The following is a 121,896-nucleotide window of genomic DNA, read 5'->3' as shown; positions in this document are numbered from 1 at the left end:
AAAAAGACAGTTCCTGTTACATCTGCCAGGTCTAATGGCTAGAGTTGAAAAGGGGATTCAGTTAAGGAACAGAGAGAGAGAGAGAGAGAGACAGTGCTGTCATAAAGCTATTCTTGGGTCACAGCTATTTTTAGTTTAAAAATAATGACCATCAGAACTAAAAGAGAAGAGCAGAAGAGAGAGAGAATACAATATTTATGGCAAGACTTCAGCATACTTTAAAGTAGTTTACACCACACTCTCAAATCTTAGTTCAGTCTGTGAATCCATATAAATTGCATAAAAATGCAATGCAATGGGGCGTCGCAAACAAATTCTGCGCAAAGGGCCCAGACTCCTTAGTGACTCCACTGATGACATCTCTTCTTAATCATCCACATGATTTAAGGTATCATTCATTCGTGTATTACAAACAGTCACTTTCATTTTTAGGCGAACGACCCCTTTAGGGGTTAAAATCTTTATTTTGTAAACTCACCTCTTGGGAATATTCAAATCGTTTGCCATTTCACCAGTATAGTAGTGCCTGGAATTTAAAAAGGTCAATTGTGTCAAACACAATCAACTTTTACAGCTATATAAACTGTTAAAGAACATAACGCAGGGCCATCGGATTCTTAAGTTGTTCATTTGTGTGTGAGACGGCAGGAATGCAATTAAATGATACAACAGTCACATATGCAGCCCACAGAGGGAGGACAGGAACTTCACACTGTATCAGTGGCATCACCACAACCCTGCGGGAGGAAGGAGAGCTGTGCTGGGGAATTAACAGTTTATGTAGCTAAAAATGTGCTTTGCGATTGTTGTCACAGCCAGCGGGGCAGCCCCGGTGGGAGGGACGCAGATATCTTGTGTCAGCAACTCTCTACTGTAATACACGCTTTTCAAACACAACATTTTGGATTTAGATGCTACCTGAACTACAGCATTTGCCATATAGACAACAGCTGAGGAGAGCTTGATATTTATTTTAGGCACATCTTGATGGCTTCCAAAAGCAGTGCTGCGGAGATAATGCATTTTTGTAGACCACAACTCGGAAACGAGTTAGCATTTCCGCTTCTATCGTCCCAAAGTCAGTGAGGCTTTGGATAAATGTCTGAAATAAAGTCTGTGGTTACAACAAGATCAAGATATTTTCATATTTTATTCTAAAACATCAAATATATTAGTAACACCTTCACTGTAAAAAGTGATAAGTTGACTTAACTTAAAAAAATTGAGGAAACCTGTTGCCTTAAAATTATTAGTAAATAATAATCAAAAAAGTTAAGTGAACTTGACAATTCACTTATTTTAATTATCATTTACATACAAATTTTAAGGCAACAGGTTTCCTAAAAATTTTTTATTGTATATAACTATAACTCTACTATAGTGCGTAATCTCTGGAAGCTGTGCATTTGGTGGTTCCCACAATAGACACAGGATGTTTGCTTTGTGTCAGATTCATGTTTCTTAGTCCTCAGCTATCCTGTAGGTTCTCTGGGGCAACTTACTAGGCAATGTTCTTGCATCATTTGTACATAAATATCCGAATATGATGAATAACCAAACACTGCCAATTTCCTTGTTTCTTGTAACGGTCAAGCAAACAAAGAAATGTTCTCAGAATGAAAGTTAATTACTGGCACGATGTCATTTCTCTGAGGACAGACGCAGAGAGATGTGCGAGCAAGATGACGTCAGGACAGGAAGAGAGTCCAGATTTGTGAGAAATCAGATGGGTAAATTATTTACCATTATTCAAAAGTTTGTGGTCAGTAAGATTTATTTATTTATTTTTTTAAATACTTTTATTCAGCAAGGACACATTCATTGACTAAAGGAGAGTAAATAATTTCAAATGACTGTCTGTCTCTGTTTTCAACATTTGTTTTGAGTACCAAATCAACATATTAGAATGATTTCTGAAGGATCATGTGACACTGAAGCCTGGAGTAATGGCTGCTGAAAATTCATATTTGCCATCACATGAATAAACTACATGACCAAAAACAGTTATTTTATAATATTTCACAATATTACAGTTTTATTGTATTTTTTAATAAAATAAAATGCAGCCATGGTGAACATAAGGGACTTGTTTCAAAAACATTTTTAAAAAATCATACAGAACCAAAACATTTTAATGGAAATTTGTACTAATGTGATATTCTTATAATCAAATATGGGGTTTTAAAACTTTTTTTAAATTCTCTTTTTTCCAGTTTAATTTCAAAAGGAAAATTGCTGGTTAACCCCAAATTGAAAGTTGCCCTAAATACATTAACCTAGGGCCAAGTTTAGTGTGGATAAAAAAAGACTGCTCAAGTAATTTATAGCAAACATTGTCAGTGTTTACATTTTGTGTAAACAGTCTTTTAAATGAACTAAAACAAAAGGCCCAACAGAGGCGCATATCCAGAGGTAAACAGCAAGGAATCAAGATAGCAATCTCCCAACACTCTCTTTGGCAGAGCACAGAATAGACAGTAGAGACAGGGTGAGGAAGGTCAATGAGGAGTTATGCTTAATATGACAGCTGTAGGAAAGTCTTCCAGTTAAAATGATAATACACAATGCAGTGAGTCTGTCCTGAGTCCAAGACTTTTTCATCTTGGTCTCGTCACAGTCTCAGGAGCCTTCAAACTCCATCTTGACTCGACCCTTTTCTGGTCTTGACTCAGACTTACTCAAGTCTAGGCCTAGATTCAAACTCACATGAGCTCGTTTCGACTACAGAACTGACGCAATGCATTTGATTCTGTGTGAACCTAGCAGTCAGTTGTCTCACATTTTTATCTACTCTCTGTGAATCCTTTAATATTAACTAAATCATCATGCACACAAGTAAAAAAAAAAAAAAAAACAAGCACAAAGATTAAATATGTAAGAAAGAGGCTGTGTATTATTTATTGGAATGAGGCACTGATGAACATAGCAAGCCTCAGGGACTTTAAAAATCACATTGTGTGATCACAGGAGCCCCGATTAGGGCAAAGACAGCTGACCCTGGATCAGGTCAGGACAACAAACATCTTTAACTCAGTCACTGAGTCTTTCTTTTAGGTTTTTTCCTGTTGATTGAACAAGCGACAGAGGTCCTGAGGATTTCAAGATGAAAGTTTTTTCGTTTAAAACATAACTTTAAAAATGCACTGTTTAAACCAATCAAAGGGAGGAAGATGATAGTGCTATGGCTTCTCATTGGCTGCGTAGCTGGGCACTCAGGTCCTGCAGCTCTGTGACGAGCTGCTCGAGCTCTGTGACATCACCTCTGATGTCATCATGGAGTTCACCTGTGGCAACATCAGTGTACAGTTGCTGCGAAGAGACAAAACAAAAAAGTGAGACCTATAAATGGCAGCTGACAGATAATTTACAAAAAAATTGAATTCCTAAAAAAAAAAAAAAAAAAAAAAAAATTACAATATATTTACAGATAACATGAAATCAAAATTGACACCATTCACTTAAAACATTAGAATGTTGATCTTATTGATTGCACAGTAATTCAATATAAAAAATTATTTAGTTTCAGCTGACATCAAGCTGACCTGTCATATATAAAATAACCTTTTATCCAATCAATTCCTGATAAACACTTCCGTTCAGATGTTTGGGATCAATAAGATGTTTTGGTAACACTTTACAATAAGGTTCATTAGTTAACAACATTAGTAGACATGAACTAAGAATGAACAATACTTCTACAGCATTTATTAAAGGGGTGGTTTACTGGGTTTTTTCTAGGCTTGATTGTGTTTATGGGGTGCAGTCTAACATGTGTTCATGCTTCGTTTTTTTAAAAACGCATTATTTTTCATATAATTTACCTTTATTCCACACCGCTCTGTCCTTTCTCTGACAAACGCCTCGATTACTTCTGGTTTTTATGAAGCCCCTCCCTCAGAAATACGTGCTGGGCTCTGATTGGTTAGCTGGCTCAGTGTGTTGTGAGTCGCTAAACCGCCGAGCGTGCGTCTAAATGTCCCGCCCTTCAGCTCAGCTGCATGTGTTCCAGTTGTATTGTAAACAATGATTTATGACAATATAGAAACGTCTATATTGCTTATCAATTTGAGCCCGATTGAGACGCAGAGGATATTAGTGAAGAGGATCGCGCAGAACCTGTGCAAGCACGGCTCTTAATGGTATGTTTGTTTGTTTGTTGTCTCATACTTTTAGATACGCTGTTATTATGCTACTGTTTATGTTAGCTTTTAATATACGGTTTTATTCTGATTAAAGCTTTAATACAGTACGGCAACCGCACACGCGTCCATGTATAACGCTTCTCATAACAGTTTGTTGGAGCTGATCTGACGATATGTATGAGAGAGAGAGAGAGAGAGAGAGAGAGAGATGCAGAGCAGGGCGACGCGAGGAACAGTATTAAGAACCGCTGCTTTAGAACATTAATTTTGAAACTTGTGAATCCATTAGAATCATTAGAAGACAGAATCGCAATTCATATATGAATAGATTTTTAGGTGCACCCCTAGTTTCTCTTCCTCTTCTCTAAAGCAGCACAGCATGGCCTCGCCCCCTTCTTACATGTTCCTGAGGGCGGGGTTTATCTGGGTCAGTGACGTATCAGACCCGGAAAGTAGTTCATTGTAGTCCCTTACCAGCCGTTTTTGTAGGCATTAAACTTCCAGAATTTTAAAAGACGATATCTCTGTTTGCATTGAACTTTCAGCGCTGCAACTTTGCAGATATTGTTTATGCTCAAACAGCAACATTACACACTAACTAATGTTAAAAAAGTGAAGTGAAATTGCAATAAACCACCCCTTTAATCTTAATTTCAGCATTTACTAATGCACTATTAAAATCAAATTATAGAAATTATTCTATAATCTGTTTCTAATATCTTATTGTTACTGTATAAATGCTAAAAAAAAACATTGTGCTGCTTATTATTTTTGTAAAAACCCTAATATTTTTTTCAGGACTCCACGTGTCCAAATTATTCAGGACTTAATGCGTCCAAAAATGCCCCCAAACTTCTGAACAGTAGTATAAAAAAAGTCCTATTTTCCACTAAATTTTCTCATGTGCTGTTTTGTTGGATTTGCAGGTTGAGAATACTATTTCATATTGACTTAAATATTTGGTCAGTTAATATTAAGGACCAATTCTCGCAATTAACAAACCACTGACTACGACTTTTGCCTCAATAAACTCCTAATTTGCTGCTTATTAATAGTTAGTAAGGTATTCGTTAAGTTTAAGTATTGGGTAAGATTAGGGATGTAGAATATGGTCATGCAGAACGTGCGCTTTATAAGAACAAAAAAAAAGCCAATATTTTTTTTTTATGATGCTAATAAGCAACTAGTTAATAGTGAGAATTGGTCCCTATACTAAAGTGTTACCATGTGTGTAATAGCATTAAATAGACAGAAATTGCCAGAAAATGCTAACTTTTACAAAACAAATAAAAAGGTCTGTTTTTATTGATAGCTTTAAAAGACTTTAAGAGCTGAGTGTGTGAGAAACTCACTTTGGCTTTGGTGACCAGGCTCTTCAAACTGAGTCGAGCTGAAGACAGTAACTGTAGAGCCTCTTGAGGATTGCGCTTAGACCTGCTACAGCTGATAGAGACTGAGAGACAGAGAGACATAGACAGGAATTACTGAGGAGTTTCATCTCCAGTAGAGTCACAGCAGCGCTGGAACATTAAGCATCTGTATGCTGTACAGCCAGCGAGGGGAGACAGTGAGTGTATCGGCCTGTCAAGGGTCACTAGAGGTCAGGTGACACAATATCAAGGTCTGTGGCCTAATACAAAGAGTTGGTCATTATTTTTTGGATCACAGTTTTGTGTGCGTGTAGTTCTGTTCACATTATATGATGGATCACGACCTCTGAGCGACTCATGTTTAATCACTACAGCTATTAGTGCAACATCAAATACCATTAGTACTGTCATTCCACACACAAACGCACGCACATCTATTCTACACATTTTTTTCACAATGAAACTCATGAGGAGAATCTCTAGCAGAATATGATTATCAAACAGGGCTAACGGAACTCTAAAAATAACACACATTGTGTGTGCGCAGGTACTTTCATTTTCCTGAGAAGGTGCACTCCCAGCATGCATTTGTGTGCTTTTTACCTGCTATGTTCATCTTGCTCACAAATATGGAGGAAAGCAACAGATTCATGAGTATGCGTATCTACATCAGTGTCAAAGGCCTCTCTTTCACTCTCTTGGATTCTCGGTTTTCCCTCGCTTTCTCATCTCTGCACACTTGTTTTTTTGTGCCTTTTATTCCATCATTGCCACTTTTGTGATTTACTTCTCAATTCCTTCTTCCCTTTCTTGATTCTCTCCTTCTCCTCTACTCTTTTTATTCTTCCTAAAATTCCTTCTTTCATAAATTCTAAAAATCATTTGAAATTTTCATTTGAAATTTTAATTCTAAATTATCATTTTCATTCTAAAGCTTCTTAAATTTTAATGTTCTAAATTCTTTCTACGTTCTTGCTGCAATTCTTTCTAAATTCTTAATTCTTGCTTTCTTCCTAAATTCTTGCCTTTTTCCTTTATAAATTCTTCTTATGAAACATTTCCAAAATCTTTTTCTACATTTCTGCTTGTTCCCTTTCTAAATGCTTTTTAAATTATTTTTATTTTTTTTTCTTGCTTTCTTTGTAAATTCTCTCTTCTCAATTTGTTTATTTTGCTTTCCCCCAAAAGTTTTCCTTCTAAATTCTTGCATTTTCTTTCCTAGTCAATCAATCCATCAATTCTTCATTCTTGCTATCTCCATCTTTCTCTTTACCCATCTCATCCTCATGTTTCCGCCTTGAGCGGCAACAGCAGGAAAAGTGGTGTGATTAATAAGGGTGATGCTCATTCACAACACACACACACACAAAGCAGGCCAGAGTATGTGGGAATGGATGGAGGCGTGTGAAGGGTTCTGCTACATTTGCCGAGCCGCCCCCTTTATAAATCATTAAGATCAACAACAAACAGCCTGCATACTCAAGGACAAGCTGATGGAGAGAGTGTGTGAAATGAAATGAGGACAGATGCTAAAAAGATGGAAAACGAACATTCGAGCGAGATCATGATTTGGTTGGACAAGTTTGTCCATGTTCAATGCCAGCTGAGAATAAAATGATATGACAGTTTGATTTTTAAGACACAGAAATTCAGATTGTTAGAAATGGAGAAAATTGCTATTCAACCCAAAACCTGTGCTCTGTCCCAACTGATGTTTAATTCAACACACACTTACTGACCAAGCCATCAACATCCCTCCTAATGAGACACACACGCACACACAGATGGACAGACAAAAGCAAACCCATCTGGTAAACACACACAGGCGCACATGCCCACACACACAAACATAAGTCTGTCTCTGGTGGAGGTCAGAGGGGTAAAAGGCTTGTTTGTCGTTCTTGCTCCTTCTCCTTGTTCACAATCCATCAGCCCTTTCAGACGCTCTCTATGTTCACGCGCTGCCACATTAGCCATGATAGAGTGACTCTCTGAATGAGTGCAAGACCACGATTCTGTATGTTCCTCTCAAATGGCCTCATGAAAGAGAAAGGGAAATCATGGCCGTATGTGTGTGTGTGTGAGAGAGAGAGAGAGAGAGAAGTCTCACCATTAGCCATATCTCTGGCACCTTTCACCACAGATCTGAAGTTGCCCATGTCTTTCTCCCAGCCAGCTGCCTGCGTCTCACACCGATGTGCTTTACTCAGAAACTGCAGTGCCTACAAACACACATCAAAACGCAGTTAGACTACAAGACCAAACCAGCTACTGTAATAAAATAAAAGCTACTGTATGTCTTCCATGTAAAATTGAGTCAAGATTATTTTGAGTTTGTAAACTGATATATTTTCTATAGGTGCAGCACCATTCTAGGAAGCCCACTGCAAAATTTTAATGGTGAAAGTTTGTACTGTTTAAGTTAAATCGACATTCATGCATTCTATCCAAAAAGACTTACAAAGCATTCAAGATTTACATTTTACCAGATGCATGTTCCCTGGGGATTGAAAAACTTACTCTATTAATCTTTATTTTATTTGCAAAAAAACTAACAAAAAACATTGTTTACAATCTACAATAACTGTTCAAATCAAATATATTAAATGACAAAATAGATTAGGGAACATTCATTTCTTGAAAACCTTGGTGTACTGTAGAAAATAACAGATGCTTTTTTTGCTTGGGTTAAGTTACTGAATATAGAAATAACAGTTCAAGGCAATTCTTGTAAAAATAAATAAAAGTTGGCACTCATAGTCTTATGGGCAGCACGCGGACATATAGCGCCATTGTGCTACGGGCGTCCAGAGTTCGAATCCTGGCTCGAGGACCTTTCCCGATCCCAGCCCCCTCTCTCTCTCCCACTTTGCTTCCTGTCACTTCAACACTATCCTATACTAATAAAGTAAAAAAACGACCAAAATAAATCTTTAAAATATAATAAAAATAAAATTCACCTTTTCGTTGTCTTCTACATTGTTGCTATTGCCATCGCCATAGAGACGAGCATACTGCTTCCATATTTGGGCGTCTGTGCTGCAGCGGGCAGAGACTCGACCAAAGAGTTCCTGCAGTTTGGCTTTAAGATTGGAGGCCTGTTCACCACGGTGATCTGTCAGATTGTCCACTACCGAACGCACCAGGATTTCCAACACCTGATGGGGTGAAATGCATAATTACATTTATGCATAATTACATACAAGTAATCCTAACCAATGTAACAAACACATGTAGTTAATTAATATTACTCAGTACTTAAATGTATAATTACACTGTAACAGGGACACCTTAAAATAAAGTGTGACCAAAGAGAAATATACTAAATGCCAAAGAACTTACTTTTCAGTAGTGTAAAACTGGCTGTTTAAACTCAAAAACCAAGCATGAATATCTAATCTGAAAACTAATCTAGGGTTGACATTTACCCTCTGCTGTGCCTGATCCAACCTTAGCTACGAGGTCAAAACACAAATCTCTAAACTTGACCTCTGCATTCTTTGATGTTCCTGGCTTGTGCATCACTTTATTTTTTTTACTTTCTTACATTTACACACTAACAACCGTGTGATGTTGCTTTTCTCTCTTTCCACCCTCTGTTCCCTAACATTTATTCTGTCCTGACCATGTGACAGCCCAACACTACTTAGATTTCGGCTCACACAGTTTCTGAAGCATGTCTCTCTGTTTGCCTGCCTCTACCCTGACTGACAATTTTAATAAAAATGAGGCACACACACACACTTACCTGTGATTGTGCTACAGTTTAGTTTGAACAGGCAAATTGCAATTATATGATTAGTAAAGTAAACAATGAAACTTTAAGCTGAATCATACCCTTACAATAATAAAAATAAATTACTATTATAACAACATTTAGTATGTTTTTACAGCCTTTTGAATTATGGGGACACCGAAAGTATCCTCATAAATCACCTTCAGATTGTAATACCTATGTCATACACACACACACACACACACACACACTACATACCACCAACAGAGCTGGTAGATTAGAGATGCTGTTCTCACTCAACCACACAAACAAATGCAGACACACTCCAGAGTCTGTACATGTGCCAGAGTAACCAGGAAGAGCCAAAAAGTTCAGACTTGACCTTCCTGAGGAAAGATCCCCTCATATGATCGTAAAGTGTTTTGGGTGTACAGCAATACACAATGAAAGCGCTGTATAAATGCCTCATTCAGCCATCGTGTTTTTGTGTCTCTCTCTCATACACTTACTCAAAAATTGCAGTTTATACCTGGATGGCATATAATTGCATTTTGATGAACTTTGAGCTTTTTAATTAAAATAAATAAAATGTGGTTGCAAGTGCTGTTCTAATATGTTCTAACTGTTTACACTTGCATGTAGCACAGTCTAATTCAGATCACTAGAAACGGATGTTAATAGCAGGGTCTATGAAGCCTTCAGTGAGGTATGACTAGTCTGAAGTGTCTGATTCCCAGGAGGGGAAAGCTGTTAAGAGTGAGTGAATGAGTGAGTGAGTGAGTGAGTGTGAGTGTGTGTATGTCACACACACAGAGAAGGCTTTCTCCTCAAACTCCAAAATCTAAACTAAGCACACCACACCCTTAAACTTCACTAAACTACCAGAATACTTGACCTGAATGCTGGGCTCCACATTCCTCTGTCTGTGTGTGTGTGTGTGTGTGTGTGTGTGTGCGTGCTATTAATCACTGCCCTCACACAGTGTTCCACATGTGTTTGTGTGTCTGTATGCTCTGTAACTAACAAGCTCCAAACTGCACTGTAATTACTAAAGCAGAACCAGAATTTGTGGTCATTAACTTTTTGTGTGTGAAAAGGAGAGGGGTGTTTTTGCTTATGCACAAGTTTGCTAGTTCCATTAAGTAGTAACATGATCATAAAAGTAATATGATTTGTTTTTATACTTTTCGAAATTTGGTGTCAATAAGATTTTTTTTGCTCACCAAGGCTTTATTTATTTATTTGATTAAAAATACAGTAAAACAGTAATTTTCCAAATTATTACTACAATTTAAAACATCCTTTTCCTATTTTAATATACTTGATATGCAATTTATTCCTTTGATGGGAAAGTTATCGTACATATTTTATCAGTAGGTTTAGAGAAAGCAACTCTGGGTGATTACAGCAGCTTTCAGCAGTTACTCCAGTTACTCCATTACTCCAGTCTTCAGTGCCACATGACCCTTCAGAAATTATTCTAATATGCTGATTTGCTGCTCAGGAAACTTTCAGTATTATCAGTGTTGAAAACAGATGTGATGTGCTTAATATTTTTGTGATGACTGTGATGCATTTTTTAGGATTCTTTGATGAACAAAGTTCAAAAGAAAAACATTTCTTTGAAATGCAAATATTTTGTAACAAATGTCTTTACGTTCACTTTTGATCAATTTAATACATCCCTGATAAATAAAAATATGAATTTCTTATTAATTTTTTTAAATTTTTTTTATAGTTTTGTTATGTACTCATTCCATTATCAGGAATAACGAGGTGGGTAAAGTTATTGGTGCCATTATTTACAAAACTGGTTACTTCTATTAATATGATTTGTATGCTTTACTGTGAAGTGTTTACTAAGACCATAAAAGTAATACAAATACTGTATGATGGTGTGTAATGATTGACAGCTTCAGAAAAGATGACTAATAATGTCACATTCTAAGCATTCTAGAGCACTTCAGTTCACTTCAGCAGCATAGTTTTTTCACAAGATGAAAGAGGGAAAACTGACCCCAATTTACTTTATATGCTCCATATATTTCCTCACACGCGTGTATGCTTGTGTGCAGCAATGACAATGACGGCACTTGAACAGACAGAGAGAGAAAGCGAGAGACATGCAGCAGTGTGTGTGTGTGCGCGTGTATAAATACACTCAGCCAAGACTAATGTTCACACTTTAACTGCAAAGGCTGATAGAAAGCGACTTCATCCGAGCAAACAGCCTCCACACAGACCAGTTTGTGTTTTATGCGGACCACATGTTCTCATGACAGTGTGTCTGTGTGGTCACATCGTTCACAAAAGCATGAAAATATACAGCACACATTCCTGAAGTAAAAGTTCATCCGTCTTCACCTTTCTCTTTCCTTACAGCTATCACTTTTTCATCTTCATAACACCATCTCTCCTGATTCTTTCATTCACCTCTGGACCCCTTCAGGCTGTTCAGCAGATGTGCCGAGGTCTTTGTCACCCAAGTCAGTGGTGTAATATCTGTAAACTCTCCTCAGACTTTTCCTCCAGAGGCTTTGTCTCTGAAATCTCATTTTTCACCCTAGAGATCCTGATAACCACATTTCTACCTCAAACTATTTGGCCATCGGCCATCATCTCAACACCACATGATAAAAAAAAAGCTCATATACTGATGAATTCACTTTTGTTTACAATTTAAAAAAAAAAGAAAAGCATTTGGATTAAAAAAAGTAAAATATCTTTGTTTTTTTCTAAATAGGAGTATATGATTACACTATATACACACTACATTTCAAAAAGATTGGGTCAGTAAGTTTTTAAAGAAATTAATATTTTTATTTAGCCAGTATTAACGTAGCATTAAACTGATGAAAAGTGACAGTAAAGACATTTATGTTAAAAAAAGATTTCTATTGAAAATACTGTTCTTTTGAACTTCTATTCATCAAAAGAACCATTCTAGAGAATTAGAATGATTTCTGAAGGATCATGCTGAAAATTCAGCTTTGCCATCAGAGGAATACATCAATTTTTAAAATGTATAAAAACAGAAAACAGTTCTTTTGAACTGTAATAATATTTCACAGTATATACGTTTTAACTGTATTTTTGATCAAATAAATGTAGTAGTAAGCAAGAGAGACCCGGTAGCATTTCATTTATTAATTTATGCTTTTCAGGGCAGGCAAAGTTTTAGACATTTTGCAAGTTTGTTTTTATTGCTTATGCTTAGATAAAAAAAAAATGTGTTATACATTTTTTTTTTTAATTAAAAAGTCAATTTTTGCACCCATTAATCCATCCAATTTAAAGTTCATCTATAAAAACAAAGAAATCTAAAATACTCTAAAATAATAAAGTCAGTATGGTATCTGTGACTGCCTGCTGGTGATGATGTGGAACATGTGACATGACTAAATGGGCTAACTGGATAAGACTCCGCCCCTCATGATGGGGGAAGTGATACGTTACAGGGGAAATTGAACGGTGTCTGGGTGTAATTCCGGCACGATCCCCTTACAGCGTGAAATTAAGGAGAGAGGTAATACTCTCCTGGGAGAAACGAGGGAATGAAGAATGGTACTGTGAGAGAGAGAGAGAGATAAGAGGATACTTGATCCATCTTTTTTTAGCTCGGGATGAGGGAGGATGGTCTCTCTTTTCTCCGTCTCTGTGGAATGTGAATTAATGGGTGGGATCAACGACAGAGACTGGTCTTGTGACTGTATACCAAGATGTTCGCACACATGCACAGCATTTTCCCTTATTAACAGATGTTCTCATCTAATTTCCCACTCTGAAGGGTTTCTGTAAGGAGAGAGAGATGATGAAGGGAGTAAAATGAACAGTAGAGAGTGAGTGATGATTTTGAGTCCAGCCAAGCGCCCAGATCCCAATTACCGTCTGAAACTCTCACAGGGGCTTGAGGCGAACGCTAGCGATGACCTTTTCAACTTTTGTGCTTTCACATCACAACTTTTAATTGATGAGCTACTAGCCGCTCACTAGACGTAAACGAATAATCCGAAAAACTGAACACTGAGGGGGGAAAACGGGAAATGAAGTGAGAATGTAAGTAGGGATAAATGTTTAAGTGTACAGCCTACTAATTTAAAACATACTTAGAAGGCAATCAAATCGTTTCAAAACATGGTGTTGTGTGTGAAAACAGCTGTTGGATGCCATTCTGAAAGGGGATTGTATGTGTTCCCCTGTAACACTTACAACATCTGAACATTTGTTTTCTATTTAGAGCAACAGTTTTTATGGATGTCTGTTTCCACATCCAAGTTAAAAAAAAAAAAAAAAAAAAATAGTAATTGTGAAATGAAGTTTAAAATTAGCATGAAATTGCTAGAATTGGTCGCAATGACGTGTCATTGACAAGTCAAACTGCAAAAAATAAAATGTAACATGACAAGTCAGAATAAAATAAAAATAAAAAAATGTAATGTTTGCAACAAATAATTAGAGAAAGGATAATTTGTTCTTTTGAAATTATTCATTAAGGATAAAAAAAAAAAATGTATCACTATTTCTACAAAAACAAATCAGCAATGCTTTTAACATAGATAAGAAATGTTTCTTTAGCACCAAATCAGCATATTAGAATGATTTCTAAAAGATCAGTATGCATTTCGTGCAAAATTGCATACTGTATAATATAATCGTTTGTAATTTTGCAAGAAATAATTAGAAAAAGAGTTTTTTTTTGTATATACACTACCGTTCAAAAATCTGCTTCCACAGGATGTCTCCTTTTCAACATAACTGCTCTGAATTAGAGACTTCCTTGAAAAAGATTAATATGCAGTTTCCTAGTGGATGCTTATACTCATTTTTCTTTTTTTTTTTGCTAAAAATAAATAGAGCACAAACTAATTTGCCACTTTCTCATACACAGCTAGAGTTTTCAGATATTTTGCACCGTTCACAAAGTAGGAGGTGGGTGTTTAAAAATTAGAGATGCACGAAACAGCTTCTTTTTTTTAGAGGTGCAGCCATAATTTCTGTGAAAATAAAACATAATTTACTGCCACCTTGGTGACCCCGGAGCTGCTGTAAAGTGGAGGTGGTAAACAACTACCAGGAAATTTGACAACCAAATGATAAAACAAACGACGCATTTAATAGGATATAGCAGCTGGTGCATCAACCAGCCACAGCACAAACGTGTCTAATGGCGTAAAGCTGTAAGACGTGTGTTATGACAGCACCGCTATTAGATTCACAGCTGACGGAGGAGAGGTGTGATGGGGCCATGGATGCAGAGAGACATGCGGGGTGCGCGATGAAAACAGAGCTGTTTGGATGAAAGCAAGCAGACAGAAGCCCATCTGGGGTAAGAATTACTTTGCGCATATGTATATATTCATACATATTTGGGCAGATCAGGGTGAACTCATCACTCTCTTCTCTCACACAAACGTTCACTCAGTCACCCATTAAATCTCACTTACACACACACACAACATGACTGTTTCATCTGTGCATGCAGTCGGGCAGCTGTTAGTGTGGTCAGAGCAGTGATGACAGCAGTACATGAGACACAAATGAGACTCCAGCTGCTTTACACTGGTTACACAAGCCAGAAAAAAACGTTCAAGCTTATGTTGTTAGACATTTTAGCTTATGAAAACTTCTTGGAAATGTAGGCAAAAAGAAAGAGTTTGGGGCTAACTCAGAAAAACTGTGAGGCTGACTCACCTCCACGTCCTTGAATTTGTCCTTGAGGTCCATGAGCCGATGGTAGGCTCTGATAGCCTCACTGAACTCACCCAGGTCTATACACACAGCGATGAAATTCTCCCAGATCTGCCATCGCTCATAATTACACTTGAGCGCTTCCTGAAGGGTGCGGAACGCCTTCTCCCTACCACACGCACACACAAAACAAAGATCAGTGTGTTTAGCAGAACTACTGTTAATATAAGTCGTACTGTAGTATTAAACAGTGTATGGCTAAACAAAAAGTAGTTTTATGTTCTACCTTCCAAAAACTGGTTTGGCAAACTTGCAGTTAGAATGTGGCAATGCATAATAGTTGTCTTCCAAAAACCTAGTGAGCTGTCTACAAAGGGAGCGCTTTAGGTACAAGGGCTGTTCTAAAAGGTACAGGTAGTCAACACAATTACTGCACACTACCTCACGGTGGATTCCAGAGTCTGATGACTCCGAGCATAAAAAGAGAGCTCACAGCACACATGTACTTCGGTCGAATTGTCAAGTTTTAATTGGACTGAACTATTTCAAATAAGAAATATCAACATGAATAAAATATTTTTTATAATCAACACATATCCTACACTGATCCTACATAAAAAAAAAAAAAAAAAAAGAAGTCACCCAGGATGGGGACGACTTGAGAAGATAAAAGAAATGTCAATCATTAACAAAATTTTAATGAATATGTGAAAGAAAGTGTGAAATAACAAAAGGAAAGAAAGTTAAAGAATGAAAGAGCAGAAGATAGAAAAATCTATATAAATTGAAAGAGCTAAAGGGTGAAATAATGAAAAGAAAAAATATGTTTAGCCAAAGAATGAAACGGCAAAACAGAGAGGGAAAAGTGTAAGAGAGCAAAATAACTGAAGAGAGCAAAAGAAAAAAAGAAAAAAAAATGGGGAAAAGCAAATGAGCAAAAAAAAAAAAAAAAAAAAAAAAAAAAAAGGCAAAAGGAATGAGAGAATGACAAAAAAGGGCCAAAGAGAATGAAAAACTGAAAGAGTGAAAGAAAGAGAAAGCAAAATATCGAAAGAGTGCAGGAAAAGAATGAGAAAGAGAGAGCGAAAGAAAGAAACATGGGTGAAAGAAAGCAAAAGAAAAAACTCAGTCGAATAATAAAGTGAAAGAACAAGCAAATGAAAGCAAAAGTGTATTGAAGTACATTTTACAAGAAAATACAACTTCAGTCCTTCTACTTCAAAATTTCATGTTAATTTAGCAAGATGTTAAAATCAAACTACATGGAATCCACGGTGACTTGAGTCTTGTGAGAAACGCTGTGTGTGGCACATAGACTGCTATCAGAGCATTCCAAATCATTCACTTACTTACAGTATGAGGTTTCAGTTAGCACACTGCCGGTATAGACTGCAGACAGCAACACAGATCACTAGGTTTTGGAACTGAGCTGATATTTTTGTAAGCGCTGTCAACAAAAGGCTGTGACACAGGGGTCGACATGGGTTTCATTGTAACATCTAAAGCCTAGATTCCTTTGAACACATGCAGGTGTGTCCACAATCTCTCCACACACACACACACACTTCCTCTGTTCTGGATGGTCCCTGGGAGCGTTAATCAGGTTTTAATAGAAGATTCCAAAGACTCATCTCAGGGATGAGTGCACAGGGCTAATTGGACGAGGGGCAGAGGAGAAGAGAGAAATCATTCCCAGAAACCCTCAGGTACATGCCGTTACAGTGGTGTTCCAGGAAACATTTCCGGTACTCGCAGGAAATCAGCAAAAACTTCCAATCATGTCAAGCAACAAATGTCCTAACTGGCATTTAGCTTCCAAATCTGGTTAATATTGGCCAGTTGGTAGTGGTGGTGAAGTGCTGGCTCCTGGGGTAGACACAGCAAGAGCCCGGAGGAGATTTATCTTTGCAATTACAGCTGCCAAAGTCATTCCTGCAGTAATTGAAAAGCAAGGAGGCCTCTGAGGGTCCCCAGCGGATGCAGGATGAAGGAAACACAGAAAAGCAGCATAAATCAGGTCAACTGGAACCTGAATAGGGGCTTATCTACAGTTTGTACATGGTGGCGATTTCAGTTAAAGATAAGTGTGTGTGAGCAATGCTAGCTTTTATTTAGAAATTCACATACGTCTAGTAGTCCATCACACTTTGTCATGGGATGGGGAAAAAAACAATCAATAGAAGCAGTACTAATCCATCAATATACACTACTGTTAAAAAGTTTGGGGATATTTTACAATGTTTTAAAAATAAGTTTCTTAAGCTTACCAAGCCTGCAATAACAGAAAAATTGTGAAATATTAGAATTGTAATATTGTAATTTGTTCCTGTAATGGCAAATATCATTCTGATATGTTGATTTGGTGTTCAAGAGAAAGTAGAAAGCACTTATTTCAGAAAGAAATCTTTTATAAAACATGTCACTTTTATGTCCTTACGGAGTTCATTTTCTTAAAAAATAAAAATAAATAAATAAAAAACATTGACCCAACACTTTTGAACAGCATTGTATGAACAAAAAGAAAATCTGACGTGGCCAGCAAAAGACTATTCAAAAATAGCCATGTATTCTGACAAAATACCATTTGTTTCATCAGCGCCTGGCTTTCTGTAGGACATCCAAAATATTGAAGGAAAGCTTAACTGCCAGCTTGCTGAACAAAACCACTGCTGAACAAAAAAGTAAAATGCTCTTATTGGATTAAAACACCAGCAAAACAAAGCTTCTTTGATGCAGCCTTTATTCTCAGCGCTTACACTCATACTCACTTCATTCTCAGTTTGATGTAAGCCGTGGAGAGGTTGTTCCATGCTTCTGAATTCTGAATGGAGGAGAGTAATGATCAGAGTCAGGTCTATGGGTGAAAGCCATTTGTCAAAATAAACCATTATAAATAAGAAACCAGACATGTACAGAATATTTCCTAACAGCTTGTTTACTCGTTTCCTGGACGGAGTATTAAGCCTGCCGCCTGACTACATTAGAATTTTAAGTACACCATTAGGAGCAAAAGAGGCTCCTGTACTACATATAAAGGGGTTCTCGGCCTATGCAGTTTTATAGATGTATAAAAGCAAGCAGAAGCCTGAAAGAACAAAAACAGGGAGGCGTTCGCAGTCATAATCAATTGATTACAATAGACATAAACCAGATATTACAGCACAAGTGCGGAATAACTAAGCACAAGCCCTTTCTTTTTGGTCATATGACACTGATCTCCTTACAAGGACCGTGTGACTTACATCTGGTTCCAGTCCGACGCATCTCTGAAAAGCTTTGGCAGCCCCTTCGTAGCCTTCCAGTGCAAAATACGCACAGCCCAGGGAGAACCACACACCCAACTGAGGAGATAAAAGACGGAGAAGAATGCGTGAGAACGATGGAATATTACGGACAAGGGCAAAAAGAAAATTGATGAGAGACTTCAAGTGCTTCACTCGTCTTTTAAAGGTGTTATTCGGCCCCTAAAAAATAATGATGTCTTTTCAACCCATGAACCTCAAGGAGTCTGTCTCTTTCATATGTTTTAAATCATCGGTTTCTTCTCCCGAGTGCTCATCTTTGCATCTCTCTGGCCCTTGATCTGTCCTTACTTTGAGTTCTAGGCCTGAAGGCAGTATTAGCTCCGCCAGGCCCTGAGGCAGCACTGCGAGGCGGTGTTAAAGATCACGCTAGGGTCATCAATGAGTCCCTCAGGAAAATTACTCTGTCTTATTGCTGCCTGTGCTTCTGCATTATAGATGAAGGGAGGAATGAAGAATGAGTAACGGAAGGAAAAAAAAAAGAGAGCGCTGTGCACTTTTTTGGTTCTGTGGTGGATGAACCTGATGCCACTCATCCACACACTGCTGTCTTGCTTTTTTTCTACTTCAGTGTTTCTCATGTTCTCTGTCAGCACTCTGCCAATCTTCTCTATACGGTACATTCATCCTTTTGATCTTCTAGAGCTTGTGTATGTGTGGTCAACATGAAGTTCACAAACACTGTGTTTGTAAAGACTAAGGGGTCGTTCACAATGAACGTGTTATTCCATTCCACTGTCTTGCTTTTCCATTATTTTTCTACATAAAAATGATTGATATGTTTGACTGTTGTGGACGTGTCCTGTTCCAATTACACTGTTTACAACGGCACTCTTGTTTCTATATAAAAGTATATTGTGTTGCACAGCAGCTCCAGCAACTTTTATTGCCGTTCATATAAAACAAAATTTTATTTATAGATATCATGTGAATTTCATGGCTATTTATTGTTTTAAATAACAGTTGACCATTACTGTAGAAGCGCAATAAAAACACTGAATCAAATTATTATGAATGTTAAAATGTTTTCATAATTCGTTAATATTTTATTACCCTCCATCTAAAATAAAAAGCTAGGCTATTATTTACAAATACCACATGTGAACTGATTGAAGAATTTTATTTATTGTAAGTTTTTGCATCAAAAGTAGGCTGTGAGTGTAATTAGACATTTAAACGATACTGGATGTAAAATGTTTTTAAAACTTGAACGATTAGTAAAAGCTATTTTTATTCGTGTTGTAACAGCTGTGCCGTCATTCGGCTCTCACTGGCCAGTACTAACAAAAAATTTGTACCCAGCATACACCTGAATCATTTCAGTAAAAAAGGGGTATGGGTGGTTAATGTCTGCCAGCATTTACAGGACACTTGTGTAAGGACTATAAAGCTATACACAAGGGCACGTCATACCTGCATGGTATTGATTTGCAGTGAGCGTTCGAAACATTCCACGCACTGTTGGAATTCTTTGTGGCGCAGGTGATGCAGAGCTTTGGACCTTTGGGCACGTGCACTGCGGTGTTTGGAAAGCTCCCATGCTCGGTCATAATACTGAGGATCTTTCAGCACGTCACCTAACAGACAGTAAAGCGATGGCGTCTCCTTTTTCTCCAGCTCACGCCTCAAGATCTCCTCCGCCTGAGAGAAAAAAAAAAAAAAAAAAGTACCACCGCCAGATTAAAACAAACTTTGACAGATTTAATCCTCATATTGGAAAATATGCACATGGCCTGAAGTATGTGGATTCCTCTTTCTAATTATTGGGTTTGTCTAGGCCCCTTAATTCCAGTTAATAAGGCCACTTCATATAAAAACATTCTAAGGAATTATGTGCTGAAACTTTTGTTGTTTCGGGAGGGTCTTTTTTAATCCAGAATGACACGCAAAGAAGTTTTTACTCAATCTTTGCTTGATAGAACTGGACTGTCCTGCACAAAGCTAGACCTGAACCCCACTGAACACCTTTGGGATTAATTGGATCATTAAGATAATTTTGTATCCGAATAAGAGCAACTTTATCTACTGTAAAATCTTTACAGAAGAATGAAAGCTGTTACAGAGGACCAACTCTTGATTAATGCCAATGGTTTTGAAATTGGGTGCGGTGTTTGGATGTCCACATATTTTTGGTCATATAGTGCGTAGTAGGGATTAAACTAATGACATACAGTAAAGTATGTTGTTGCATTATTTTTATAGGATTAAAAACCACATTACTAAAACAAATTCCTAAAGAAAAAAAGGGTTAAGGGCCCAAAAATCAATGAAACCAAAATAAAAAATAACCACATAAAAAAATTATTAAAAATGAATGTAAAAAAATTAAAAAGAAAATTAACAAAAGAAAAAACAAACAAACAAAAAAATAAGATTAGTAGATTTTCTCCTCATTTCATATAATTTTTTGCTAAATCTGAAATATTTAAGTTGTCTAAATATAGATTTGACAAGTGAGTAGTGTTTTCTAGCAATACAAATTTAACAGGCATCAAAAAAAAAAAAAAAAAAAAAAAGAAAAAAAAATTTCTAACAAGAAACATCGGTTTTTGGTACAGAACAGGAGAGGGGTTGAAAACAGGACTGTGTCAGACTTAAACATGAATCTCCAAAATGTGAAACAAGGATCAACATATCTTCAGTATGTATGGTCACAAACCATTTCAAACATGAAAACTTGACATGGTAGGACTCACCAGTACTATGCTACAGCCATCAACAGCTTCTCCAAATGTACAAGCCATGAACTCTTTTTCTAAATCTAGCTGGGGAAAATTCAGCTACCATTAACACATACCCTTACAGTCACAGTGAATATGGCTTCACTCTGAAATACACTAGACGCTGGGCTATATTACAGTGCATCTCTCATCGCCTCCTGCCCTTCCACCCCTGCTGGTACTCATGGGGACAGATGGATAAAGGGCTTTTTGCAAACGCTCAGAACTGCAACCGTAGTGGGAGAGAGGGGGTGGGCAGCAATAAAATTCACAGTGCTTGGCCAGCACTTCTCTTTGGGTGCTTATTTATTTATTTTCGTGGGTACACAATTTGAGAAGTGGGAACAATATCTCTTCGTGTTCGACACAATAGTTAGATGAAACAAGACAGCTCAAAACCTGACGGCGCAGACAAAGGATGAATAAGCTATTTATTTGCGTAAAAAAGCCTCATATTTCTGTTCTATAAGAACAACACCGATAAGACGAGGTAACACTGGAGAGAAAGAGTACCACATGGTCTGACAGCACCTGAATGCTCCTTTGTTCTGCACGGCCTTTAAAAAAAAAATGCACATTTCACATTGCCCACAAACAACAAGGTACCATTGGAGCCAGCAAATGTTTGTGTAGCCCAGTCAGGCACAGTGAGGCTGCAGTTTCCTCTGATGGATCTCATGACTGCCAATAACACCCTGATCAGGCTTGCGTTTCCACCGCCAACAGTACCTTTACTTGATAGGCGTGGTGCATGCCGGAAAGTGATTGACGATAAAGCACGACAATAAGCACAACTCTGCCTCTTTTATGTCAGTTTTAATGAACAATGATAGCCATTATAAAAGTATAAGTACAAAGTATAAGAGGTTTATATAAGAAGAAATAAAAGACAAAAGCAAACAATTCAGTCAAACGTATGCTACAAAGTCAGCGCTGTACTATGGTAAAATTCTAAATAAATAAAGTTAAACATAACTTTGTGCTCAGCCAAAACGATATGACCAGGAACGAATAATAGATTCATAAAATCACGAATGCCTGTTAAATATACCCAAAACAAATTGTATCTCATGTTTAAATCGCTACAGAGACATCAGAGCCAGCGGCAAATGTCTTAAGGACTAGCCGAGCTAAGGCTGCTCTACACGGATAACATGAGCACTGAGCACCTGATGATCGCTTGGAGCTCCGAAATTGGCATAGCAAATTTTACAAATAGGCGTTCTCTTTATAAATAAACCGCAGATTTGAGTTTTAAACTACATTCTCGCCTGAAAAACTCTTAAAACACTTTCATGACAGAATAACAGTAATATTAATAAATTACACGGGTTTTTGGGCAATGGCGTTATACAAGTCCACAAGAACAGACAAGAACGCATATTGAAAATCGACTATTGTCTGTGTGAAAATATAAAATTATAAAATACTTTTTTTGTGTGTTTGCGCACTCTGATGTAAATAAGCCCAACACTCACGGACAGCAGAGTGGAATGAGTGAAGGAGCTATCCGCTTGTATCACGCAAAAGTGATGATTCTAGTCAACCAATCAATGTTCTGCAGTGAGTTTAGCTCCACCCTTTTGGTACCCCAACAGAAGGGTACTAAAAAAGTGGTACGGTATGGTTCGCTATTTTGGTACCATTCACAACTTCTGACAATGGTAACGGGCATAATTGCGTACCGTTCTGTACTGTACTGAACTGTACCGTAGGGCTGTCGCGATAACCGCAATATCGCAATACCGCGCTATTGATGAGCATAACCGCAGAGAAATGCAACAACCGCAGCAACCGCGATATTTCAGTATTTTCTTTTTCGTAAGGTTACGCCCTTCTTGTTTTACACTTCGTGCATGTGTACTGAATATTAGTAATGATAACAATGTGTATCATGCTGATTTGCACAGAGGCTCAGTAAATTTGCACTTAACAAGCCTAAACAGACCGCAAATGAGAGAGAGATCGACTGATCGCGTGCGATTACCTGCGTCTGTCCTTCAGGCCAAATCATATGTAAAAATAGGTTGTCATGTCCAAGGAAAGCTAAATCTGTCTTAGCATCGATGCTCTGCTGGTCAGCTGAGCCTTTAAAAGTGGCGCTCAAAGTTAAAATGATTTAAACAGCGTGTTTCATTACAAATCAATGAATGAATCAGCGCTTTTGAACGTGTAGTTGAATGAAGACACACTCAAAGACAGTCTCTTGCCGCCACCTTGAGGCGAAACAATGAAACTGCACTGACTGACAGCCCGAACACCCAGGTGAAATATCAACAGAAAAAGTATCTTGTCAGTCAGATTTGAGGATCAGAACTAACTGTTATAGGCTAACAATATACTAATGATCTTATTGTCAGGTTTAAGTTTTATTATGTGGACCGTTATTTTGTCATTCTCTTCTGTTTACTTCACTTCCTGTTTCAACGCGATTTAGTTTCGGTTTTATTGGTTTCTGAATATGACCTCCTTACATCGTAACACATACACACACAGATTATATATATATGCGGTAATACCGCATACCGCGCTATTAAGCCACTCAAAATTACCGCAAGGGAAATTCCTTAACCGCGACAGCCCTACTGTACCGCTCAGTGGAAACGAGCCAATAGATGCTAATCAGGGGCAAGGTCATCAGTTTCACTGCTTATAACAGGTTGGGAATTTCAGAAAGGAAACTGAAAAATTCTAGTGCCAAAAAGTAAGTTTACCATGGTAAATTCTCTGGGCTTAACTGTAAGAAACACCTAATCCTGTAGTTAAAGTAAAAAACCTTTAGTTCTAATATAAAGTGTTTTGTCACCAACTGTTTTCTTAACTTAGAATGGCAAATGTTTTTAGGCACTTTCTATGAACAGGGAAAAAAAGTTGGTGGTGTTGGGGGGGGTTTCAACAAAAGGTCATGAAAAACATGCCTTTAGAAAATATTCATATTCAACCTCAAAAGATAAAGCAGCACATATAATATTTAGCTTGATCTCCTATTCATTTCAAACAAGAAGTGGAATTTTTGCATCCCGTTATCAAAATGTGGGATGTATCCAAAAACAGTTTTAACTCTGATTTGAGTGACTGTTGTTTTCTAGCATCAAAACTGAACAGACAACTTATAAAATAACTAAAAACTACAAACTTGTTGGCACCAGTAGCCTAGTGTGCAGTGTGCCAATATATAACACCGTTGCATCCCAAGTTCGAAAACCCCAGCTTGAGGACCTTTTCCGATCCCCCTCTCTCCCACTTTGCTTCCTGTTAATTCAACACTATCCTATCTTAATAAAAAGGCAAAATGCCCCCCCCCCCAAAAAAAAAGTTAATGTTTTTTGCGACTACAAATTCACATTAGATAACAGTCAACTAACAGTGGTCAATGCAAAAGAATTGGATTTACTGTAGATACATTAATGGTATTGAAAAATAAAGTGTAAAGCAATAATTATAATACAAAGTAAAAATAGTGTAAAATTATTCATGGAAAGAGCCTCCAAACAGTAAATTCCAACAGCAATCAACTACTCATGCAAGCTCATGTGGTACAATAAATTTAACCCAAATCAAATAAACATCAGTACACGTCCCTCGTGCTCTGAAGATGTTCCCTCATTTAACGAACACAGAATCTCACGGATTAAACCAACAGCAAAACTCAAAGCAAAGCACTTCTCCCCACTCCAGTCTAGCTGATTTGTGTATGCGCCTCACTTTCTCAACTGCTTCACACATTTCACTGATTTTCTCATTTCTTTCCTTTCATATGAAGCATCACTCCCTTTCACCCGTCTCGGTATTCTGTCTTTTACTTTCTTTTCTACACATACCTGCAGTTTATGGCATTAAACTTTAATATGAGTGCAGGGAAAGGTAGATACTACAGTGGAGTGGATGTCAGTACATTTTTATAATATTACAGCTCAGATTGGGGGCGATTGGCTGGTTTTATTGACCTCAGATGTACCCTATAATCTGATTGATACACAAAGTGGATGGTAACTTAATAAAGCTGTGAAATGGCTCCCAGAAATCTGCACTAACACACACAGTGAGAGAGAGAGACGTGTTGTTAGAGCATGCTGACAGGAGCTCATATAGAAAGGAAAGAAGAAGAGAGCAGGAGACATAGAGAGGACAAAGGGAAGAGATGGATGTGGCAAGAGGAAAAAGCAGCAATAAATCCCTCTTGAAAATCTTTTACAGAAGTCACTTTCTCTTATACCAGCTTAATATTTAGAGACAAGTACAAGCATGTCATTTGTAGGTTGATTTCCCCGAAGAGTAAATACTGTGAGACTATCAAAACGATATTTGAACATACTGACCAGCCCAACACAGCAACACTGGCTCACCCATTGTTTTAATAGTTTGAAGTATTCTTTAACAAAACACATGAGTAGCAAACCTTGCCGTGCTGTCCCATCCTCTCCAGGCAGACAACTGCATCCTCCCAGAGTTCCAGTCGTTCGTAGATTAGCAGCGCAGAACTCGTCAGGCCCAAATCAGTCAAGAGACTCGCCAACTGCCTCTAAACACACACAGACACACAAACAGCGAGCCAAGATCAGTCAACATATGGCCCACCTGCCTCTAAATACACACAGCATGTGGGAGACACTTGAAAATATATATTTAGCATGTGGACACAGCCAAAAATATACAAATAAAAAGGAACACGTTTAGTGATTTTCATTTCACTTTGGTTTATTTTGGCACTTCAGTTAAATTACAGATATCACCAGGGGCATCATAAGCCAGTTTATTAGGGGGCAACAGTGGCAATTACCCCCTTCTGGCTTTTATTGAATTTTTTTACATTATATGTATAATATACACTATATTTATTTACCTTGAATGCAAATCACGACACTGGATACATTAGAAATACATTTTACATTTATGGAATTTTGTTTCACCAAAAAAAAGTGAAAGAGTAACATTATGGGTGGGTACATATCTTCATTTATAGTTATGACATAATTGGACAGTGTTTTAGACAAAAATAAAAAAAATGTAATTAAAAATAATTCTTCTATAATACTTCTGGAGGTCACTTACACTTCTCTACACCTTCCTAAGGACACACATTGCTTCTCTCCATCTCACACACCATCCTCTCTCTCATTTTCTGTCTTTTTTCTCTCTCACCCTCTTTCTGAAAGGATGCATTTCACGGATGGCCAGCGATCACCCCTGTCATGCATCACAGGCAGCAGCTATATATACATCTGTGCTATTAATGACCCTCTGATGAATGCTACTGGTTAAACGTATTTACACTCTTTCTGTCATTCACAGACCATTTGAGAACGGATGGATGAAGTGCCAAAAAAGGATGAAGAGTCGTAGGCTGTGTCCATTGCAAGTCCATGTATTTCTTACAATAAACATACAGAGATGTGCACCGCCCCCAGTGGAGATCATCTACTGAAGTTTATGATGGCGATGTATAAAACTGCTGTATTTGTGGAGAGTAAACACACATTGAACCGACGTCACCCTCGACCTCGGATATCAGCGAGACATCACAGACACGTAGCTGCGAGCGGTTCAGCACCAGGAAATGCTCAATTCCGGCTCAATTTCTCCTTCACCTTTCGGTCCCATGACAATCCCCCCCACCTCCTAACCCGCTTTTAGTGGCATATCACGTCCCACAGGCATTATGGGTACCTATAAATCTAGATATACACACCAGTGGGGCTGCCAAAGATCATGTGACCTATCAGCCAGGAGACAAAACGTGATGCTACTAACTAATACAGAGAAAAAGAGAAACAGAAACACACAGAACACACAGAGAGAGAGCGAGAGAGCTCCGATTAATATAAATACACATATTGACAGAAAAACACAGAATTGCTGACATTTTTGCAGATTTATTAAAAAAGAAAAACTGAAATATCACATGGTCCTAAGTATTCAGACCCTTTGCTGTGACACTCATATATTTAACTCAGGTGCTGTCCATTTCTTCTGATCATCCTTGAGATGGTTCTACACCTTCATTTGAGTCCAGCTGTGTTTGATTATACTGATTGGACTTGATTAGGAAAGCAACACACCTGTCTATATAAGACCTTACAGCTCACAGTGCATGTCAGAGCAAATGAGAATCATGAGGTCAAAGGAACTGCCTGAAGAGCTCAGAGACAGAATTGTGGCAAGGCACAGATCTGGCCATGGTTACAAAAAAATTTCTGCTGCACTTAAAGTTCCTAAGAGCACAGTGGCCTCCATAATCCTTAAATGGAAGACGTTTGGGACGACCAGAACCCTTCCTAGAACCCTTCCAAGAGCCTTGGTGAGAGAGGTAAAGAACAACCCAAAGATCACTGTGGCTGAGCTCCAGAGATGCAGTCGGGAGATGGAAGAAAGTTGTAGAAAGTCAACCATCACTGCAGCCCTCCACTAGTCGGGGCTTTATGGCAGAGTGGCCCGACGGAAGCCTCTCCTCAGTGCAAGACACATGAAAGCCCGCATGGAGGACTCCAAGATGGTGAGAAATAAGATTCTCTGGTCTGATGAGACCAAGATAGAACTTTTTGGCCTTAATTCTAAGCGGTATGTGTGGAGAAAACCAAGCACTGCTCATCACCTGTCCAATACAGTCCCAACAGTGAAGCATGGTGGTGGCAGCATCATGCTGTGGGGGTGTTTTTCAGCTGCAAGGACAGGATGACTGGTTGCAATTGAGGGAAAGATGAATGCGGCCAATTACAGGGATATCCTGGACGAAAACCTTCTCCAGAGTGCTCAGGACCTCAGACTGGGCCGAAGGTTTACCTTCCAACAAGACAATGACCCTAAGCACACAGCTAAAATAACGAAGGAGTGGCTTCACAACAACTCTGTGACTGTTCTTGAATGTCCCAGCCAGAGCCCTGACTTAAACCCAATTGAGCATCTCTGAAGAGACCTAAAAATGGCTGTCCACCAACGTTTACCATCCAACCTGACAGAACTGGAGAGGATCTGCAAGCAGGAATGGCTTCCAAAAGGTTCCAAAAAATATTAAGCAGCAAAACTGTTCCCTGTTGAAAAAAACAGCGTATGCTGGAATGGTATGTTTTGAAGCATGGGATGCTGTTTTGCAGCATGGGATGCTGGTTTGAGCTGATTTAAGCTGGCCCTTAGCTGGTTTAAGCTGGTCCTAAGCTGGTCCGACCAGCTCAAGACCAGCACATGACCAGCATAAGACCAGCACATGACCAGCATAAGACCAGCACATGACCAGCATAAACCAGCATCCCAGCTTCAATACATACCTAACCAGCATATGCTGTTTTTTTTTTTGTTTTTTTTCAACAACACTGGTAATAAAATCAATATATTTGAATGATTTCTGAAGGATCATATGACTCTGAAAACTGGAGTAACAGCTGATACAAATTCTATACATTGTATTTAATGTGTAAGGTACATGTACAACAAACTGGTAATGTCATGGTATCGTGTACTGTAATCAAATCTATACCTGTGGAACCGACAGCACACGCGGTGTTCATCTAATAAAGATCTTCATAGCTAGCAAACCATAGCCTTTGCAGATTTGCTTTCGACTGACTGTAGATCCAAAGCCACGTCTTCAAAGCTCTTGATGTTACAACTCTGAGTGAGAACCACTTCAGACGACTCGGCGCGTGCGGCAGGGAACTGAACGAATCATTCAAACTGATTCGCGAACCAATTCACTGGTCTGCCAACTGGTTTGATCTACCTTCGAACAGAATTGACTCAAAAGAATGAATCATTCGCAAACGGGCATCGCTCATTGCCCAGAAAAAAAGTAGACTTTTGGAATAAATTGAAGGATTTTTAACTTGTATTGCATTAAGATAAAGTAAGGAGAGGAGCGTCGCCCACAGTAACGAAGTAAAAGTACCGTTTTTTTCACTAAAAATGTACTTGAGTAAAAGTACTCATTTTTAAATATACTCTAAAAGTATTAGGTTACCCAAAACATTTACTCAAGTAAATGTAACTCGTTACTAACCACCTCTGCATACATGCATAATACTATTATTTTATATTTTCTTAATTAAATTATTAAAATGATTCAATTGACCGTTCGCAAAACCCGCCCACCCTTAGTTAATGTTGCCATGACCGACAAACAATGGCACTCTCACGCAGTGAAAAATACATCGCAGAGCAAGAGGAAACTGACAACATACTGACAGAGAAGACAGAGCAGATTACTTCTGATATGAAACAAGGTCTCAGGACCCTCAGCTTTTAAAGTCAGAAATTTTTAAAGAAATTCAAACAATAAACACCGTTTTGTGGCTCTTCAATGTGTTGTGACAGCTCACTGTATTGCCTCAGTTCAAAGATGTGAACCGATCGTCTTTTCATATTTACTTAAAAGCACGAAATGAACATGAATAAACATCCGAAAGTGTTTTATTTCAACCGCAGAACACACCGTTTTTAAAGTTTAAGTCCACCGAAATTAATGTACTCTGTCTGATTTGTGGTTAGACGGGAAACAGCTGCGGCTACTGGGCATGCGCATATACATATTTTCCGTGCCCACAATATAACGTGAAACCTATAAAAATTGTTTTTAAAAAAGTACATTGCGTCATATTTTAATGAGTGGGAAGATGACATGAAGCGACGCAAGGAGAGCTGCATTGAAAACAGATGAGCGCACATGCGCATATAAAGCTCCCATTCGGGGCGAAGTTCACGGGATTTTGTCCACAAAATGATCAGAGCGCACGTTTTAAACACAATATTTTATTATTTCAGACTCTACAACTGCGGTCAGGCCAGCCTCCACTTTGAAAAACACGGTCATTCTAGCCACCACGTTATTTTGTGGTGCGCGCATATACTAGGCGTTGTGGTAATGGCGTGTAAAAACTCAGATCAAAGGAAAAGCGATCTCTGGCATTCATTTATTAAGCCAGTTTCTCTGTCAATAATGAATAAATGAATGCCAGAGATCACTTTTCCTTTGATCTGAGTTTTCCTTTATTAAGTCAGTTTCTCATTCATTCATTCATGCATTCATGCATTCATGCATGAATGCATTTTAAATAAAATTTTTTAAAAACGGTCTGATAAAATGAAAATGACTTCAAATGTTGAGTAATATTAAAAGTAGAATTTCCAAATAATATGAAAATAACCATCCGATGAGAAATATCAAAATAAAAGCCTTTCATTAACAAACATATTTATCTGTAAATTCACAAAGAAAACTCCGTTTCAACAAAAAAAAAGTTTCACTTTTCATTAACAGTACACCACTCCAGAAAGACATTTGCCCAATGTCAGGACTGTCTGATTTCCTATATGACCAATTTTGTCTTTGATTTTGGATAGCTCTAAAAAAGAAACTCCGTTTCCACAAACCAGTTTCAATTCAGATTAATAGTCCACTACCCCAGGGTGTCAGTCAACCAGTTAAGACTATCTGATGTTGCATTACAAAATAAAAGTCGTCCAAAAACTCATATGACCAGTTTTGTCTTTGATTTTGGATAGCTCTAAAAAGGAAACTCCCTGTTTCCACAGATCTATTTCAATTCAGATTGACAGTCCACCACCCCAGAGTGTCACTGGGCCAATACCAGTACTGTTTGATGTTGCATTACAAAATATAAGCCCTCCAAAAACTTGCATATAATCTGTATTTCCCATATTTTCGGATAGCTCTTTAAAAAAAAAAAAAAAGTCCTGGTTTCCATACAGCAGTTTCACTTCAGATTGATGGTTCACCATCACAGAGTTTCAATCCCCCAATTTCAGGACTGTCTGATGTTGCATTATATAATAAAAGCTCTCTGTGTGTCATATATAACCAGTTTTTATTTTTTTTATTTGGATAGCTTCAAAACGAAAACTCCCTGTTTCCATAGACCAGTTTCCATTCAGATTCAGTCCACCACCCCAGAGTGTCACTCAGCCAATATCATGACTGTCTGATGTTGCATTACAAAATAAAAGCCATCTAAATCTCATATATAACCTGTTTTGTCTTTGATTTTGGATAGCTCTAAAAAGGAAACTCCCTGTTTCCACAGACCAATTTCAATTTAGATTGACAGTTCATCACTAGGCCAATGCCAGGACTGTCTGATGTTGCATTACAAAAAAACGTGCAAATAACCTATATATCCCATATTCTCAGATAGCTTTAAAAAGAAAAGTCCCTGTTTCCATAGACTATTTTCACTTCAGATTGACAGCACACCAACCCAGAGTGTCACTTATGCAATGGTAGGACTATATGGTGTGTAATTCCAAAATGAAAGCCTTCCAAAAACTCAAAATTAAATTTAGTTTTGTCTGTGATTTCAGATTGGTATAAAAAAAGAAACTTCTGATTTCCACATACTAGTTTCCCCTCAGATTAAAAGTACACTTTCTCACATTGTCACTTACATCATTTCAGGACTGTCTGATGTGGAATTCCAAAATAAGAGCCCGCCAAAACTTGTATATACGCCGTTTTGTCTACACAGTCCTAAAGTAGTGTAAATGATACTATGAGAAGGCGTACCATCAATCTGAAGTGAATGTAGTCTGTGTAAACAAGGAGATACTCTTTTCTACTTATCTGAATCATTAGAAAGTCCTGATATTGTGTGAGTGATATTCTGAGGTGATGTGCTATCAGTCTGAAGTGAAAATGGTTTGTGGAAGGACTTCAATTTGTAATATTGCACCAGATAATCCTGACATTGTGGGAGCGACACTGAGGTGGTGTACTGGTTATCTGAAGTGAAAGTGGTCTGTGGAAACAGGGAGTTTCCTTTTTAAACCAATCCAAATAGACACACTCTAAAAAATGCTGGGTTAAATACAACCCAGCGCTGGGTAAAATATGGGAGAACCCAGAGATTGGGTTGTTTAGACCCAGAGGTTGGGTTACTGCCCAGAAGGTTGGGTTAAACATTTAACCCAATTGTTGGTTGAAAACAATCCAGCATGTGTTCTGTCCAATAATTACCCAGCACTTGGTTGTATTTAACCCAGCCTTTTTTAGAGTGTAGACAAGGCAGTTTAAATATGAGATTTTAGGGGGCTTTTATTTTGGAATGACACATAAAATAGTCCTGACACTGTGCGAGTGACTCTCTGAGCAGGTGTACCAACACTCCGAAGTGAAACTGGTCTGTGGAAACGGCGTTTTCTTTTTAGAGCCATCCAAAATCACAGGCAGAACAAGTAGAATGAGTTTTCGGAGGGCTTTTATTATGTAATGCAACATAGGATCGTCTTGAAACTGGCTGAGTGACACCCTAGTGTAGTGGACTATTAATCTGAATTGAAACTGGTCTGTGGAAACAGGGAATTTCCTTTTTAGAGCTATCCAAAATCAAAGAAAAAACGGGTCATATATGGGTTTTTGGAGGGCTTTTATTTTGTAAGGCAACATCAGACAGTCCTGAAACTGGTTGAGTGATACACTGGGGTAGTGAACTGTCAATCTGACTTGAAAGTGGTGTGTGGAAACAGGGAGTTTTCTTTTTATAACTATGTGAATTTACAGATAAATGTGGTTATATGCAAGTTTATGACTTATTTTGTCATTTCTCATTTGAAGTTATTTTCATTTTATCAGACTGTTTTTTAAACATTTGTATTATTTTAAATTCATTGATTTTATTTACTTATTTATTTATTTATTAGTGTATTCATTATTGACAGAGAAACTGGCTCAAATGAATGCCCCAGTTCGCTTTTCCTTTGATTTGAGTTTTTACATGCTATTACCGTAATGTCTAGTATATGCACGCACCAAAAAACAACGTGGCGGCTAGAATGACCGTGTTTTTCAAAGTGGAGGCAGGCCTGACCACAGTTGCATACAGCGCCGGACATGACAGATTTTCTGGTACGCAAAACAAGTACTTTAAAGGAATACCTTAGCTTATTGCCGTTACCGTGGCAGCCAACAACAGCCCAACTTAACCTTCCGCACATTTTTATATTTAGTTATATTGAAAAAGTTTAAATTCAGTCGATCTTTTTTACCCCGTTTTAACATGGATTTCTATGGAGACTGGCCGTAGCTGTCAGGCAAGATGGCGGATAGCAGCGGCGGCACATAACATCCGTGTTCTGATTGGTCAGATCGCCTGTTAATCAAGCTCTTTGCGAACGGACAATTATTAAATTATTTACATTTTATTTAATCTACTGTTATTTTAATTTACATTGTACAGTTTCATTTTACGACAGCAAATGTTTTAGCAATAAAAAAAATTCACAGTTTTTGTCTTGCCAATAAAACACACTAAATAAAAAAAAAAACTGACATACAGAGACAGAATAAAAGTAAAAGTGAGAGAGAAAGAAAAGGCATTGGGAGCCCATTTGTGCAACTTTTCTGTCTTTTCATTTCATCTCCAACAAAACTGCCACAGTGAACACTTTCCTGATTCATACACATGCCAAAATGATTCAGGCTGAAAGCAAATCCAACAATTTCTGAAATCTGTTCCCAAAAAAAACAAACAAAAAAACCTTTATGCCCTCCAACGCTCTGCTGTCTCTTTACCCCGACACACACACACACTTTTCTCTGGCTGCATGCTGCTCTCGTCTCTCTCTTTCTCGCTTGCAGTTTTGCAGCATTCTATTCCCCTGCCAGCAATAGAAGCGACTTCAATTCCAGCTTTATTGCTGTTCACTGTTATTACACAGAGCGCGAGCAATGTCATCCACAGGACTGATCACATCAGCCCTCCCTTCTTTTCATCTATCCATCTCTCCCTCCACCCACTCACTCTCTTTTTCTATTCAGTCATTTCATTCCTTTTCTTTTGAAACCCTTCATCCATGCTGGCCTGTTACAATTTGTTGTTCTCCTCCATACATCGTTTTGTTTCTCTCTGATTTATTCACTTGTTTAACAACCTCTCTCTTCAGACAACATTTGTTTGCTTTTCATTAGTTGCATTATTGCCCAATCAGGCAGGAAAGGAGAGTTACAGGTTGCTCTATTACCTGACAGACACTGTCAAAATGAACTCGTCGTCTCATATCCCTGGATGCCCTCGCCGTGTAGGGGAAATGAATTTCATATTCTATCTGCCAAAGCTCTTATTGACGCAACACTGGCTGTATAACCCAGCTGTTGTGTTTACTGAAATGGGTTTGTGAGAAGTAGATAGATAAATAACGGCTGCCCACGCTCATTTGAGGTGATTAGCTCAATGCAGTTGTGCGTCTGGGTAATGAGAGAAAATATGCAAGCAAATCAATTTAGGCACCAACAAATGAGTCAATCATTTCCGTTTCAAATTAACTCAGGTAATCTCGCTTTATAATATGAATTATATGAATAAACTCAGACATAATAAAAGAGGAGAAAATGAGGGGGGGGGGGCTCAATCAAGGGTAAAATGGGTTCTCAGACCAAAATTTTCTTGTGCACTTTTAAGCACACACACACCATCAACTACACAGTTTTGTTTAATCATTCACATTCATTCATTCGTGTTTTCATTTGTACAGTCTTTTTATTAAGCTCTCCAGACCTCAGGAAGGATATCTTCCTATTTTAGCACTGGAAATTTAGTATATTTATTATTTTGAGAGACTGATTATACATATTTTGTATGTTCATCACAGGAACTTCTATCTTGGTCGACATTCAACACATGATTGTATTTTGACTGACTTTTGTGTCATCCTCAAAAAGAACAGTCTCATAAATAAATGTAAATCTAAAAACAAACATTATATATATTAAAATCTATAAATAAATAGAATACAATTACTTTAACAAATTTGTGCATTTAAAGGAGGTTTATGGAAAGCCCCCATTCATATAAACGGTACAGTGTGTAAGTGTGTGTAATATGCTATAAAACGTGCTATAAAAGGGTATCAAAAACATAATGAGCGTTTCTAAAGCATGATCATTTAAAAAAAAAAAAACAGAAGTTTTATATAAACAAACAGGAATTTAGTTCACCTGTAGATCCCAAAGAGGTGGTGCCCGGCAGGTGTAGAACATCTTGAGTCTCTCAGTGACGGGACAGTTCTTCTCAATAAAGAAATCCACCAAGGTCTGAAAGAGAACAAAATGACGTTAAGAACACTTCCAGTCATTTTTCAACCATTGCTGCTTTTACTAATGACATTTTTTCTCTTCTATGTTGAAATAACACAGATTTTCCTCAGAGTTTGCTACAAGAAAACAAGGTAGTTCATAGAACTGAGAAGCCACGAGCAAAGATTTCAAATCATGAACTTCCAGAGGGTCCCGCAACAGCCGAGCAGCTGCCTTTAAGACAAATGTTAACAGAGATCTCTCTCCAGGTATTACAGACATTAATATAAAGAGCATTTTTAATGTGCTTAAAGTTTGGTGTGATGTGTGAAAACGTTAAGCAATTAAGACGCATTGTGGGGAAAACAATTTAAAAACTATTCCAGTGACTCATTAAGCTTTGATTTACTGCTCACCACAGACCTAAATCAGTAACAAGATTGCAAAAAAGTGATCAAGAAGAAAGAAAAATCAAAATCACAAATTCCAAGAATGATGGCAATAACAAATAGATCTGCCAGCACATGCCAAAATGACAGGATCTTTATTCAAATTTTTTTGAAAGATGCCTCTCTGCTCTCCACAGAGAAACGCTACAGGGTTTGACTGCTGCGTAAACTCAGTTAAAGCATGTGCAGGCCTGCTGTTTGAGACTCTAGTGAGAAGATCAACACTCATTCTGTTCACAAACCATATTTCAATATTTCAAAAAGCAATAAGACAAAACAAAATAACACAACGCAGCTGTGCAACATGCAAAAAAGACTGCAAACGCAAATTAGAAGCATCCTTGTCTGCAGAATAACAGACTGAAAATGATCGTAGACACAATGCCGTCTTTGGTCATTAAATCTTTGATTGACACCCCCAGCTGTCAATCATTATGAACATACGGACTGCAACCAGCACCAGTATGAAGCGAAGACAGGAAAACTGTGCCATACTGCGCCATACTCCCCTCACAATGCTGTAAATAACTTCATGTGGAACTGATGTCTGAAACATTTGAGTTCCAGAACATTTCAGAATCAAGCAAAAGTAAAGTCTTACATATTCCAGAAAAAGCATTTCGTAAACTGATGACAAAATGCAATAAAGATGCAATTTTCCAGCTCCAGTTGGGGGTTCCACTTAGGAAGAAACTCATCTGGAAATAAAACTTCCGACTGAGTAGATACGATCAGTTTCTATGGAGGATGGCAAAGCCTGTCTGCGGGTAGCAGATAACTAATTACTTATTTAGCATTTCCAGGGCTGGAAAATGCCTCAAATTTATAAATGCTAATCTACCGATCAGGAAGGGTTGAGGGAGCAGTTGAAAAATGAATTCTGACGTGGAAGGACACCACGGCTGGCCAGTAAATATGCACATTACTGAGATGTCTATTAGAAAGTGCATCACAATCTACTTTTTACAATTTCTCTTTGAAAATTCGAATATTTTAAACAGTATTTCTCTCACAAATTAAATAATGATTATTTCTTTTATTCTACTGTTGTAAGCCAATGAGTTTTGATATAAGATGATATAAAAACAATAAAATATATATAAGTTACATATATATTAAATTATATAATTATAACATTTCAATCTAAAATCCCAGATTGTATTTTAAGGTGTACCCAGTATACATATTCCTTTTATTAAAAGAAAGAACAAACAACTAAAAACATCTTAGAGGAGCTTTAAGACCTTTAATCAGTTTTCAGTGGGTGCTGGCGGTAAAGGAAAAAAACAATAAGTAATGCACTGCACGCAAACAGTGCCCAAAAACTGAAACGCACAGTAATAACTAACAGAATTACAGAGACTGGAACAAGCCACTGAAACTGTGGATGTAAGTATAGATATATCTAGTAGGTTTATAATTGATTTTAAATGTCAGAAAACTCAAAAGTGACTAAGCGATGACTTAAAAAAAAAAAAAAAGCTCTTTAGCTCTTTCTACTCAAGCCTTTGACAAAATGGGGCAAAGCAAACTCCCCCACAGTTAACAGTTTGGCCATTTAGTTTGAATTACACGTAAACCTTTCCATGGAGGAACTCCAAGAGCCAAATACAGTGGCGGGAGGAAATGACATCACTGAGCATACTTCATGACTCAGCATACTTGAAGAGAGGAGGAAAAGAAAAACCCCTATGGAAAGTCAAAATCCATTCACAGCAATTCAAATGCAATCTAGCATTTAAGTAGAACAACAATAACTGCTTTAGCACTTCATATTAGTAAAACTAATCTAGTTGCACTTTTTAAAGACCCAATTAAAATCCAAATTAGAGTTATGAGGCTTTTTTGTCCATGACTGGGTAGCTCTGAGACCATAAATATGCTAGTGAATATAATATAATATATGCTGGTACAAACAACATAATACAATATAATATTATAATTGTAAATTATATTTTTGGTGTATAGACACAACATATCCCAGTACACTGGACAATTTCTGATCACAACCAAACTAAAAACAGACTTAACTAAAATTAAGCTTTGTGTTTAGTCAGAGCCACGTCATACATTCACTGCAGTGTGCATCTGATGTAAATTATAATAATAATAATAATAATAATAATAATAATAATAATAATAATAATAATAATAATAATTATTATTATTATTATTATTATTATTATAATTCTCTCTGGTGAATTACTTTAAAACAAAACTGTGTTTCTGCTCCAAAAATACCTTAAGTCACATGTGCTGAAGTCTCTGTTTTTTTCCCCCCCCAAAGTTGCCATGAGAAGACTAAATCCATACCAAAAACCCAAGCTGCCAACTTCTATTTCAGGGATATTATTGATTAAGCACTGAAATTGAATTTTACGTTCGGAGAAATCTACTTCATCCAGGGCCTGATCGGAGTCCTAAATGAAAATTAAGTCGATGGCGCGTGGTGTAAGGCCAACATAGGCAAATTGTGCAGTCACAAAGAGCACCTCTAATCCAACAATGCACCAGACTCTGCCATTCTGAATATACAAAGGGAATAAGAAGTTTTCTAAAGTCCTGGCCCACTCCGTGGCCTAGATACCAGCTGCTCTAAACTGTGAGAAAAATGCCAAGCACATAGGCAAAGTGCCTCTCTGCCATTTCTGAATACATACTCTGCGCTCTTGATCTCAGAAGAAAGGCCAGAGGAGGCAGAGGAAATGAAGTTTGTCAAGTACCGCTGTGAAACTCGAACCACAGTGAGACGGAGGAGATAACAGTCTGTGCGTGCGATATTCACAAAATGTCACGACTGTTCAGGATGGAAAGAGAATAATATTCAAGACAAAACAAAAATCTGTCTAAATTGATTACATCAAATGTGAAGTTGATGAGTATTTATGAATGTTCAGTATGTTCCTGGAATTCACCCAATCAAGAACTAGAACTTCTGCCATTAAAGGAGGCTTGTGTCTGCAGACAATAAAAGATTCATGTCATCAAAGGGATAGTTCATCCAAAAATGAAAATTCTGTCATTAATTACTCACCCTCATGTCATTTCAAACCTGTAAGAACACAAATTAAAATATTTTTGAAATCTGAGATCTTTCTGACCCTACATAGACAGCAACATAGCTAACACGTTCAAGGCCCAGAAAGGAAGTAGGAACATTGTTAAAATAGTCAGTGGTTCAACTAATGTTATAAGCTACAAAAAGAGCACAAAGAAAGCAAAATAATGACTTTATTCAACAATTTTACAAAATCTGGTGAACCACTGATGCCACATTGATTATTTTAACGATGTCCTTAGTCTGGGCCTTAAATGTGTTTGGCTGCATTGCTATATATGGAGGGTCAGAAAGCTCTTGGATTTCACCAAAAATATTTTATTTAGTTTTCTTGAAGATGAACAAAGGTCTTGCAGGTTTGGAACAACACGAGAGTGAGTAATTAATGACAGAATCAGGGTTTGAAATTAACACCCGCCAACTCAGCTGTGGCAAGTAACGTTAACGTCCTCAAAATCACTAGCCAATTTGGCGGGTTACTTTTCGTAAGTTATGTTCTCTCATTAATTTCTTGGGGAAGTTCATGCAAGCCAAATCTGCACAGGTTTAGCGCAAAAACTGAACTCGTGAGACATTATGACATTAATCGAGTATATTGCAAAAACCAAACAAAACACACCTACAGAATGCACGCATACGCAACTATGTGATAAACTAGTACGCGTGCGCATTTAGAGTGTGTTCTTTCACTGCATGATTCAGTCTATTAGTATGCAGTAAGAATGATCACATAATTCAAGATAAAGGGGCAGAATATGTATATATTCATATCAATATCAAATCAATATCACACGAAGAGTGCTGTTTTTTCTTAAAGAATCAGCATGGTTACAAATGTGATATTGATTTTATACAACAGTTCAATAAACAAGTGCAATATCAAGAGACTTGCGTTTTAGACACCATATTGCCGGTTTTTGCTCTATTTCGCCAACAAAAAACAAACATTCTAAACACAGCCACAGCGCTGTTTTGCGTCTCTGAGCAACATGACAGTGTTTTGTTTCTGAATGAATCAACCGTTTAAATGATTCGGTTCAATCGCAATGACTCACTTATTAACAGTGACTTGCTGCCACCTACTGGCGGTTTTAATTTTACATTTAAAGTATCTTTTCATTTTAAAAATAATTTCAAATATCAGTATTCAACATTTCATGTTTAAAATGTCAAAACTTTATGTATTTGTAACTGCAGGTTAAAGCATTCCATGTCCCTCTGAGCTGCATTAACATGTGAAAATACATCTAAATGCCATAAACTTCTGCAAAGATGAATTTTCTTGATACTGATTTCATTTGTTTAGTAACAGCCTAAATGTATTATTACTATAATTGATTGATTAAAATGTAAGAATTTGACTCAAAAGATGATGCACGCTTTTAGAAAAAATGGCTTCATAAAAGGTAAAAATGCCCATAAAAGGTTCAAATCAATTTAAACTTATTGGAAAAGATTCATGTCTATCACTGCTGTGAAATGACCACCACACAGAATGAAGAATATCAAAAACTATAGGAGTCAGCTGTCCACGGCAGTCCTTAAGATACCAGCACAATAACACACTCAGCAAAATATCGTCTAATTATCTTTATCGATAAAATCCCAGAAAATATTGAGATTTTTTTGGGGGTGTCAATATCGCACACACTTAGTACTGGCACAAAATTATGTCCAACGGTCGCATTGTCACAGCCTCAAGCTGTTGGTTTATTTCTGTATTTTTTTTTTATTATTTTTTTTTTGGCTAGTAGAAGTTATGAATGGCAGGTAACTTAATTTAGCAACCAAATTGGCTGGTGAGTGAAAAAGTTCATTTCAATCCCTGGACAGAATTTTCATTTTTGGGTGAACCATCCCTTTAAAGGAATCCAAAGTGCTAAACTTGCCATAAAATTAGGGTTTGCCGGAAGAACGTCTTTATCTATTAAGGAATTTCTTAGTCAAACTCTCATCAATTTTTTTCCCTCCCTGCTACTTATGAGCTCTTTGGTCCAAAAAACACCTCAAAATTTTTTCCCCCCTCAAAATTGTAATAAAATCAGCTCACAAGATCTTGACCGTTATCAAGAGCAAGCCACAAAATCATTTATTTCCAACTACTAACTAATTACATAGCAACATATTTTATATTAATCATGAAATTAGACAAACTATAAACATCAAAATCTTGTGAAAGTTTGATGACCTGGTAAGAAAGTTAACAAATAATAGTAAAAAATAATAACATAAAATAAAAAAAATAGAATCATCTGATTATTTTTTTCCCAGTTTGTTGGCCTAAAGTCATGGGCTTTATCTCTATTCTTTGACTCCAAAACACCACTTTTCTAAGGGCAGCCATATTGCCCGTCCACCACTTTCAGTTCGGAATCGAAACAAAATTACTGCAAAGTCACTGTTGCTTAAGGCAACACGCAATATTAAGAACAAAAGATATGTAAAGATAACTTTTGTAGAAGCCAATTTGTACAAATCAAGTTATTATTTTGTCTTGTAGAATATGTGCATCTGTTACATAGATTCTTCAGAGCAGTACTGAAACAATTTTATGATCTTATTTTTTAAATTTAAATCACTCTTAAGAAAGTGCTAAACACATTCCATATTTGGCTAAAGGGCATACAAACTTTTGAGAAAAGAGAGGTATATAAACTATATGTGTGGGTTTGTACTTCAACAAAGCGCTACCTGACTTTCATTCTACATCATTTTCCTCTCTCTCTCACATATCTTTTTAACTTTGTTAAAGTGTTCCGTGCTTCTTCACTCATCTGAGAGTGTGCTGTCACTCTGCTCAGCCGGAATCACTCTCAGGGTGACTGAACTCACCGGTGTCAGCAGTGGGATTTGCTGGGCGCTTCATGTTGCTCTAACTCTGTGATGGACAGGTGTTTGTGTGACTTGCTGTGATCTCCTGTCGGACTCAAACCTGCCCCTCAGGGTGGCCTCCTAGAGTCAGGCTCCCCCAACGATCTGTCACATTGAGTTTTGGGATGTCAGAGAGCAGCTCCACTGGGCAAACTCTTAAAACTTAAAGGAAGGAAGAAAGCAATCAAAAAAAAAAAAATAAGAGTAGCGAGCAATGTTTCACAGCAAACTCTGCTCGATAATGACCTTCCATCAGTCGTATGTTCACACAGAGAGTGTCTGATCTCACCCTTCAGCTCTATAGGCTCTTAACTGATGATCACCCTCAGCACTCACGGCCATGTCTATGGGCGTCACTTGAGCTCGAAAAGAGGGATGTCATCATCAGCCACAGCAAATGGACAAAGTTTAACTACAGCAACACTCCTTTATCTATTATTTGTTAGCAGCAGACAGTGATAACAATAAAAGGAACCAAGTAAAAAAAATATATATAATTTAGTGTTTCACACTAGACTACATTCATATTTTTACTCACTTTTTACTCCCACTACTAGTACTACAAAACAACAATAATGGATTGAAAAACGTATAATAATTCATATAATCTGGTGTTTCCTACTAGAGTTGTTAATAATAATAATAAAAAAATAGTAAATAAAATAATGGATAAATGCATAATAATTATATTATATTTGGGTGTTTAATGAGAAATCGAAAAATAAATGGCAAAATAATGTATTCTAATAATGGCATTTTAGTAATAATAATAATAATAATAATAATAATAATAATAATAATAATAATAAATAGTAATGGATAAATGTATAATAATTCTATTATATTTTGGTGTTTAATGATAATAAATGGATAAATAAATTAATAATGTATTATAATTTAATATAGGTAATAATAATAATAATAATAATAATAATAATAATAATGTCTCTCATTACACTAGATTTAGACAAACATGTAGATTTGTCACTTGACTAGATTTTAATTTAAGACCATTTAAGAAGCCTTGCCATTCAAATATGACTGATGACTATAACTTAAACCATAACCTTAGCAGTAAACCACTTTCAAAGCAGAACAGCCATATAATGTCTGCGTGGTGAGAACGGATTTATATTCACAGTCCTACAATGAACAAATTACAGTAAATTTAATAAAACTGTAATAATGGACAAATGAACCAGTTTCTGTCAAAAAAGTCTTTCTGCTACTCAGAAAGACATTGGAAGCCTAAATTAAATTTGATCAGAAGGACAGGAAGAGCCAGGCTGTCCTGTTTCCGCACAGGGCGACAAATCCCATTCTCCAACCCCCCCCACACACACACAAACACACAAGAATACACACCGAACATATCAGCACTTCTCTGGTTTTACTGTTCTGGCTTTTCCTCAGTAAAACATGGCCACAAACTGTCATGACAAATGACAGAGGAAACGGGAAGCAGCCAAAGGGAAGGCAAAGCATCCTCCTCCCTCGGGCTTATCTGTCCATTTCTCTTGCGCACACATACAAATGCAACAAAAACAACAGAAGGAAATCTAGGATCTCATTTCTCTGGGTGCTGTAAAATTTTGGAATCATTACACTGAAGCCAGTAAATGTATGAATCAACATACTGAATGAAGCGATCACTACCTTTGCAGCTCATATTCAAGAGAAGAATGTATACTCCTTACTGCCTCAGACTAAAACAATGACTACGGAGTCTCTGGATCCTAGAATGAAACGGTTTACACTACCATTCAGAAGTGGTTGGTAAGATTTGTTCATGTTTTAAGGCTGTATTTATTTGCATATTGTGTGAATATTGTAAACTATTTTAAAATGGAAATTTATTCCTGTGAATTTTCAGAAGCATTACTACTTAAGTGTCACATAATCATTCAAAAATCATTCTAACATGCTGATTTGGTGCTAAGGAAACATTTCTTATTATAAATAGTTGAAAACAAATATTTTTGTGAACATTTCTTTCAGCATTTTTGATTAATAGAACATTCAAAAGAAAAGCATTCATTTGAAATAGAAATTTTTCTGTAGGAATATTATAAATGTTTGTATTGTCACTTTTGACCAACGTGTGTGTTCTGAATTGTACTTTACCTGTGTCTGCATCATGGCACGTTCAACTCTCCGTGAGCTTCCTCTCTCCAGCTTAGTCCTCAGGCACAGTGATGTCACTTCCACTGCCCAGAACTTTGGCTGAGACAGCAAACACTGAGGAAGAGAGAGAGGGAGGTGAAGATATCACTCATGGTGGCATACAGATTTTTCACATCCCACTTTCATGAATATGAAGTCATATGTGCAACTATATCATAAACCAATAAGAGAAATTCCTGTCACATTCTCAGCCACATTGACAGCAATCATACAAATACCACCAACCATTTAAAAAGGTAGCTACAACACACATCCCCGACAAACACACACCACTCCTTGCATGCAGAGACACGCGAGCGTTCACTGGCCTGTATCACATCAGCAGAGCGGCAGGTAAGTGAGGGTGAGAGGACCCGGATGGAAATACTTTCCGACACATGTTACTGGAAAAAGCATCCTGTCTTAACTGGAGCAAGACCGACACGTCAATACTGAATTAAAATATGAGGTGTCTGTTTAAAACAGCACAATGCATTCAAGAAATATACATCTGCGCCTGGGAAAAGTGGTAAATATTGTTGAACAAACCTTTACATATTTACATTTATGCATTTGGCAGAAAGTGACTTATGTTGCATTCAAAGTATCATATTTTTTTAAAGGGTTACTCAACCCCAAAATGAAAATTGTCATTAATAAATGACCTCCGTGTCGTTCCAAACCCGTAATATCAATGGGAGTCACAAGCCTCCCGGTTTTTATCCAAAATATCTTAAAAATTGTGTTCCAGAGACAAACGAAGCTTTTACAGTGGTGGAGTAACCCTTTAATCAGTTCTTTGCTAGCACCATACTACTGCTTGACCAACAGGAATTAAACAGTAGCTCAACTGTTAACCCAATTGTAGCTACTTTTTGTTAATCAGTTCTTGATTTTCCTAGGAATCGAACCTATGACTTTGTCATTGCTTGCGCCATTCTATACGGTTTGAGCTATAGGAATACAATTAAAACTACATTATAAACCAAAATCTCAATGTTTAAAAAAGGACCATGTTGTTTGTTGATTAACTAGTACTAGGGATGCATGAAAAATAAACTAATTACATAATTATCATATTACCGTATTGACCCGAATATAAGACGATGTTTTTTCCTTGGAAATACATCTGAAAAAACGCGGTCGTCTTATATTCAGGGTCTAGAGTAGCCTTTGACATGTCAATAATACACCCACAAGAATAGGTGGCGCCAAAAACGCATTAAAACGAGTGTGCCATGAAATATGTAATGTGTGTTGTAAAGATCGCGAATGAAAACAAATGAAAAAGAAAAGCTTACAGCAGCATGATCGTGACTGTATGTTAGCCTGATGGGACCAAACTTCCTCTGTAAGTGATTTTAAAACAGAAGACAGTACCCAGATTTGAAGACTACAATAAGATTTCAAGTCTACTGATAATAACATTTTGGTAGGCTACTATAAGTTGGATAGCCTAATTGTTATATAATTCAGATGGGCTACCTGTTATTTCAATGGTATATCAAAATTTTCCAATGTCATTGTTGGTACATTTTACCAGTATTTACCATACTTTCAAAACAAAAATTAGAATTGGAAAAATATGCAATATGAAAATAATTTAAGAATAAATGTGTTTTACAGAGAGAGAAAAAAAAAACAAAAAAAAAAAACAGGTACATCTGGAAAAAGGGGGGTCTTCTTATAATCAGGGTCGTCTTATATTCGGGACAATACGGTATATAGTTATATCATGGCCAATACCCAATAAATTGGCAATAATAAAATAAAAAAAATAAAAGAGACAAATATAAAAAATATTAAAATAAATACAGTAAAATAAATGCTACAGGTGAATTCAGAGCACTGCAACACAATATTACACAGTATATATTTTTAAAATCATTTAGAGATTTGCTTAGGAATATATTTAACAGTGTACACAGCAAATTTGTGTTTTTAAAGATCAACTCTAAAATGTAAAAATAGATCTTTATATAGACCCAAGCCATATCTAATTCAAATATATGTGCTCATGGATCATTATAAAATAAAATAAATTAAAAGTTCATTTAGTTCAAAAGTTCATCATTAATGCTTTAAGTGACTCGCAGTACGCTTAATACAGGCACCTGAAATGGCAAAAATATTCCTTACATGGATGAAACAAAAATGCTTAAAAACAAGAGAATTTGCTTTTGGATATTGATTTTGCTATTTGGTTTGTAAATGGAGGCTCTGAGATGTGCAGAGAAATTAGTGGCAGCAGCAGAGATCAGATCATGGTATCACAGCGCCAATGATAAGAGTCTACCAGGAGTACAGTAAGTCAATAAGAGATATTGAACCATCATTGTCAGACCTGTGAGCAGTGAGAGGATCAGCTCTGTTTTTATAGCCAACTGGGGAGAGAGATAAGAAGAGAAGGGAAGAGGAAGGGTTGATCCTGGTCTTCTTGGAAATCAAGAAAGAGTATGAGTAATGGAGTATTTGTAGTCAATGAACAAAAGGTCAGTTCCTGAGTATGGCTGCTGTGTGTGTACATACACACACACACACACACACACACGCATGCATACACACATACACACATATATATATATATATAGTGCTTGAAATCATGAGACATGTCTGGCCTCCTCCCCTCAAAGCATTTATTACAGGAAAGAGTAACAGCACTTCGGTACCCTGACCTACAAAGGGGAAGAAAGGAAAAGGAAAAAAGCACTGGAGTGTTTACATGTGATTTATGAGGACTTCAAGCCTGACTCAAACTCCTGCTCTTAAACCCTGACATACACTTCAAAGCCTTGCCATCTCCCGTTTTAACTTCAAAGATCAGATATGCTGTGAAACACTGCTCATTCTCCCTGCTTTTACAGCCATTTAATATGTGTAAGACACAATTTACCACATTTCACTACAACATCAAAACATATGAAATATGCTTTTTTATTTTCTATTTAGGAAAAAGTCTGTTGAAAACACACACAAATGTGCTCTACCAATTAGAGTTTTTAACTGACTATTTGAAATCAAAACCATTTCACATCAATAATAAAAAAAATTGTGTTATTTTAGACGAATTTAGTTATTTTGCTCAATTTTGCCAGCGAAAATATAAAAACAAAGTAGAATTGTTAGTCTCTGAGCAACACACAGCAGCATTTCAGTTCTTAATCCATGTTTTAAACGAATTGGGTGAACCATTAAATTTTATGAGTCAAACAAAATATTTCTTGCTGAAGCTATTTTTTGTAATGCATATTTGATGCTTTACCGTACACAACAATAACTTTAAATTATCTTTTGGGAGTAATTTCTCAGCCAAATTTGATGTGCGATTAATTTGTGATTAATTAGATTAATAAATCACCACATCATGTAAATAATTACATTAAAAAGGTTAAATCACTTTACAGCACAAAAGTAAAAAAACATTTTTAAAAAATTTTTTATTGTGGCATTTGTGCCTTTATTGAGATATAATAGTTTAGAGCTGACAGGAAGTGAAGTGGGACAGAGAGCGGTGGGTGGAATAGGGAAAGGTCTTCGAGCCGGTATATTTATGGTATATTTTAAATCATATTTATAGACAATGAAGCACAAACTCAATGAACTAAGAAGCCTGACATTTAAATATGCTGCTAACGTTGATAAATTTGTCTTACAAGACCAGCAAAATGGCAGCTGATTTATTTTTAGGAGGAAAATGGGCTCTGCTGAGGAGTAATGTTTCTGTAAGAAACACACCAGTCCCCTGTGGTCCATTTTCTCACTGTGTGTTAGCCTACTGTACGATGGGGGTCTATATTTATCTGCGTGGAAACGTCCGTTTAAATTCACCCATACTGTAACAGGCCTCACCCCAACTCTGTCTACAGACACAAGGGCTCCAGAAAGACTACAGAGCGAGAGTGCGTCACCAGTTGAACTGCCTACTCAGACAGCATTTTTAGGCATCTTTGGCAAGCTCACAATGCAAAGGTTGTTCCGAAAAGTAGGCAGAAAAGTTATGCTGCCTCATAAGACACTCGATCTATGGCATGTATCATCACAGATAAGACAGCCTCAATGCACTGTGTCTAGGTCAGCATTTAAAAAAAAAAAAAAAAAAAAAAAATAAATGGCAGAAATGTAATTGTATTGATAGAAAACCGATTTTTCTAATTACAAAGAAACAATGGTTCTCAGACAAAAGTACAAATATGAAGTATTTATGTTAGCCCAAGTCACTCTTCAGTTAGGATGCCATATTAGAAAATATCTTCTAGACACTAGAGAGCAAAACATTCATGGTTGAGTACAGAGCCAGAAAGATCTAATTTTTCAGTTTTGCAATAAAATAAGATAAAATAAAATAAAATAGTCCTTCAATAAAATAAACCTGGCTATGTCTCTGAAGTGCTGATGAACATAATGAATAACAGAGACAATTCGGCTGTCTCCAAACAGGGCAAAAGTATCAGATGGAAGGGCAGAAATTGTTAGTGACAAGCATTTTGGCAGTCCATCTTTTGGAAACTCGAGCTAATAATGTGTGGATCATTTTGTCTTTTTCCTTAGCAAAACTTCCTGAGTTCCCTCATAGTGTGTGCTATCCATCTTTTAAAGGAGTATAACCCAGGGTGCATATCTGAGGTCTGAACCTGATAACACATGATCCCCGAGGGGGGCAAAGAACGAGCAGCGCCGCCCGAGGTCAGACAAAACCCAAACTCACTCAGACCAGAACTAAATTGGGATTCACAAAATTGAATACAATTACAGAAACCCCTTCAAAACAAGCAGATTTACAAAATCAGAAACAGTCAGGAAGAGAAGAAAATCCCCCAAATGTTGGTGTGTTGAAAAGGCAGTGGGCTTCCAAAGATAAGTCCGTATTCTTATTTGGTTTGAAGATTGATATCAATCTAAACCTGATTTTGTGAGATACCAGGTTCTCAGCACAGCACAGTGGGTGACACTTAGTCCTATGCTGTGAATATACACACACAAAGAGGGAGAAATGCAACATTATATATACATATACACACACTTATATTGTTTGTGTGTACTTTGGGGTTGCACAAAACAAATTCCCACCCCAAGAGGTCTCGCTGCTCACTGGAATGCCAAGTTGACAAGATGATTATCACAAAGCTGCTTCATACCCTGGGGAAGAACAACCACCAAGAAACAACTTCTCAAGCTGCTGACCCCTCCCACTCCTTCCAGAATGGCACCTCTGTTCCTCTCCGCACACTTCTGCCGCTCTGAAAAACCCATGTTGCTATGGTAACAGTATCAGGGCTCGGAAATGGGAGGGAAAGCATTTTAAATCACCAGATCAGCCCAAGACTAAGATAGTGTATGGTTAGTTTCTTTGCAGAAAAAATTAAAATAAAATCTATATTGGGTGACTTAGCTTTAAAGGATACCTATCATGTGACTTTTTACAGTATGTAATATAAGTCTCAGATGTCCCCAGAATCACAGATCAATTAGTATATCCTTTTGAAAACACCTATTTTGAGTGGAAGCAGAAACACGCTTTTGTGTGCATGTCTCTTTAAATGCAAATGAGCTGCTGTTTCCTGCCCCCTTTTCCAGAATAGGGCTGTGCCTTTACAGCTGGTACCTCTGATACTCTGTTAAAACACAGCTGTTTGGTTTTGATGATCATGCCTAAAGCTCTGAAAACATGCATTTTAAACCATATTTGTTTAAACTTCTGGTATATGATTTTCTGAGCGTACACATCCGAAGCACATGCACAGAAAGCAGCTGTCACAGGGCATGTGAATAACTAAACTAAGCATTCTTTCATGTCTTATTGTGCTTAAACTGTCAAATTCACACAAGTTTGTTAAAAACATACAAGTTACAAACATAGTCAGTTATGTCTGTGAAGGTAAACAGTTGGGAAAGAAATTGCATGTTTATATTAGATGTGTGGCAGCAGCGTACAGTAAATAAATGAATAAATCCACTGCTCTTGTCTCCGTTGAGGCTGGGACTCTAAATAGTGTTGTGTGCTTGTCAGTGCAGCCAAAGACAGAACAGTTAGCATGCTTTGCTCAAACTTTCGCCACGGCATTAGAACTGGCACACCATTGTTGCTTGCAAAAATACAATGACGGTGCCATGGGTGGAAACTTGCATAATATGGTGCCAAAAATAATAATAATAATAATAATAATAATAATAATAATAATAATAATAAGATCCCCTTTCTATGTTGCGGATAGTGTTATGGCCTGAGCCTTGTGGAATCAGTATTTATTGTTTGTTTTCTTTTCACTTTTGTACTGATTTGGTTTGTTCTGTTTTTCCGAGGTGGAGCTCCGCCCCTACACACCTGCGCCTGTTTAGTAGGGACGCTCTAGGCTGTATATAAGGTGGAAGTTGCAGTTGTGTTGTTGGCTCTCCCTGTTCCAGCGCATGTCCGCCACAGTCACTTCTACGCTCTTTGATGAGCATGACTCGCACTTGTTGAGAAGCTCCTGCCGTCCAGCTACCGCTGATGAAGAGCGCCTTCAGCGAGCTTCGTGCGCGTCTTATCGTCAAGTCAGCCGCTGATAAGCGGTGCCTACTCTGTTTATTTTTGTGTTTTCTTTGATCTTCTGTTGATTTTATTTGTTTATTCTATATTGATTTACGTTAGTTTAGTTGATTCTATTCTTTATTATATCTGTTGCCGATTGATTAATGTGACTCGTGAGCTGTTTGGCCATTAATAAATGGTTAAATTGAACTTCTGTCTTGCGCGTCCTTCTGATGTTACATAACCCCCTCCCTGAACGAGCATTTTAGAAGTGGGGTTCGTAACAATAGTAGCCACGGATATTTTCTTCTGCAGTGTGACATTCGAGTGAAACTGATTTTCAAAAAAGGAAAAATGTAGGGCAGGAATTTTGTTTTATTCATTGGTCATTGATTGGATGTAGGCAGATGGTGGGTTTAAGCGGAGAAAAAGATGGAAGTCTAGCAAGAGAAATTGTTTCAAGTTGTGACATTGATTACAATTCAAGTAAAAATTTTAAAAATTTAATTATTCATATATGAATCATTCACAATAAAATCAATAACATGCATTTAGAAAATGGCACTTTTTTTCCATGTTGACCTCTCATTCATCATGACTGGCTCAAAATACAGGTACCCTTGATCATTCACCAATTTCATGTTTCACTAAATCACAATAACCTTTCTTGGCAAGTGATTTTGTTTTCATAATTGTTATCTGTTGTACTATAAGATGTATGCAAGAGTTTGGTGATTTTAAACCTTCAAGAAGCTTCCAGACAAGATGAAGGACACTGATTCTTGAGGAACTCTGTGTGTACCTTCACTCCAGACCCGACTTCAAAGCAGACCTCATTGAGTCGGTCTCTCTCAGCATCGTGAGAACATACACAAGTAATATTTTGACTACCGTCAGCATCCCAGGGGAAGTCGACATTGCTTTCCATTTATGACTTTATGCACCTGGAATCTGATATATGAAAATACAAATTAGTGGATGAAATCGGTCTACTTTTTCAACTTCAGTTGAAGGAATTATTTATGGGGGTCTTAACCAATAATTACAAAAGCAAAAAATAAGTGTCATCTGATGAACTCCAAACTCTAAAGGGTACTCAAAAGGCGGCCCGTCTGCATTAATTTTGTGGCCCGTGTCATGCTGAAGATTAATGTATGCTTATTACAATTTGCGCTCAAAATAAAAAAAAAATCGAGCGGTGTAACTAACGTGCAATAGTGATGGGAAGTTCGGATCATTTTACAGACTCTGACCTGTGTGTCTCGTTCAGCAAAATGAACGAATCTTTTCGAGTCATTTCATTCTATTTTAGCAAAATATAATTAAAATGTTACGTGTTACTTTCCTAACACGTCTACTACTTACGCAAACGTTGATCACACTACAAACAATTCAAAACTATAATGCTATAAGAAACAGAAAAGATTAATTAATTGTTTACCTGGGTCTTCAGTCTATGATTAGCTCACCTCACCTCTTATCTGACAAGTCTTTGGGTTTGAGTCATTCGTTCATCACGTGACAGCCCCGTAAACTCAAGGTGCATTCACGCCATATCGGAATTCCCGTAATTACGGGATACCAACTTGTAAAAAGCGTTCATGTCCTCGTAGAACTCGTAATTTCAATTTGTGAACTGGGAGCTTTCTGAAAGCTACAGCTTGTACCCTGCTTGTACCACGGGACCGCAGCACCTAACGCTGAACCAGAGAAAAATGCCGGCGCAAAATTACGAGTTCTACGAGGACGTAAACGCTTTTTACAAGTTGATATCTCGTAATTACGGGAATTCCGAAATGGCGTGAACGCACCTTTAACCAATGCAGTCTGAGTCAGAAAAATAATTGCTTAGTTCATCTGCATAGGTTAAGTTTATTGGGCTGTTACGTGATGAACGAACGACTCGAAAAACCCGAAATCTCGAAACAGGTGAACAACTTGACTAATTCCAGTACAGAACCTATAGGACAGTGGTCGGCAACAGGCGGCCCACAGCAAGATTATTTTGATAGCGGCTGGTTCTGAATCACAATTTATTACACAATTTATCTACAATCAGAGTATGTGAGCGGAGCGGAGTGGGAGCAGTGTGGGAGCGGTGTGATTTTGACTGGAGTGAGGAGTGGATTTTTTAAAAGTCAGAGCGTCTTGGTTTTCACTCGCTCCGAGAGCACTCCACCACCGCTCCATCACGAGTACAATTCATGCCAACAGCCCGTAATATAACTGCATATTTAGCAAGAATTCATGAGCAGGACATGGACATGAGCGGGAAGTTATAGTTCAAGGAATATGTTTGTTCCTTCTAGATACTGAATATTTTCAGCTGAAAGCATGATTTAAACAAGTAGGCTACTACAACACTTATTCAAATTCTGAATGGAGAATAGGCTATATACAGCAAAGAAAGCGTGCAAAGTGCGCTTCCTTAAAAAGCTGTCACTCATTTCAGTTTATCGTGATCTCTAATTCCTCTATAGTCAATCTGTCAACACAGCACAATTAATCTCTTATTTACATCACCTACATTATAATCAGAGGATTTGCGTCGCGAGCTTCCAGAACTGTGGGCTGAACAAGAACACTCGCGTTCTGAGCGGTGAGTGGATTCTGACTCACTAAAACTCCTCTGATTGGCCATTGCATTATAGAAATCAACATATGTCTCTGATTTGCTACAAATGTACAACGCTGCAAGAACAGAGTGCAAACACAAATACACATTTGATTCGGACCCGAGGCGGCTGCCGGTTACTTTCGTTTTGTTGTTTATGTTATTTAGTTGCTTCTTTCTCAAGTCTTGAACTTGGTTACATACGTTTTCCTTAAATCATCCTGGCGACCCATTTTTTAAATCTCGCGACCCACCCGAGAGTCACAACCCAGGGTTTGAAAACCACTGCTCTAGAGCATAATTTCAAGTTTATAACTTTCAAACCAACCTAATGAACCAATTTTTGGACTTGGGTCAACAAAACCGTCACACCCTTAATTATAACAAAGTACAAATGAAAAAAAAAATGAATAGCCAGTCTTCTGGATACTAATGTATAACACTATAAAAAGAAGGATGACTCTGTGAGCGACTCAGAGCAGCTTGACATCACTAATAAAAGCACAGCTGGAATAATAAATGAGCTAAAGCCGCAGCAGGCTGCCTGTAGAGACACCCATCCAAAGACGAGGCACAGAACGGTAGATGTGAGCAGTAGCAGCACAGCTCTTCGGTGGTCTTTGAGAGAGAGAGAGAGAGAGAGAGAGAGAGAGAGAGAGAGAGAGAGAGAGAGAGAGAGAGAGAGAGAGAGAGAGAGAGAGAGAGAAATTTAAGAGCTGCCTAAATGAGGTGTTCAGTGGTCCGAGTCTTTACCTTTATTACTTTAATTACACAAAAGAAAGAGTAAAATGTCCTCATTTCTGGGAATAACAAAAAGACTTTAGGCTCTTTCTATAGAAGATAAAGGCATGACCGACTCTGAAACACTATAGTGAAATTCCTTAAACATCAGTCTTTGCTTTTTACTGGTTAATTACAACAAAACCACCAGCAATATAATACAAAGTTCCTTATTATCCACTGAGGGCTGCATACTTCATATTACTACTGCTGAAGTGGTGCAAGGCAAGAGCGGACAGCAGGAGACTTTAAGATGTCATTGAATTGAGCAATAGAGGGAATATTAGATCATTTTATGTCACAATTAACGTCAACAATGAATTTCTCTTGGGGCACAAAAGCACAATGATTACACAACCTGGTAAATGTTGTGTTAAAGTCCTTTTGCAATAAGTATGTTGTGTTTACGTATGATTACAATCTTGACAGTTTCTCAAATGCCAAGAAAAAAGCAGTTATAAGTACCATGTGACGCATAGTTGACCACATGGTTTACTTAGAAGCAGAGCCAGTTATTTAGTTTTACAGATGTATTTCTGAAAAAAAAAAAAGAAAAAGTTCATACTAGTACCAGAGTATAAATAGTGAAAACATTATAAAAAGTACAAGTAACTGGTTCCCAATGATCCAAGTATTTCTTAGCCCACCAGAATGAAACAATCACTACAAAATCCTGCGTCAGCATCACTGATCAGCCAGCACTTTGACGTAAGGTGGTCTACCAAACAGATGATGTAAGTGAGGACTATCATCTGTTGAAAAGGATATCCTACCATTTCATCTTTAACCAACTGGCACGCTACGCTGCAAAGGCTTGTCTGTGAGCCTGTGTAAATAGTCCTTCACTGTCAGATCACTAATGTGTATCTGCACAATATCTATTACGAAAGACATTGAAAAAGAGACAGTCACCATTAGCAGAGCTGCTACTGTAACACAATCTGGCTGCCACAAAGTATTTATATGTAGATTACTTTAATCTGTGAGGTGTGTGGGTAAAAACCTCAAAAAGAGGGCTACAAATGCAATACAGAAGTGTTAAGGTACTCTGAATAACAAAGTGTCAGACATGATCTCATAGCGTCAACATCTTTATCTTCAGTTCAAATGTAATTTAATTCTAAAGCAGGTGGCCCAAGTATGATGCCATGCACAGGCTGAAAAATGATTATTTTTTGCATTATATCATTTAAACCTGTCGATGACCGCTAAATAAAATACAGATGTAAAGCATCACCATGACTTCATGGGGAACCGGTGCGTCACTAAACTGTTGAAACCGTTTATTATCCGTGGCTACATTATTGGTTCTGATGCAATAGCTCTTCAACAGCAGGCTTACAAATGGGAGATTGCTGGTATTTAAAAGTCTATAATTTCTGAATTTAAACTGACTTTGAATTGAGGATTAAAAGAGAAAAAAATAAAATAAAAATTGAATTCAGAAATCTCAACTCAAATTTGAATTTAGAAAATTAGAATTACGTTGATTTCTAAAATTAAAATGAAGTAAAATTTTAACTCATACAGTAAGTAAAATAAGCGTCATTTCTAACTAGAAAATGAAGGTATGTCAAGTGAAACTTTGAATGAATCCTCTGTCTGAAAGTTTCAAGTTCAAAAATGTCTTAAAGCTCTAGGCCTTACAGACAAATAAAAATATGTTTTGAAATGTCAACAACAGAATTTGTTATACCATTATATATAAAAAAATAAATATAATATAATATATATATATATATATATGCGTTTTGTAATTCAATTCTAATCCAACCAGAAAAGGAGCCAAATCTTCAGTTTGACCCTGTCACTGAAACCACTTGAGTGCTGACCTCCAAACACATCTGAATACATCTGCTCAAGGCATCATTCACTGAAAATGCTGAAGACTTCTGACTGCTGAAACAGTCCCAAGATTCTGCATTGTTTAAAGAAGCTTCCCTAAAGTCCTCTTGCGTCTGAATGAATCTATCATGTCACAATCGCTTTAGCTCATTTGTAAAACACATGCTATCCTTTTTGACCTAAATACAGTTTACTAAATAGTCAAAGCATCCCTGTGTCAATGGTTGTATAATCTACCATGAAATCCTCAATTTTTCAAAATTCGTTCTGGTGAAAAATGTTGACAATAAAGCCCCATGACTAAAACTAAAGGTGGACGGCAGACGTCCTGTGAGGTTACGGTCCAATATCCAATGACGGTGTCTCTGAACTGATGATGAAAACATGAATAACCAGCTTTGAAGGTGCACCAGCTTTGCTATGACTCAAGCACCTCAAGGTGTTTGGATATGGCAAGGGTCCCTAACAAGGAACAACAGCTCTAATGCAGCAAGACAGAAATCCCAGACACGCCAGGTTCTACATGAGCACAAGCCTAATGTTGGCAATAGGGTGGTGTGATGTGTCTTTAGTCCAAGATGTACCCCTGAGCGAAAGAACAGAGTCAGGAAAGAGAAGGTCTTGGCTTAGGAAGGATAATTTGTTGTGAGGTCTTGAAGTTGCTGATCAAAGTTGAGTAGACATATAAGAGGAAAGAAGTCATACCCCCTATGGAACATGCTGACTTGTGGGCAATGAACCATGTAAAAGCCTTCAACAGTGACAGGACAACTCGGGTAAACGGGAAGGATGATGTCCTTCTCTATTTTCTTAGTAGCTGGATGAAAGGTGCGCCCCATTTCTTGTTATTTTGGTCAATCTTTCAAGAGAAGCCCTGAAGGTCTTAAAGGAAAATTCTACAATGAGGGTACAAACCGAACAAAAATAATTAACAGACGATGACTTAAATCTCATAATAAAGTTTGTAAAGACCTAATGTATATCTCTAAATAACATGCATTTATTTAGAGATATACATGAAAAGCAAGGACTCTGGAAAAGTCATTAGGCTCTTGTGGAACTAGAAGATTTATGGCGAGACAGTCACATAAACGCCACGACTATAAATTAACCCCAGCGGCCGACCCGCTTTCAATCAGAACGGTTCCACTTTCCAAACAGATTTGAGAGCTCAAGTTCAGCCTGAAATGGCCAGTCCTTCCTGGAAACCATTCAGTAAGACGACTTGAGCCAGCGCACGTCTGGGCCGCCATGATATCATTCTGATTACAGCAGGTGCTTCAGACACATAAACCTTTCAGTGAATGAAGAGCCACTTGAAGATCCCAGATGATCGACAAAACGAGAGACAGACCTTTGGTTCAAATATTATTTTATCACCTTATAAACAGAAACTCAAAATGGCAGGTAACATTGTTGTGTTATACAGATCCAGTACAGATCCAAATCCAGTCCATCCACGCACAATAACTGCAGAAGCTCCAAGAAATTCTCCAATTCTGCTACAAAAACTATACTTTGATTATATGTGACCCTGGACCACAAAACCAGTCTTAACCTCTTAACTGTCACCGTCCACCCTGTGGGACGCCTACGTTTACTTCACTATTTTACAATTAAATCCTAATCTAATCATGACAAACTATATATCGTTGGAAAGGTCTAAGACTCCTAAATAGGTATTTTACCACTTTTTTTGTAAAAAAAAATTATGTAGGAAAAGTAATAGATTAATTTATGACAAGAGTGCACCTGAAAAATCTACATCATAACAGGAGTTCTGACCTTTGTCACAGAAAGTCTTCTTATTCACGCTTTAGAAATCATAAGAAATTATATATCAGTTGAAAACTTAAAATCTCAAAATTCATCCTTTGAAACCCATTTTAAAATCAGACATTGCATTACCATGGAAATGGTACATCAAAATCACGTTGGAAAATGTTTTCATTCATGAATTATAAAAAAATAAGTTTGGATAGTGCACTATCATGTCTGTGTTCAAAACCGTGAGTGACAGTTAAGGGGTTAAGTCGCTGGGGTATATTTGTAGCAATAGCCAAAAATACATTGTATGGGTCAAAATTATCCATTTTTCTTTTATGCCAAAAATCATTAGGATATTAAGTAAAGATCATGGTCCATGAAGATATTTAGTGAATTCCCTACCGTAAATATCAAAACTTAATTTTTGATCAGTAATGTGCATAGCTTCATTTAGACAACTGAACTTCATTTAGACAACTTTAAAATGTGATTTTCTTAGTATTTTGATTTTTTTGCACCCTCAGATTCCAGATTTTCAAATAGTTGTCCATTTCCTAACAAACCATACAATCAATGGAAAGCTTATTTATTCAATTTGAAAAAATTGACACTTATGACTGGTTTTGTGGTCCAGGGTCACATATTTATTTTAGTTCTAATATAATTTAAATATAATAAAGATTAAGAAATAAACCGAAATCAATTAAATATAAATCAAATTGTATGAGTTATATTCAATTAGTTACGCAAAGAACAAACTGTAAATTAGACTCAAATAATTACTAAAATATTACAATTTAGCACTTCAATTCTTTGCTGGCAAGTGTATTATAAATCTCTTGACTCCAAACTAGAGGGATGCTCTGCATTTTGTTAAAAAAACAAAATATTTATGATCTTCTGGATGGTTTCAGATTTACAAATATTTGAAATTGCTTGTCAGGTGACATATAACAGATGACACACCCAACAAGCAAAGATCTGGGAAGTAAGAGTCATTTCTCTGGGATTCATCAAACAAATCAATGTCAGATTACTGTTGAGAGTGTGCGCGTATAAAATTAAATTTTAGCTTATGACTTATAACAAAAGTGTCTTTGGTAGTTCTTCAATGTCACAAAGTGGACTGTATTTGAATCTGTTCCCTTTCTTTTACATTCACAGCAGATTATCCAAAAAAACAAAAAACAAAACTTTTTGGGGTTGAGTTTGCAACAAAAATAATTACTGCGACATGCACTGATAGATTGCAGACATTCCACGCCCCAAAAATAAAAAAAAATACTGCATAAAATAAAACGATTTAAAATAGCTGTATTTTTGTAGCTCAAACAGCAGATCACGGCACTATCAAGTTCATGGGTTCGATTCCCAGGAAATGCATGAAGTGATAAAATGTTTACCTTTAACGCAACGCATGTCGCTTTTGATAAAACCATCTGGCAAATGTAAATGTACTTCAATTCATGCAATATCACTAAATTATTCAATTCTTAAAGATAAAAAGCAGACAACACAACTCTGTGATGTTTGCTGGGTACGTGACAACCATCTAACCAGCCTGCAGACTCCTGGATCCACATGTAGACTGGAAAGATGCCTGCACACACAACCAGCCAGTGGAGACCAGCAACAGCAGACTGCAGGTCAACAGAAGATGGAAAGACTGGTGGCAAATCACCTCAACGAACTGATGGTAACATCTATTTTGTTGTCTAAGAGAAAAACAAGGGCTATAGGAACACAGGTGTGAAATTAAACTGAGCTTCGGGTACAATCAATCAGTCACGGAGAATTAAGTATATCTCTAAAGTGGAAGGAAAGGGCTTGTTTGTTCTCTCACTATATCGTCATAACTGGTCTTTTGACCTTCAGGAAGACACAAGGACAAGCCCAGATCACATGGATTGTACTTTTTTGAAAAAAAAAAAAAAAAAAAAAAAAAAAGGGCTGTCGGTGGGGCAAAATAAACATCACTTCCCTAACAACGCAGCCCCATCTTCTCATAAACTCACTGCACAGAGACATGACGAGGGAGAGAAAACAAATTAGATCCGAGTCAGGTGCATATTTCAACACTGAATGAGGAAACGTCTCATTAACGTCTAATCCTCAAACCCTTAAATCTGAAAGGTCAGTAGAGGAAAGTCACCCATAGATCTAGGTAATGTTTTTCATAATACTTCAGCTGATCCTGCCCGGACTGTAAGGCATCTTCTCATTCAAACCACATTAACTACTTTTGGAGCGTTATACAAATATACAGCCCGCTGGAACTGAAAGTTGCACATGAATGTTTTAAATCTGCCTCCGTTCCACATAAAATATCAACTGTGGTTTGCATGTTTTACAAAGCACTAAGCTGACATCAACATGCTCTCTGAACACAGCGGGTGAAAACCAGATGCTCTCTCGTTTTGACAGAAACAGTAAAGATGAACCCTCAGCAAGAATTAGGCAACTAGGAAAAATTTGATTCCAACTCAAACCTGTCAAAGGGTGTTTTTTTTATTTTTTTAAATCAACTACTGACACTTTTAACCCTGTAAACATGCAGGGAAAAAAACCCAGCAGAAATTACTCCAGTTTTCAGTATCAAATAATCCTTCAGAAATCATTATTGTATGCTGCTTTGATGCTCAAGAAACATCTCTTATTATAAATGTTGAAAAGCAGTTTTGTGAAAACCTGATATAATTAAGGATTCTTTGATTAAAAGGAAGTTAAAAAAAAAAGTTTTTGGTAAAAAGTAAAAGTTTAATTTAACTTTTGATCAGTTTAATGCATCTTTGCTCAATAAAAAATAAAATCGCACCAGTGTCATTTCTTTGACATCTTTAAATTTTTTATTACGATTTAACGAAACGGTCTATACCACTATTTTAATGCCAATTCCACACCTAACATTTTATGCATCCTAAATACACACAATTAAACATTTTCAATATTTTGTTGTATACTTTCACAAAATGGCAGCTAGACTGCTTTGAAATTATGAACAGCAAATATATGCTCAAAAATAAGTAATATCTACAGATTTCGGTTTTCTTTATAAGTACACCAACTTTAAATAAGAAATTTTTAAAGGTAAATAAAAGAAACTGAAAAATAAAATTGTGTTTATAAATATTAAAATAAACCATATTCACACAAACATTGAAATCATTTAATATTATTCACATTTTAAGAAATATGGGACTGGGACAAGACTTAAAATCTATATCCATTTATATAGTACCAAAACTGAATGAAGGCATGGTTTAAAAAAAAAAAAAAAAAAAAAAAAAAAAAGAGGTCATCCTATTACAAAAAAGCTGAACCTTGTTGCTATTACTAAAAATCAACCCCTGAGACATAAGTGCCCAAAGTTTAAGAAACTTTATAAAAAAAAAAAATAAAAAAAAAAGACATGAACATCAGGCGACACGACCATTCCATACCCAAGCTCAAATTAGCCACCGTTGACAGAAATACTCTCAAGATGCGCAGACCTGCCATTTCCCAATGAAGACGCCCATCTCAGTGAACAAAAGATTTATGAGTTAAACTGCAGGTGTTCACCTTAGATCTGACAGGACACACTGCCATGGAGGAGTCAATGCGTTCACACTCGGCTGCACTGGATTTAGGCACACAATGCAGCCAATAGTGCACTGCCCTTGGCCAGAGATCATCGGTGAGATCAACACGAGCATCGGCCTCATGGGTAACAGCGAGGAAACGACCCAATCCAACCAAACAAACACAAGCTCACATTACATCCATAACGCCATCTCTACATTGACCTGGTGTAGGAGGGATCGAGATCCCTAATGGGGGTTCAACGATCATTGGAAACTAAACCGCTGACACAAGCTCAAACGCCACACCCTGGAGGTGACCGCATATGGCCCGGTGGCCAAAACATCGGGAAAGCGCTGACAGATAGAGGAAGAACAAACCGCCCAGGTGGTTTTGCCAACTGCTGGGTTCCATTTTAACGGATGCTACCACCCATGACATCACAAACCAAAGAGATCAGACCAGAACAGCCTCAAAACCCATATGATTCATCTCAGATGAGGAGCTCTTTGAAACCGAAGCAGGTTTGGCACTTACAAGGGGGATTTTAATGCGAATGATGTTACTCTTCCCATGGCCAAGACCTGCGGTTTACAGGAAGGATCAAGAAGAGAAATAATTCAGCAGAAGCAAACTCCTTTATAAAAATGGCTAAAAATGGGACTGAACACATACACAAATGCTTTATTGACCTGCAATGTGTAATAGTATCTCAACAACCTCATCATCTAAAGAGCTAGCTTCCCTGGACATACTGTCAACTAAACAAGGTTTTTCAAACCTGATTTGCCAATTAACAGTGTAATCCTACACTGGGCTTAATATGCATCTGGGAAAGCAGCCAAACGTGGTATTGGATTGATTTCTAGGAGCACTAGAGTCAGTGTATGTTGTAGCTAATGCCTACTGATGTCCAACAGATCCTGGTAATGCAAATGTGCAATGACATAATTTATAACAAAATTATAAACGCAACACTTTTGTTTTTACCCCCATTTTTCATGAGCAGAACTCAAAGATATAAGATTTTTTCAATGTACACAAAAAGCCCATTTCTCTCAAATATTGTTCACAAATCTGTTTAAATCTGTGTTAATGAGCACTTCTTTGCCGAGATAATCCATCCACCTCACAGGTGTGGCATCAATATGCTGATTAGACATGATTAGATGTGTTGCACTGCGTGAAGCAAATGGTGGTCACACCAGATACTGACTGGTTTTCGGACCCCCCGGACCCCCCAATACAGTAAAACTGCACATTTTAGAGTGGCCTTTTATTGTGGCCTGCCTAAGGCACACCTGTGCAATAATCATGCTGTCTAATCAGCATCTTGATATGCCACACCTGTGAGGTGGATGGAGTATCTCAGCAAAGGAGAAGTGCTCACTAACACAGATTTAGACAGATTTGTTCAGCTCATGAAAAATGGGGGCAAAAACAAGTGTTGCGTTTATAATTTTGTTCAGTGTAAGTCCTAAATGATTTACTTCACGTGACAATGATAGGAACGTTTCATTCAATACAATCATTTATTCACTTATTTGAGGTCAATCGATAACTCTTGATCATAAAAACCAGAGGAATTCACCACCAGAAGTCATCCATTGGGCGACAGGACATTTGTGCAATGAGTTAAGTCAATGAGCTCTCTGAAATACACACACATAACCGCAAACACAAAAAGAACATCCCCATCCTTTGAGGGTGTGTACGTCGATGTATTTTTTTCTGACAGCACACATTTTTATCATCCTCCCACCCTTCACAAGAAATGATTAAATGAGAGGAAAGAGAATTTGCAGCGTTAAACGCCTGGGCTATGAAAGTATTCCCTGCTGTTCGTACAGAAGTGCTAACTCAGCCACGAATACGTCCCTTTCCCTGCCTTCCCTGAAAAGACTTCATTTTGAGGATGAAGAAAATAAATAATCCTGACATATAAATGATAGTCTCCACCCCTCGTTACGCTCCATCTCACTGGTTATTCTTGGATGGCTTGAGTGCTATAAGGCAGGTTAAATAGGAAACACTGTATAGCTCATGCATTTTAAAGCTCAGTAAAATGAAACATCCAGAAACGACATTCAGGAGAGAGTTTAACAGCACAGAATATGGAAAAGAAAGAGCCTGGCACACACCAGACTACTAATGAACAAAGTTATTATAGCTCTGAAAATCGCAGTACTTTTAACCTTTTAACTTAACCATAGTCTAATTGATATTCATGAGCTAAACCCAATCACAATCAGGTCTGTCAACCCATCTATCATTCCTATGAAAGTGACACTTACAGTTTAAATATCAGTTTTAGTCTTCATATCCTGTAACCGCACCACAGATTGTCCCATCTTCCTATGATGTCAAACAATTGGGTGAAAATGCAACAAATAAACTGTGATTTGTTTGTTTTACACGTAAATTAGATGATTGCTTCTTGTCTAAACGAACAATTTGTTTTGATAGAATACAACTATGTGGGGGGGGGGGGAGATAAATAAATCAGGCTTTGGAAAATAAATTCAAACCATCTGAAACAGACCAAAATTGGGAAAGAAATGACAAAGACCTTCCTTTTGTATTTTAAAAATGACAAATATAATAATACAAATGTTACAGTTTATCATCAATATTTATATAAATTCTATATATACACACACACACACACACACAGATATACAGTCATGGCCAAAAATATCGGCACCCTTGGTAAATATGATCAAAGGCGGCTGTGAAAATTAATCTGCATTGTTAATCCTTTTGATCTTTTATTTAAATTCACAAAAATCTAACCTTTCATTGGATAATAAGAATTTAAAAGAAATATTATGAAATAAATGTTTTTCTCTAATGCACATTGGCCACAATTAAAGGCACCCTTTTATTCAATACTTTTTGAAACCTCCATTTGCCAGTTTAACAGCTCTAAATTTTCTCCTATAATGCCTGATGAAGTTAGAGAACACCTGACAAGAGATCAGAGACCATTCCTTCATCCAGAATCACTCCAGACCCTTTAGATTCCCAGCTCCATGTTGGTGCTTCTCCTCTTCAGTTCACCCATTGATTTTCTACAGGGTTCAGGTCAGAGGACTGGAATGGCCAGCAGAAGCTTGGTTTTGTGCTCAGTGACCCATTTTTGTGTTGTTTTTGAGGTTTGTGTTTGGATTATTGTATGGTTGGAAGATCCAAACATGGCCCATTATAAGATTTCTAACAGAATCAGTCACTTATTGATTTTTTTATCTGTTGGTATTTGATCGAATCCATGATGCCATGTGTCTAAACAAGATGTCCAGGACCTCCAGCAGAAAAATAGCAGTATCAAACCACATCATCAAAAATACAGCAGTATATTTCATTGTACACATGGGGTACTTTTTATCCCCGTGTTCACCAAACCCATCTTGAGTGTTTGCTGCTAAAAAGCTCATTTTTTAGTTTAATCTGACCATAGAAGCCAGTCCCATTTGAAGTTCCAGTCGTGTCTGATAACTGAATATGCTGGAGTTTGTTTTTGGATGTGCGAGGAGAATTTTTCTTGAAGTCCTCCCAAACAACATGTGGTGATGTAGGTACTGTTTGACAATTTTTTTTTTTTTTTTTTAAAGGTTTTCTGACCCTGAGACTCAACTATATTCCCCAGCTGTGGTCCTTGGAGAGTCTTTAGCCACTCAAACCCTCCTATTTATATTTCTGTGAAACAGGAAGTCATGGCTGGATAATTTCATGTTTGTAATCACCCTGGAGTGCTCAAAATTGTGAATATGAATGGGAATATACTTCAGAGATATGTTACTCATAAGAATTTCTAGGGGTGCCAATAATTGTGTCCAACGTGTATTTGAGAAAAACATTTCATAATGATATTTCCCCCATTTTAATTTTCACAGCCTTCTTTGATCAGATTTACCAAGGGTGCCAATATTTTTGGCCATGACTGTATATATATATATATATATATATATAAGTGGGTGAAATATATTGTCTTCATAATAGTTTTTCATTAACAATGCTAGCCTTTCTGATGAGGCAAGTATTACGTACAGCATTGAAATGATTCAATTTTCCCAACCATAACCACCCAAATAATCATTTCATCTCTTTCTAGTGTTTATGAGCACAAATTCATCAACTACAGTGAGTACAGTGATTTCTATTGAATTATGTCCAGAGGCAGAGGATGTCCTCATCCCAAACTGACTCATAGGCCTATTCTACCCCATTAATTTTGTTTCCAACCTGCTTAAAATATGGACTCTAGAGTTCATGCAGAAAGCAGAGCTCCATCAGGCACAGGAAACTGCTGTTTGAACTCTTTGCTCGAAGTGTAGATTATTTTTCCAGAGGGACCTGACTCTAACAGCTTTTGCCGAATATGATGCAAACCTCTGGGTCAGACTCTGGAGACACATTTTTCCTTTTCTTTCCCTTTTTACTGCTCATTTCCAATCCATCACACTGCTTTGCCCTGTCCGTCAGAGCCTCGTACCTTAAGCAAACCTGAGATTGGCATATCTGATGACTTGTGGTGACGTCTCTGGTGTGGGTGTTGACACATTCGAGTTGGCTTTGAATTGTTTGCCAAAAGCTGTCAGACAGTCAAACCTTCCACAGTCAAACCCACATTTCACAGTACCACACCTAATTGGGCTCCTCAACAATCTGTGATCTTAAAAGGTGTTGATTAGGAGGGATTAATTTCAAGGAGAGACCACCAACATCTCAGCGCTACAGCCATGAGAACAGGTGTGGGTATTTGTCAAAGCGTCGGAACATGTCCTCTCAAGGTTAAAGTTGTCTGGGAAAGTCACTTAATACTTCAGGGAAAATTGCAATTGGCCATAACACAGAAACACTTGAAAAGAACTGACCTCATTCCAAGACGTGGGAGAGTTTTAGAGAGAAGTGCACACAGCCGAACGTACAAGAGCAGAGGACTCACTTCATTGCTCGTACAAATAAAGATATCAAGCTTTGAACAGCGAGGCAAGGCGGAGCAGCCGAGGTCCTCCGAGAGCCGGAGAAAGGCAACTTCTAATGAATGCAAATAGATTCGGAGTCTGTGAAGATGGGTAGGGCAGTAACCCAAGTATAAATTAGAAAAGAAGAAAACAACATAGGAGGACGACAAGCTGAAACATCACCCCTGAAAATGAGCTAAAGAACTATTAAACAGCATCAGCCACAGTTACAAGCAGCTGAAGGAACAGGAGAATTCAGATTCAACCAGAGTGTGTGTATGTATGCTTGTTTGTGAGTAAATACAGCATGTAAGGTACCAAGAAAAAAAGAAAAGAAAAGTGGAATACAATGGTTTACAGATAACCTACCATGGTAATGAAATTACTACACACATTAAATATAATAATAATAGTGATTAAATACATTTAATGATAATAATTATGAATAATTATCTTTTTTTTGGTATTTATATAAACATGTTCCGTTGTTTTAATATTAACATTTATATAAATGCTAAAATGCACAAAACATAATTTATATTAAAATTATATACAGTATATGCTATTACAAATGGAATTTAAATAATAAAAATAAATTTCACTGCAAGTCCGAATATTAAACATTTTCCAGGTCAGTTAAAGAAAATGCAAAAATGTTCAGTTAAATAAGACTTGGGAATGGAAAAATGCATTAGTGAATAGTTGTTTCTCATTCATGTTCATATTTAACTTGTCACATATTAAGCATTGACTTAGCTCACCCTTTGACAAGGCACAACCTTTTTTCTCGCTACATAAATAAGACAGAATGTGAGTTTAGAATACAAGCGCTTTAACATGGCATCTCCACAATCGAGCGAGAGGCACAACTGTGATTGTGAAGTGGTTGATTTTGCTGTCAGAGACATTTGTAAATGCATATAAAATCACACACAACTGTCCTCAGCAATACCAGACTATAAATAATTGAGGCTGTTGGTGGGCACAGGTTGCTGATTTAGAAACTCTTTGTATGCTAATTTGCTGCTGGTTAAAAATGATGTTCACAGCAGATGTAGACAGTGTCGCGTTGAGCACGTGACTGTTCTTACAGGCGCGTCTCCTCCGCAGGGTTTCATTTGCGGTACACATCGATTAAGCAGAACATATGCAGTGCTTGAGTTGAGTGTGTTTGCAATAAGAATAACCACATCGTTGTTTCCACATCTTAATGGTGGGATGCTTACTACAGATTAAAAGAAGTGACCCTCAGGGTAACTTTCCAAATTGTATGTCTGTGGCTGAAACATTGAACTAATTAAATTAACAGGAAGTGGCTTAAAGATTATCGAGGAAGACACTATGGCCTGCTGGCAGAGAAGCGTCTTCATTAGCTCAATTTCTGTGAGTGAGTTCTGCTCTCCTCGTAACTGACCAAACGTTTAGGTTTCCGATGGTTTTTCACTCTTCTGTAATGCGAGTTTTGAGTGAATGAGCTGAAAGGAAATGGGCAGTTTTCAATCTGTCTATCATTCTCACCCAAGCTGTCAAAAACTGCTACATGTAAAAATATAAAGACGTGTCAAAATAACAAATCTCATACTTTCTGACATTACAAAGTCTGGAAGTCAAATCTTCAACAGCATACAGATGTCAAAAAGACTTATACAACTGAGCTCATACATTTACATATGCCTGCAGAATGTGTTTGGCATTTTTGTTTTCTTTTTTGCCTAGAAAAAAAATTAAAAATAATAATAATAATAATAATAAATATGGTTTTTACATATATTCTACAATATAACTACTTAAATTTGGGTCTTTGGTTAAATTATGGCTCTTAGTTCTTAATATTTTGTATTGTCTCTTCACAAATCAATGACTCTCACAGCTTTGTTATGTACGGGCACCTCAATTGTCCAGATTGTTCAAACGTTTCAAAAGTCTGGGGGCTATTACAAATGTGCAGAGAACTAAAGAATTTACAGGACTTGGAGCAAACCATAGACTCATGCAAATTATTGCAAAGGACCACAAACAGTCAATTAGTTGCTTCGACCCAAGCCACAAATTTGAATGAACGAACACTGGAATTGTAAATAAAAACAGCATTGACAAACTTACGAAACTAAATTCACCAGGCCTATGTAAACTTATGTGCTAGATTTGACCAGTGCAGCTTAAATGACAAGGTCATGACACCTCATTAATGTTATACGTTCCTAGCAGAGCAACAGAAGCGACAGACCATTTCATTGGTTTGTTTGTGTTAGTGTAAACACACATTCTAGGCACAAAACTGTCACCAAACGAGAGACCTGTTTACATGCACCCCATCTGTCAGACTGAAAATACAACTGCGTATACTGATAAGAGATGTGTCAACTGCACGGTGGCAGTGAGAGAAAGACAGAAAAACGTGCATCTTACCGTCGTGAAGGCCAGGAGCTCCTCATCATTTAGCTTGTGAACTGGATTATTCTTCTGAAAGTCTATGCTGTAAAACAACAAACCATGGTCAATCTAAAAAAAAAAAAAATCAGCACATAAATGAAGCACAGGTTTCTTTTAGTTCACAAGAAAACAAAAAGTGATCATTAAAAAAATCCCAGTGCATGCAAGAGCTTGTGCCTCGTCCATTATTCTTTCAACTTTTTAAACACTTAAGAATTGAGACATATTTCATAAATAAAAACTACGAAATAATCCTTCCATTATGATTTATTTGCATAATTACACATTAGTGTAATGCATAAAAGTCTCATTACTTTGAAGATTCTCCCAGTAATTTGTGGTTCATTAATTAAACGAAGTTCAACTAAGTACCAAGATAGAAAGACAGATCTTAAACATAGGCTTCCTATTTTTTTTGCATTTGGGTTGAAATACGACCCCTGTATTTCATGAAATTCACCCGTTCTATTCCAGTAGAGGCATTAAAACAAAGTTGTCACAGAAAGTCAAAAGGATAAAATATGAGCTTGCACATCAACCCTCACTCAGCAGTTCAATTATTTAATCCTATTATAACCATAACTCAATATTCTAGGTAACTTCAGCTACTTTCCTCAAGTTGTAACTGTCTGAATTTTTCATTTGAGTCAGAGTTCTTTACGTTAGCCTGGTATAATAAATGTACGGCAGGCTGTTCGCATTCCAATAGAATGCAGTTAAACCGTATGTGCGGTTTTACTCGACTGCACCAATGACGGCCCATAATTCACCTTCAACCATCACGCAGCCCAATTAAGGTCCCTGGTCTGCATAATTACACCCTGCTAATTATTCCACGCCTGCAATTTGTCTCCTAGCAGCCAGTCGGGCAGGATGACGACCTTTCTACAACAAACAGGGCACACAGGCTGGTACAAAGCTAATTAGAGAGCAGTGTAGGAGAACCCCGCACCTCCTCCCGGGGATGAGATGGGGGTGGATGACCATCCGCTTTTTTATTCAGGATGGAGAAGACCGCTATCAAAGTGCACTTGGGCACAAAAAACATATTCTGCAAGACGAAGGCCTGACACAGCACTTCAAAGTTACTAAGATAAAACAAGTCTCTCAGCAATAACAATGATTTACACATCCCCAACATGATTAATGTCGAGCTGCGGCTTTAAAAGTCAGGAGCTAAAATACTACAGCTACTAAAACTAATCTCAAGGATGAGGAGACAAAGAGGAGACAATTTTTCCTTGGATTTTTGGGTCTATGAATTTTTAAGCACAATTCAGCCAGAAGACCTGTTGAAGTCATACTCGTAAAATGGTTTGGCTTGGGCTTTGACAACCTGATTTTCATAAGGATGTTCAATCTCACATGCACAAGCACTCTTAAAACAGTCTATAATAAAGTGTCACAAACCAAGAGACATATACAAATACACACTCGTGGCAAAAAAGGGATGTGTGTTTAATTTAACTGTTGACAGTGGCAGTATATGCGATTCCTCTGCAAGATTTAAAACTTCTATTAAAGTGAAACTTTTACCTTCACAGCAACATCCTTGCTCCTCACAAATTCATATGTGGATTCAATTAAAATAAACTTAAAATACTGTTTTAATAAAACAGGAATGGTGATTTAAATATTTAAAATGTTCAGCACACAGTTTTACAGTTATTAGTTTAATTTAGTGATGTCTACTTGAGTAATTGGGGGTTGGGAATTTTTGCACCATTTTGATCTGGTTTTTTTAACCGTTGGTCTATGTAAACATCTATACAATGAACATATTTGGCCATTGCATCAGGTCTCACAGCTTTTGCATTGTTGCACAACATTAGAATTGTATTTTAAGATGAGACTTAAAATAGTTAAAAAATAAATAAAAATAAAAACTTTACTCAAATACCAAAACCTAAATATTAAACACGTATATATGTGTATATGTATATATATGTATATATATATATATGTGTATATGTATATATGTGTATATGTATATATGTATATATGTATATATATATATATATATATATATATATATATTTTTTTTTTTTTTTTTAAATAGATTTAATTGGAAAAATTCTTTCTTTTATCATTGTGTTACACACAGTCTACCATCATTTGAAAAGAAAAATGTCTTAGTATTGAGTGCTGATGATGACGCATCCGAGTAAAAGTCACCATGAACAATATTAATACAAACTGCTGTCTGGTAAATTGGGCTGTAACATACTACCAAAAACCCAGTGGCAAGCAATCACGAATAAAAAAAAATGAAGAGGCCACTTTTGTGTATTTGTGTATAATCATTACTGCTTTTCGATCTGTATGGAATGTTCTGAAGTAAAAAAAAAAAAAAAAAAAAAAGTCAAGGCACAATTACTGCTCTTCACTGTTGTTATTTCAGAGTACCTAGGTACTAGTTCCCATCCTGTTACTACAGCCACCACAGAAACAGGACATATCCATATCGACTGAGACACTCACCATGTGGCCAGTATAAGGTTCTGTTCCTCAGCACTGAGGTCCGGAAGTTCATGTTCAGATGGCTCTGCCAGGTTAATCTGGTTCAGGACTGTATCATCACTCAACTGATGATCCTATAAACACACACAGAGGCATGAGAACCACAGCAGATCCCAAAAAGACCTTAAAAAGTGTATGACAAACACAGAACAGTTTAGATAAGAGAAAAAGGAGACAGTAAACAATTCAAACATAATTTTTTCAGTTATGGCAACATGACACGAACTTTACTTTATTATAGTGTCATAAAACATGCATTTAGCTCTTTAATCCCTTTTGAAGGGTTATTTCCTGAAATATTACCTCAAATGAGAAAATAATGCTAGCTCATGCATCAAGAAATCAATCATAGTCAGCATTGATACTTATTAGCTAGGGCGGGGCATATGCAAATGAACATGTTCCACTGCTTTAGCCCATTTAAAATCTAATTTGTTGACATTCAAATTCAATTCCCATGAAATGAAGTCTGACAGCTCTCACACACACACAGACACTCTACCTAAAAAGCCTTCACATGCAGACAAATGACAACCAAGACCCACTGGAGTGCTATCAGCTCAGAGTTTGTAAGCAATACTGATCTTATCACATTTAATCCAAAAACTCAAGTCATCCTGGAAAAAATGATTTAATGCACTTTTTAGGGCCACAACACATAAAATGGGGCCAGCTAAGGGGAAACAGAGATAAGGTCCGGGAATTTTCCGTAAAATCTTTGTCTGTCCCCAATTTGTCATATTTGCAGCCAAAGCAGATAACACCAGACAGAGCAATGCCACTGCACAGATCAGCCAAACACCAGATAAAACTCAACCGCCGTCCAAAAATGTGCAATAAAAGTAAAGCACTGCCTCAGGGTGAGAGGAGAGAGACCGCGTGAGGAAGACGGGAAAGAATGGGACAGATGGAAATCTGCATAAAATTTATTTTTCACGACCTTCACTGCAGCTCAATGTCACGTCTGCTGTCAGCACAAGAACAAATGTCGCCCCCTGATGGATGGGATAAGTACTGCACCGTTCTTGCCCCTACAGGGACTGTGATGGGTATTCATGTACCCAGGGGCCAAAATGATTACTCAAGAGCCAAATGAGAGTAAAAACTGTAGAAATGTAAAAATAACCCTCTCTCATGTAAGTGATGCAAGTGATTCAAATGACGCATGAAAAGTAAAATAAAGAAAATTATACTTATTACACATACTCATCTAGTGACAACAGCTAAATAATTTTATTGCAACAGAACAAATACAGTTAAACAAAATACAAAGAAACTATTAAATTATAATACAATACAATAAACTGAAAAAAACTAACATTACAAATAAAATAAATAGTCTATAATTTCTCTCAATGCACCTGCCATTGAAATGACATTAAGCTAATTTTAGACCCTTTATGTACCTTTGGTAAGAGTTCTTTAGGCGTTGGTGTGAGGGAGGGACTCTCAGAATTGGGAACAGGTGAACTGTCCTTCCGTTTCACATCTAAGATGAGCTGAGCCAGAAAGTTCTCCTGAAAATGAGTTCTCTTTCCTAAAGCACCTGAGAGAGACGATTATTTAATCATTCATGCATTCCATCAATACTGCTGGGTCATCCATATTTTCTTAAATTCACTCGTTTCATCTTCCATTTACTTCAGTCACACATTGCCGTTTATCCCTCCTTCAATCACCTGCACAGAACAAATCATTTTTCTTGACATTACATTATATTTCTTACCTGTCATGTTAACATCGATTCCTGACAGATCGCGGGCTGTTTGCAGGTGTTCTTTGGCCCTGCGATACTCATAGTAGGACAGGCAGGTATAACTGCACTCCAGGTGGAACTGAATGGCCAGGTTCCTATGTGTGTTGTTGGTGAAGAGCTCCTCACATTTATACACTACAGAAAGAGAGGAAGGACCAGTTCGTGAGAGACACCATCTATTACACATTCTTCTATATATTCAGCATTTATTATATTGCCATATATCTCCAGAGGACAATGCTAAATGGTTGTATAATGCATTGCACATTTATAGATGTAAAATCATTATGATTATCATAGATACAGTATGAGGTTGCACTGCAAGGGAACAAACCTATTGCCTATATAGTTAGGATATGGCTAGATACCCACAGGGACCCCAACCAGTGCTTCAGGGGAAGAAATGAAAATGAATGATGAAAACAAGAGGGGAAAAAAAGGAAAGCAGCAAGGAAGTATGAAGATAAACGGAAGAATAAGGAAGGAATGGAGAAAAGAAGGAATAAAGTAGTAGAAAGGAAGAACAAGGAGGAAGGATGAAAGAAAAAAAAAAGGAAGAAAGAAAGAATGAAGGTAGAAAAAATTAAGGAGGGGGAAGGAAGAACAAATGAAGAGTGAATAAATGAAGGAAGAAAGGATGGATGAAAGGTAGGATAGAATAAAGAAACAGGAAAGATGAAGTAAGAAGGGAAGGAGGAGAAGAGAAGAAAGAATAAGGATGGGAAGAAGAATGAATGAACAAATGAAGAAGCGGAAGGAAGGATAAAGCAGGAAGAAAAAAGCAAAGTAAGTGAGAAATATAAAAGAAAGGAAGGAAGGATAAAAGAAATGGAAGAAAAATTTAAATTAAAAGGAGGAAGAACAAATTAGGGAGAAAGGTAGGGTAGAGGAAAAATAAAACAGGAAAGAGAAAAAGAAGAAAGGAAGGAGAAAAGTAGAAAGAATAAGGATGGAAAGACGAAATAAAAAAAAGGAAGGAAGGATAAAGGAGGAATAAATACAAAAAGGAAGAAATAAAAAGAAAGGAAGGAAAATGAAGAAAGAAGAAATGGAAGAAAAAGCAGGAAGGAAGGAAGGACAAAAAGAGATAGGAGGCAGTGAGAAAAATGGAAGGAAAACCCAACTGAATAAATACAGGGTTATTTCATTTTTTTCCCTCTCAGTCCACAGCTGTACATCCACTTTCACCAGTATTATAGTATGTATGAAAATGTGAACGCTATGGCCCTTCATAAAGCTGAGCTGGTGCGTCACTGTGACCTTCAGTGTGATCTGCGTGAGGATCTGAGTGTTTTAAAGTCCCCTCATTGCAGATTAAAGCTCACTTAGCAAGGGAAAGCAGCACCTTTCCTCGCATATACTAACAGCTCCAGATCATTGATGGGCCAGTCACGCACATGTATCTGTGTGTGCAGAACAAAGAGAAGCGCTCATTTCTCACCCTTCGCAAAGAGATGACACAAACCATGATTACCTCATGTTAACAAAAGAAATTAGCGAGAAAAGCAGTCAAAAATATCTCAAAGCCTCAAGTGTGCGCTGACTAAAATAGCTGAAATTCTAATTTTGAATTCATCATGCATGCAGCCAACTTTCAATGTCACATCTTCAAATGTCATCAAATGTTATGAAAGTATGTTACTAATGCACAAATATCTCCGCCTGGGGGCTAAGAGGGAGAAAGAAAAAAATAATGCAGCAGTATTTGAGGTATTTATTCTGGAAAGGGAAAGCAATAACTAATTGGGTACAGACATAAGTGATCATTTTATTTCTAGTCGGGGCTTAACTCTGAATACTAGAATTCTTTAACAATGTTTAATGAATACAAATTTTATTTAATATTATTAGCAGTACTAGTAGTGGTAGTATTAGAATTAATAATAATTATAATAACAGCAACAATAACATTTACAATTAATAATATTATTTAAAAAAAATTATGATATGTAATTAATTGCACTTAGGTTAAGTACAATTAATTACAGTATTAATGATTAATTGTACTTAAACAAGTACAGTTAATTACATATTTTTGCAATATTTTTCTTTTTAAAGTATTAAACTGACAGCTCTTCTTCTCAGAATGAATCTCTGGATAACTTGGACTTTTTTAATAATTAAGTCAGGTTACATTATTTTAAGGTGTCCCCGTTACAGTGTAATTATACATTTATGTACCGAGTAATATTAATTAAATACATGTACTTACTATATTGTTAGGGTTAGGGTTACTTGCATGTAATTATGCATAATTAATTGTTATTATAGTAGTACATGTAACATCTTAAAATGAAGGGTTACATTTAAGTCATTTAACAAAAACATTTAACCAACCCTAAAAGTAGCCATGGCTAAACTAAAACCAACATATTATGCAAGTCAATTTTTCATTGATTGACAGGCCTTCTGACCTTTGCAACTCTGAATATTAAAACCACCAAATCAGTTTCCTACGGATGCCCTCTTGAAAGCGGTTACCTACAAACCTGCATTAACATCTTCAGTGGACCAGTGAAATCCCAGTACAGGCTTGACATTTACTAACCACAATGATAAAAGACATGGACCAATATCCACTCACCCATGTAACTCACAGAATGTAAACGCTGATTAAAAAATAATTCACCTTTATTATTTACCAACTCATAAAATGCTCCATTGACTTCAAAGTCAGTAATAAATAAGAAAAAAACTGCTCAGACAAATTTGCTCGAAACACAAACCTTATTGAAATCTCATCTTGCAGTTATGCCCGAGCACGGCTCTTGAAGTGAAATATGACCTTACTGTTCTGAGAAACCCTTTCTGTGTTTCTGATCATTTTCACTTTTTGAAATCCAAAAGTACTCAGTGCCCTGTGGGTGCACGAGTACTGACTGCAAGGGTAAACATATCACACAGTGTACTTTTATTCAAACTGAACCGTGTAGAACATCAGCTTTTCTCATTCACAGCGTGGTTAAAGCATGTAGAGAATAACTCTGGAAGAAAACTGTACTGGCTTTGCAAACCTACATTAAAACGGTCTTCAGATATCAGCATGTGAGGTTACATTGATTCCCTCATGCCTGCATCTCAGATCATCAGATTTTCTAGCTGGAATATAAAACCATATTTCAGTTCAAATGTATTTGGGCTTTCAGCCGCAACAGATCTTTCTGTAACAAATTCTGTTTGTGGGAGTCTCAATTGCTGCCATTAAGAGCTCCATAATGACATCTGGTCAGCAAAGATGGATTATGTTTCTGTGAGGCCCTCAGTGGGAGACGTACTAATAAAATTAGATAGCAAATATGACGAATAAACTTGCAATCGCAAGATATAAAGTTGCATAAGAGTTATGCATTGCAAAAGAGAGAACAACATACCACGACTAGTACAACTACAAAGCTGCAATAATGCTGAAAAGGGGGTTATGAACACATATCACTGTTTTTTTCACATGTGGCAACATCCATTCAAGCACATAAATTTTAATTTTACATCCTGGTAGCAAGAGGTCCCAGGGCTCTGGTGCCACTGTATACAAGATACCCATGCTGGTCAGACTTGGAAAGCAATTGCAAAGCAGCTATTTCAGACATTTCCTTCCACACAGCTCAGCCAGCTAGATTAAAGACAAAGCAAACCTGTACAGCTGTTTGGGTAATGAATTTAACAGTCCAGAGGATTTGAGAGGCAGGTGTGTTGATTGTTTAGATGTAGCCATTCCTGCAGCAAATTGATGCCTGAAGGACAAAAGATTGTTATGTATGTGTGTGTGTGCGCGTGTCAAAACTGTCATGTAAAAGTTTCCTAATCAACAAAACAGTTATAGAACTACCATAACACCTTTTGTCAAGTACAACTGTTTTTCTCCTAGAACATGCCACAAATATGAATTTGAAGTTAACCGAACAGAACTTGTCAGAAATTTAAGAGATAGTTCACACAAAAATAAACATTCTCTCAGTACTCAACATCAAGTTGTTCCAATACAAATAAAACGCTGGTTAATCTTCAAAACACAAGTTCTGGTATTTTTAATGAAACCTGAGCAGTTTCTGTCTGAGTAACCAAGATTCAAAAAGATCATGAAGTTGAATAAATGAATCCACTTTTAATCCAAGTCTTGAAGAAATACAATCACTTTACATAAGGAAAATATTTAATTTAGGCATAATGTAAATATAATTCTTCTTCACATATGGTAAACACAGAAGCTTGTGTCAACAAAGCTCACTGCCTCTCATGCTTAACACATGCATGTTTGGCATTCTGCATTTATTTCATGTGATGTGCTCCAAGTATGTGTGTGCACCATTGTTTAGATGTAAATAAAAGCCTAGATTAAATCTGTTCATCATATAAAGTGATCAAATCTTTTGACAAGTCTTGGATTCAACTGTTTGATTCAATAGGACTGCACAAAGCCAAGCAAGGCACACGTTACAGGTCACGTTCGAGCAGTTGGAGGAATTCATCTCGTTTGCGAGACTGCTGTTATTTGTGAAGTGAATATTAGATATTTTTTGTTCCTGCTGGTCGATACACTCTGTTTCACAGTGTTGGTAATCCATGAACAACTAGCAGTTAGTCGATGCTAATTTTACAACTCTGCAGGCATTCAGGTTTAGAGAGATGCTCTTTCAAAAAGACAAAAATACATTTGCCCTGACTTTTAGCTGATTGGTTCCACACAAGGCAGTGGTTCTTAGATTTTTTCTCTTTAAGACTAGATAATAAGACCTCTTTTTTATGAATGCTAATCAATACTTTTGTCAGATTTTGCAACCTGAACAACGGATCAAATTGTTGCAAAAAGTTTTCCCAAAGTAAAATGAGCTTTTTGCCATTTACTTTCAACTTTGTCAATGCTTCAGCTAAATAATGAAAAAAAGCTCCATTTAAAAAGACTGTGTACTACTTACTGTTTTGTTTAAAATGAAAGGCAAATTAAACTTGAATTAACATTGCAAAAATCCATAACAGAGAAAATGGCTTTAAAAATGATAAACACATTGCTCGGATAATGAAGGAGTAATTCACCCCAAAACTACACTTTTGCAACCTACTCACCCTCATGTTAATTTTGTCTTCCTGCTGAGCACAAAAATAGCTGAATAAGAGGTTTAAACTAGTTTGTCTAAAATAGGTACAGAGAAATTGTCCATACGACTTGTCTGCTAAAGTTACACGACAGAAATGTCAGAAACAGTTTGAAAGAATCATTACTCATAAAATCTTGCATTCAGCCACCAAAATATAGCGCATCTATATATATATATATATATATATCTATATATATATATATATATATATATATATATCTATATATATATATATATATATCTATATATATATCTATATATATATATATCTATATCTATATCTATATCTATATCTATATCTATATCTATATCTATATATATATATATATATATATATATATATATATATATATATATATATATATATATATATGCGCATGAACATCTTTGTATGCAAAAAGCTCATCACACTCCAAGTCAAATATAGAGAGCCAACTGAACAGAAACTTCATAGGCTCCAGAATGTATTGTCTAAATGCCAGGTTTGATTTAGCAGACATGAGATTTAAAATTTCCTCAAGAATATGGGTTCTCATAACTTGAAAACCACAGACCTAGCTATGCTTGAAATTAAAGAATGAACAAAGATATGGAAACCTTAAAAAGCATTAGTCCTACACTACCTTGTGTATGTTATAAAGTCCACGTCCAGATATTCAACTGCATGTTATTTCCACTTAAAACAGTATAAAATACCTCAGAGGCCCGGCAGTCAGAGTGTCGGCTGAAGTGAATCCCTGGCGATCCCCTAAATTCCCCACAACTCTCTGTGAAGGACAGTGAATGCTTTTGGCAGTCAATACTGGAACTGACAACACACCTCAGCGCGGTGTTATTCCAGCTTTGAAAGCTTCACAAATATAACATCATTCTGAAAATTCAGCTTTGCGTGCCATGAGAGACAGGCATGATGTTGGGGTCTTCTGAAGCAGATCCACTCACCAATACAAGATAGAACTATCGTCTGTATCCTCTTGTAAATATCGCATCTCAACATCTCCGCTGATTATCTATATTGGGGCATAGCTGATGCGTGTCTGATTAAAAGGCAGCACAGGAAACTCATTCCGAAGGCACAGGAACCCAATTAAGATGCTGCTTTGCTGCAGAGCTCATCATTTGGTCTGTGATTCCCTGGTGAATCCACATTAACATCCAAAACTCTTCAGAGGAACGGGTCTATATCCTGCCACTAAAGCAATACAATCTTTGACTCCCTTTTTTCTCCTCAGACACTATTTCAAGGGCATCTACAACAAATGCTTCAGTTCACACAAAGTATTAAAAGGAAAGTGCTGCCTCATGTTTGATGCTGAGACCTTCTAATTTCATCAGGATGTTGAATAGTTTGATTCATTTGCAATTCATAGCATTTTCAATCTTGAATGAATAAATATAAACTAAGCAGCCAAACGGCAACATAAAACTTTGTCCTCTGCCAAGGCTTTTTTATCATCTGAGCAACCGAATGACTTCCAATCAACTCTTTGAGATAGAGGCTATATGTCAATTCAGTGTCATATGATCCATCAAAAATCATTCTAATATGCTGATTTGGTGCTCAAGAAACATTTCTTATTTATATCAATTTTGGCAAAAGGTATGCTGGTTAATGTTCGTGGAAACTTGTACATTTTTTTCAGGATTCAAAAGAACAAGTTTTATTTGCAACAGAAATAAAAAAATAAAAATAAAAAAAAAACACAGGCAAGCAATATTACTGACCCAAGCTTTTTGAACAGTTTTCATAAACACATCCATATGGAGTAATTAAATACAGTCATTAAACCTGCCTGTGTGCGAGGTTTGAAGGAGGGCTGTCTGACACAAGGGTGTCATGTTATGTTAAGTCAGAGGTGACATAATCCTGACGAGTGCGAAATCCTGTTCCTAAAAATCCAAATCCTTCTGAAACGAACAACAAATGAACAGAAGTAATGAATTAGCCTAAAGGGAAATGCACACTTAATGAGATTTTCAATGGCATACTGAAATATCCCAAAATTGCAAAAAAAAAAAAAAATCGGGTTTCTTCTATGTTCATTTTTTGCTATGTTTAGGTTCATAAAGTCAACCTATAGAACTCTACTGTTATTAATCCTCATTCCCGTTTTTAAGTGGTTATCATGTGGACCAGTAGGGAGGGTCCTATAATGTACATTCACTTTTTCACAAGGTTCACAATTCAAGATCATTGGGAGTAGATTTGATCTGCAGAAAGCAAAATCTGATCCCATACAGCCAACAAAAACTCAGATCACAAGCATTGTGAAACCTCAAAGTTGCTCCACCTTTGGTGTGTCACTGCGTCTCTATTTCACACACACAAACAAACATGAAGTGCTGACATCATCAGCTCATACTAACGCTGTCACTGTCACCGCAGAGAAAAACACACACAACTCCAAAACACACACACAAAACCTGAATCTCCACGTCACCCCCGAGTTGACATCAGCTTTCTTAAAAATGACCCACTTAATAAGAGCTGACAGCTGTGTCATCTCTCCGCTAAAGAGCATCTCACGTCGCTAACGTGCCTTCAGCAGCTGAAGTGACGTCAGGATCTGAGCTGTGAAGAAATCTGAAATCCTGTTAAACACTTCTGATTCCCATTTCCCCCCAAGGACTTTCCAATAAAAAGCCCACACCCCAGTCAGTTTAAAAATTATACTGCAATAGATATATCAGGACCAAAAAAAAAAACCTAAAGAAAGATCTTTTTTTTTTTTTCTTTAATTAACTGCCACAAATGAAAATGCTGACTGCTTTGCCATGCTACGCTACGCTATTACACTTTTGTATTTCAAGATTGTACTGAAATCACAAATTTTTTATTCCTATACAGTCATGGCCAAAAATATCGGCACCCTTGGTAAATATGATCAAAGGCGGCTGTGAAAATCAATCTGCATTGTTAATCCTTTTGATCTTATTTTAAAAATTCACAAAAATCCAACCTTTCGTTGGATAATAAAAATTTTAAATGAGGGGAAATATTATGAAAAATGGTTTTTCTCAAATACACGCTGGACACAATTATTGGCACCCCTAGAAATTCTTATGAGTAAAATATCTCTGAAGTATATTCCCATTCATATTCACAATTTTGAGCACTCCAGGCTGATTATGAACATGAAATTATCCAGCCATGGCTTCCTGTTTCACAGAAATATAAATAGGAGGGAAAACAAAGCCCAAATTCCCTTAATCATCCATCACAATGAGAAAAACCAAAGAACATATTTCTGATGTGCAGCAAAAGATAATTGAGCTTCACAAATTAGTGAAGTGGCTTTAAGAAAAGAGCCAGAGCAGTGAAAATTCCCATTTCCACCATCAGGGCAATAATTAAGAATTTCCAATCAAAATAAAATGTTACGAATCTGCCTGGAAGAGGAAGTGTGTCTATATCGTCCTAATGCACGGTGAGAAGGAGAGTTTGAGTGGCTAAAGACTCTCCAAGGACCAAAGTTGGAGAATTGTAGAAAATAGTCAAGCAGCACCTACATCACCACATGTTGTTTGGGAGGGTTTCAAGAAAAATTCTCCTCGCTCATCCAAACATAAACTCCAGCATATTCATTTATCAGACACGACTGGAACTTCAAATGGGACTGGCTTCTATGGTCAGATTAAACTAAAAAATGAGCTTTTTAGCAGCAAACATTCAAGATAGGTTTGGTGAACACAGGGATAAAACGTCTCCCATGTGTACAATGAAATATACTGCTGTATTTTTGATGTTGTGGGCCTATATTTCTGCTGGAGGTCCTGGACATCTTGTTTAGACACATGGCATCATGAATTCTATCAAATACCAACAGATAAAAAAAACCCCAAAAACAATAAGTAACTGCCTCTGTTAGAAATCTTATAATGGGCCATGTTCGGATCTTCCAACCGGACAATAATCCAAAGACAAACCTCAAAAACAACACAAAAATGGGTCACTGAGCACAAAACCAAGCTTCTGCTGGCCATTCCAGTCCTCTGACCTGAACCCTGTAGAAAATGAGTGAGTGAACTGAAGAGGAGAAGCACCAACATGGAGCTGGGAATCTAAAGGGTCTGGAGTGATTCTGGATGAAGGAATGGTCTCTGATCTCTTGTCAGGTGTTCTCTAACTTCATCAGGCATTATAGGAGAAAATTTAGAGCTGTTAAACTGGCAAATGGAGGTTTCAAAAAGTATTGAATAAAAGGGTGTGTTGTTAATTGTGGCCAATGTGTATTAGAGAAAAACACTTCATAATGATATTTCCCCCGATTTTCTTAACCAATGAAAGGTTCGATTTTTGTGAATTTTTTTAATAAAAGATCAAAAGGATTAACAACGCAGATTAATTCTCACAGCCTTCTTTGATCATATTTACCAAGGGTGCCGATATTTTTGGCCATGACTGTACATGCTTTTTGATAATTTCTTCAGCTTCAACAGTAAAGACAGTTTTAGTCCAAAAAATATTATTTTTATTAAAACTTGTTGGCATAATCGCACAACAATAAACATTCTCTTTTTCCAGCACCCTGGGTTCAGGAAGTACTTTTCGCATACATTTTCACATGTATTTAAAACAAACAAAATCCTTAAGACTTAAATCAAACTGACCTGAGATTAATCACAATATTTGGTTTGATGCAGAAACGTATTTGAAAATTAGAGAGAGAGAGAGAGAGAGAGAGAGAGAAAGACAAAAGGTCTTTCTCTCTTCTTTTGTTTGTTTCACAGCAACCGCAAATTCACTGATTGGTGGATCTTACTTTGAGATTATTAGTAGGGTATATTATTTTTGGATATTTAAATCACTGTCTTTTGGCTTCTACAGAAGCATAATCTTTGCAGTTCACTCTTAAAAATAAAGGTGCTTCACGATGCCATAGAAGAACCTTTTTGTCTAAATGGTTCCATAAAGAACCTTTAACATCTGAAGAACCTTTCTGTTTCACAAAAGGTTCTTTTTTGCGAAAGAAGGTTCTTCAGAGTAAAAGGTAAGAAAGAGATAATTCTTTAAAGAACCTTTGACTGAATGATTCTTTGTGGAACCAAAAATGGTTCTTCTATGGCATCGCTGTGAAGAACCTTTTAAGCACCTTTATTTTTTAAGTGTTCTTGACTGGTATATCTTAAGAGTTACATTATCTCTAAAAATTATTTAGTTTTACCTCCAGGACTGTCTTGCTACACTCTATTTGGTACTGCACTGCAATCTCAGGTAACAAGAACTCTGTAACTGTGTGTGTGTGTGTGCGCGTTTTCTTGCCTTTCTCGATGCAGCTGAGCACGAGGTTGAAGAGCTGTGGGGATCTCTCCTCTAGTATCTGCTGATGTAGACTGACATATCGCAGTGTCCACCAGGGCAGCAGCTATTTGCAAACACGCAAACAGAGAGACAAGAACACAAGTTACATTTACACTACAGAACTTACGAAAGTTTGTGGTTGGTAACATTTATGTTTTTGAAAGTAATCTCTTTTGAATTTAAAATAACATTTTAAAATGTAAATTTATTCCTATGATGGTAAAGCTGAATTTTCAGCCATTACTCCAGTCTTCAGTGTCACATGATCCTTCCAATATGCTGATTTGCTGCTCAAGCAAAGGTTTTCCTGCTTAATATTTGTGGAAACCATACTATTTCCTTTATTATATTATCCTTTAAGTAATGAAAAGTTGAAAAGAACATCATTTTATTCAAAATAAAGTCTTGTAACATTATAAATGCCTTAACTGTCTCTTTTGGTCAATATTAAAATAATTTTTCAACAACAACAAAAACCTTACTGACCTCAAACTTGAACATTAGTGTACAGTACACACAAGATACTCCCTATGAATTTAAGTTTGACAAAGAAGTGAGCTGTAAAAGAACTGTAATTTCCTAACACAACATACTGTTCTAGACAAGCAACATTTATGCGTTACGACTAGAGATTAAATGTGGAACACTTTCAATCAAAGTTACAGAGTCAAGGACGAAAGGATCCACATTGTAACACTTATGTCTCTAAAAAGAAACAAAACAGGAGAACCGGGCTTCATTCTGTGTATGCACACAAACTCACAGAGCAGCATTTACTAACTTATTTCCACACAACACACAAACAGTCAATCTGTATGCTGGCGTATCTGCCCTGTAAATGACCAGAGTCAGAGTTTGTGTTTGTTTGTTCTTGCACTAATGAAATAACGTTCTGGAACATGAAGCAGTGGGGGCGGTGACATGCTGCACCTCTCCCTCAACTAATCGCAGCAGAAATATTTTCATCCCTGTGCTTGTAGTCGTACAAGGAGGAGAAATAATAAATATATAAATGCATTAGTAACGCCTGTCTTACCACATAAATATTCACAGAAAGAAAAGAAGACACATGGTACAGCATGTGTAATGGCTCCATCACAGTTATAATACTGTAAGAGAGTGCAAGCCCTGCTGGGAAAATAAACAGTTTAATATTTACAATTCAATAAACCCAAATAACTGCAAGAGACTTGGGCTATACTATACTGCATTGAGAGAGAGAGAACAGTAAGACTCATGAGTTTGAATGCATGAGAGCCACAAATATCTTACACAGAAATAATTCTATTCTGACTGACAACATGAAATAGAAAGAACTACACCTTCAGTTCTGCTAATGATGATTTTTAAGGTTTCTGAGAAAGTGGGAAGCACATTTAATGTATAATGAATCAATCGCTGATGTTATTGACAGGCTGCTCCTGTGGAGGTGGGCTGCATAACTCCTGTGACTTTACAATTAGCACAATTAATGTCTATACTGTGCATGGCAATGAAATTGTATCTGGGACGTCACTTTTCTTGCTGTAATGAGCCATCAGCAGTTTTAGAACAGAATTGAATCATTGATTGCCACAAGGTAGGTGACATCTGAGAATAACGTTTTAAATAGCAGTCGGTTCTTCACATAAAAAAAACTGTAGGGTTTATGAAGAATGTAAATTATGTAAGTTGTATGGATGATTTTTGCTGTTTTGGGTTTTATTTGTTTTGTCATGCATGGAGCTTGATGGCTTTATTACTATACATTTACTGATCTAAATTGCCATTCAAAAGTTTGAGGTCAGTAAGAACTTTTTCTTTTAAATTCAGGAAGAATCAAATTAATCAAAGGTAACAGTAAAGACATTAATAATGTTGGAAAAAAAATTATATTTCAAATAAACGCTGTGCTTTCGAACTTAATTTACAAAACAATCCTGTAAAAAAACATTGCAATTCCCACAAATATTTTAAGCAGCACACGTTTCTTGATAATGTTGACAATATTAAGCAGAATGATTCTTGAGCTTAATATCAGCATATTAGAATGATTTCTGAAGGATCTTGTGACTCGGAAATTATAATATAACTGTCCAACTGAAGAAATTGCGCTGCACTTTTATTGTTGTGTTTGTATTATTGTTTTCATGAGCCAGGCAGTGGACTTTTTTCCCATGTGAATAAAAGAATTTGTAAACAACAATACAAACAAACACTCATCTGCTGTTGGAGGATCTTGTAACATAAATATGGGACTGAGTAACACAAACAGTCTAATGATCCGCTGCTGTGTTATGGGTTAGGCCTTGACACACACAGAGCCAAAAGAAACCTTGGTCATAATTTAACTGTTATTTTTGACAGCCTCATAATTCTTCACCGTCTCTCTCAGTAATGCACACAGGAGCATGGAATAACAACCTCAAACATATGAGAGAGAAATTAAAAAGTGACAGTTCCTTATTACCAACACACATATTGAGCCATATTGAGTAACTGTTCAAGTCAACTGCAGAACACTCCTTGCCTACTCCTTACATCAGTTTCCCTCCCATATTCAGTTTCCCTTATCTTGTTTTGATATTAATTTCAATCAATATATATTATCTACTTGGTACGTCAAGTTATACTGTTTTGATGTTGCAGTGCATTGGTGTGTCGTCTTGTTCCAAACCAAGGTGAATTGTACTGCATTCCTGCAGTGCTGCAGTCGTGTATCTCACCTGAAGGGTCTCCAGTTTGGCGCCACAGTTGACGAATATGACTCTGGTCAGCAGCAGCAGGAGGGGGTTGGAAACTAGACTGTAGACAGACTCTCCATCCAGCTGAAGACTGGACAACACAGCCATGTTCAGGGCTGCAGGCTGTGTGTGTGTGTGTGTGTGTGTGTGTGTGATAAATGAGGAAAGGCAGAAAGAGAGAGAGAGAGAGAGAGAAATGAAACAAGATTAGAGAAAATTACAACTTCTCACAGTATTAGGGACATCTACAATTTATTCTATCATGGTTTTACAATAATAATGAAAACCGCAACAACCATGGTATTGAGTTAAACTGTAAATAAATTACTAATTAAACCACAACTTCATTCTACTTTTCTCATCTACTGTATGAAAAAGAAATGACCTAGTTTAAAACAAATTGCTGGTTTGTAGTTTTTAATAAACACTTTTCCTAAAAATTGAAGAAAAAGTATTCAATTCATGAAATTTCTCAATTTATGGAAAATATAAGTTAATATAAAAAAAAAAAAAAAAAATGCAAAATTAGGTAGTCTCAAACTAGGCAGTTTCCTATGAGTGACAGTTAATTTACTGCATTACTTTGCAAATTATTTTGCAAACTATTTACAAATTCTGTAGGTTTTTTTTTTTTTTTTACACAAAATTTGTATAATATTAAGTTACTGTGCACATTGAAACGGATAACGCAATCAAACAATGAGCTAACAATGTCACGTATTTTCTCATTGTTTGTAACAAAGCTTTGAGCTTTTGTTTTTCCATTTTGGAATTTGTTTTTATTTAAGATTTTTGAGAAAGGAAAAAAAAAAAAAAAAAAGTGTAACATTGTTAACTCTGTATGTAATATGTCACTCTTCTACCATCAGTAAAAATATTAATATTAATCAAATTTTAGTAATAGTCACAAATATATATCAAATTCCTAAATTCATATTAAACTAATTCAATAGAATAAACAGAACAAAATTACTTCATTTAAAGATTTTCAGACCCTATTTTTGTTATATTATTGAATTAATTTTATATGAGGCTTATATTCAGGCCCTACTGATGGCAAGTGCCTTCTGTCCATCCATCTCTCTCCATGTGTGCTGCTCTCTGTCTAATTTAGAGGGCCTGTGCTCTCTAGGACAAGGCTGATAAATCAGCAGCTTTAGAAAGGTGTGAGACAGCAGAAAGTGTTACACACACACATACAGTGCCTCTCCAGGGATCTACGAGGCCTCCGTGGGGCATTAGGGAGAAAAATCTCTTCACCTCTGCATAATTAGGAGCCCTAAGAGGTTTCATTAGCAACCCTGCAGCTCTTGACACACTCATTATCCAGAGCACAGACCTGTCCACTCATTAAATGTGCTGATATTAACAAAATACTAAAGAATACACACAAAATGATTCTTGAGATAGATCATTAAAAAAAAATTAAAATAAATCTAGAAAATATTGGAATGAAGGAATATATTACATTCATACATTCTAGTGATAACAGAACTCCAACAACCGTTTCACCATTTGTATCACTTCGCTTGCGTTATTTCTCATAGCGAGTGTCATGGCGGATGCACAGATCCACTATAATTTTATAAATAATAATGTTTGTGTGTCATGGAATGTAGCTTTTTAGGCTAGGATGTACTTGTTTAGACTTAAAATATGTGGTTTGTTAATAAAGATTACGTCTATTTGAAAATTTGCTTCGATGTTTTCGGAGATGTGAGCTCCAGGACGTCATCGGGTGTTCAGCACTCATAAACCCACCGAGAGCAGCCTCACCTCGGCCAGATCTTCTGGAATTTGCTGCTGGCTCTGATGTCTCTATAGTGGTTAAATATGAGATATAATTTGTTTCGAGTAAATCTAATGGGCAGTATTTGGTCTCAATCTATTATTTGTTTCAAAGCAAACAGTTTTAGCCCGAGGGCAAAATTTCTTAATGTTATTATATATGTAATATTAATGCTGTATATGAGAGCACTGCTTTGTACTTTTGACTGAATTGCCTAGTAACATTTATGATGGTTGCTGTTGTTGCTGTTTATTACATGTCATTCAATAAATTAGGGGTGCTAGGCATTTTTTAGACATTTTTCAAAAAAATATATTTATTTATCTCACCTAAATGTTTGATCATGCACTGCATTTTTGTTTGATAATTGTGCAATTGTTGCACAATAGCTTAAACACAGCATAAGCCTGATTTCGTGAGCTGTATGTGAGGCGGCCTTTTACACCTGGTTCACACATACTCCGTTTGCAGTGCGTATGCAGTCCATTAAGCGGTGTAGAAGCAGCTTTCACACAGGAGTCTGCAACTGATCCGTGACTGTTTACTACAGACACAACATTTATCCATTATTTTGATTTCAAATCCAAACATTGTTACTGAAAATGCTTTTTCAGCATTGTGATTCGTTTTTAACACAGTAATACATAGACGCGTTTCATAGATGTGTTTAAATGCAATATATATATAAGAAACACATTATTCAATGCTTTTTACTTTTGCATTTAGGCCTGCTTCTTGATATATTAAGTTGCTCAAACAAGTGGCAAAACATTTAAACTATCTTTCTTACATTATCACAAACATTCTAAATGAAAACTTACCACTGACAGAAACAGTCAGCGCTACTGCTTTTCTTTAGCATTTAAATCTTTATTACAAGCAATCCTGCAGTTCAAGGACTTTGTTTTCCTATACCTCCACGAGTTCCATCTATTATTGCCTCGTTTATCTAAAAGTGCTCTTTTCCTTTAAACCTAACCAAAAAGCCATAGCCTGTGTGTTGACTGTGAAACAATGTAGACTTTAATTATAAGCATTTATGGTGTAATTACTACATTTCCGTGTCAATCCATGTTCATATTTACCGCAAACAATGTGCTGTTACTTTAATTCTTCGCTTGCATGCAACGCAGCAAAAATAGACTCTGTGTGGAAACGATCTCTGCACTGCTGCAGACGCACCACTCCTGGAACGCACTGCCGGACCGCAACCGTGTGTAGTGTGAACGCTTAATCCGTTCCAATCTCCAGGAGGACACGTGAGCGCTGAATGGTTTAAACACTGGCAAGAATTAAAAATAAATAAAATTTATAAATTTTAGTGACGATGCGACACTGCCTCGATTGTGCAAGTGACAATTCCCGTGTCAACTGTGCAGCTCGCTTATAGTCAGACGCGATGTGATTTGAAGCCATTTGCACATTAATAATATTTTATATAAATAGTAGAATTTAATAGTAGTATTTTGTATTAAGAAACGGTGTGTGTGTGTGTGTGTGTTTGTGATGGTAATTTTAGTTACATTGTTCCACCATTAGATAGCGACGACAGGCTATAGAGTCCGGGAATGTGTCGTCACGGCGGCAATGCATTCTGGGAATTTAGGTCACGGGAGCTACAGCGGAGACTGAGTGGTAGTGAATGTAGACGTTTTATATTATTTAATGTTTATATTATTCTACTTAAGATCGCGTTGCAGTGGTTGGCTTACTGTATCATCAATTGCCATATCCCTTTGCACGGCCCGTGTGAAAAACGTGCTTTCTCCGCGTTAGAAAGCCGAAAAAGCAGGTTTTACCTGCAGACATTGATGATATGGCAGTTGATCATTCCAACGGGATCTAAGTTGAATCATATAAACATTAAATGTCTACATTCACTACGGAACTCGGATTAAAATTAAACTGAAACTCGGTATGGTAAACATCTAAAATAAAATGTAGCTTTATAATTCATCTCTGTAGATTTAATATATTATAGATACAGTGATTTGCATTAAACTGTAAGCCCTCACACCATAAACAGAAGGAAATCATATATGGAAATGTTATTTGTGGCAGCTCGTTAATACCCGGCCACTTTTTGTACGGATTAACCATGGTTAATTGTCAAGTGTTTAGCAGTTAGCATATATCAGTACCACTGTAGTGAAGGAGACTGAATAGTAATGAATATTTGCAGCCTCTCAGACAAACAGAGCAATTTTTATTTATTTTTTTTATTTAAAGAGATTTACATATTAGTTCGTTTTATTCTAAGCGTATGTAAGATGTTTTTCAAAAAAATATGTAAAACGGTCTGCTTATTCTGTGGTGATTTGCATTTGTTTAAGCTGTGTGCTCCTGAGCGTGACCTAAAACATGGTGGAATCCGACGCGGCGTAACGTAGGTTCCCATTCTCTATTTTTATGAGTGAGTCAGCAGTAAAGACTTTTATACTGAAAGAGACTGAAACAGGGTTGTAAACAATGAAGTTTTTACGGTTACACTTTATTTTAAGGTGTCCTTGTTACAGTGTAATTATACATTTAAGTACTGAGTAATATTAATTAACTACATGTACTTACTATATGGTTAGGGTTAGGATTTGGCTTAGGGTTACTTGCATGTAATTACAGGTGCTGGTCATATAATTAGAATATCATCAAAAAGTTGATTTATTTCACTAATTCCATTCAAAAAGTGAAACTTGTATATTATATTCATTCATTACACACAGACTGATATATTTCAAATGTTTATTTCTTTTAATTTTGATGATTATAACTGACAACCAAGGAAAATCCCAAATTCAGTATCTCAGAAAATTAGAATATTTACATTTGAGTTTGAATAAATGACCATCCCTACAGTATAAATTCCGGGTATCTCTTGTTCTTTGAAACCACAATAATGGAGAAGACTGCTGACTTGGCAATGATCCAGAAAATGAACATTGACGCCCTCCACAAAGATGGTAAGTCACAGAGGGTCATTACTGAAAGGTGTGGCTGTTTACAGAGTGCTGTATCAAAGCATATTAAGTGCAAAGTTGACTGGAAGGAAGAATTTGGGTAGGAAAAGGTGCACAAGCAACAGGTATGACCGCAAGCTTGAGAATACAGTCAAGCAAAGCCGATTCAAACACTTGTGAGAGCTTCACACGGAGAGAACTGAAGCTGGAGTCAGTGCATCAAGAGTCACCACGCTCAGACGTCTTCAGGAAAAGGGCAACCAAGCCACTTCTGAACCAGAGACAACGTCAGAAGCATCTTACCTGGGCTGTGGAGAAAAATAACTGGACTGTTGCTCAGTGGTCCAAAGTCCTCTTTTCAGATGAAAGTAAATTTTGCATTTCATTTGGAAGTCAAGGTCCCAGAGTCTGAAGGAAGAGTGTAGAGGCACAGAATCCATGTTGCTTGAAGTCCAGTGTGAAGTTTCCACAGTCAGTGATGATTTGGGCTGCCATGTCATCTGCTGGTGTTGGTCCACTGTGTTTTCTGAAGTCCGCAGTCAACGCAGCCATCTACCAGGAAATTTTAGAGCACTTCATGCTTCCTTCTGCTGACCAACTTTATGGAGATGCAGATTTCATTTTCCAACAGGACTTGGCACCTGCACACAGTGCCAAAGCAACCAGTATCTGGTTTAAGGACCATGGTATCCCTGTTCTTAATTGGCCAGCAAACTCACCTGACCTTAACCCCATAGAAAATCTATGGGGTATTGTGAAGAGGAAGATGCGATATGCCAGACCCAACAATGCAGAAGAGCTGAAGACCACTATCAGAGCAACCTGGGCTCTCATAACACCTGAGCAGTGCCACAGACTGATCGACTCCATGCCACACCGCATTGCTGCAGTAATTCAGGCAAAAGGAGCCCCAACTAGGTATTGAGTGCTGTACGTGCTCATACTTTTCATTTTCATACTTTTCAGTTGACCAAGATTTCTAAAAATCCTTTCTTTGTATTGGTCTTAAGTAATATTCTAATTTTCTGAGATACTGAATTTGGGATTTTCCTTAGTTGTCAGTTATAATCATCAAAATTAAAAGAAATAAACATTTGAAATATATCAGTATGTGTGTAATGAATGAATATAATATACAAGTTTCACTTTTTGAATGGAATTAGTGAAATAAATCAACTTTTTGATGATATTCTAATTATATGACCAGCACCTGTATGCATAATTTATTGTTATTATAATAGTAAGTACATGTAACATGTGAAACAAGGGCACCTTAAAATAAAGTTTTATCATTTTTACTTTCAAAGACGCAGCCAACAAATTCACAGAGCTGAGCAGCTTTCCTCAGCTATAGTTCGGACAAAAGATGGTTTTTAAAGACACTGTTGTTTTATGCATTTACACACTCATGGCATCAAACTGTTGTATAAATGCAATATCACACTACTAGCTGTGCAATATGACTGTATATCAGCACGCTGTGATTATCTACGGCACTCAGTCCTGCCGATATACAGCCATATCGCACTGCTACTTGTGTGATACTGCTCATATTATTATGTATATATATATATATAACTATGACATATACTATTCACACTCATATAATGTGTTGAATATTTTCGTACCATTACATACAATGACACTGGTCGTGTATAATCAAGGGTGCATCATGGTACTGTACCTGTGAGAATTTCTGGAGCAAGGCTTCAGGCAGAAAATCAGAGACGTGGAGCTCAACTGGAGGCCCGGTCCAATTACTCTGAGCGAAAAGGTTCAGACACCCCACTGCCAATGCCAACAGAGCAGTTTCTCTACAGCAGACAAGAGATCAGGTTCAGAAACTTGCATGTTTTAGAGTTAATGTCATTACAGCCACTGGATTTAATCATCTGAAATACACAGACGTTGACTACCACCACAATATCAATCAGGTAAATGTTGTTTATTTCTGAAAACATCTCCACACTTTTGTGGCTTCGAACTACAGGACTCTGATGCAAATGTACAAACCTGAAGGAACAAATCGGGTGGCAGCAATGTGCCGCTTGCTGAAATCAAAGACCTGAGATCTTAATTCTGCTCTACGGTGGAGTCAGTCCCCAGATGCCATTGAGAAAGGACACATTTACATACACGTTTCACTGCGATCTACAGCGCTGATGTATTCTCACAGGAGAAAAATGGCTGTGAGTGATGAATCTCATTGTACATTTTAGTCCTTTTAAAATAATACATGATGGGTAAATGAGAATGCACAAGAACACAACAGAAAGAGAAGGTGAGGAGTAAGAAAAGGGGAAAAAAAAAAAAAAAAAAAAAATGACATGCATCTCTCTGCATTCAACAGCACACAAACATCAATCTACCTGCATCTAATCTCTCACCAGAAAGCATCACTCATTATTCAAGCCACTCCACCTATCTACAACTACTTTCTGCCTCACTAACAGAAGCCACAATGAGAGAGGCTGTAGAGAAAGAAAAATACAGCGAGAGGGAGCGTGATCAAGCCAAGGAGAGATAAGAAGAGAGGCACGGCTGAGGAGCGCAGCGCAACCCCCATTTCCTCAACTCATTCTTTCTCTGGAGAGAAAGGACGCTAACGTGGGCTTATCGAAAGTTAATAATTTATGCCTGAAAAGAGGGGGACAGTGTTTGAACTCTTCTGTATGGTTTTATTCATTCTCAACACAATAAAACGCTCTAGTCAGCTGAAGCCACCATCAACCCGCTAAAAGTCCTTACGTGGCGCTACACAACGCACTTGCAGTGCAGTCAGCTTCCTTGATTATAATGGAAGCATTCTAGTTTTGTGTTTCTCGCTCGGTCTGAATATGCGAGTGTGTGAATGAACAATCTGTCATCGTTTACTGCATGTCTTTCTTCTGAAAAATACAAAAGATGATATTTTTTAAAATGTCAGTGTTTTTTTTGGCAAACTCAGTGGGGTCCAATGGTGTGACTGTGTGTATGTGTGTGTATAGGATAAACGTACCTATTAAGCACACTTCCATTTTTGAGATCAGATTATGAAAAGAAAAAATGTTTTATCCTACTTGATGTCTTAACCAATTGATATGTTTGTTACTATATACCTCCTGTAATTTCAAGTCAATCAGACCACTGCACACTGAGATATGGGTCTCCATGTGTGCACACTGTCTGGTGGCCATTTTGAAAGCTGTCTGAATACTTTCACCAAAAGAGGATCCCCTTAAATGTGCGTTTTTTAGATGTTTAAGCCTTTATTTTGGGTAAGTTTCACTACTTATTGTACAATTAACAGATTAATGTTCAGACCTTTGCATATTATAACCTGGAACTTGGATGTGGGAAATAATTACATTAGATCCAAAAGACAGTTTTAGCAACATAGCACAGATGCTACAGAACACAGTTAGCTGACTTGCTGTATAAGATTGTGTGCTACGCTAACATATTACGTCACAGGCATTGGCTTGTACTTTTACATTCATAATATTATAAATTGACAGTTTATTGCTGGCCTGTCGTTCTACAGTGCTGTAATTTTTAAAGATTTCATATTATTGTAAGGTGAGCTTAAAGGGTGCACTACTATGAAGAAAAAATAAATAAATAATAATAATAATAATAATAATAATAATAATAATTCACACAGCTTCAGTGTGACAATTTCATAGATATTGTTAATAATAGTTTTTCATATTAAAATATGTATGAACTTAGTACATGACCTAGACTATTTCTTTAGCACAAATCCTGTCATTTTAATAAATATTACATGAAATTTATTAAAGATTGTTGCTGCTCCAATTAAGCTCAGTGTGTTCTCTTTAAGCTCTTCCACATTGAACATCTATGTAAATACTTCATAAACAGACTTTAAATATAAACTGATGGTTGTCACTAAGTTAAGTTAATCGATTTTCTATGGATTCTGTCAACTCAAATCTGCAGATTGGCTCTGATCTTTGGCAACTAGCATCAACTTTTCCAGACTGTAAATCTGTGGAAAACTGGGGCAAAAATCGTGTAGTGTATTCCAGCCTTAAGAGACCACAGATAAAGAAAAAAAAAGAGGTTTCATAATGAGGATAGTCTCTGTGTTCAGCCCCATGAATGAAATGTTTTATTGGTTTGTTTTATTTGATTTTTGAACGTGTTACTTAGCTGAATGTGGACTAGCCTAGATATTGCAATGTGCTTAGATGACACTTCATTATGAATATATAACTGATCAAATTGAATGCCTTGTTGCTTGATTTTAGTGTTCTGTTTTTTTGGGGGGGTTTTTTGTGATTGACTTTGTACCTTCAAAAAAATATATTTTAACAATTATTCTTTAAAGATTTTCCTTAAAATAAACAAGAATTTTTAATAAAACATGATGCGAGCTTAATGGGAACAGGGGTGTGCCTAAAAGGTACAAAAATGTACCCATTAAGCACAGCCGGACTTTTTGAATTTAATGATGTATATCTTAATTGAAATGCTTTTGACATTTAAAATAAAATAAAATAATTTTTGTGTGAGAGATTAATATTTTATTTTAACAACTTTTTCTACTGAAACCAATATCTTGTGCACTAAAAATGTCTTAATGTAGATTTTGGTGAGCTTAATAGGCAAGTTTACCCATATGGGTATATGTATGTGGGATATGAGCTAAACTCCTGTTAAATAATTCATAGCCAATTATATTAGACAGTACAAATAAAAACCATTAATCACAATAAACAAGACATTTCACGCCGTAAAACAGAACTCATTTAAATAGCGCTATTTAACTCTAAATCTACTGCAATAAAAGACCAAACCTCCTGTAATTTATCAGGCACAATGAGTGAATCTAATTGAGGACATCTTTAGGCAGTAGTGTAATTTAAATGAATAGTATTACAGTTTCACTAATTAAATTAGTCCTCATTTGCATTTAGATTCTAATGATTTTAATTAACTCGAATAAATTTAATGTTTAAATACAGAACATGTACGTGCCTTCAACATTTAAGAGTACAATGCATATTTCTCATTATGGTGAAGATCATGGAGTTTGATAGTGCTAAACAACAGTTAAACGTTCTCTGTACTTTATACAAGCAGAGTTAAAAACAGAAAGCCAGCCGTCATATGTTCTAAATCCTTACCGGTCGCTCCTCTGGTCTTCAGTGGCATTGCTCAGGTAAGACAGCACCTGTCTCTCCAGATAGGCCTCAATACTGTCATCTTCTTCAGGAGCACCTCCCAGCAGCCCCTGCACCGCAGAGCTGAAGAGCACGGCCTCGAAATCTCCCTCACACACCAACTGCAGCAACGGCCCTCCATCTGAACACACACACACACACAAGGAGAGAGCTGCTAAAGACAGTCATTCATACAAATCAATGCATTTATGGTTTGTTACAGAAAGCCACTTTTTAGCACAAATTTCTCAAGTGCCAGTGCCTCAAACAAAGAGGAACAATTCTCAGCCCGCTGTCATATTTTAAAACTGAAACAAGAGCAGAACACTCTGTTCTCAAGCTTTTTAATAAGAACTCAACTATGAGTATTAGGTGTACAGTATGTGTGTGAAGAGGTTTAATATATGAAACTGGCTTCTAGACTGCAGTTGTGAGATAAGATTGGACTTTTTCAGGTTGAAGCTCTAACAACTCTTACATAAATGTGTCACAAAGGATCCCAATTTTTAATGTTGCGATTGGTTATCACTTTTGATGACACTCTGCAGTCTTAAGTGTTTTTGTTTTAGACATTATTAAAAAGTGTTTTAACTTGAAATGTTTGCAATTTTTACAGAAAAAAGTTAAAACACTACAGTAAAAACTTGTTCATTGTTTACTATGTTTAATTACCATATAATTTAAAGTGAAAACTATATGTAATTTCAATGTAAATTACTGTCAAATGTATGGTCTTTACAAGTAAAAACTATTAATTACTGTAGAATTTACAGTGAATACCAGTAAAAGGACACTGTAAGAAAAACAAATCCTTTGTGCTGGTAATTTTCTGCTGGGTCATAAATGTGTTTAGTTGACAATTCCTCAATTACAACACAATGCAATGCATCATTCAAAATACGGGTAAAACACTTATGAAATCAATACGGAAGTTCCTTCACATTAAACTATTTTTATGAACTTTTCTTAGAGTGGATGTTCCCATAAATCCCTGCATTAAACAGGACATATTTTATATAAGTAATTTGTTACATCCTAGTACGAACAAAGATGTCCATTTACTCACAAATGAGTAAACGAACGCCAATGTCTACCACAAATAAAACAGAAATCCAATTCCAACCATCACCACCTCAGGATCAAAGTCAAATTCAAATTCAGTTTGTGCCATTTACTCCCTCACTTGCATACTAGAGGGAAAAAAGGAAAACTATAAACAAAAAGGAGAGGAGCAGCAAAACGCCTCCATGAAAAGTGCGAACCGTGAAATTAAATAGTTCATTGTACACAAAGCACCGGCCTGAAAAAGCATAACAAAATGACTCTCCCTCAGAGAAACTGTTTATTTATACCAAACTTGCAGTTACTTCATGGCATATTTGCAGAGACATTCACCAGAAAAAGTCTGAGCTATAAAAGGTCAAAAGCAAATACTTATTTTAGTTTTATCCACCACTACAATAAACCCATGAGTACATTATATATGGACAGCTACACTGAATTAAAGGGAATCTTATATTACAGAATTATGAACAGCCTCAAATTCAATTTAGATCTTGGATTACATGCATCACTTTGCAGATACAAAATGGTGCCACCTCTGATATGAGTGAAGAAAGCTGCACTATTTCTAGAAGAACACTCGCTTCCAGCCACTTCTTCAGTCGTTGATCTCTTCTGAGGAGAAACTGGCGTGAATAAATGTGACTGAATGAGGACGGACTGAAATAGCTTTACTGAAGATCAGATCGACACATCTCAGACACTATCCTGTGAATTACACATTAATCACTTCTGAGGTTGATGTTCATGAGAGAGAGGGACACACATGGGAGGAACGAAATATGCAATGGATGTATACAAATGAACAGTTCCAATATTCAAAATGCACAGCTATTTGTCATGCCAGTAACAGCACATTAAACTGACAAAGATGGGGAAGATGGATAATGTATGAAATCAGAGGCAAGCAATAATGTAATCCTATAATTCAGCCTAATGAAGGCGTTCACACAAGGACGCTTTCCCTCTGCGTTCATTCACATGCGTGACTTTGCCCGAAGTGTTGCACTATCAATGTTGTATTTTTAAGACGCGTGTACTCAAAAGTAGCAGCTCATTTTAAATACTTTTTACAAGCCAACAACAAGTTCGAGTTTCGAGTCAGACATCACGAATAACTTGCGGTTCAAGCGAGTTTGATTAAGGGAGTCAGATAAATTCCGTAACAACCGTTCTGTGGTGTTCATTCGAGTCATTGGTTCAGAAATCAGACTCTCGTCGAGTTATGTTTGTGGTCAATTTAAAATAATCGTTTTATAGGAGTAATATATTCGAGAATCGGACTACCTCGGCCGTGCTTAATTTTTGATTCCTTAAAAAAAAAGCTTATAAATATCCTCTGTTGGGGGACTGAACTAGAATGTATTTGCTTGATTTACTAAACGAATTGGCTTTTTAGGAATCACACTACATTTGCAGTGCTGTATTCGATTCACTGAAAAGAACCGGATAAAACCATAATTTGTTCGGTATCCGAACTACACAGTATTTGCTTCCTTCACTAAAAAGAATCTGTTTTGTACAGGAATCGGACTATGCTGTGCTGTTTTGTGATTCACTAAAAAGAACCGGATAAAAGAATCATTTGTTCGGAATCTACATGGATTCACTAAAAGAATCGGCTCTCAAGACTCTTTTTTTTTTTGTTCAGGAATCGGACTATTTGTCACGCTGTATGTTTTTTGATGTTTTTGGCATTCAGAACCAACTAGGAGCCATCCATTCGTAATCGAACTACACCAACATGATTTTGTTATATAATAAAATAATTTTAAAAAAGAGCCAGTCATTACAGTCATGCGTTAGAGTATCGAACTATATGCTTGCTATGTTTCACGCCGTAGAACCTGTAGCGGTGTTGCGGTGCTGAGCAAGAAACACTGACAGAGTATTTAATACGGTGTTCCGTGACCGTCCGCATCAGCAGCTTCGAGAACCGTTTAAAAAAAAAAAATCAATAATCATTTAATTATGAAACCTTAGATCACGACAGTAATTCAGTTCCGGTATTATAACATAAATAATAACATCTTAAATGTGTTGCGCTCTTTCTAGTTGTGAGGCGTCCTGTGTGAACGCCCACTAAAAATAATACACGCACAGGAGTGTGTACATGCAAGGTAAGGTCGGCAGGTGCAGCCCGGCTTTGTTCTAAAGCTGAGAGCTAAATAACAGCGTATCTTCTCTCACCTCAACATCAACAGGATACACACGCGTTTGTCCTCGATGAGCTAAAGCTGCCCACACGGTCCCTCCATGCAGTCAATACACAAATACACAAGTCACGCTGTTAGAACGCTGTCAAATGCCGCTCAGTTCACACTCAGCGAAAACTCACGCCTGTCTGGACACAGTCCCGTGCGTCGGTGCAGCGCGGAGACTTCAACACACATGCGGCACATTTAAACCACGTGAGAGTGCGTCCAGCAAACCAACCAGCACGCAACACATCCACAACAATAACCGAGCAGATCCACACACGGCTGGACGAAACCATCATCATCATCATCATCATCATTACAAAAGCACATCAGCTCAGATGTGCCGCTGTCTCTTACCTGCGGTGCTGAAGCCGCTCTGTTTCCAGTCCGGACTCAGTCCGCCCAGAACCGCCGCCTCGAGCTGCAGCATTATCATCCTCATCATCCTCGTCAACCCTCAGGAGAAAAACGAAACACGCGTCACGTCGCTCAAGACCTGCTCTGGCTGTGAATGTGAGGTGTGAAGGGTTCGTGTGCTCACTGTGATGTGTTTGATTTCTCCCCATGTGCTGCAAGTGTCATCAGTGAGCAGCCATGACAGCGACGTGGTGCATTATGGGATACTTAATAAGGCAACTCCGCTAAGGGAACGTCAAGATTTGACCAGACGCTCCAACGAACGCAAAATAAAATCAGTATTGGATTAACAGTATCTATCTATCATCTAATATTCAAATTCAACCCAAACAAGGCTTTGTGGCAATGTCCAGAATACCTAAACAAACACAATAAAAGTTAACTTTTAATATGTTCACTTTTATTATCGAATTGTCATGAACTTCACCTCTGGTCTTTCATTATTTATTTGTAAATCTAATACTCAAACTGAGCGCAAAATGTATTTTATATACTAGGCTATTATATAATATTATTTAATATTAGAATTATACAAGAAGTACAATGGCTTTAGTTATTAAAATAATAGAACTTCCTTCAGATTCCCTCATTTTTTATTACAGTCACTGCTCTCTTTTGTATTTTTAATGCAGTTCAAATGTAGTTTGAAACTTTTTAGCTTGTTTTTGTGCTAACCATAAAGCTCTAAAGCAATTCAAAGAAAGTGAAAAATTAGCATATCAAAAAGAAGAAATATATGCCTAGTTTCCAGTAGCCTAACTAAATGCTGAAAAAGTGAGTCAGAGATGATTCCTATCTTTTTTTAAAGAAACTTTTATTCACTGAGCCCTTTTCCTATCATCATTCTTACTCTGAGATATTAATTATATCTGTCCCTTTTTTTCCAATAAAGCTTTTGATTATTTTAAGCAGGCACAGAGCTGTGAATATAAAGCTTCCTGTGCAGATGACTGCTATATCTGTACCAAATGACTGACTGTTAGCATAAGGGAACCTGAGGGGGCCGTTGACTCCTGGAACCCTCCTGTTCTGTCTCTCTCATGCCTCTGATGCTTCTGGCGGTAGTAGAAGGTCATTCTCTTTACAAAAATCAAGCAGATGATTCGTCTTGATTACACGGAGTGGCAGAGGAGCGCTGGAGTCCGGAAGGTTTGGCAGTGTGTAACACGTGTTTGTGTGAGTGTGTCAGATATAAGGAGAGACCCCTAAGGACAGGTCAAAAATACATTCACACACTCAAATGCAGAACGATGTGTCGTATTGGACGTGAAATGACCGCAATGGAAACCGTGACCAATTACATCAAACGTGACATTAAAGGTCAAATGCATTTGTGATCACATGTTCACTTTGTACAGGAAATGTAGTTGCTGTATGTTTGTTGTTTGTAAGCTGTTTTTGTGCTGATTCTAACACTGAGCACTTCAATTTGTCAGTTCCACTTAATTACATTCTATAGCTGTTTTCAATCATTCTTCCTCTCTCTTGAGCAGAGAGGAAAGGTAATTACAGAGGCAAGATATGGCTGTATTGTAACACTCATTAGCCTAGAGACATGTCTGGCTATAGGACCAGAACCAGAATGCAATGTGAATTATGGGTTTCTTTATGTGTAAGCTGCTTCATTTTATGCTTCATTTTATTATAATGTGTCAGCTAATTATACTTTCCTAGAAATGTGTTTGATGAAAGATTGATTGTTCTCTGATGGATTTAATCAAATAATAAATATAGACATAGCAAAATGTGTGTGTATATTAACAAAACATTAAATTGCTTCTTTTTTTTATTTTTATTTTTTTATTAAACACTGCATTACTGGCATTACTACAACATTGGCTCTGTCTTTAAATAAAATGTCTATCAGTATTGCTGCAACAAACTCTTCGTACTGCAGTTTATGGTGCTGTTGTAAATGGGAGAAGATTTTTAAGATGCTTACATTTTAGAATGCAAAATATTTTAGCAAAATGTATATTTTAGTCAGAATTACTCGCATGACAGAATTACACAGTGATTTTTTTTTTGTTACATTTACAGATAAGGACACAATCTTGATGTAAGCTATGTTAACAATTTACTGTGAAATTTCTAATTATATTCAACAAAACATGGTAAATGATAAAAATAATGGTAAAACATTGTTAAATGTTAAAAATACGAGGCTATACCCCTTAAATTATATTTTATTTATATTTTACAATCTGTCTTCCTTTTTCTGTTGTAAATTATGCATTAAGTTTATATGGTACGTTTTATGGTATTTACTTTTATTGTGATATTGTGTATATTGATGTTGTTTTGTGTCTATGTGGTAACACTTTGCATTACTTACATGATTATAGAAAGCCAGTTTTTATGGCTTTTTTTCTTTAATTCTATGTGTCCTATTTTTTCTACCTGTTTTATTATGAATGGTTATAAATAACTTTTGAAAGCACAAAACAGATTTTCATTGTGTGCTAACTGCTAGGCCAACAAAAGTTAATTTACTTGGTCTACAGTTAAAGGCAACATGAAATGATTTGAACTACACCAAGTCCCTTGAGGAAAAACTAGAAAACTAGGTAAAAACATCAGCAGTGTCTCATATCACTCATAATAAAGGTCAGCGGTGAGGAGCTCCTTCATATTAACTTGTGGAGAGTGCTATGTAGTAGGGGTCGACTGATTATCGGCGCCGATATTAAGTATTTTTATGATTATCGGTATCAGTCATTTTCAAAACCGATTTGCCGATAAATTAATTTAATTTTGAAACACGCTATTTGGCTGATGCAGCCTGTCGGAACTCACCACACTGTGGCCTAGAGCAATCTCCGCCCACCGCTCATCTGATTTGTTGGGAGTCACGAGTCTGACCAATCAACGTGGAAGGCTAAATGCACTGAAAGCTTTGCACTCTCACACCGAAAGCTCTTGCTAACTGGAGCTGCTTCAGTGATCACGCATCAGTTGTCTCTCAAAGGCAGCAGCAGACGTTGCTGAAGTTGCAATAAATCACAATCCACTACACTGAAGTTGCAAAACACCTCAATATTATCTATTTATGGTTTCCGCGATGGGATAAACGCGGACAGAATCACGGAATTCAGTCATATAGATGGAATTTACTGTATAATGCGAAATGTCACAGAATTTATTAAAGTTTGGATGAATTAATCAAATGTAGGTCAGTACACTTAAATCGACTCGCGCTATGGACTAGTATCTGTAAATATTAAGCCGTAAAAATACTATTTAAATATGAATCCTGCATGTTCTGCGTGTCTCTGTATATGTGAATGACACAGACCCGCGGTTTTGTTTACTACACACATAGGCCTACTGAAGTACGCAACGCTCAAGGTGTTTTCAGCATCTGCCTTTTCACTAAATGAGGACATAAACACATGAACTACATCCCCAGAACTGCTCTGAAAGTTACTTCATGAGCATTTGACCATTTTAGTAAAATTATAGTCATATCATATACATAGGCTACAAAAACTTAAAAGGTCCTCATGGCAACCCGTCAAAATAAAAGTTCGGTTTAGCTACTGCTACTACTACTACTACAACAATTATTAGAATTTTTGATTAAAAGAATAATCACACAATATGTTATTTCTTCCATGTTGTAATTTTAATAGTAAACCCCTTTGTTTGCCAAAAAATAGAGTTCAACTCTCGTTTGATTAAAAGATCAATGAAATTAATGTTTTATGCCTTCATTTGCACTGCACTGTAAATTAAAACTAATGGAAATTATTGTCACATAGGTCAATATTAAGATACTGTCACATAGGACAAAATTAGGATGACAAAAATTGAGACATTTCAATGGGCTATTGAACCAAGTGTGCCTATAATAAGCTATTAGTGTTATAGTTTTATTAAAATAGTCTTCTTAACAACTAAAACAATGGAGCTATGAAGACAATTAAATTATTTACACTTATTATATACATTGTGCTTCTTTAAGTTAATCAATTTATGTGCATTAGATGATTAATTGAATGGTCACCTCTTATAGGTTATGACTTAGTCATCAGAAAAGAATGAATGAAGAATTATGAGAGGTTATGCTATTACACATACATTTCTAACATGTAAATTATTGAAGCCAAATACTTACATTTCCCAAGCTGTTTAGCTGTAGTACAGTATTCATAGGCTTAATCATGAAGCATACAGTGGCCCCACTTTTAATATATCTCTTTATATTACCCTTATTGAAGATGGATGCACGGAGGAAAACAAGAAGTGCAACCAACACCAGGGAAGGCAGTTTTTGTCAGAGCCCTTGTTATTCTTAATTTTGACATTAATTTTCATTTTTACACCAGACATATATATCGGTTCAAAATATCGGTTATCGGTCTACTTGGTCTGTAATAATCGGTATCGGCCCTGAAAAACACAAAAAAGCCTCATATTAAACACAAGAGAAAACAGCACTGAAATGATTCAACAGCCTCATGAAAGCACAGTACGCATGGGTAACTCTCACAGCCTATTATTTTTGGAGAACAGAGGACGTAGCACTTTCTTTCTGCCTACATCTCCCTTTTTCCCTTCCAATTTGCATTATTTAAATCTTAAGAACTGTGTGGATTTCTACACCAGCGATCGATGGGCTCAGACCTCTGAGTAGCTGCTGGAGTCATGAAAAAGTATGCAAAAGGACATCTTTAGTCCCTCACAGTGATTTATCTTGGTGGCCACTGGAGTCTAATTTACCGAACTGTCAACTGCACACCGGCTCTCAAATGATTGAAGCCATTTTTCAAGGTCTTGAATCTGTGAATTCGACTGTTGCGGCTTGTTTGGGGAACAAAGGGTAGCGTGTCACCGGTCCGACACAACAGAGGCAACACCTGCAGGGCACAAAGAGCCGTCCTCCAACACAAACAAAGCACCCTATAGGGAGGAGAGGAGAGAAATAGCTTCCAACGGACAGATAGATAAAGCCAGAGAGAAGATCTTTCAGCAGAAAAATACTGAAAGAAAACATCCGTGCAGTCTCAAGAAAAAAAATGCAGCGTTGTTTATTGATCCCTTATTAAAGATTATACAAAATTCCTCTCTCTCAGCTATTCCATCAGATCTGAGGCTTTTATTTTACAACCGGAATTCCAGAAATGTTGGGATGTTTTTTAAATTTGAATAAAATGAAAACTAAAAGACTTTCAAATCACGTGGGATAATATTTTATTCACAATAGAACATAGAGAAAATAACAAATGTTTAAATGGAGAAATTTTACACTTTTATCCACTAAATGAGCTCATTTCAAATTTGATGCCTTCTACAGGTTTCAAAAAAGTTGGCACAGGGGCAACAAAGGGCTGAAAATGCAAGAAATTTCAAAAAGATTCAGCTGGGAGAACATCTAGCAACTACAGTAATTAAGTCAATTGACATCAGGTCTGTAACATGATTAGCTATAAAAGGGATGTCTTAGAGAGGTAGAGTCTCTCAGAAGTAAAGATGGACAGAGGCTCTCCAATCTGTGAAAGAGTGCGTAAAAAGATTTGTGGAATACTTTAAAAACAACGTTCCTCAATGTCAAATTGCAAAGGCGTTGCAAATCTCATCATCTACAGTGTATAACATCATCAAAAGATTCAGAGAAACTGCAGAAATCTGCGTAAGGGACAAGGCCGAAGACCTTTGTTTGATGCCCGTGTTCTTCGGGCCCTCAGACGACACTGCATCACTCATTGGCATGATTCTCTCATTGACATTACTAAATGGGCCCAGGAATACTTCCAAAAACCACTGTTGGTAAACACAATCCGCCGTGCCATCTGCAGATGCCAACTAAAGCTCTATCATGCAAAAAGGAAACCACGAACATGGTCCAGAAGTGCCGTCGTGTCCTGTGGGCCAAGGCTCATTTAAAATGGACTGTTTCAAAGTGGAAAAGTGTTCTATGGTCAGACAAGTCCAAATTTGACATTCTTGTTGGAAATCACGGACGCTGTGTCCTTCGGGCTAAAGAGGAGAGAGACCTTCCAGTGTGTTATCAGCGTTCAGTTCAAAAGCCAGCATCTCTGATGGTATGGAGGTGCATAAGTGCATACGGTATTGGTAGCTTGCATGTTTTAGAAGGCACTATGAATGCTGAAAGGTATATAAAGGTTTTAGAGCAACATATGCTCCCCTCCAGATGACATCTATTTCAGCAGGACTAGGGATGGGTAGCGACAACCGGTATTTTTTTTGGACCGGTACATAATTGGGTCAATACCGGACTACCGATAAGCTTACAACAATACTGCGACAAACTATACTGTTATCGATACTTGGGTTGTTTTATCTTCGTATACTTCAATGTTAATGACAAATTAGAAGCTGCTGCTTGTCATTTTGTTATTCGACGTGCGTGTGATATCCATGTGCATGAGCAGTGTGTGTTTGCAGCAAGAGTGAAACGTTCGAAAGTGTGGCCTCACGTTACAAAACTAAGCGACACCAGTGTCAGATGCATTATGCACAGGCCCGGATTAACACAGTGTAGTGCCCTAGGGTGACCACATATGAAGTGCCACCCCCTCAAAAATTCAGGAGCACCTTCTGATCAATAACAAAAATTAGCCTTCCCATTACAAGGTAATATTTGACTCCTTAAAGTGATTTACAGGGGCATTTTTTGTAATGCCATTTGTTTCCCTTAATTTTATTAAAGGTAGCCTATGTCATTGTCAAATTCAAAAAAACATTTTTTCCAAAATTTCTAATCAGGTTAATTCATAAATGAAACATAAATGTGTTTGAATGGAGATGCGCAGCGGCTCAGCTGTGACTGTTTGAAACTATTTTCCTTTACAAAATAGAGCAAAATCAGGCAATATTGTTAAAGTCATACAATGTACATCACTTTATATTAACTTATATGCCACATTGATGGCTCAGGAAGGTGTAATTGTTCAAATAACATATTGTTTCATTTTAAAATATTAAAAAAAAAATTGTAACCCTAATGTGTATTTCAATTGTAATATTTCTTTAAAGTCTAGGGACAGAAAAGTGGACGTTTCTGTAGAATGACCCTTATTGTTCTTTGAACCGTTGTATTAATTTAATATCACATTTGCAAACTCCTTAATAATCTTTAAAAGCTGTTACTCACTTCAGTTCATCGCAATCTCACAAAGCTCCACTATAATCAATGAAGCTCTCTACACTGCACAACGAATCTCTTATTTACACCTTCTACACTTTGTTTGTTATGGAGAGGATTTGTAAGCGTGCATAACTCAGCAATGAACAAAAGTATTTTGAGCAGTGAGTGGATTCTGATTAACATTGCATTCAAGGAATCAACATATGTCTGCGATACATTAGGCCCACTCACCGCTGCACAAACACGCAAGTAGAAATCTTTGAAGCTCCTCTCAGCGCAAACACAAATAGCCTATGCTGATCGGGTTAGTCATACAGGTGCTCCTAAATATTTTTGATAGTCGCACGCAGTACTTTTCAGTCGCCCTGTATAGCCCTGGCTATGTGTCGTGATATTTTCTCTCTTTTTTTTAAATTTACGTTTCGCACAACCGCCAAGTCGATGCTGCCTATCCATTTGTGAATAAATATGCTCGACTCCGACTGTGGGAGGGGCAAATACACTGGGACCTGACCCAATTGTAATTCTTTATATGCGTGCATATATTTGATATTCTCTCTGTATATATATTGTATCATTAACTGTTCATTTTCTATGCATCTGTATCTCTTCCAGCAAAATAATATATACAAAACATGAAAAATATTTTAAAGGTCTTGTCATTATCGTAATCACTTGGTGCCCCCCTATTGGCTAGTGCCCCAGGGCACTCGCCCAATCCCGTCTATGGATAATCCGGCCCTGATTATGCAGCAGTGTAATAGTGAACAAAGGAGGCAACACCAGTAATATAATGAAACATTTACTAACAAAACAACATCTACCTCAAGCAATGCTGTATTTACTATGTCTCCCGGCTCCAGCTCCAACTGAAACTCGCGAGACACATTCATCAAATATGAATTCAGCGGTAGAGTTACAATCACTAGACACTGCACTTATTCGCAATCACAAAAGTACATTATTTGCGTGTGCAAAGCCTTGCCGGTGTTCTGACAATCTGTCCTACCCGCTCAGGATGTGTATTTTATTTTGTAAGACAAAGACAAAATTTTATTTAGTAAATCGAGGACTCGTCAAAACCGCATGCTTTTTTGAAAAAGCACCCTCTTGATAACGTTAGAAAACTCGTTTTTGTTGTTATAAATGATTAGACAATGAAGAAATTATTACATATTTACTGGGAGAGATTAAATTTAACAAAAAACAAAAACAAAACAAAACAAAAAAACTTTAATTAACAGTGTCGGAACACCTGTTAAACGTTTCATTCGCACACTGTTCTGACATTCGCTTATTCAGAGTGCCTACAAAGCGTGCATACACTAAAAGGCCGGTCAAACAGCACCTCATGGCTTACATATAAAAACAGTTATGTCTAAAGTGAAAGTAAACATTTGAAACGGATGCGCGCAGCTCTTAAAGGGACACTACTGCTGCCGATTGTCATTAAAGGGATAGTTCACCCAAAAATTTAAATACTGTCATTATTTACTCACTGTAATGTTGTACCAAACCTGTATTAATTTCTTTCTTGTGCTGAACACAAAAGAAGATATTTTGAAGAATGTGGGTAACCAAACAGTTGCTGGTCCTCACTGACTTTGATAGTAGGAAAAAAAAAATATGGAAGTCACTGGGGACAGCAACTGTTTGGTTTCCCACGTTCTTCAAAGTAACTTTTATGTTCAACAGAAGAAAGAAGTGCTTTCAGATTTAAAACAACTTGAGAGTGAGTAAATGACACAATTTTAATTTTTGGGTGAACTATTCATTTAATGTTAATAAAATGAAACACAAAGAGAAAATAACTCACTGCTGACTGAAGAACTTTAATACAGTTGCTAAAATTCAGCAGTATTAAAATAACTTTTTGCACCAAATAGTATCGATAAGCAGTATCAGTATCGGTATCAGTATCAATAAAATGTAAACGATACCCATCCCTAAGCAGGACAATGGAAAACCACATACTGCAGCTATTACAACAGCATGGCTTTGCAGTAGAAGAGTCCGGGAGCTGAATTGGCCTGCCTGCAGTCCAGATCTTTCACCTATAGAGAATATTTGGCGCATCATTAAACGAAAAAAACGTCAAATACGACCACAAACTCTTCAGCAGCTGGAAACCTATATCAGGCAAGAATGGGACCAAATTCCAACACCAAAACTCCAGAAACTCATAACCTCGATGCCCAGACATCTTCAAACTGTTTTGAAAAGAGGAGATGCTACACCATGGTAAACATGCCCCCGTCCCAACTATTTTGAGACCTGTAGCAGGCATCAAATTTGAAATGAGTTAATTTTCCGCATAAAATTGTAAAATTTCTCAGTTTAAACATTTGTTATGTTCTCTGGCTCATGTGATTTGAAAATCTTTTAGTTTTCATTTTATTCAAATTTAAAAAACGTCCCAATATTTTCGGAATTCGCGTTGTACTCTTTCTCTTTTATTAATGGTGTTTGCTGTGGCAAGCATTATTATTACACTGTAAAAAATGAAAAGTTGACTTAACTTAAAATTTCAAGGCAACTTGCTGCACAGCTTTTTTGAGTTTACTCAACTTTGGACCAAGTTGTTCACTCAACCCAAGTCACTGAGTAAAGACACATGTCTCTTTTTTTCTCAGCTAACACAGTTTTGTTAGTTAAAGACTTGTAATGCTTTTCCAATGTGTCTCAAATTATGTTCTGTGAACTTTTTTTACAAATAACAAACATTAATGGATAAGTTAGTCTATTAAGTAGACAATATTGTTTTTGTTTGTAAGACAACGTACAAGACTAAGATATCCAGAAAACGGACAAAAGTGGTTGAACATGCTCTAGGCCTCAAAACACTAACCTCAAGAATGGTGGCAATCAACAAATGTTAAAAAGATGAGCCCTTTACACCACAGTACAATAAATAACTAACAATAATAAAACAACAACAACAAAAAAAGTTTAAATGAAATCAGCAAACAGCAAAACAATAATCCTATAACAGTAACTGCATAATTTATTCATGCTGCAATGCATGCTGGGAACTCACAAAGCTGTAACATTTCAGAAATATGAAATTCTTTGTTCAGACAACTGTATTTGACTAGTTGGAACAACATTTGGGGTAATTTTGTTGGGTCTGACAAGGGTTTTTATGTAGTTTCAAGAAAATAGCATTTTTCAGTATATGAGACTCAAAAGGTTTCGTGAACTGGAAAATGTGCAGTTGCGTTTTTTACAGTGTACAGTTGCACATATTTATGGTTAGGGAAATGAACAACCCCCTAATCCTATGGGTTAAACTTTGGGATGCAAGTTCCTGTTTGTGTTAGAAATATGAATAATACCTCAAACCAATGTAGCTTATTAACGTGTGCTGATACTTTAATAAGCAGTTGGGCTTTTTGCCTGATGGACGATACTATCGAACATACTTAAGGAGGGGCACAAGCCATATCTAAGGATAAGAAACATGAGACTCTTTTGACTTGGGCCAGTAAGTAGGCTAACTGTCTAGCAACACTCTGGCAACCGATCAGAATAGCCTAGAAACCCCCAGAGTATCCAACCAGGGGCCAGCTAAAAACGCCATAGCAATGCCTTATAGCAACCACTTAGAACATCCTAGAAATTCCATATCAATGCCCTAGTAAAAAAAAAAAACAGACCACACTAGATATCCAATGGAAACACCCTAGCAACCCCCAGAGCAAACTGGAAAACCCATAGTAACACCTTAGGCTGATGATACACGGGGCAACTTTTTTTGAGCAATGTTTCTTGGGCACTTTCCCATTGAGAATGGGTAACAAATTTCTATCTTTAGATCGGTTGTGGGCCCATTGACTCACCTATGGTCTTTGTTACCGAGTGTCTCACCTGGTTGCCCATTGACGGCAACATTGCTCAAAAAGTTGCCCCGTGTATCATCAGCCTTAAAAATGCCATGGCAAAGGCCTGTCAACCAGCCAGGCAGACCATACTAGATATTCCATAGAAGCAGCCTAGCAACAACCTAGACCACCAAGAAAACCCATAGCAACGCACAGCAAAACTTTAACAACCACACAGAACAACCTAGAAACCTACAACATCACTGAGTGTGACTTCTGCATTGTCTACAAAACTACACCACAATATTACAAAAGAAATAAAATAAATGACCCAAGAAGAGAGACTTTTTTAAGCGTAAAAAATGAAGTAAAAATAAAAAGTCTTCATTCTTTAAATTCGTCTTTTTTAACTCACCATACTTTTTATTACCATGCTAGTCTAAAATAAAAAACATTTTTGATAGACCTCCATGATTCGGTTTTTACTCAGCATCTGCCATGAATTTTTCAATTATTGTTATTTTTTTCTTGCTCGACGCGGCTGAGAATATATTGAACAACTCTTTCAGCCTTGTCTTTTTGGTTTCGGTTACTCAAAATGTAAACAAATCCATGAACCCAACACTTACAGTAAAAGGTTTCATTCTAAATTAAAACTCAGTAAAGGGCAATTATTTATTTATTATTTACTATTAGTTATAGGCAGGGGTTAAATTGGGATTTGTTATGTGTGTGTGTGGGGGGGGGGGCGCTCTATGGTATCGAGTTTATATATATATATATATATATATATATATATATATATACTGTGTGTATATATATATATATATATATATATATATATATACACACACACACACACATATATATACTGTATATATATAGTTACATTTACATATAGTAATTTAGCAGACACTTTTATCCAAAGCGACTTACAAATGAGGACAAAGGAAATATATATGTATTATGTGTGTGTGTGTTTTTTTTTTTTTTTGCAAAGATTATTTATTCTAATGCAATATTCTCACCGGTTTTCTATCAGCTGTGACATAGGCTATAAATCGGCATGTTTTTTTAAATATTTTATCCAAGGGCTTTTTAAAAAAATATTTTTTTACCTTTATAGAGGGCATTTTCCCACTAATCTCATTAACTTTCATTTCAAATTCTTACATTTGATCTATAAATTCAATTATAATAATGTGATTGCTATTATCTATACTTTATCAAATTAAATCATTTACACTGAAAAATACAACTACATTAAATTATGAGATTCTTTAAAATGATGGTGGAAATTATACTTTTCAACGCAATTAAAACGCCAGCAGTGAGCGTTTAATGAGTGAGTCATTGAGTCGTTCATTCAAACGATTCGTTCAAACGGTAGATTCATCAGATGTTGATGCATGGGCTAATGAAACTTTGACTCAACCGATTCGTTCAAAACACTGAATCATTCAGCAATGAATCGGATGGTTGCTTTGAGATGCGCTGTGGTTCCGCCAAAAATGTAAGTGACCTAATATTATTGTATTTGCTCATTGAACTGTTCATAGAACTATTAAACAGCCGTAATGGTGAAAACATTGAGTGATGTTGCCTAACTAGCTGCATTTTAAATATGAAAACATTCCATTTTGAATTTTTACCTTGGTATACTGAGTTTCTTAGTGTTGCGTGTTTTGATTTCTCCTCGAGAGGCTGAGACTCGCCTCAGCAGCGCAACCTTATACTGTCGCATTATATACAGTAGCTCCACTATTCGCCACTTACTCTAAATGTAATAAAATCAGAATAATACTTGCGTTTTGGTGTTTACATTGTTATTTTTGGTTAGTGATGTATATTACTTGTCTGGCATTAATGAAGCGTTAATGTTATGCCCTGGAGTCAAGCCCAATTTAAACCCTGGTTATAGGCCTACCTGATTTCCTGAAACTGTTTATGACCTGTACCAGGTAAGCATTTACATGACCTTATACATAGTCAAGTTCACTGTGCTTTAGCACATTATTCTCTTGTCAATATTAATGTTCATTTGAATCTTTAAATTCAGCTAGCACCCAAATACATGCTGTAAACCCCTTCTCACATACAGTGCATGGCAATGACACACAAATAAACACACATACTATCAGCCCACAACACAAAGGAACACACACACACTAAAGTTAACGTGCAGGGAACACGCACGCTAAAGGACAAGCCTAATTAGAGAAAATGTCACAGAGCCATTCCATTACCAGTGAACTCGCACACTAAACACAGAAACAGGACACTGTGCTAGTTTAAAAGATGGATACTAGCCCTGAGAACAACAGCTCTGTTTATCTACATTTTGACGATCAAATCTTCAATGCAGGCTGCAGGAAAACGCTGAAGCGCAGCTGTGCGTTCTACGTCCTCGCGATAAATCAGAAGAGAGGGGAAAGATACAGCCCCTCTGCTCACGTACGGCTCCCAGAAAAACATCATGACCTTGCAATTACAGCCAGCTGGGGAGGATCCATCTAACATCTCTGAGCGTGAACACGCGTGCGAACACACGCTCATGTGATGGCATGACTGCTCAGCTCACCGGATCACAGTCACGCTCTGGGTTTAAATACACTCGATCAATAATGGATGGGCTGCTACGCTCGCACACCTTCATTCCTTTGCGTTTTCAGTGAGATTACTACATATCTGGCACTCTGAGGGCGAGAACCGCTCAGAGGTTGATCAATATCTCTTCTAAAATGCTGAGATTTACACCAACAGGACCAGAATGCATCTCTGTTTTGTTTTGCTTTTTCTTACTAAAGCTCGAGAGAGAGATCCAAACTACATAGATTTTATGAAAAAATGAAGATGGTTCAATTTTAGATTCTCTCTCAAGACCAAAATGTGATGTCAGTCTGAACAGCGATTTCATTTTCTTTCATTCTAAAACCGAACTAAATACCAATGGATCTAATTTGCAGTAGTTCTGAAATCTGTCTCGAAATAGGGTCTGAAATTTAGACTATTTTCCCTGGTAATTCAATAAATAGCCTACATTTAAACCCTGAACAAAAACAGATATATAATAGCATATAAAGTAGATAAAAGTATCTTAAATCTAAACAACAGATAAAATTGAAAACTCAAATGGAAAATGAAAATTTACACTAAATGTAATTGAAAGGGTTCAACTGATGTTACTGCCTGTAAAGTTTTGGGCCAGTGTTTTAATGTCTTTTTTAAATGTATCTTTTATGTTCACCAACGCTATATTTATTTGAGCAAAATACAGCAAAAACAGTAATACTATTACAATTTACAATAACTTTTCTATTTTAATTTTTTTTTTTTCCAGTGATGGCAAAGCTGATTTTTCAGCATCATTACTCCAGTCTTCAGTGTCACATTACCCTTTCATGATTAAGAAATCTTCTGTAACCTTATAAATGCATGATCTATTTAATGCATACTTGCTGAACGAATCTTTCTGGAAGTGTACATTTTACATCCAAGCAAAACTTTGGGGCAACTAAATATTGCACTTCTTTGGTATTTAAAATGACTTGACTTAATTTTTACTAAATTAAATATCAATTAAAGTTAAAAATATAAAATTATACTATGATTCTAACTGTCGGATCCATTTGAGACTGTCAAGATTTCCATGCATACATCAAATGTTTCATTCATCTCATTATTTAGCATATTTTCTAGGAACTTTGTCATAATTAAGAGAAAGTGAAAAGATAAAAGTAAACCCTGCTTACGCACACTCACCACAATCTGCCATCTAGAAACCCACATTAATTAGTATTTCCAAGCAAAGTAAAACAGGTTGCATTTATTAAACTTGCACTTAAAAGCAGAGAGAGGGCAAAAATAAAACGTGCTATTGATCAGCCTGAACAAGAGCATCCAGTCAACAGAGTACTTCTGAACGTCCGTTTCAGGCTTTATTATTGAAGTGTACACAAATCTGTAGAAACCAAAAGCACTGTCAGAGGGTCACCAGAGGATCGGGGGAACTCAAGAGTGGGTATGGGCGCGTGTTTGTTACGTTCTTTTAAATAGTTTGCTTAAAGAATGACCAGTATATTCTCACTTACAAACTGTCCTTGCACTAAGAGTCCAAAATAAAAGAAAAAATTAACAAAAAAAAGAGAGAAATTAACATTTGGTAAACATTCTCCACTAAAGGCAGTTCCCTTATATATACTGTGATTTCATCTTTCATTTTGTTTTACATAAACAAGTTTAATAACATATCAATCAGTGGTTATTTAACAATTTGGGAAAATAAAGAAAAAAAAAAAAGCACAAAAAAACTTTATACTCTTTTACAAGTAAATAAAAAGATTTTTTTCTTGTCTCCTTTGTTTTCTTCAGGGCGCAGCAGAGTTCAGCGGTTCGTCTTGTGTGTCGGTGGGTGTAAGCGGATTCGTTTCCTTGTATTTTCTTTGTTTTGACTGTCCTCTCTTTTTATGCTATTACATAATTAGATTCTTACATACAAATATTGACAAAAAGATGGCTTAATCACCAAAGCCATCCAGTCTTTTTTCAATATCAATGGATAGTCAAAGGCGGTGGGCGGGGCTTCGGGGGAGAGGGGATCATAGCTGGCCGTCGCTACAGTGGGCGTCTGGGCTGTCCGCCTGCTTCTGCATCCTGACCAGGCAGCTCTTTCACCATGAGCGAGGTGCTTTTCTCAGAAAACTCCTCCCCGTCCGGCTCCAGGCCTTCAGGACAGGGAAGCTTCAACAACTCTTCTCTGAGCTGAGCTGTGTGCCTCTGCAAAAACACACATGGAATCGCTTTCAAAAACACATCAAACGGCACAATTTCCGGTTGTATGACAGTGAACACACGGTGTTGTACCTTTAGTGCAGCTGCGTGATGAGACATGGTTCGGCCGACTCTCTTATCGCTGCTGTACTGCTGAATATCACAGATCCAGCCCTCGCACTGGGCCATGATCTCCGCTCGCTTCAGATAGAAGTGCCGATGGATCACCTGCACACACACACACACACACACACACACGGTTAGTGCACAAAACACACGCTCTCAGTGTTCTTGGAAAAGCAATTGTGTATCAGTTCCTGCAGAGCCAATAAATCAAACACAAACCTCATATCCTATTTTAGTAGCACTAGAAAACAATCGGCTGATCTTTGGATTGAGACTCCAGTGACCTATTTGATTCATAAAGACCAGATGACCGATCGCACTGCACAGATAACTAGCAGTCATTGCCTGTCCGCGCACGTTAATATGAATAAACTAAGTGACCTTTTCGGTAACAAAGACCATAGGCAGGAAAGAGAAGAACTCAAAGCTCACACAGACACACACACTTCCTAGTAGTACTCCGACTCTGTCTGAAGGCGAGAGCTGAATCACTCGTTCGTTCTGGATTTGGATCAGAGATACTCTTTCTCTCCATCTCAATGTGTTTTCCAAACACGTCATACATTGTACTAAACGGCAGATGTGAGGAGTTGATAATAGCTGTCATACCACCCAGTATCGTTTCTCCAGGCGGGTAAAACTTTTGATGGCCAGCTTGTCCCTAGACACAGTTCAATGTGTCTTATGTGATTCTTATGCAAAATACAACATGACATGCTTTTTAAATGGTTAATTGTAGGCTAGTTTGACTGGCCACAGATTTGGGAAAGCTTTACTTCTGAACCACTTTAAGTCATTAAATGGCTTTCCACTGTATCAACTGCGTTATGACAGCGGTTATTAGTAGGTTTTAAAGTATTTTTCAGAATACTAATTTTATAATGCCACTTTAGCGCTATTTCAAGAATAAAGTCACAATATTACATTAAAGCAAGATTGTCAAATTTGCAAGCCAAAATTGCAAGAATAAAGTTATAGGATTGAGGTTAAAATCATGGTTTGAGAAAAATATAATGTTATGAAAATAAATAAAAGTAAAGTTTTGAGGATAAAGTCATAATGTTTCAAGAACCCATGTTTTCTGTGAATCTGAGAATTCATGTTTTGCACAAAAGGATGTTTTGAATGAAGAATGAAGTTGTAATGCTACAATAATAAATTTGCAATGTTCGCTGAACAAAGCCATAATGTTACGGGAATAAATTCATAAAGTTTTTAGAATAAAGATGTAATATTTTTACAATAACTGATGTTCTGTTTGCTTATTCTTAAAACATTAGGACACTGAAATTTAATAAATTATTTGAAATTTAACTAAATTTGTAAAAAAACAACAACAAAAAAAAAGCTACTATACAGTTACCAAAATTTAATTTTCCCCAAAACAGCTGCCATTTGAAAAAAAAAAAACAGATTAAGCTAAATGAATGCAGAATCATCTTGAAGCTCTAGTGGGAAAACACTCTTACAAACAGCTTTTGGAAAATCCACCTGTTGTGTTTTCACTATCACACAATCTCTCTCAGGATTAAGACATGCACTTTAGCCTGCTTGTAAAAGCGAGACGTTGCACAGCTTAAACTTCTGTGGGGAAAAGACCGAGTGCAGACGAGAGGGATTCAGGAATGAGTGCATGTGATCGATGGTCTTGCCAGTGTTGCCATGGAAACCCCGGCGGCCACTACACATCACTCGCTGGCTCAGAGCTCAACCTCACTGGCCTTATATCTCTCTCTTTTGCTGTCTCGCTTCATCCATCCTTCATAAATCTATCTTTCTCTCAAACATACAAAGGTCACCAGTCACCAGACATGTGACTGTTACAGCCTCTCCCATTAGACCGCATTTGCTTCATATTTATTCAGTTCCCAAAGGAACATCTTTAATGATATTGGAAAGCCAGAGAGAGGTAGAGAGAAATGAAAAAGGGTTAAGAACAGAAATGCCATTTAAAAGAAAATGAACATGAGCACAGCTACCAAGTAAGGTTGTTGTGCAGGAGCAAGTGTGTGTGTGTTTCCTCTCTCTTCTGACGTCAACAGCCCACCACTTATTACCCTACGTGACTGGCTGTGTGTGTGTGTGTGTGTGTGTGTGTGTGTGAGTGAGTGAGAGAGAGGGGGAAAGTGAGATAGCTACTTGTCCTGCTGTTTATTAAATCGCATGTGTGAACCTGTGTGGATGTACTACACTCAAAAATATAAACCTAATGGTGGACGAAGCAAGAGAAATGTTGATTTTAAATACTTAAAAAAATAAAAATTATATATATATATATATACACACACACACACACACACACACAGGGGTGCAACGGTACACATATTTGTACTGAAAATTGTCGGTACAGGTCTTTCGGTTTGGTACACGTTTACAGAACAAATACAGCATTGATTTAACAACTGCATGAGTGGAACTTCTTTGGAAACTTCCAGTTATATATATTGTTACTTTTGATAAGAAAAATTCTCATCTTTCAAATTATGTCCATTTTTGTTTCAGTAAATTCAAACAATAAATGCCATTTTGGCGCTCTTTGATGAGGCGTGACAGATTGTTGTATAAACGCCACCACAGAGCGTGAGTGAGTGTGATCATCCCTTCCTCTTTACTACTAGTTTTAACACAAAATAAACATGAATCTCATGCCTCATGTAATCGCTCAATCAGTGTTTTCAGTAAACCATATTTATATTAGTGCTGGTAAGCGATTAAAAATTTTAATCTAATTACTTACATGATGTGGTGATTAATTAATCTAATTAAGTGCAAATTAATCGCACATCAAATTTGTCAGAGAAATTACTCCCAAAAGATAATGTAAAGTCATTGTTGCGTAAAGCATCAGACAGTACAAAAAGTAGATTCAGCAAGAAATATTTTGTTTGATTCAACAAAACATTCATTTCATATACATATACAAAATTTTTGGTCGGGTGAACTACACATTTAATAATTTCTATTATTATTATCAAGTCACCTTTATTTATATAGCGCTTTTTCAGATGGTGTCAAAGCAGCTTTACAGTATTAAATAGGAAAATATTCATATGGAAATATGCTTTTTTTTCTTTGTTTTCCTCCAATTAATGTTTGTGTTTTGTAGTTTGATGTTGTTTATGGATGTAATGTTAATTTGTGTTTTTTTTGTTACCATGTTGTGATTGTGATACATTGTGTGACCCCCTCGAAAATGAAATGGTACATCTCAAGGGGTTAATCTTAATAAATAAATTCAAATACCAAATTTCTTATAGTTTCTAAATAAGAAACTAAAGCTGTCAGTAGGTGGCAGTAAATGTCTTAATGATTAAGTCATCAAGTCAATTCATTTATTTGATTCGTTAAAATGTCTGATTCATTCAGGAGTGAGGTAAATGGTCCTCTTTATGAATGGTCCATTGAATCATTAGGCTTGTTCGACTTGAAGCGGATCATCACCATCAGACCGTGTGCCATCAAAGTACCGCAAGTGCTATAGAGAGCAGACAGCTCCTTATGCTTTAGAATCGCTCTCGCAGTACTTTGATGTCATACACCAATCGGTCTGTGCAGCGCCGCTTCAAATCCAACAAGCCTAATGGTCCAAACGATTCGTTCAAAACAATGGATTAAGAAAGGAAATGCCGCCGTGTGTTGCTTGGAGACGAACAGTTCTGCTTTGTCTTTATATTTTTGTTGGAAAAATTGAGCAAAACAGACAACTGTGTCTAAAATAACACAATATTAACTTCTTACTGAACTGTTGCACTCTTGTGATACTGCACTTATTGCTCGTGTGATATTGTTTAACTAAATGATGTAAATATGAGAAAAACTCAAACAGGGGCATTTTTGCCCCATATCTTCAATTTTAGGGACATTCTAACTACGTTCTCTAGGCTCCATCACGCAGCGAGTTGCTGCCCTGCATCATATTTGTCAATCAATCAACTGTATGAAATGTCAGATGACCCATGTAGGTCTGGGGCAGGGCAATTGTGTTGAATGCATTAAAAATTTTAGCACGTTATTTTTCACCATAATTAATCTAATTTACGCATTAAATGGACAACCCTAATGTATATAAATAAATTACCAAAATTAATAAAATAAAAATAGTAAAATTAATAAAAAAAATAAAAAACCCTAAAATTAACATTTTTGTGCTAAAAATCTGTGCCTGCCTGCAACATGCTAATGGAAAACTCTAAACTATTGGAATCAACTGTGAGTGGAGTCTCTTCTGTAAGAATGCTGACTATGTGGGGAGTAGGCAGCTCAACTAGTTTTGGCACAGACCCCAAAGGTGTTCATGTGTGAGGCTGTTTAAGATTCTGCTGCACTTGCTTCTGACAAAACCAGCTTCCACCTCCTGTAGATGACGTCACAGGTCTCTCCTACAGCAGCTAAAAGCTAATGTCTGAGGGGACGAGAGAGAGTCTACACACAGCGTCCACACATTTTAATACGTCCTTGACTCCTTGCATGTTCATTTGGACTAGTTTCATTATATACTCAGCAAATAATACTAGAATTCTGCATAATTATGCGGATTCCGTCTGCGTCAATACATAATTCATCAGTGAGTATGAGTCCTGTACGAGTCGGTTGATGCTTGGCCTGGCTCGGTTCTGCCCAAACGACAGCCCTTTATCCCTGTGAACAATGCTTAGGTTGCCATGGCAACAGCCTGTTTAGTGTCCACTGTGGGATACAGAGGTAATGTAGCAGCCTCATAACTGCCTGAGGTGGCGAGGCAGCCGTTAGGCATTACATCAAACTCATGAATACCAGCTGAAATGCCCATACTAGACCTAAGATGACATGGAGCGATGATGCCAGAGTGGCGCCAGGTGGTCTGATCTGGTTTCTTCTAAATGAAAAGCTCCTCCTGATGTGTGACAGTTAGAGAGTCATCTGAGATTACATGAGGTGAACACTCACAAATACACAAGCATGACCCAGAGTTTAATGCATGTTTTTGGTTTGATCGTGGAATCACGAGTAAGTTTGGCAATTAGATGAGTGCACACAGGGCCTAAAATTAACACTCGCCAAGCGCCAAATGAGAGTAAAAATCGACTTTGGCGAGTATATGTAACCGTGTCAGTCGCCAGTTGGCGGGTAAAACTTTTGATGGCCAGCTTGTCCCTAGACACAGTTTTACCATAACTTTTACCTCAGAAGATATTGCTGCTTCATTTCAGAAGATTAACTTTTCCCTTCTTTATTCTTCATAACCCGAGAATATGGCGATACATATCCGTGGTTTCGCCGCCTAAACAGTGCAGTGAAGTTTGAGAGGCTGCGTGTTTGGCTGTACACACACACACCGAGCCACTTTGAGACAGTGCACCAGTAGCTCTTCAACGGACGAAAACACACACAATTGTGTCAAAATACGCGGTTTTGGCGAGTTACCTCGTAAACGTAGTCTTAAATGAGTAATAAAGTCTTAAATGACGGTAAAGAGTTTGGAGAAAATAGGATTTGTGTCAGATCTGCGTCATGTGCATCAGGTTTTAAAGAGACAACACTGCTGAAGTCTGTCGGTGATGTAAATCAAAGAACAAAAGAAAAAGAGAAATCACTCGACTGCTCTAGTCGCTGATTATTAAAGATTAATCTGTATAGTTTATGCATATTCAATTTATAGTTTATGTGAAGATTGTTTTAAAATCACTTAATATTTCATAGCTTATTAAATGTTAAAAAGAATGGCTTTTAATTGTAATGTTGAATGGCTATAATTAATAGGTAAAATTGAGGGAAAATGCATTTAATAGAGACACCAGTAGCAGTATTGGTATCAGTCCTTCATTAATAATAGGCTAATTAGTAAAACGACGCCATTAAAAACATATTTAAAATATACTATATTTGTGTTGCTACATTAAATTGGAGGTTCAATGTGAAATTATGACAATATAAATGATTACTTACAGAAAAATGTGCGATTAATTATTTTTCTAATCGACTGACAAACAGCACTAATGTTAACCTTTTATAGATTTTAGATTTCAGTTGAATTTCTAATTTTATAGGTCCACCCAGAAAGAGATCCAGACAGCCCCCGCCCCCACGGCCCCCTTCAAATTTTCAGTTTGATAATCTGGCCCTCAAATGAAGCTAACTGAATAGCCCTGCTCTAATCCATTAGCGTGTGTTCAGAAAAAAAATATGCACCACATACGCACTGCAAACTGAGTATGTGTGAAACAGGCGTAACACGATGGCCTGCTCCGTTTGCCGAAAACATACAAAAGGACAAGAATCTCAACATTTTTTAGGGACAAAAAAAAGAAAAGAAAAGATAAATCAGTTTGTTGTTTTTTTCTTGCAAGTAAAGGAAAGGACAAATTAAAAACATTGTAAATATGTTTAGTCATCGTAGTAGTAATGACTGCCTGTTTTTGCAAAAAGAGTTTCATGGCCGGTAAAAAAATCTTTTGGCCGGTAAATTTTAAATCACGCCACCGGCCATTGGCAGGTGTGGCAAAAAGTTAGTTTTAGGCCCCGAGTGCACATATTTGGATCATTTCAGCACATTCATGATTCGCATGCCTCATTCAATGACTCAATATCTTCACTCATTTATATTCCGATTCAGGCCGCCCATCCTCCACCTCTCTCTCTCTCTCTTTTCACAGAGTGTATGGATGATTGTTATCTGCTGGTGGGGGCCGTATCAAGGACAAAAGGAAATCAAAAACAAAGAGGGGAGAAGATGAGGGGGTGGAGGGGAACATTATCTATCCGAAAATGATAAAAAAAACAACAACTTAGAATGTGCTGCTAACACAGAGGGCAAAAATAGCCACGGGGCATTATGTATATAAAATTAATAATATTTATAAATACATATATACTGGCTGTCAAAAGTCTGGGGTCAGTAAAAACGTCTCTGAAAAAATGTGTTGAAAAAAATCTGTACAAATGCCTAGTGTCGGAGTCTTTTATGCTCACCGAGGCTATATATATATTTGATCAAAAATGCAGTAAAAAAAGCAATATTTTGAAATAAAATTACAATTGAAAACAGTTTTCTATTTTAATATACTTTAGAATACAGTTTATTCTTGTGAAGGCAAAGCTGAATTTTCAGCAGAAAAAAAA

At 36.9% G+C, this 121,896-nt stretch overlaps 2 protein-coding genes across 2 annotated transcripts in view; both read right to left on the bottom strand.

Annotated features, from left to right (window-relative positions):
* Positions 1 to 2,875: 2,875 nt before the first annotated feature.
* ttc27 (tetratricopeptide repeat domain 27) lies at positions 2,876 to 99,215 on the bottom strand. The gene is made up of 21 exons (XM_058748727.1): positions 99,095 to 99,215; positions 98,911 to 99,009; positions 95,255 to 95,432; positions 91,807 to 91,936; positions 85,362 to 85,502; positions 82,618 to 82,720; positions 72,232 to 72,396; positions 71,912 to 72,051; positions 70,467 to 70,579; positions 67,962 to 68,028; positions 43,475 to 43,588; positions 34,895 to 34,990; positions 25,358 to 25,480; positions 19,652 to 19,879; positions 18,179 to 18,277; positions 17,705 to 17,757; positions 14,940 to 15,105; positions 8,473 to 8,670; positions 7,623 to 7,734; positions 5,495 to 5,595; positions 2,876 to 3,309 (listed from the first exon to the last, which is right to left on the bottom strand). Exons 1-21 carry the CDS (start codon positions 99,117 to 99,119, stop codon positions 3,190 to 3,192), a joined length of 2,571 nt encoding a protein of 856 aa, XP_058604710.1. The 5' UTR covers positions 99,120 to 99,215; the 3' UTR covers positions 2,876 to 3,189.
* Positions 99,216 to 113,709: 14,494 nt separating this feature from the next.
* Positions 113,710 to 121,896, bottom strand: part of birc6 (baculoviral IAP repeat containing 6) — a 110,636-nt gene continuing 102,449 nt past the window's right edge. Inside the window, 3 exon segments of the mRNA XM_058750046.1 lie at positions 113,710 to 114,552; positions 114,554 to 114,678; positions 114,766 to 114,900. Coding sequence (XP_058606029.1) covers positions 114,501 to 114,552; positions 114,554 to 114,678; positions 114,766 to 114,900 — 312 coding nt within the window. The 3' untranslated portion in view covers positions 113,710 to 114,500.

This window comes from Onychostoma macrolepis, chromosome 17, assembly GCF_012432095.1.
Source record: "Onychostoma macrolepis isolate SWU-2019 chromosome 17, ASM1243209v1, whole genome shotgun sequence".
Taxonomy (NCBI): domain Eukaryota; kingdom Metazoa; phylum Chordata; class Actinopteri; order Cypriniformes; family Cyprinidae; genus Onychostoma; species Onychostoma macrolepis.
The sequence above is the reverse complement of the archived record's forward strand: the minus strand, read 5'-3'. Positions and strand labels throughout refer to the sequence as shown.

Excerpts from the sequence above, each read along its gene's own strand:
- ttc27 (XM_058748727.1), bottom strand. The coding sequence starts at position 99,119 with ATGGGGAGAAATCAAACACATCACA. Across the intron at positions 15,106-17,704 it reads TACATCAAACTGAGAATGAA|GGAGAAGGCGTTCCGCACCC; the intron begins GTGAGTATGAGT and ends TGCGTGTGGTAG. Across the intron at positions 8,671-14,939 it reads ACAAATTCAAGGACGTGGAG|GTGTTGGAAATCCTGGTGCG; the intron begins GTGAGTCAGCCT and ends TCACCCCATCAG.